Source organism: Onychomys torridus, chromosome 22 (genome assembly GCF_903995425.1).
Source record: "Onychomys torridus chromosome 22, mOncTor1.1, whole genome shotgun sequence".
NCBI classification, from domain to species: domain Eukaryota; kingdom Metazoa; phylum Chordata; class Mammalia; order Rodentia; family Cricetidae; genus Onychomys; species Onychomys torridus.
In genome coordinates, this window is record NC_050464.1 from 17,994,615 (window position 1) to 18,134,480 (window position 139,866).

A 139,866-nucleotide genomic window follows, 5' to 3' on the forward strand; every position below is an offset into this window, starting at 1 on the left:
TTCTCATTATTGTGGGCAGACCAAAGACCCTGATAAAAGCAACCTTTAAAAAGGAAGGATTTGCCAGGTGGTGGTGGCGCACGTCTTTAATCCCAGCACTCGGGAGGCAGAGGCAGGTGGATCTCTGTGCGTTCGAGGCCAGCCTGGTCTACAGAGTGAGTTCCAGGACAGGTGCAAAGCTACACAAAGAAACCCTGTCTCAGAAAAAAAAAAAAAAAAAAGGAAGGATTTGGGCTGGTAGATGGCTCAGAGGTGACTGCTGCCGGAGTTCAATGCCTGGGGCCCACATGGTGGAAGAAGAGAACTGAGTCTCTGTGGCTTCCACTCTAGCAGCATGGCACACACATGTGTGCGCACACACTAATAAATGTGTAAAAAAAATAAGCATCAAAATGAAAGAAGGTAGTGTTTATTTTGGTTCACAGTCTGAGGGTACAGTCCATGGTGGTGGGAAGGCAGGGCAGCAGGAGCGTGGAGCGTGGTCACGTGGCATCCACAGTCAGGAAGCAGAGGCAGGTGAAGACTGGTGCCCCACTCTCTTTTTTTGGTTGTCTGTCTGTCACTCTTGAGATGAGGTCTCACTGAGTACTTCTCTGGCTGGCCTGGAACTCACTCTGTAGACCAGGCTGTCCTTGAACTCACAGACCTCCTCCTGCCTCAGCCTCCTAAGTGCTGGGATTAAAGGCGACCACACCGAGTTTCCACTTTCTCCTTTTAATTCAGTCCAGAACCCCACACATGGATTACTGCTGCCCACGTCTAGGGTAGGTTTTCCCACTTGAATTAACCTAGTCTAGAAACTCCCCCACAAACACGCCCGTACGTGTGTCCATGGTGATTCTCCATCTCATCCAGGGACTGGTGATATCCCACTGGGAAAGAGAGCTTGTCACCAAGGTTGACAACCTAGTTCAATCTCCTGGACCCACATGGTCACTGCACCCTCACACACATGAACATACATGCCGTGCTCCGGTATACGTACTAACAAACACACAAAGACAGGTGTACATCTAGGGACGTGCCAGCCAGGCCCAACCTTCCAAACATTCCACAGTCTCCCCAAAACAGCACCGACAGCTAGGAAAAAGTGTTCCCCACATGAGCCTGTGAGGACAGTTCAGCTTGGAACCATTATGGTGGCAGTGGGCAGGCCAGGCAGTGCAGTGGAGAACTGCCATCATCCTCACGGTCACGCCACAGCTGGGGACATTATTTGACTGGCTTTTCCTGTATCCATCCTTGCAGACAGTATGGACTTCTCAAGCATGACACTGACCCAGATCAAGCGTCAGGAGATGGATTCTCAGGTAAGAAAACCACAGCCACATCTAAGGTCGGGCTGTGCTCCATTCCCTGCACGTTGACCCCAAGTATCATTTCCCCAGGGAGAAGCCAGAGAGAAAGAGAGTAACTTAGGGGAAAATGAAGTTAGGTATGGGCATGCATGCAATAATGCTGGCACTTGAGGGGCTGAGGCAAGAGGACTGTCATGTGGCCAGTGTGGGCTACATAGCAAGACTGTTGAAAAACAAACAAATAACAACAATAACAACAACAAACAAACAAACAAAAAAAAAAAAAAAACACAGAGGTGGCTCAGTGGTTAAGAGCATTTGCTCACAACACCCTGTAACTCCAGTTCTAGGGGGTCCAACACCTTCTGGCCTCTGTGGGCACCTGCACTCAGTTGCAAATGACACCCCCCCCCATTGTATACAAAATTAAAAATGGGGAAAAAAAGAGAAAAGGCTAAATGTTGTGTTGTATGCCTGCAGTCCTGGCACTTGGGGGGGGGGGTGAAGGAATAAGGGTTCAAGGCCAGTCTGTGTTACGTGGGTCCTTGTCTTGGGGCTGCGTTTTAACTTTTAACTAAGTTAAACCAATGCCAGACCATCTCACACCCTGTCCCCACAGGTTAGGGTGCTGGAGCTGGAAAATGACCTGCAGAAGGAGCGTCAGAAACTAGGAGAGCTTCGGAAGAAACACTATGAGCTGGCTGGAGTTGCCGAGGGCTGGGAGGAAGGTGAGCTCGCCTCGGGTGCTGACTGCGGGTGCCGCAGAAGGGACGGGCTTTCCCCTAACAGAACGGGTCCCTCTGCCCTGTCACTTCCTCCTCTTCCTCCCTCCTTCTCATTCCTTAATGCCCTTTCAGCCTAAAGATGGGCACATGGTAGAGAATTAAAAAGCTTCTGTTATAGCCCTTCCAAGCTTCGGCAGTAACCTGGGTGGCGCACAGCTGTAGACCTAACACTTGGGAGACAGAGGCAGGAAGATTGGGAATTTGAAGCCACCCTCCACTGTATACCCAAAAACAAACAAACAAACAAAAAATCTGAATATTGTAAAAGCCTCCACATTGGCCAGCAAACTTGTGTCCTAGTCACTACAGTGCCCTCTCTGGTTACTCACCTTGTTATTATTTTGTTTTTAAAGAGTTATTTTTAGGGGTTGGGGATTTAGCTCAGTGGTAGAGCGTTTGCCTAGCAAGCACAAGGCCCTGGGTTCGGTTCCTCAGCTCTGGGGGGAAAAAAAGTTACTTTTATTTTCTAGGTATAGAAACAGTTGTGAGCTGTCATGTGGGTTGTAGGGCTCGAACTTGGGTCCTCTGGAAGAAGAGCCAGTGCCCTTAACACTGAATCACCACCACCACCCTGTGTGGACAGACACACACACACACACACACACACACACACACACACACACACACACACACAGCTTTGCTAGCAAAACTGTAGTAGATGAATTAGTGGTCAGTGGAGAGCTGGCAGGCAAGACACACTAATTCTGAGGTTCTGGCTATAGAGCCAGCAAAGGAGCACGATGTGGAGCCAGGAGGATGGTTTGGTGGGTAAAAGTGCAAAGGTTCATGACCTTAGTTCACTTCCTGGAACCCACGGTAGCATAGAACCAATTCCCGGGAAATCTGTTCTCTTGATTTCCACACTCTGAATCTGGTGTGTGTGCCCCTGCACTCATATACATCACACACACACGCATATACACACATGCACGTGCGCACACACAATAATACCTTTTTTAAAGGTTTCTTTAAAGTATGGCAGTCGTGAGCTCGAGAGTCTCACACGGCAACAGTCTGGCATGAAGACATCATGTACACGTGAGGTTCCTTCCGTGTAAAATGTGTTTTTGTCGTTGTTTTTGTTTCTAGGGACAGAAGCTTCGCCTCCTACTGTTCAAGAAGCAATACCCGAGAAAGAGTAGACCGAGCCAGCGCCCCACACGTCCGAATGTAACCCTTGTTATCTTTCTGTTTGTGACGCTTTCCCCGTCATGGCACACTGGGTCCCTGCAGACCTCCCCATTCACAAACACTGAAGCCCATCCGTCGTGTCCCCTCAGGACACCACCTCTGTCCGAATGCATGATGAGTACTCCCCTCATGGCCCTGACGTACAGGCAGGCCAGTGTTGGCCGTGAGCAAGCTCAGGTCCACAGAAAACAGCGACATGGCCAACCTGTCTTGCCTAATATCCACCTCCTCACCAGTCATGTCCTTAGAGAGGCTTCTTGTCATTGGGAGCTTGGAGAGGGGGCATCTTATACCTGTTCTTCCCCCCACACTCCCCCTCCAGTCTTTTGCATTTTGACTTTTGCGCAAACTTGTGAGCATCTGAACTCCACTGGATTCCAAACCAGACCACTGTTTGAATCCAGTCAGAGGAAAAGGAGCAAAGGCCTGGCGGAGACCGCCAAAGCAATGGCCCCCACTTCACACTACAATTTTGGCGATCTGATGGATCCCCTCCTGCTTATTATTAGGTAGTCGTTTGGGTCTTTTATTCTAAAAGTTTCACATAGCCAACTTTCCCCAAAAGGGTTCCCCTCCCCATCCCCACCCTGAGCTCTTCTGAGAGGAGGTCCCCCCACACACACACCATGGTGCGGCTCAGGCTAGGCCTTGGTGCTCCCAGTCAGCTCTTCCGTCGGCCAAGGCCACTCCCCAGGGTGACAGCTCTCCTCTGAAGTCTAAAGCAGAGCTAGTGCCTTTACTTTTGGACCCTGGGTGCCATCCCAAAGCCTCTGTCCACCTTCACAAGCCAGGGAGCACCAGAGTTTAAAAAAAAAAAAAAAGGTGCCAGGGACCCAGCTGTTCTGGGGACATTTTTCTTAGGAGCTCATGTGAACAGGTTCACCACCCCATTACATGCTGGAATGGAGCTGGTGTGAACAGCAACACTACATCCCCAGAGCAAACTTCCTGTGCCATGTCACGTGGGCCACCTTCCCTCAAACCCAGGCAAGGTCCTAAGAGGGACAAATATAAAGGAGCTGGAAGTGGTTCCTTTTCCAGCTGCCTGCTTCTGCATCCTCCTGAACCGGAAAAAGATGGTTCTGTGTGCTACTTATTCAACAGACCCACTTGCTCCCGTCGGGATGAGAACTCGGCTCGGGGGTAGGACTCTTCATATTTATTACTAACAATATTCCTACAACACCTGCCCCAGAGATGCTTGGAGCAATCAGGACTGAGGGTGGCTGACTAGGCTTGCCCTCCGCCAGCAGTCTCCACAGACCACAGACAAGACTAAAGAGCCATGCCTGGGCATTTCTGGGCCTGGATTCCAAAGCAGGCAGGTTCTTCGAAGCATTGAGGAACAAGAAAAAGGATGGGGACCACCCTGGCTCTGTGACCGACTCTGCCACTACCCACTCGTGCTCGCTCCCATGAAGACAGGGTGGGGACAGAAGGCATGCCACCTAGACACAAGCAGCTGGACAGCACTCTGCCACTCTCAAATGGACCACTGAGTTAAGTGACCTTCTGATCTGTAGGATGGGGCAGGGAGATGGCAGAGAGATGGCGTCTTCCTCCTGTATCTGTGACTCTTAGGTGGCAGCCAGCAGGCACTTCCTTGGGCCTGTCCCACAATGGGACGTGGCTCAGCTTTGCTGGGTAATGGGTTGTGAGGCTAATTCATGTTTGATCACTGTGAATCAACCCCCTTCTTCCTGCTCCACCCACCCCAACTCTGTCTCCCGAGTATTTTCTAAGCCGGCACTCCAAAAACTCCCAGCATCCCCGAAGTCTGCTAAGATACATGACACCCACGTTGGGCGGAAGGAGTTACCTGCAGTCGAAACAGCCTATTCTGGTGCCGGAAAAATGTTTCTCTGCTTAGCATTTCCTCTTGAGTCCAAGGACCAGAACAAGCAGTGTGTGTGTGGCATTGTTGGCCCATTTGTGCCAATCAAGCCCATCCATGTGCTCACTGTGGGTCAGCTTTTCCAAAGGTGGTTAACGTAGTCAGTCCTTGCTTCTAAGGTCAGAGCGGTCACACTTGTGTGTCCCAGCAAGAGGAAATCAAACGCACAGCAATAGAGTGGGATTCTCTGAATAACACACCTGTCTGAAAAGCCATTCATTTTTAAAACCCTAATAATTCATCTCTTCCTGAGTAGCAAAATAGTCAAGAGCCCCCAGCACAAGGCGAGTCAACAACATAAGCGTCCTACCTGCTCAGTGTCGTATCAGAACATTTTCGTGGGACTCCAGTCAGCAGCTGCCTCTCTCTAGCCAGGCTTGGTAGTGCATACCTGCAATCTTGGCTTTCGGGAGACTGAGGCAGGAAGATCCTGAATTTAAGGACAGCCTGGGCTATATACTGAGACCTTGTCTCAAAAAAAAAAATTAAAAATAATTAGATTATATATGTGTGTGTATATAAATTATATATAACTGGGTTTGGGTTTTTTGTTTTTTTGGTTTTTTTTTTTTGGAGACAGGGGTCTTATTATATAACCCTGGCTGGCCTCAAACTAACTATGACACCTCATTGTCCTTGAACTCACAGGAATTCCCTTCCCTTTGCTTCCCAAGTGCTGGGGTTAAAGGTGTGAGACATCTCACTCAGCCTGGACCACAGTTTGTTAGCTCTGCTGCTACCTAAACAGGAGTCTTTAACCCAGTAGCTGGACAAACCAAACCCTGAAAGTTCTTACAGCTCAAAAGGAACCTCACAGCTTTTTCAAGCATTCCTGAGGCTCCTTAGACTAAAGTCTGCTGCATGAGTGTAGACAGATCCTCAAGGCAGGGAACTGGGGGTCCGGAGAGAGAGCTCAGCAGTTAAGAGCACTTCACTTCCCAAAGACCCAGGTTCTGTTCCCAGCACCCATATCAGGTGGCTCACAACCACCATTAACTCCAGCTCCAAGGGATCCGATGCCCTCTGCATGAACTCATACGGATGCACGCATGTCCATTTGAGTAAAAATAACTCAAAAAAATATTTTTTCAAGACAGAAGATCGACAAAATAATGGCCTAAGTGGGGTGAAAAACTCAAATCTAGCTGTATCTCATTTTTAACTTGTTGGACTTTTCTAGTGTCTAGAGATTAAGGGTATGTATGTGGGGGTTCATGTCTGAGCAAGGAATCGAAATGACTATAACAGGTTTTCACAGTGCATGCCGGCAATCCCAGCACTTGGGACTCTGAGGCAGGAGGTCTAGCCTGGGCTATATACTGAGACCTTATCTCAGGAAAACCAAAAACAAATTAGGCTAGTGCTCAAATGGCTTGATGACTGTACTGCCCACAGCACTATTCCAAGAATCCCACCTACACACGAGCCCTTAACCCAGTAGCTGGGAGAGCCAAACACTTCCAGGACATCCTGTCTCAGAATAGGTGTGGCTGACGGATCAGACACCAGGCTTTATACTAGGTAACTTGAGGTCACATGTACTCATCATTCTGGTCACATTCGTCTGCTATGACCTCTCATCTTAGGAGTTCTCATCTTGTGTCTGGGGGAAGCTTTTACTTCTTGGTCAGTGGCTTGGTTGTAGAACGGTTTCCAGCACCATTTAACCCTAATTTGGGGGGTGGGGAGCTTGAGGCTGGATTTCTCTGCGCAGCCTTGGCTGTCCTAGAACTCACTATGTAGACCAGGCTGGCCTCAAACTCACAGAGATCCGCCTGCCTCTCAGTGCTGGGATTAAAGGTGTGTGCCGCCACTGCCCGGCTTAACACTAATTTTTAATAGCTGGCAAATGTGCTACTCTATTGCCTTTCCATCTCTCTGGCAACCTTGCTACAAAAGCAAGCCTTTGGATGCAACACGCCCATCAGAGTGGCCTTGCCGTCTCTCTGCCATCTTGGATCATCCACCAGAATGGGCTTTGAGGGCTCTTCTTGTTGGAGTCTACATATTGACCTTCCAAGAGCAGTGTTGCCCTCTCCGCCATCTTGGATCCTCCATATTTGCCTTCGAAACCAAGTGGCTTTGCCCTCTCTCCACCTCTCGAGTTCTCAGAGACTACACTGATTGGCAACCATCACCGCAGCACTTGGCAGGCATCAACACTGATCCAGAACAGCGGTTTGCCACCCCTGTCACACAGGTCCAGGCCAAACAGGGAACCGGCAAACACGGTGGTGGAGTGCCTCCCCTCCCAGGAGCCAAAGCCAGAGACGGTTGGTTAGATGTGACTGGATCCAGTTCTGATCATATAGACCCTTCCAGACGTGTTTTTCAGGTGACCCTCAACTACCTCAGGTTTGACGACCCTAAGTTAAACTGATTAGCATTCTAGGGACAAACCGAGGGATCCTGTTAAATCTTGGTGAAGATGACCTAAACGTCTCAAGCTTGTAACAGACTCTGAACTTGCGGGGATGGGATTGGTTGTGGTTTGTTTAGGCCCCACCTTCTGTTTTTAACCTTCTCCACAGTTTTCCATTTAGAATCGTCCCTATCAGTGAATTTCACTTTTCACTTCGTGCCTACCTTCCCAGGGCAGGTGGCCACCGGCTCTTGTCTCCTCCCAACAGTACTTTTATTATGGAATGAAGACCTTTCTTTGTATAATGCATTGCATCTCTGTTTTCAATTTTTCCAATAAATCTGCCAGCCTGGCCGTGGAGAACAGTGAAGACAGGGGGTCAATGGAGTGGCCCCGAGGATTGGACTCCCGTATTTTGTTTCTGTGTTCTGAGATCCATGAGATTCACATGGCAGTTCATAACCCCCTTAACTCTAGTCCTAGGGTATCCAACACCATCTTTGACCTCCTCGGGCTCCTACGCATATGTACTACACACGCATATGCACACACACACACACACTCAGAAGATACACAAACAATTTTTTGTTTTTCGGACAGGGTTTCTCTGTGTAGCCTTGGTTGCCCTGGAATTGGCTCTGTAAACTAAGTTGGTCTTGAACTTAGAGATTCTCCTGCCTCTGCCTTCTGAGTGTCAGGATTAAAGGCATGCACCACCACACCCAGCATGCTTTCTTTTTAATAAAAACATTTTTAAAAAAAGATATTTTAAATACAAAAAGGTGCTGGAGAGCTGGCTCAGGACTTAAGAATACTTGCTGCTCTTCCAGTGGACCTGGGTTCAGTTCCCAACACCCACATCAGATAGCTCACAACTGCCTCTAAGTCCAGCTCCAGGGGGATCCTACACTCTTCTAGTTTCTGCAGATACACATAATTTTAAAAATGACAGTTAGTTAAACATTGGTTTGTGTCTTAGTGTTTCGTTGCTGTGAAGAGACACCATGACCACGGAAACTTTTTTTTTTTTTTTTTTTTTTTTTTGGTTTTTCGAGACAGGGTTTCTCTGTAGCTTTGGAGGCTGTCCTGGAACTTGCTTTGTAGACCAGGCTGGCCTCGAACTCACAGAGATCCACCTGCCTCTGCCACCCGAGTGCTGTGATTACAGGCGTGCACCACCACCACCACCACCACCCGGCGACCACAAAAACTCTCATCAAGGCAAACATTTCATTGGGACTGGCTTACAGTTCAGAGGTTTAGTCCATTATCATGGCAGGAGGCATGGCGGCATGTTAGGAGACCTGGTGCTGGAAAAGTAGCTAGTAGTTCTACATCTGGATCTCTAGGCAGCAGAAAGCATGATCAGGCTTGAATTTCTGAGACCTCAAAGCCCACCCCTAGTGGCACAGTTCCTCCAACAAGCTCACACCTCCTAATAGTGCCATTCCCCATGGGCCTATGGGGGGCCATTTTTATTCAAACCACCACAGTTTGTAAGCTGGGGGGTGTAGCTCAATAATAGAGTGCTTGCCTACCAAGCTATGGGGTCAGTCTGCAGCATTCAGGGCAAAGGACAGGGGTGGTGAGGAAGGAGGGCTGAAGTTCTGTGCACCTGTCATCCTAGCATCGGGAAACAGGAGGATTACACATTTGAGACCAGTTTGGACTACATAGTAGATTTCTGCTTCAAGGTCCCAGAAAAGGGTGGAGCATGATAGAAAGAACACTCACCTAGCATGCACAAAGCCTCAGGCCTCTCAGCATTGCATAAAACTAGGCAGGTGGTATATGGTTGCAACCCCAGCCTTTAGGAGGTAGAGGCAGGGAGATCAGAAGTTCAAGGGCATCTTTGGCTACTTAGGGAGTTCAAGGCCAGCCTGGGCTTCATGAAGCTGTCTCAAAAACCACTTTAAAAAAAAGAAAGAAAAACATTGCTTTGTACTTATTAAAAATCGTAAGAGGAGAGATGGTTCAGAAGTGAGCACTGGCTGCTCTTCCAGAGGACCTGAGTTCAATTCCCAGCACCCCCCCCCACACACACACACACACAATGGTGGCTCACAACCATCTGTAGTGAGTATGCATGCAGGCAGAACACTGGATACACAATAAATCTTTTAAAAAAAAAAAACTCCTAAGAGGGCTGGGCAATGGTGGAGCACGCCTTTAATCCCAGCACTCCGGAGGCAGAGGCAGGCGGATCTCTGTGAGTTCGAGGCCAGTCTGGTCTACAGAGTGAGATCCAGGACAGGCTCCAAAACTACACAGAGACCTGTCTTGGGGAAAGAAAAAAAAAAAAAAAAAAAAAACTAAGAGGAACAGATGATCCAGCCAGTCGGTCTGGAAAAGCTAGGGTCTGATGTACACACTGCTTCAGCAGCAGCAAGAGACACGCTCGCTGGGGAAGATGGAGAGGCACCTCTTGGCTAGCTTCTTCCTCCTTTTACTCCCTTACATTGGCTGGTCAGCCGAGCTGAAGGGTAGGAAAGGGGGTGGGCAAGGGCAGGAACGAGAACGGAGGTGGAATAAGAGAAGAGAACTTTGAAGGCAAGAAACCTGAAGAAAGAGTAAAGAAAAACTACTCACAAGACTCAAACCACGTGCATCGCCTCTTCCCGCTTTCAGTCAAAAGCCGGCAGTTGATTGGGAGCTGGGAGCGGCTGCCTTGTTGCCTGGCAACCGACTGTCTTTCCTGCTTCTCTCGCAGGAGCTGCCCTGTAGTGATGTAAGAGGCACGTGGTGCATGTTGGGACCATGAGGTCTCTTCCTCCCCGGACCTTCGTGCTGCTTAGAGCGGCGGGCTGCCCTGGCCAGGGGTGGCTGGCACAAGTCCCAGCCTCAAGGCCCGTAACCGTGGCCGGGCCACTGTCCATGTGGACCCACCTGGACTTGGTGTGGTCTGGTAAGTCCCTGCTGCAGCCTTTGCGCCATCTAGGGCTTCTCTGCCAGCCAAGTTCAGCTGTGGGTGGGTCAGCAACAGTCCACATAGATGCCTTGATGGATGGCAAGCGTTGTGTGACTGGGTTTTGTAAGGAACACATCACAGCCGGGCGATGTGGCACACGCCTTTAATACCAGCACTCGGGAGGCAGAGATAGGCGGATCTCTGTGAGTTCGAGGCCAACCTGGTGTATAAAGTGAGTTCCAGGACAGGCTCCAAAGGCTACACAAGAAACTCTGCCTCAAAAACAAACAAACAAAAACACATCACAATAAAAAGACAGGATTCAAGGCCCAGGTGCTGGTGCCCGCCTTTAATCCCAGCACTTGGGAGACAGACAGCAGGATCAGAAGTTCAAGACCACATGGTATACCTGGGACCCTGTCAGGGAGGAGGGGGGATTTGAGCTGGGAGTGAGGACACATGCTTATGATCCCAGCTCTTGGAAGTGGAGGCAGGTCAAGAATTCAAGGGCAACTTCAGCTACATAGACAGTATGAGACCAGCCTAGGCTACATGAGACCTCATCTCCAAAAAATGGGGCTGGAGAGATGTCTTGACTATGTCCCATTGCAGGGGACCTAAATTTGGTTCCCAGCACCCAAGTCAAGGAGGCTCACAACCTCCCATCACTCTATATCCAGGGAACTGGACACCAGCTTTTGGATGTCTTCAGGTACTTGTACTCAAACACATTTATCTAAACACACACAAATAATAAAATCTTTTTAAGAGAGCAAGGAAAAACAAAAACAAACACAATAAAAAATCTTGTAGGCCTGGTGGTAAGGCCTATAATCTTAGCACTGGGGAGGCTGGCTAAGGCAAGAGGTTCTGAAGTTCAAGGCCAACTAGTAAAGCTATCTGGAAAAAAAAAGTGCTCACTTCGGCAGCACATATACTAAAATTGGAACGATACAGAGAAGATTAGCATGGCCCCTGCACAAGGATGACACGCAAATTCGTGAAGCGTTCCATATTTTTTAAGGAAAAAAAAAAAAAAACCACACAGGAGTCTTGATGGCAACCCCTTTTAATCCTAGCAAACAGAGGCAAAAGCAGGTCCCTGTGGGTTTTGAGGCTGGCCTGTTTTACATAGTGAGTTCCAGGACAGCCTATGTCTCAACTACCCACCCCCTTCAAAAAAACCACTATAGGATATGCTCTGGCCAACTATAGGATTTATATCTTAGCCTATAATTTCCTTTGCCCATTTTGTCTTTACTTCAACACAGACATTTGGGCATGGAGAGATGCCTCATCCACTGAGAGTAGTTGTTACTCCTGCAGAGGACCCAGGTTTGGTTCCTAGAACCAATATGACAGCTCACAACCACCTGGAACTCCAGTTCCAGGAGATCTGACATCGTCTTCTGGACTCCTGGGGTACCAGGCGCTCATATGGTGCATATAAATTCTTGCAGGCAAAATACTCATATACATTATAAGTAAATGAAAGTTGTTTTTTGTTTTGTTCTGTTTTAAAATGGTGCTCATGCTGGGCACGGTTGACACACACCTTTATTCCCAGCACTCATCAGGTAGAGGCAAGAGGATCTCTTCGAGTTCAAGGTCAAACTTGTCTACATAGCAAGTTTCAGGACAGCCAGGGTTATATATAGTAAGACTTTATCTCAAAAAGTAATAATTCAAAGTATTGTACTAAGAGGTGAAGAATTGCCTCAGCTGTTAAGAGCATGTGGCTGCTGTTACGAATTTGCACTCGGGGGACTGACTCCCCCAGCTGGCCGGGACCCACACATCAGGGAAAACATGCTGACATGCTGGGCAGATGCAGGAGCAGGCTGGTGGGTGACCCATGCCATCCCAGCATGGCGGAGGGGTGGTGCCAGACAGTCATTCATGACCCAGATGCTGCATCCGCTTGGAAATGGTTTATTATAATAGAGAGATGAAGAGAAAATAGGAAAGAGGAAGAGAAGAGGGGGGGGGTCGAGGGTGCACTCTTGAGGGAGAAAAAGCAGAAGAGAGAGAGGAAGGGTTTTCCTTAAAATGAGGTTTTTCCTTAAATTGTCAGGATGCAGCGTGGCTCCAAGGGGTCAGAATATTAACATTGATTTTCAAGGAGTAGTCAGAATATTAACAGCTGCTCTTGCAGCAGATTAGATTCCCAGCACCCACATGGCAGCTGTCTTTAGGTTCAGTCCCAGGGGGATCTCAGGCCCTTTCCTGACCTTCAAGAGCACCAGGCATGCAGGCATGTGTGTGTGACCATACATACATGTAGGCAAAAACCCACTTACATGTAAAGTAATAAAATAAACCTTTCAAATGCACTATACTGAAAGAAGAAAATTAAGAGGTAAAAAGTAAAAAATAAAATAAAATAAAAAAAGACTAGCCATCAACTGTTCCTGGTATTATAAAGTGCTTGGGATAAAACTAAATAGCTTAATAGAGTTTCCATGTTGTTTGTTTGTTTTGTTTTTTCGAGACAGGGTTTATCTGTGTAGCTTTGTGCCTTTCCTGGAACTCACTTGGTAGCCCAGGCTGGCCTCGAACTCACAGAGATCCGCCTGCCTCTGCCTCTGAGTGCTGGCATTAAAGGCGTGTGCCACCACTGCCCGGCGAGTTTCCATGTTTTGCAGGAAGAAATGAACACTAAAAGAGAAATCAGGGGCCTGGAGCGATGTCTCAGTGTTCACAAACACTGACTGCTCTTTCAGAAGACCTGGGTTCAGTTCCCAGCACCCACATGGTGGCTCACCACCATCTGTAACTCCAGTTCCAAGAGCTCCTATGCCCTCTTTTGACCTCTGTGGGCACCAGGCATGTATGTGGTTGTGCATAGACATACATCATATACATACATGCAAGCAAAATATTCAAAGTAAATCTAAAATAAATACATAAGTAGATGATTCATCAAATCCTGATGGTTACTGTGGAGGAGAGGAGAGTGCTGGGCATGGCGGCATTAGCTTGTAATGCCACAGCCAGGAAGGAGTCTGAGCCTGAATTCCAACCTAGTTGAGGAGATAGCATGAGAAAAATAGGTCTGATCCAGGAAGAGCTTGTCAGATGACTATGTAGGGAAGACTGAAGACATGGTGGGAGGGACCACACTTGACCTGGCTGCTTTGTTAAGCAAACCTTTTGCATATTTAAATCTGAACCTAGGCATGTGGTGCACACCTTTGATCTCAGCATTTGGGACACAGAAGCAGGAGGATCTTTGTGAGTTCCAGGTCAGCCAGGGCAATAGGGTGAGGCCCTGTCTTAAGAAATGAATAATATTTAACCCCTGCACTTGGGAGACAGAGGCAGGCAGTTCTCTGAGGCCAGCCTGGTCTACAGAATGAGTCTCAGGACAGCCAGGTCTACACGGAAAAGCCCTGTCTCAAAAATCCACGCTTTCGAATGTGTGTCTATGCACACATAATAAATTTGCTTTTAATGTATGTTAAAAATGACGGGGGGTGGGGGTGGGCTGGAGAGATGGCTCAGAGGTTAAGAGCGCCGACTGCTCTTCCAAAGGTCCTGAGTTCAATTCCCATGCACCCACATGGTGGCTCACAACCATCTGTAATGAGATCTGGCGCCCTCTTCTGTGAACATAATAAATAAGTAAATAAATTTTTTAAAAAAGTGAGGACAGATGAAAGAGTCTAGCGAGTCCTAGTCCATGTTTGAGGACTTGGGCTTTAGGTTTTGGAGGGGCCAGGGATAGAGAGCTATGTGTCATTAAGCAGTGTTGGGTCCAGTTGATCTTTGAGTTCTGCTTCTGCAAAGTGGCCTGAAGAAGTCCTTACTGCTTAAGGGGGACAAGCAAGTTCTCAGGAGGGCACCGCTCCGGCTTTAGGAGCCACCTCTCCGTGGTGAACCAGTGCCCCCTGGTGGTGAACAATGGCCTTGGACGCTCAGCTGCCTGGAGTCCAAGGTGGTTCCCAGTTTAGAGTAACTGGTGAGAGTGAGCTTTAGGCATCTTTCAGGGGTCTGGGACACTGTAAAAACTTGACAGTTAGATGCCTCAGTCCAGCCTCTGAGGGGAGTGATACAAACATCACCATGGGTGATTGACAGCTTACATGCAGAGGCAAAGAGGCAGCCAGAAGGAAGGCAATCAGAGGAGAAATGAAGAGATTTCCAGTTTTCAACCTGATTCTGTTCTTTTGTTTTTGTTTCTTTGTTTTGTTTTGTTTTTTAAGACAGAGCTTCTCTATGTAACCCTGGGTGTCCTGGCCTCAAACACAGAGATCCGCTTGCCTCTGCCTTCCAAGTGCTGGGATTAAAGACCTGTGCCACCACACTTGCTGCCTGCTTCTTCTTTTTTTTTTTTTTTGAATATACTTTGTGTGAGTGTGTGTGAGTGTGTGTGTGTGTGTGTGTGTGTGTGTGTGTGATATGTGTGTGAGTGAAGTCACTTGAGTGTCACAGCACCAGTGTGGAAGACAGAAGACAACTTTCAGGAGATGGTGGTTGCCGTCCTTTGTGGTGTGGGGTTGAACTCAGATCATCGGGTCCCAGGCCTATTGAGTACTTTGAACTGCTGAGCCATGTATCTCCCTGCCCTTGCCTAGCTGAGTTGTGAGTTGCAGAGCAGTCAGTACTTTGTAGCAACAGCAGTTTCTGAGGCTTGCTACACTATCCAAACATTTCCTTGGCTTGGTTACTTCCTGGAGTTTGGGTTTTCAGAAAGGGTCCTCTTGTTCCTGTACTGAAGGCTGGCCTCAAACTCAACTATGTAATCGAAGATGACCTTGAACTTCTGATCCTTCTGGCCTCTGTCTCCCAATTGTTAGGATTATAAATGTGGGTCACCACAGACTGGCCAACGGATAGGAATTTCATCCTCAAACTTCAGGCAACAGGAATCTGACTCTCCTACCTTGGTGTGAGCCCACGTTCAACAGAGTTTAACTTTTTCATAAACCAGAGGTGACATCCAAATCGAAGGCCCTCACACTGTGTGAGGAAGGCTTGCCCTTGACAAACATACACACATGAAAGCAAGGAGAGAAAAGGAAGTGAATCTACCCATTCACAATGGCTGTCACGCAAACACAGGATGAGGGACTTAGCCAAAAAGCTATGCAATGAAGGCCTCTGGGTAGAAATAAAGACTCAATAAAAAGCAATGTGCTGTGGGAAATGCAGGGGAAGGGAAGAAGGCCCTGTACATTAAGTCATGCTTCTGTGTTGGGGTATGCAATGGCTCAGAACAGGAGGCTGGAGGACACAGGAGTAGCTAATCTCTACATCTTTCAAACCGCTGTGTGTGACCGAAAGCTGCAAGTGTGTTTGATGCCTGTTCCCAGAAGATAAAACAAATTGGAACTGGGGAGTGGTGGCCTGCATACCTGTGACCCCAGTACACAGTGAAGCTAGCCTGAGCTACACTGGACCTTGTCTCAAAGAAACTAAAAATACAGGGTAGTGGTGGTGCATGCCTTTAATCCCAACCTGCAGAAGGCAGAGGTAGGCAAATCTCTGTGAGTTCAAGGCCAGCCTGGTCTACAAAGTGGGTTAGAGGACAGCCAGGATTGTTACACAGAGAAACCCTGTCTCAAAAAAACAAAAACTAGGGCCGGGGAGATGGCTCAGAGGTTAAAAGCACTGACTGCTCTTCCGGAAGTTCTGAGTTCAATTCCCAGCAACTGCATGGTGGCTCACAACCATGTGTAATGAGATCTGGCTCCCTCTTCTGTATACATAATAAATAAATTTAAAAAAAAAACTAAAAACTAAAAACAGCACTAAAGAGATGGCTCAGTGGTTAAGAACACTTGTTCTTACAGAATCTTACATACTGTGTGTGTGTGTGTGTGTGTGTGTGTGTGTGTGTGTGTGATATGTGTGTGAGTGAAGTCACTTGAGTGTCACAGCACCAGTGTGGAAGACAGAAGACAACTTTCAGGAGATGGTGGTTGCCGTCCTTCGTGGTGTGGGATTGAACTCAGGTCATCGGGTCCCAGGCCTATTGAGTACTTTGAACTGCTGAGCCATGTATCTCCCTGCCCTTGCCTAGTTGGGTTGTGAGTTGCAGAGCAGTCAGTACTTTGTAGCAACAGCAGTTTCTGAGGCTTGCTACACTATCCAAACATTTCCTTGGCTTGGTTACTTCCTGGAGTTTGGGTTTTCAGACAGGATAAAAACCTCCACTGGCACCAGGCATACACACCAGGCAGGCAAAACACACACCCCCAACACACACACAAAATAAATAAAACTAACATTTAGTTAGGATGACTAGGATAACTGTGGCTTATAATTTTTGGTGTCAGGCGGTTGTGGCACACGCCTTTAATCCCAGCACTCAGGAGGCAGAGCCAGGTTGATCTCTGTGAGTTCGAGGCCAGCCTGGTCTACAGAGCGAGACCCAGGATGGGCACCAAAACTACACAGAGAAACCCTGTCTCAAAACAAACAAACAAACAAAAAACAGCAACAACAAAACAGAATAAAGTACATCAGCTGCCCTGGTAAGAAAAACATTAAAATAAACAACTTCAATTTGGGGCTGGAAAGATGGCTTAGCAGTTAAGAGCACTGACTGCTCTTCCAGAGGACCCAGGTTCAATTCCCAGCACCCACATGGCATCTCACAACTGTCTGTAACTCCAAGATCTGATACCCTCACACAGACATACATGCACACAAAACATCAATGCACATAAAAAAAAAAAAAAGTTTTGGTTTTAGCCAATCACTGGGCAAGCTTTAGTGAAACATTTCACTATTAGGATAAGAATTTGTACTGTATCAAGCTGATGAAAGAAAATGCTGGCTGGGTGGTGGTGGCACTTGCCTTCTATCCCAGCACTCGGGAGGCAGAGCCAGGTGGATTTCTGTGAGTTCGAGGCCAGCCTGGGCTACAGAGCAAGATCCAGGACAGGCTCCAAAGCTACAGAGAAACCCTGTCTCAAAAAACAAACAAACAAACAAACAAACAAACAAAAAGAAAGAAAGAAAGAAAATGCTGGCCGTGCTCTCAGGAGGGGAGGCTAAAATCTTTTTAGACTATGGATTAGCCTATAGAAAAATGTCTGCCATAAATCAAACAGTGAAGGGGAAGATGAATAGGAATCTCACTTACACAACTTAAGTAAAACATAGCTCTCTGAACAGATGAAGATAGGTCTCTTCTTCCCAGAATCTAATCAATATTTATATGTATAATTCAGCTATCGGGGTTGGGGATTTAGCTCAGTAGTAGAGTGCTTGCCTAGCAAGCACAAGGCCCTGGGTTTGATCCCCAGCTGTAAAAAGAATAATAATAATTATTATTATTATTATTATTATTCAGATATCATTTGGCTTAAAAGGGCTTATTGGAAAATGTTATCATTTATACTATTTTCTACAGAGAAAATATTTTAATGTTTAAAATAACCCTGAACTTTTAAATTATAACCTGATTTTATGTTCAGGCTATCTGTGTATTATTTCTCCTGCAGTTGTACATAAATGTTTTTACATTAAAAAAAAAGACAAATACTATAGAATTGTATTACATGAAATATATAGAATATACAAATTCATAGACAGAAAGATTAGATGTTATCTCAAGACAGAGAAGAAAGGAATATAGAGCAATGATTTCCTAAGTACAGAATCTCTTGTTTTATGTAATGGAAAAAACCCATAAATGGGCAGTAGTATCAGGACATAATATCATAAATGTAATAAATCAATACAATTAATGTAATTGATCAATAACATAAAATAATTAAATGAATACTAGGAATGTAATCAATGAATACCACAAATGTAGTTAATATGAGTGTAATTAATGAATATCATGAGTGTAATTAAAAATATATTTAAAAAAAAAGAGTTGCCTACAGGCAACCTGAAAGAGGAATTTTTTCAGTCAAGGTTTCTCTTCCCAGATATGTCTAGGTTTGTGTCAAACAAACCAACCAGTATACTTACTGAGTCATCTCCCCAACCTCCCTCCTTTTGTTGGGTGGAACAGGGTCCCATGTAACCCAGGCTGTAGTGGAACTCAGTGGCAGCTAAAGGATGACCTTGCATTGTTCACCCCATCTCACCCCACCCCTGAAGGGAAAGGGGTTAAAATAATTGAAGGAGTAGGCTACGAGTTCCAAGCACAGACCCTACTCTCATTTTGCTATTTTGTTAACCACAATTTTTTTTTATTTTTTTTTATTTTTTTCTTTTTGGTTTTTCGAGACAGGGTTTCTCTGTGCAGTTTTGGAGCCTGTCCTGGAACTTGCTCTATAGACCAGGCTGGCCTCGAACTCACAGAGATCCGCCTGCCTCTGCCTCCCGAGTGCTGGGATTGAAGGCGTGCATCACCACCGCCCGGTGTGCCTTGATTTGTAATGCAATTTGGCCCCTCCTCAGCCTCAAGCGTCAGAACAGGCTGTCAGAAGGGCTGTTTTTGTTTTGGTTTCTTTTTGTTGTTTGTTTTTTCCAGACAGGGTTTATCTGTGTATCCTTGGCTGTCCTGGAATTCACTCTTGGAGACCAGGCTGGCCTTGAACTGTGATCCACCTGCCTCTGCCTCCCGAGTGCTACGATTAAAGGTGTGCACCGCTCAGTTTTTCCGTTTCGTTTAGAAGACAGGGTTCATGTCTCTCACGTAGCCCTAGCTACCCTGGAACTCTCTCTAGAGACCAGGCTGGCCTCGAACTCACAGAGATCCTCCTGCCTCTGCCTCCCGATTGCTGGCAATTAAAAGAGTGCGCCACAACGCCTACCCAAGCCGTATCTTTCAAACCAAGTCTCTCGCGCCTCGTTCGCCAGCGCCGCGGCGTTTTCCCCTTTTCACCCGGCGCGCCGCGTCGGGGACAGTGACGTCAGCGGCGGCGCGCGGCGCGGTGTACCCTGGGATATTTAAGTCCGCTCCGCGGCGCGGAGCCGCGATGTCTCCGGCGGCTGCGGCGGCTGGCGGAGTCGAGCGGCGGCGGCCCCCGTTGGGTGTACGGGAGGGCCGGGGTCGGGCCCGCGGCTGCGGAGGGCCGGCGGGTGCCGCGGCACTCGGCCTAGCGCTCCTCGGCCTCGCGCTCTACCTGGTGCCCGCGGCGGCCGCGCTGGCCTGGCTGGCCGTGGGGGCGAGCGCGGCCTGGTGGGGCCTGAGTCGCGAACCCCGCGGCCCGCGGGGCCTGTCGTCGTTCGTGCGTGACTCGCGCCGTCCCCCGCGGCCCGCGCTCACCGCTTCGCCGCCGCCGGCCAAGTCAGCGGTCAACGGCAGCCTCTGTGAGCCCCGCAGCCCGCTTGGAGGCCCGGACCCCGCTGAGCTCCTCCTCATGGGCAGCTACCTGGGCAAGCCCGGCCCGCCCCAGCCTGCCCTAGCGCAGGACCCCAGGGACAGGCCGGGCCGCCGCCCACCCTCGTGCTCCCCGCCGCCCGCGTCGGCGGCCCAACGAGTCCACCACGTCTACCCCGCGCTCCCCACCCCGCTTTTACGACCCTCCCGGAGGCCGCCCCATCGGTAAGTTATGGCGATCTTCCTAGGGTCGCTGCGGTTTTAACCCAGGGCTCACCCTGGAAATCCGATTTTCCCTGACCTTCCTTTTTTCTTTACTTTGCCTTTGCCCTAGCTTTTCTTTCTTTTTATTCCTCCCCTTTCTTCATTACGCTGTCTCTTTACTGTTCTTTTTTTAAGGTAGGGTGTTTGGTGACCCAGGCTGGCTGACCTCGAACCCTTTCTTTGGTTGAGGCTGTCCCTGAACTCCTCATCCTCCTGTCTCCACCTTCTGGATGAGGAGTTCAAGGACAGGATTACAGGTTTGCACCATCACACCGGCTTGTTTGCTGTGCTGGGATCGAACCCGCAGCTTCATTCAAAGCAGGCAAGCACCCTGCCCATTCATTCCCTGGCCTTTGTTTTTTTGTTTTTGTTTTTGTTTTTTTGAGACAGGCTCTCTTGTAGCTCGTGCTGTCTCTTGAACTCACTCTGTAGGTGAGGATGACTTTGGACGACCCTCCTGCTTGCACCTACAAAGTGCTGGGATTACAGGTGTGCTCCACCACAGTCAACCTAGATTCTGGATGAAAACATTTTTTTTTTTTTTTTCAAATTGCATATACATGTGCAGTTCAGAGGACAGCTTGCTGGAGTCTTTTCTCCTTGCCCCATATGGGTCTCTGAGATTGATGTCAGGTTATCAGGTTTTTGGCAGCAAGTGCCTTTACCCATTCAGCTGTTTCACTGGCCCTGCTGATACGTGTGTTCAGTTGAGGATGAATACCTGTTAATGTTTAGCTTTGGCTCTGTATTGGTGATTTAGTGCAGACAGAGTGAACAGAATTATCCCTACACACCCCAACTATATGTGCTTTTCTTCTGAAGTACCTGTGTGGGCAAGGTTTTCAGTTTCCATCTTAATTGGTTGAAGACCATGGTGGAGACAGCCATTAAGCAACTGATATTTCCTGTCCTTGGATGGAATGGGAGAAATTTGCCATTAAAATGCTCTGTTCCCTGTTGCTTAGAAAAATAGAAGGTCTGAGCTCTCAGTGACAGAGTGCTCACACCCCGGGATTCGTCACTGCCAAAAATAAGAGAGGTTGATATTCTCTGGGAAAGAAGTGTTAGTGCCTCTGTTTCTGCAGTCAGTCGAATTTGATGCTCTCTTAAGGCTCTGTGGTTCCAGCATGTGTCTCCTATTCTCTACAGAGATTGTGGGTCTTTATCCAGTCGGTTCGTTATAACACCCCGAAGACGATATCCCATTCAGCAGGCCCAGTATTCCTTGCTTGGGGCACTGCCAACAGTTTGCTGGAATGGTGGCCATAAGAAGGCTGTGCTGTCTGCACGGAACTCAAGGATGGTGTGTAGCCCGGTGACAGTGAGGATTGCCCCTCCAGACAGCAAGTTACTCCGCTCACCAATGTGAGTATGAGTGTGTATATGAATTGTGTTTGCAGGTAAGCACCTGCACGGAAACCAGGAGAAAGCCTCGGGTCTCATTTAATTGCTCTCACTTTTTCACTTGAGGCCAGGGTCTCTCCCTGAACCCAAGGCTCATGTTTCAGTCTAGCTGATCGAGCCTTAGCTGTCCTCTTGTCTCTAGTTCCATTGGAGCTGGGGTCGAGAGGGGTATGTGGGATGCCTGGATTATCGTGTGGGTGCTGGGATCTGAACACCAGTCCTCATGATTGTGTAACTCTTCATCACTGAGCCATTTCTGCACACATGCATGCTCAGTCACACTCTATTTATTTATAGACCAGGCTGGCTCCAAACACTGTTGGAATTACAGGCATAGGCTACCAGGCATAGAATCACCATAGTTTTTACACATACATACATGAGTTAAGATCTCAGTTGTCAGTTAGCTTATGGTTTCTGTTCTCTACATGATAGTTAAAATATCCTGTTTCTAGAATCCTGTCTTTGATTATAGGCCAGAGCAGATGCTCAACACAACCCTGTCTTCACCATCGAGTAATGCCCCGGACCCTTGTGCGAAGGAGACTGTGCTGAGCGCCCTCAAAGAGAAGAAGAAAAGGACAGTGGAGGAGGAAGACCATCTACCCCTCGATGGCCAGGAAACCAAGAGAAGGTACTGATCAGGAGAGTACTCAACTGCCTTCCCAGGGGGGGACTCCAGAGAATTTGTTCAAGTGTAGGGGATTTCCATGAAGGTATATAGAGGCCAGCTCCAGTATGAGCCTGGAAACAGCTTGGTAGTAAGGGCTTTAATATACTGTTCATTTCTTTCTTTTTTTTTTTTTTTTTTGTTTGGTTTTTCGAGACAGGGTTTCTCTGTGTAGTTTTGGTACCTGTCCTGGAACTCTCTGTAGACCAGGCTGGCCTTTAACTCACAGATCTGGCTCTGCCTCCCAAGTGCTGGAATTTAAGGCCGCCACCACCACCACCACCACCACCACCACCACCACCACCACCACCACCCAGCTTACTGTTCATTTTTAAGGCACAGGTGTAGCACAAATCCTAATTGGTCTTAGCAGTAAAAACCCTGAGTCAATTATCGGGTTAAATGCTGAAAGATCAGAGAAGCAGAGCAGCCAGCCACTAGAGAGACTTGTTACCTCTAGGAATCGCGCCATAGAAAGGGTGAACTCCTGTTTCCTCCTCCCAAGCACTGGCATTAAAGGTGTGTGCCACCACTGCCTGGCCTCTGTGGTTAACTAGTGGCTGGCTCTGCCCTCTGGTCTCCTGGCAAGCAACATAGAATCTCAGCACACATGGGTTAGGTGAGCTACAGTTCCCTTGTACTTAGACTCTGCGTTATACAGGAGTTTACCTGCATTAGGATGCTTGCCCCCATCTCCTGTTCCCCTCGAGGTATTCAGAGGAAGATTGGTGTTAGACTTTGCAACCCAAGCTAGCCTTCAACTCTTGAGTCCTTCTACCTCCTAAATGCTGGATCATGGGCATGTGTGATCAGCCATCAGCCCTGGATGCTAATCTGTTCAGTTTTATTTTCAAAAGAGAATGTTCAAAGTCTTTTCCAATTGTGTTTTTCTGTTATTTAATTAAGTGCCAATAGAATTGCTGAAAGAAGTGTTTGTCCCAGCCATGCGGTGGTGGCACACACCTTTAATCCCAGCACTCAGGAAGCAGAGGCAGGCAGATCTCTGAGTTCCAGGACAGCCTGGTCTGCAGAGTGAGTTCCAGGACAGCCAGGGCTGCAGAGATCCTGTCTGAAAAAAAAAAAAGAAAAAAGAAAAAAGAAAAACTTGTCCCAGAAAAGTAAAAAGTAAAAAGTAAAGACCTACTGCATACTAAGCAAGTGTTCACCTGTAAGCCATAATCCTAGTTCCTTAATGGAGCATTCAGGGCAAGGCCTGTGCCACGGAGCCGCACACCAGCCCTCCACTATTTTTTTCAGCAAGTGTTTATCAGGCACCTGTTATGTACCAGACCCTACTCCTCATCCTCATGGGAATTTCAAGGCAAACAAGTTGATATATACATATACACACAGATATACATGCATATATCTGTGTGTATATATATGCACATATGCCTGTGGAGTTCATAAGGATTCTGAGCTCCTGGAACTAGAGTTAAAAATAATTGCGAGGGGCTGGAGAGATGGCTTAGAGGTTAAGAGCACCGACTGTTGTTGCAGAGGTCCTGAGTTCAATTCCCAGCACCCACATGGTGGCTCACAACCATCTGTAATGAGATCTGGCGCCCTCTTCTGTATACATAATAAATAAACAAACAAACAAATAATAAATAAATGCGAGCCACCATGTGGGTGCTGGGAACTGACCTTGGGTCCACTGCAAGAACAGCCAGTGCTTTAAACTGCTGAGCCAGTTTTTCCAGCCCCAATTTCTGAAATCTTAAAATTATATTGTATTGATCTGTTGAAGTGGGGGGGGGGGCAGGTTATCAGGAAGGGATGCATACATGCCACAGAAGAAATGGTGGAAGCCTGACAAGAACTTGGAGGAGTTGGTTCTCTCTTCTCCCCATGTGGACCCAGAACACTGTTTTTCTGGGATGGGGTCTTTGAGCCAGGGTTTTCCTCTGGAGCCCTGGCCTAGCACTTGTTCTCTAGGTCAGGCTGGCCTGGAACCTAAGGGCAGTAGCCTCTCCATGTGCCAACACTCCTGCTGGCAAGACATGTATTGAAATGGTTAAAAAGCAAGCTAATTACAGACTCTAAGTGCATGAGGGTTGAAAATGGAGTGTTGGAAGTCACGAGGCCTCGTGGTGTAAGAGAATAGCCAAGATGGTACACACAGAGAAACTATTTCAAATAAAGCCTAAATAAATAGATAGATAGATAGAATTTACTGTGTAGCCCAGGCTAGACTAGAATTCATAATCATTCTGCGATAGCCTTCTGAGTACTGAGATTACCTGTGTGCATTGCTGTGCAAGGCCAGCCTGGTCTACAAATCGAGTTCAGAACAGCCAGGATTGTCATACACAGAAACTGTCTCAAAAGCAAGACCCAAGATAGATGGATGGATGATAGACAGGTAGGTAGGTAGGTAGAATTCACTGTATATAGTTCGGGTAGGCAGGTAAGTAGGATTTACTGTGTAGTCCAGGCTAGACTAGAATTCATCATTGTGCTGTAGCCTCCTGAGTGCTGGGATTAGCTGTGTGCATTGCTGTGCCCCACTCCAGTTAGGGAGATCTTTATTGGCACATGTGTTTATGAAGGATGCTAGAGGAGTTAGAGGCGTGGCAAGTAAGCATTGTGCTGATGCCCCATAGCTAGCAGGGACAGCACATGGCCAGGGAGGCGGGGAGGAAATGACAGCCATTGCAGCCCAGGTAGGTTTCTTGTGTTCTTTAGGATAGTTCTTTTTCTTGGCCCTGGTTCACCTGTAGCTGAGGATTTCGTATTATTTTTCCCCATAATTGGAATTTAGCAGTGATCACTGGAACCATAAATGGACTCTTAGGATTTTTCAAGATAGTTTCTCTGTACAGCCCTGGCTCTCCTGGAACTCCTCTGTAGACCAGGCTGGCCTGGATGGAACTCACCATCCAGGTGAACACCCCCCAGCTCTTTAATTTTTTTTAAAAGATTTATTGGGCGGTGGTGGTGCACACCTTTAATCCCAGCACTCATGAGGCAGGCGGATCTCTGAGAGTTCAAGGCCAGCATGGGCTACAGAGTGAGTTCCAGGAAAGACATAAAGCTATACAGAGAAAAACCAAAAAACAAACCGAAAAGATTTATTTATTTATTTATAATGTACATTGGGCCTGTATTTATGTCTGTGTGAGGATGCCAGATCCATGGAACTGGAGTTACAGACATTGTGAACTGCCATGTGGGTGTGTCTAGGTCCAACTGCTGAGCCATCTTAACTGCTAATCCATCTCTCCAGCCCCCTGAGTACACATCTGTGTGTAGTGTACAGAGCGTTTTTAACAGCTCTGGAGCACTGGGGCTATGTGGACTGCTACCTATAATATAGCTAAGTTTACGATTGTAATATTTTGATATAAAATCAGCCACTAAAAACTGATAAATCTTCCAGGCATGGTAGCTAGTACCTATAATTCTCAGCACTGTGGAGGATGAGACAGAGGATTGGAAGTTCAAAGACAGCCTGAGGCTACCTAATGAGTTTTTATGTAGTTTGGGCAGAATAACAAGAACTTGATACAAACTTTTTTTCCTTCTTGTGCACCTGAGTAGTTGAGGTGTATTAGAGTCTTTCTTGCTCCTCCTTAGTTACCAGGACAATCTTAGAGTAACATACTTTCCAGAACTGAGTGGTTTGAAACAAACCTTTTCTTGTTTACCGTGAAACATACATTCTACAGAGGTAGTGCTGGGCCCTAGGAATATGAAGAAATGCTTTCAGTTTTCTTTACACTGATTATTGTGTTTGTATGTGAGTTGGTTCACACATGGAGGGCAGAGCCCAGCTTATGAGGGTCAGTTCTTTTTCTACTTGTGGGGTCCAGGGATTCCCAGAATCAAATGTGCTTTTACCTGCTGAGCTATATGGCAGCCCAGGAAATGCTTAAAGGGAGGGGTTGGGAGGACAGGCAGAATATTTCATGGAGGGCTTTTTTGCTTTATTACAGGCGCCACGATAGCAGTGGGAGTGGGCATTCAGCATTCGAGCCCCTTGTGGCCAACGGAGTCCCTGCTGCATTTGTGCCTAAGTAAGTGAGATCCTCGGTACTGAAACCAGGCTTCGCAAAAGTGCATTTTGACAGCTGAGTCCCTGTCAGTTTCCTCTTTGCTTTCTGCGTTGTGTCCAGTTCACACTCTGAAATCTGGAAGATATTTGGACTAATTTGCCTTGATGAGATATTTTCTCTCCAATTTCTTCTCATGTTTTTCCACTAATATGAGAGAAATACACAGAGCAGGTCCATGTTTAATGACATTATGTATTGTGCTAATGTTGCGGTAATCTTTCTGGAGTAAGTGCTCTGACACCAGGGAGAGTGGAGGAGAGGAGACGTCACAGTGGACCAAAGCCAGGAGAGCTCCTGAAGGACTCTGACAGTCTCACTTCATACTCTGAAACTGCAAGGTGGGGTGGGCAAGCAGGTGAGATTTTACAGATGCGAACATGCCAGTCACCTTGTTCTAAAGGCATAAAGCTTTTGTGTTCAGGTTGTTAAGGGCAGCAACCTTTGGTTTCTCCAGGTCATCCTTTTCCAAGTAGCAAGTGAAACCGTACTTAGAAATGGGCAGTACACGCAGGGCTTTAAGTGAACCACTGAAGCCGGGCGGTGGTGGCACACGCCTGTAATCCCAGCACTTGGGAGGCAGAGCCAGGCGGATCTCTGTGAGTTCGAGGCCAGCCTAGTCCAGGACAGGCTCCAAAGCTACACAGAGAAACCCTGTCTCAAAAAACAAAAACAAACAAACAAAAAACAAACAAACAAACAAACAAAATGAACCACTGAAGAAACCCATAAGCCCCTGTCTTGTCATTGGTCTTTCTGTCTTATTCTGCTTCACTGACTGACATGTTACAGTTGACCCTGCACAGAAGGGTCACAAGGTACAAGGCTTCCATGCAAGAAATATTATAGCATGGAATTTAAAATAAATACTAATATCTTTACATCTGAGTTTAAAATGTTGGAGGAAGTTTGGGTGCCAGGGACGTAGGTTCCAGTATGGTAAAAAAGGCTGTAAAGCATTGCGTTGAGCTCACTTGTACTGTACTTCGGGAGACATGCACACATGTTGTGGACCACCGAGATGTGAAAGGGCCTGAAATAGGTAAAGACTGGGCTGGTGAGGTGCCTTTGGAGGCTCTAGCCTACAGTTTCAAGGGGAACGCAGATCTCTGGGAGCTAGCTGAGATAGTGGTCCTCTGAAACTAAAGCGCTGGTGTGTGGAAGGAGTGGACCACCTGGCTGTTTTTGCCTGTAGACAGGTACGTGGGGGAAAGAAAACACATCTTACTACAGTGTCAGCTAACTGGTTCATGGTAGACGTGGGGTGCCCTGGGACATAACGGGACCATACTGTAGCAGAGCTAGGAACACAAGCCTACAGGGAGGATCATGGGAGGTTTCTTTTGGGGTTCGAGGTTCAGGAGAGTGGTTGGTTCTTAACGCTGATTTTTCTCTGAACAGCTTTATTGAGGTGTCATTAGCAGACATTAAACTGTTTCCCTGTGAAGCCCAGTCAAGGTGTAACCCTTCCCTCCAGCCCCAGGCTCTGCTCTGCTCTCTGCACTCCTCTGTGTTTCCATGCTGTGCTTTGCCGAGTCACTTACGGGTAGCCATGCCATTTGCTGATAATGCCCATGAGAACATTATGATAGTCTTCCTTCAGGCGTACTCAGAAAGTTGTGTTGGAACTGTCCCGGAACTGTTAGAAACAGTAGAAGAAAAGTAGCATGTCTGCTTTTCCCTTCTGTTAGGCCTGGCTCCCTGAAGAGAAGTCTGGCTTCCCAGAGTTCAGATGACCACTTGAACAAACGGTCTCGTACCTCCTCTGTGAGCTCCCTGACCAGTACATGCACAGGAGGCATACCCAGCTCCAGCCGCAATGCCATCACCAGCTCTTACAGCTCCACCCGTGGCCTCTCACAGGTATGTCTCAGGGCTGTGAACAGAGGGTGCAGACCACTTTCTATTGCCTTGCATTGGACCAGTCTCTAGGCTATAGAAATGCAAAGCCTTAAACAGCAAATAAGCCATAGACCTGTGGGACTGAACAGACTGCATGCACCAAGGGAAACCAGTGCAGTAAATGGTACCAATCTGGTGGAAAGGGTTTGTTCAGTTTGCAGTGCAGATGAGGTTATAAGAGTTAACTTAGTACAAGTTTCTAAAAACGTGACATAGTTGTCATTCTTGCTTCGAGTGAATTCACATCTGTGGGTGGGGACGCCAGGCAGCTTGCCGCCAGGCTGCTTTGGTGTTAATGTAGGCATTGACACTAGTAGCTGTGTGGGCTTGTGCAGGTAGATCAGTTACCTTTTTGTTTGCTTTGGTTTTTTGAGACAAGGTCTTATGGATCCCTGCCTATCCTGAAGTTTGCTATGCCTCTCAGTGTGGTGGTATTGTGTTCCCCAAAATATTGTACACCCTAATAAACTTATCTGGGGTCAAAGAACAGGACAGCTACTAGATAGAGAGGCTAGAAAATGGTGGCACTCACCCCTTTAATCCTAGCATTCCAGAGGCAGAAATCCCTCTGGATCTCTGTGAGTTCAAGGCCACATTGGAAACAGTCATGCACGGAGACACACGCCTTTAATCTCAATACGAACCATAGAAGACCTGGAGGTCTGTACAGACAGGCAGTGATGAGGAGGTCATGTGTTTTGGGTTAAAACCAATGAGAAGGCAGAACAAAAAGTCAATAAAGGAAATAGGTCTCTTTCAGAGGGGAAGGACAACAGTGGCAGCTAAGGGTAAGAAAGGCGGTTTTAAGTCTCAGCTCTCAGCTACTGCTCTGACCTCTTGGGCTTTTAACTCTGCAATTGGCTCTGTGTTTCTTATTTAATAAGACTGTTCATCTACATCTCAGGCTGGGCTTGAACTTGTAGTGATCCTCCTCCTGTTTCTGCCTCCCAAGTACTGGGGTTTCAGGCTTGCACCACCCCGCCCAGCTTGTATTTTTTAATGTGTATAATAAGCTGATTCTGATAGAATGTCAGAATCTGCAGAAATACAGGGTATGTTTTTTACTGTAGATAATCCTTGTTGGAATATATAATGGGTACAAGTATTATCTTACGTGGTTTAAAAAAAGGTTGGGTTTTTTTTGTTTGTTTGTTTTTTGTTTTTTGTTTTGTTTTGTTTTGTTTTTTTGAGCTGAAGATCGAACCCAGGGCCTTGTGCTTGCTAGGCAAGTGCTCTACCACTGAGCTAAATCCCCAACCCTAAAAAACTTTTAAGATTTATTATTTTGAGGGTGTAGGCCAGCCTGATCTATATAGTGAGTTGTAACTAGGGCTATACAGTGAGACTCGGACACAAAAAAGAAAAATTATTTTTTATTTATTTGAGCCTGTGTGAGTTTAGGTGCCCACAGAGGCCAGAAAGCATCCAGTCTCCTAGCACCAGAGTTACAGTACTTGTGAGCAGTCTGAGTGGGTGCTGGGAACCAAACCTGAGTCCTCTGCAAGAGCAGCAAGTGTTTCTTAACCACTGAGCCATCTCTCCAGCCCCTCAAAAAGATTTCTTTTTATCTTGGTTTGGTTTGACTGTCCTGGAACTCACTGTGTAGACCAGGCTGGCCACAAATTCACCGAGCTCCACCTACCTCTGCCTCCTAGCACTGGGGTGAAAGGTGTGCCTCATCCCACCTGGCCTATTGAGAGTTTCTGTATGCAGTCATGTTGCCAGCGGTGGTCCAGATGTGTCACTCTGCTTGACTTGCAGCTGTGGAAGAGGAGTGGCCCCACCTCATCCCCCTTCTCCAGCCCAGCTCCCTCCCGCTCCCAGACTCCAGAGAGGCCAGCCAAGAAAACAAGGTAATCAATCACCCTTCAGAACCCAGCCCTAGAAGAGCGCCTGCCACAGTTGGTGCCCTTTGTGCAGTCTGAGCACTGATGGTAGGGCTCCCTCTGTCTGTGCTCCAGTGGGAGTGCTCAGACAGGAGAGGGTCAGCAGGGAGCCGGGGTCCCTGGCCCAGCTCACTCTTCACTGGAGCTGGGCTCCTCGGGGATCAGGTCTGTCTGGACCTGCCTGCTACCCAGCCTTTTTGATGTTTCCACCTGTCATGGGCCTGCTACCTCACCAGCTCCGCTCCTAGCTCCCAGCAGTAACCCACTGTCAGAGCCTGAAGATGCAGTCTGGGGCCCTAGACTTGGCAGGCTCTGAGTAAGGCTTCGCAGATTCCTATTCTGTATTTAATTAAAGACCAGTTGCTCGTGGCCTCTGTCAGCTGCCCACCTTCATTTCTACAAGAACTGTGACATGTGACCTGCTGAGACCTAGAGCCTTGGTCTCTCTAGACTTGACCATGTGTGAGTGAGCGAGGGAGGGAGGTGCTTTGCAGTCCGGGTAGTGTTCCCAGACAAAATCCAGCCTTTTCACAATCCCAGAGAGGAGGAGCCGTGCCGCCATTCCAGTTCTTCAGCTCCCTTGGTAGCAGACAAGGAGTCCCCAGGAGAAAAGGGTAAGTGAGGAGCCATGTGGGCAGGGGGTAGTCTGCAGTGGAAGAGGAACAGCACCATTGAGTGACAGCTGTCTGGGCAGGGAAAGAAGGTGGTCTTGCCCTTACTGGGTCCTTAGTGCGGGAAGGGAGAAAGGCAGACGTCCAGTGTGAATGTTAGGACTGGCAGGTAATGAGCTCATGTGGGGCTTGGGGTCATCGCCATCCCAGAAGCAGATGTGTGCACCTTTGGAGTGACATTGCAGATAGTTCCAGGCCACTCACACACAGAAGACATGATGTCTTCCAACACAACCATCCTGTCCTGGAGGAGGAGTGGGGAGGCCAACAAACCTGGGTTTGTCTGTAGTTACAGATGCAGCCACTGGGAAGCAGCAGAACTCTTGGACTTCCCCACCCACGCCTGGCAACTCTGGGCAACGCAAACGCAAGGTGCAGTTGCTGCCCTCCCGGCGAGGGGACCAGCTCACCCTGGTATGGCTTGTCCCTCCTCCCTCTCAACTCTTTCAGACCAGGAGGGCTGGGAGCAGGCTTCTTCCGCTTCCGGTGATCAGCCTAACCTGCCTGTTCTCTTGAGCAGCCTCCCCCGCCTGAGCTTGGCTATTCCATCACTGCCGAAGACCTGGACATGGAGAGGAGAGCCTCGCTGCAGTGGTTTAACAAGGTCTTGGAGGACAAGATGGGTAAGGATGTGGGGCCGAGTGCTGGGTGCTCCTGGGGGCCTCCTTGGAAGAGAAGTGCTGCACTTGACTTTCCTTTGAGTCTCCTCTATCCCAGGCTGTCTTCCAGTTCAGAACCTGCTTCAGCCTCCTCCCAAGTGCTGGGTTGCAGATGGGTGCCTCCACAGCCAGCTCTTTAATTTTTTTGTCCCCTGATTTCACCAGGAGTCTTATTACCAATAGCTGTCACCAACACTGTTCCACGGGACCTGGAAGTTTTGTTTTGGTTATGGAAAAGATGTTACTGTCTGGCCATAGCTGGCCTCAGCCTCCCAGTCCTCCTGCGCACACTCCAGCACGGGCCATGTCCCACTCCCACCCTCCAGCTTTTTGTTCCTTCTTCTCTGGGAAACCTGCTTGGGTCTTCACTGAGGCCTGCAGTCCAGTGAGCCACCTGGGAGGTTAGGGAAACATTTTTGAACAAGCTTTTGGGCTCTGAGCTTCCTGTACCTTTGCTCTGGAACTCCCACACTGGAAGATTCTCTCTCCTCCTCAGATGATGCGTCCACCTCGGCCAGTGAACCCCCACCTGCTGCCAATCCTCCTTTCTCATTTACCCCGCCTGCTGTGGCTCCTGCTGCCTCCCCAGCCTCCCTCCCAGCCCCTAGCTCTAACCCACTGTTGGAGAGCTTGAAGAAGATGCAGGAGTCTCCAACCCCACCACCCTCAGGTAAGCAGAGCACTCTGCCCTGTAATGACAGGCTTTGGAGGTGAAGGGAGTGTAGAGCCTGTTGGCTCTGTGCTTCAGAGTGCCCTGCTCTGGAAATTGGAAGGCAGGCTGTCATACCGGGTTCCTGATTCCAGGCCAGCTGCCCTAGCTAGCTGCTCTGAACCTGGGTCATCTGTGAGAATGAGGTCTTCCTTGGGAGGTGTCTGCAGGATGACATAATTCATCCCATAAGCTGTCCTAGCTGTCTGGGTCCCAAGCCTAGAGTACCTGAAATCCCTTTCTCTCTGGTAAGGCTGGTGAGCCTTGCCAGCTGGTACGTACCTTCATGCTGCCACACATGGACATAGCATGTGTGCTGTAGCTGTGCTTCTCACTGGCATGCAGCCATGATGATGCAGCTTGCTCTCGGCTCAGACAGACACTGCCTTGCTGGGTTGGTAAACAGGGCAGGTCTGTGTCAGATGAACAGGCACATGCAGGTAACTAAGTAGACGTCATGGTTCCGCTAATGGCCTTTTCTTTCATGACCTCACTTGCAGCCCTCATTAGGCTCCCCTGCTCTTCCTTCTGTCTTTCCTGGAGTCTGGGGTAGAAATAATGCCTTCTGGAGTCCTGTGCAGTGGTGGATACTGGAGGATACAAGCATGCGAAGTGCCACTGCAGACCCCTCAGAACTCACCTCACTTCCTCTTCTTCACAGAACCTGCTGTGGCAGCAACTGCTGCAGCCCCTTCGCCTCCGAAGACACCCAGCCTCCTGACCCCTCTTGTCTCACCACTGACAGGGCCGCTGGCCAGCACCTCCTCAGACTCCAAACCGACAGCCGCCTTCCTGGGCCTGGCCCCTTCTGCATCTGCAGCACCACTCACAGATACCAAGTCCCCTGGAGTCCCTCAGCCTGAGCAGCCTGTCAGCACCCCAGCCTCCTCGGCTCCCTCCTCCTCCCCAAAGCCCAGCATGCTGTTCGGGATGCTGAGCCCACCCACCACTTCCTCCATTGCCACACCTGGCCCAGCCTGTGCTTCTCCCATGTTTAAGCCCATTTTCATGGCCACCCCTAAAAGTGAGAGTGAGAGTCCCCTGCCATCCAGCTCCTCAGCCACCACCACTACTTCATCCAGCACCACCCTCGCCTCGACAGCCAGTACCACAGCTCCCACTTTCAAGCCCATTTTTGACAGTGTGGAGCCATTTACAGCCATGCCCCTGTCCACCCCCTTCTCCCTGAAGCAGACAGCTGCTGCAGCCACCACTACAGCCACCCCACCCCCTCTCTTCACTGGCCTGGGCACTGCCACCTCCACAGCGGCCTCTGGCACCACAGCTTCTGCCTCGAAGCTTGTGTTTGGCTTTGGAGTGACCACTGTGGCCAGCAGTACCGGCAGTACCGTGACGTCCACCTCGCAGACACTTCTTTTCGGGGGAGCGCCCCCCGTCACTGCTGCCAGTTCTGCCCCGACCCTGTCCTCCATCTTCCAGTTTGGCAAGCCCCCTGCCGCAGCAGCGTCTGCAGCAGGCACCTCCTTCAGCCAGCCCCTTGCTAGCTCTGCCCAGACGGTGGCCAGCAGCAGCAGCAGTGGCAGCACTGGTGGCTTCGGTAGCTTTGGCAGCACCCTCACCACCTCCACCTCAGTCCCTGCCACCAGCAGCCAGCCCACACTGACCTTCAGCAGCACCCCCACCTTCAACATTCCCTTTAGCTCTGGTGCCAAGCCTGCGCTGCCAGCCTACCCTGGAGCCACCCCACAGCCCACGTTTGGAGCCACCGAGGGGGCCAGCAAGCCAGCACTTGCCCCAAGTTTTGGCAGCTCTTTCACTTTTGGCAACTCCGTGGCCTCGGCCCCATCGGCAGCCCCGGCACCGGCCACCTTTGGCGGCGCTGCACAACCGGCTTTCGGCGGATTGAAAGCCTCAGCCTCCACCTTTGGCACCCCTGCCAGCACGCAGCCAGCTTTCGGGAACACTACGTCGGTGTTCTCCTTTGGTTCAGCCACCACATCTGGCTTTGGTGCCACCACGCAGACCACCACCAGTGGGAGCAGCAGCTCTTTATTTGGCAGCTCTGCTCCATCCCCGTTCACATTCGGTGGCTCGGCAGCTCCGTCTGGCAGTGGAGGCTTTGGGCTTGGGGCTACTCCAGGCACCAGCTCCACCTCTGGAACTTTCAGCTTTGGATCTGCACAGAGCGGGACCACAGGCACCACCACCTCTTTTGGGGGAGGCCTGAGTCAGAACACCCTAGGCACACCCAGCCAGAGCTCACCCTTCACCTTCAATGCGGGCAGTGCGCCTGAAAGCAAGCCTGTGTTTGGAGGTAAGACTGCAGACCGTGGGAAGACTTAGTGCAGAACAGCCAGCAAGTACGTTACAGGACAGCTGGCAGTCCAAGCTCGTTAGTGATGGAGGGCCCCTGAGTAGCCAATAACAGTTTCTGGAGGGCTGCAGTGAGTAAGACCTGTTCCCAAGGAGGACCCAAACTCAGTTCTAGCACCCACACCAGTGGCTGTCAACTGCCTATAGATGCGGCGGCTCCAAGGGATCTGATGCCACTTTCCGGCCTCCACAGGCACTACACTTGTGCACATACCTATGTATACACACACACAGGTTAAAAAAGATGTGTGTGGATGGGTGTTTTGATGCATATATGCCTGTGTACCATATGCGTGTTGGTGCCCACAGCAGCCAGAAGAGGGTGTTGGATCCCCTGGGACTTGAGAGCTGCCATGTTCATGCTAGAAATTGAACCTAGGTTCTCTGGAACCTTTGAGCTCTCTCCAGCCCCATTAAAAAACAGAAATCATAATGCCTTTGAGGAAGTGATAAATGGAAGGGAAGAATGTTTGTGGTTTATGGGTTTGGTATAGACATGGGTGTACAGCCACATCCAGCTTTATTTTATATGGTTACCACGTCTAACTCACCAGCCGTCTCCCCAGCCCATTTTAACTTACTATTGTGTGTGTGTGTGTGTCTTGTGAGAGACCATTTCTGAGTAACTCAGGCTGCCTTCAAACTCCAGATCTTCAGCAGGGGAGGGGAGCGTGGGGGCACCGCACAGCAGCAGGACTGGTGGGTTCGGGAGTGGAGAACAGGCAAGGTTGGCTGGAGTTTGTAAGGCTGGTAGATAGAGTAGAAGACAGTCATAGCCAGGCTTCACTGTTGGCCTTTTAAACATCCAAGGAGTCACCGTAGAATGTCAAGCTGAAGGGTGGAGAGAGCTTGTTTGCTGTGTGCAGGGTGAATTTTGGCCCTAAGAGCTGCTGACTTTGATAAATAATGGAGAAGCTCTTGGGGAGGCGGGAGGCAGGTGTGTTGAGTGAGTCATCTGGAGCAGTGAGAAAGGGAAAGAACCAGAGAAAGGGGACTGTTTGCCAGGCGGTTGTTCATAGGTGGAAACAGGATGGTGGACGGGGCAGGGGAGATGGCTCAGCAGTCAGTGCTTGCCACTTGTGTGAGGGTCTGAGTTCAATCCCAGTGCTCAGTAGCTAGGTGAGGAGGCAGTGTGTGCCTGTAACCCAGTGCTGAGTGTGGAGGTAGGCAGATCTTATGGACTTGTTGGCCAGTCTAGCCAAAATAGCCAGCTCCAGGCTGGTGAGAGACTCTGGCTTTTATACGCTTCCAAGAATGAGTGGTGGGTATACCAGTGCAAATACACGTGAAATGGGAAACACGCGGGGAGAGTTTGCATGGGTGCTTTGGCACCCAAGGGTTATGAGTTTCTCACTAGTACCTAAGAATGGTGATGGGCAGAGTGATGGTTTAGGGTCCTTTGTGGGAGGGGAAAAGGAATGATTGGCAGGTGACATTGCAAAGGACCAGGACTGTTTATAAGAGCCTTCGGTAGTTGGGCTGGGTGTGGTGTGCATGCCTGGTATCCCGGCACTTAGGCTTGGACAGGAGGTTGGAGAATTCCAGGCCAACCTGGGCTACGTAGCAGACTGTCTCAAAAATAGCAAAACAGAAGAATTGGGTGTTTTAGAAGCAGCATCAGAGCAAGGCAGCCCTGAGATAATTGCACAGGCAGAGCAGGAGCCATTCCCAGAGGGCATCCTGGAAGGGTTCACAACCCTGCACGGTGAGTGTGAGGGAAGGCAGGGAACCAGGGAGAAGAGAGGCAGGGCAGGGTTAACCTGACCACCCCACACCTCTGGCTGCTGTGGTACGTGGAGGGTGGCAGAGGCCAGCTTCCTCAGCGCTGGGTGCCAAGGACCAGTCTCTGCAGCTCTTCTGTCTCTCCCCTCTAGGCACAGCCACACCCACCTTTGGACAGAGTGCCCCTGCCCCTGGCGTAGGCACCGCAGGCAGCAGCAGCCTCTCTTTTGGGGCCTCCTCAACACCTGCCCAAGGCTTTGTTGGAGTTGGAGCTTTCGGTAAGCAGCCAGTCTGTTGCCAGCATGACACCCCTGTCCCTTGGATCAGGAGTGATCTTGAGGATAGCAGGTTGTTGGCTCTTGGGGTCTGGGAGAGTTGGACAGTGGAGTTGAGCTTTCTCAGGAAACTCAAGCATTTAGGAAGCCAGGTGCTGGTGGGTTTTTTGTTTTATTTTGTTTTGCAAAGGTTTATTTTTATGCGCATTGGTGTTTTTCCTGCATGTTTATGATGGGTTCCCGCAGAGGGCTGTGAGAGTTCCCAACAGCTTCAGAAGCCCTGGTGGAACACCTATGCTTCTGCTGTTGACCTGACTTCCCAGAGCAAGGCACCACTGTCGGTGGCGGCAGCTGCCCTGATGAGCTCTTGTCGGCTCTTTCCAGGATCAGCGGCCCCTTCCTTTTCCATTGGCGCGGGATCCAAGACCCCGGGGGCTCGACAGCGACTCCAGGCCCGAAGACAGCATACCCGAAAGAAGTAGCCTGCTTCCTGTTTCCACCCCCACCCTTCCCCAGATCTGGACCTCAGCACTGCTAGGAAGAGCCTCTGACCCTTGGCATTCCATAGCAAACCCAGCCCGTCACCAGGGCAGAAGCGGCAGCCTGGCCCTTTCTGTTCTAGAGAAAGTGGGTGCCCCAGGGAGGGGCAGAAGCCCGATACTTTACTTGAACAGTCACTGGTGAGGCTGGAGAACTGGAGAAACATCTGTACATACTGTCCTTGCTGCCCCAGCGCTTGTTTAGTGTGTAGCCTAGGCGGCCTCCCCCTTTCCTGGAGCACCATATCTGCTAGAGGGTGCATGGGACCCACTGGGACCCCGGTACACATTGGGTGGATTGGGGGAACGGAATGTCCCCGAGCTTTGCCTGCTTGGCTTGGCTGTAAGAAGTGGTCTCTTCCTCTGGTCCCTTCAGGGTCTCTCCTCATTTCTTGCTGCTTTGCCCTTCCCCAGTCCTCTGCAATTCAGTCCTCTGAAATGGCAGTGACTCTTGCTTTGCCTTGGAGACCCCAGTGGGCACTGCTCGCCTCTTCTGCCAAGTCTGCTTCATCTCCAGCCCTCTGCCAGTCCAGCCTCCAAAAGGTTGGTGGCTCAAGACAGCCTGGCAGAGCCAGGGGAGAAGTCTGCTCCAGAAGTCTTGGGGCAGGCAGACTGCCCACCACTGCTTCCAGTTGCCTCTTCACCTGCCCGCCACCCCCCGGGCCACTTTGCCTCTTCGGGATTGTATTTTCCAAGCCTTGTACTGTGTTTGTCTGATGTTAATGTGTGTTGCTCCTTGAATCGAGTTTGGAGGAAGAATTGAATTGTATGTGTGGCGGCATGTTGGTAATGCCGGACTTAATGTCGCCTGGGCCCTCCTGGGCCTAGCTAATTGAATGCTGAAAGTGGCACCGCGTGACAGCCCCAGCGCTGACTCCTGAATTCTCAATAGTGTTCTGACTTAAGGGCTGGCAGCCCAGGGGATGGAGCCTGTGGGAGCAGACTTCCTTCCGTATCCTTCCCGACAGCACACCCCAGGCAAGGGCGACCTCTGCCTGCGTTTGGAGTTGTAGATTAATGGACTACACCTTAGTTGTTGTTTTCCCAAAAGGTCCTTCCAGCCTGTCTCTTTCCTTCCAAAAACCAAACCCTTAGGCCCCAGAGCCTGGCTGCCATGCCCATCCTCTTTGGGAGAAGTATGAATGCGTGTGTCTAAATTAAAAGAAAAAAATATTTAAACGTTTTTTAACAAAATAAAAATTTATTTTTATATTTAAGCTAAATTGCCTTTTAAATTCCTTCAAGCTTGGTTCACTGAGGTGGTTAAGTATAAATGCTATTGAATAGTAGGAATTAGCCGTATAGTTAGGCCTGTGTGAAGGAGGGGCTCATGGCTGTCCCCGGCAGCTCTCCTAAGGGGGCAAAGCTCCTTCTGGACATGTCGTATAAGTGTAATTCTTACTTTATAAACAATGTGATGTAGCTGTAACTGGTTCCTTCCCTTTGTGACTGGCAGGGGTTAGGCTGGGTTGTGTGGAGCTGGGGGAAGAGCCGGACCTCAAGTCCCAAATGCCTGTGAGGACGGGTGGGGTCTGCACAGGAAGCCTCTACCTGTGCCTCAGGTAAGGAAGGGGCCTCCCTGTAATTCAGTCTGAGCTAATTACCTCAGCTCCACAGCAGGCCTGCATCCAGGGCCCCTGAAGAGGCGTCCTGGCATAGCCTCGGTGTGTGAGCACATTTGTCCGTGCTCATGCTGGACAGGGACAGGGAGGCTGGGGCTTCCTACCAGGACTGAGTTCCTGTGAGTGTAGCTGAGATTTTTAGTATGAATGTGAGATTGTTCTTGCTTATGTCATTAAAAATAAAACTGTGATCTGTCATTGACCTGTCGGCCCTTTATTTGTGAAGCAAAGAACCTAACTGGTAGACCTGCCCAGTAAGGGACCCACAGGGCCACATCTGTCCCTCCCAGGGGAGCGGAGTTCCCACGCAGAATAGTCTGCTGTAAGGCTCAGTGTCCACTATGTGCTTGGCTGCACGCTGGCACCAGCTGCTGCTCTGCGTCTTCTCTTTCTCTTTGGAGCTTTGCTGAGAGGTTCTGGAGCTACTGCTTTGTCCTGTGGGTCTGGGCTGAAAGGACAGGCCAGACAGAGGTTAGCAGATATGCTGGCCCACACCTTTAATTCTAGCACTCAGCAGAGTGAGTTGTAGGCCAACCAGGGTTCCACAGACCCTGCCTCCAACACAAACTCGGCTCCTCCTCCTTACCTCGGCACCACTTCTGCCCGCTCAAACACAGCAATGAAGAAGCCACCAGTGAATGTGGTCTCGGGGGAAGCCCGGAGGCAGTGCTCAGACCCTGGAAAGGTACTCAGACCTCGGTGAGGCCATGTGGGTAGGACAGGAGCTAATCTGTGGAGAAGGAGAGGACTCAGACCCTGATGAGAAGTAGCCTGTGACCTCAGGTCCTGGAGACATCATTACCTGAAGAGCCCTGAGTTCTGCCGTAGAGCCTCTTGGACCACATCTTCGTTCTCTTCTTGGCAAAGGGAACACGTGGAGTAGACTAGGCGTCGCAGGGAGGGGAAGGTGAGTGCGTGGCACAGAGCCCGCTGCTGGAACCCTGCCAAGGCCTGCAAACGCTCCTTGCTAGGTGTGCCTCCCCCATGCTCCTCCAGCTGCCGGCTCAGCATACCTATGGGAAAGGCAACCAGGAAGCCATTACCCACCCAAACCCCATTTTACAGATGAGAGCATTTGCCTGTCGTCACAAGTCAGAAGTAATACCCAGATTAACTGGTAGCCTGTAGTATCCAGGTTGCTGTGGGGCTAGGACCACAGCCGCACTGTCCCTTCTCACCAGAGCCACTACAAGAAGGATCCAGCAAGATGTACTGGACCTGGCCGTAACGCTGGTCGGAGGGAGAAACTGTCAGGAAGTCCTTCTCTGCTACCTCACAGCAGGAGACCCCAGCTCGAGCCAGCAATGTAGCCATGGCCGCCAGTCGCTTAGCATCCTGGTCGAAAGCAAAGATCTTCCTGGGGAAGATAACAGAGGCAGGATGAACTGAGAATTTCTTCTAAATTACGACTCCTGGGGGCCAGACAGATGACTCAGTGGGTAAGAGCATTGGCAGCTCTTCCAGTCAATTCCCAGCAACCACATGGTAGCTCACAGACATCTATAATGGGATCTGATGCCCCCTTCTGGCCTGCAGTGTACATGCAGATAGAGCACCGTATACATAAAATAACTCTTAAAAAAAAAAAGACCTCTACGTGTATGACACGTATGCGGGTGCCTGTGATGGAGTCTAAGAAGTAATGAGCCACCTGACGTGAGTGCTGAGTACTGCTGTCCTCTGGAATAGCAGCAAGTACTCGCTGAGACATTTTGCCAGCCCCTGAACTGAGAAGTTTTGGAGCATGGAGCTCCATAGTTAGGTAACATCAAACTAACATATACTAAGCCAGAACACAGGTCTGGGGGTGTGGCTCAGTGGTAGAGCCCCTGCCTAGAATCCCCCAGTGAGGGGCTGGGGTGTAAATCAGTGGTAGAGTGCTTACCTGGCATGTAATAAGGCTTTGAGAATTCAATCCTCAATATACTACCATCCAAAACAAAACAAAAAGCTAGGGCACAACATATTTAAATGGCTTATAGGGGTTCCTGCCACAGATAACCAGCCTGGGAAAAATCCCAAAGGCTTGAGGGAGTTTTGTCTCACACACCCATAGCCTGGCTTGGTACTGGGCTATGAGCTGCCTAGGGCCATGCTGTCAATCTGTATCATTAGCGAGACTTTCCCCACAAAGCACAAGATTTTTACCACACCCCTCCCTCTGCCTCAAAGCTCACTGCCAGCACTCACCCCTGGTTCTTCAGAAGGGCCGCAATGTAACTGGTCTTGTTGCCGGGGGCAGCACAAGCATCAATGACATGGGAGCCAGGCGGGGGAGCCAGCAGCATGGCTGGGAGGCAGCTGGCCTAGCAGGGCAGAAGAGGGTAGGCAGCCGGGTAAACACAGAGCCCCAGAGTCACTCCCCACACATCCTCCCTTTCCCCGGCCAGGCTCCCGACCTTGTCCTGCAGGATGAGATGGCCAGCGTGGTAGAGCGGGTGCTCATGCAGATCTGTCTGTGCAGGAAACACAAGAAGCTCAGGCAACAGGGGGTCCAGAAGAAAATGTTGCCCCTTGAGAGTTCGCAAGTCCTCCAGGCTGGCAGGGAACAACCACTGGTTAGGTTTTGGTTTTAACCTTTATGTTTATGATGGGTTCAGGTGTTTGGTCTGCATCGGCATGCATGTGGTGTCTGTGGAGACCAAAAGGGCAGTGGGTTCCCTAGGACTGGAGTTGCAGATGGTTGTGACCACCATGTGGGTTCAGGGAGTCAAACTCCGGTCCTCTGAAAAAGCAGTCATGCCCTTAACCACTGAGCCATCTCCCTGCTTTTCACTTTAAAAAAAGACGACTTTTTATCATTTTAAATTATGTAACTATGTTTAAGTATGTGCACGTGAAAGCAGGTTCCCTGAGAGCCATCGGAGCCCCCGGAACTGGAGTTAGAAGTCACCTAACATGGGCACTAGGAACTGAACTCGGGTCCTCTGCAAGAGGAGAGTTTACTCTTTAACTATTGGGCCCTGGCTCTAGCTCTAGGACTGCTTTATTTGAGACAGGATCTGGACTCAATTCCATCTCAACCTCCCTGGTATGGGGATAACAAGTATACATCATCAAGCCCTGCCTCTAAAAAAGGGGGTTTGGGGTTGCAAGGGCCAGTAAAAGTGTTTGCACAGACCTGATGACCTGATCTGATTATGAATTGATTTTGGTCACTGTGTCTTCAGAAACCTTCTACTGTTCCCAAATACTTCAAACTGTACATTGTTCTGCAGCCTGCGGGGTCTTGACCTCCATCTGCAGAGACTATAATCTAGACAGGAAACTAGAAAGGAGAGGGAGCAGATGGGCTAGAGAACAAATGGAGGGGGTCACCAGAGCATAGAATAAGAATTGCAGGAAATTAGGGGCAGGAGAGATGGCTCAGAGGTTAAGGGCACTGGCTGCTCTTCCAGAGGTTCTGAGTTCAATTCCCAGCAACCACATGGTGGCTCACGACCATCTGTAATGAGATCTGGCGCCCTCTTCTGGCCTGCAGGGACACAAGGAGGCAGAATGTTGTAGACGTAAATAAGTCTTTTTTTAAAAAAAAGAGAAGAATTGCAGGAACACCCGTTTAGGGTAAAAACAGGTCTCATAAGATGAGGAGGAATAAACTGCAGGAGGGGCTAGAGAGATGGCTCAGCAGTGGAGCACATACTGCTCTTGCAGAGGACCTAAGTTTGGTGCCTAGCACCATGCCCAGCAGCTCCCCTGCCTATAGCTCCTGCTCCAGAGGGTCCAATGCCCTCTTTTGGTACATGCACACAGGCACACACAGACATACATACTTATACGTCATTTAAAACAAAAGTAGCATCTTTTTTAAAAGAGAGAAAGTTTTGTTGAGAAAGTAGGAAAAAACATCTAGAGAAAGCAGTCACTACCCCCAGTCTCTCTTCCCATAGACTCCTGCTTCCCCAGGAATCTGGACATCCGGGGAAATGAAGGCACCCAGGCAGGTGCCAAGTTCTCACCTGGAAGCCCGACCCTGGTAGGAGAAACCTTGTCTCTTGAAATAATCGATCGCGTCCTCAGGGCAGGTCTTGAGCGTGTTCACACGTACAAACCGAGGCACCTGGCAGGCTAGAAACCACAGCAGTGAGTGGGTAGGAAGGCAAGCCCCTCCTGAGGGCCATCACCCATCCCTCAGCCTCCAGTTCACCTTGGCCAGGCCTGGAACTCTCTTGCAACAGGTCCTCATTTCGGCTCACACCCCGATGAACCTTGAGCCGAGCCAACTCAGCCTTGAGCCTCGCCTGATGGCGGCCCAGCAGAGCCTTCCATCGGCCTCCACCCCCTCGGAAACCCTTCCCTAGCAACAATTCATACACTAGCACCTGGATAGAGAAAAATAGAAACACTATTAGCAACCCCAACCCCCCCAGCAACCACATGGTGGCTCACAACCATCTGTAATGAGATCTGGCGCCCTCTCCTGGCCTGCAGGCACACATGCAGGCAGAACATTGTATACATAAATAAATGTTTAAAGAAAAAACTTAAAAGAGCTGGGGACACAGCTCAGTTGAATCTGCCTAGAACGATGTTGGGGGCGTGGCTCAGTGGTAGACCTCTTCCCTGGCATGCTAGAGACTCTGGGTTCACTCTCCAGCGTCACCAAAAAGGCAGGCAGGCGGACAGGAAGCAGATTCGGTATTGAAACCCGGTGTCCTGCCTCCCACGCCTGTACCTTTCCCGCCGGTAGCCTCTGTTCAGCAGAACTCTGGACCCCCACCCAACCTCCGTGCCACCATCACCCTTCCCGGCAGGGAGCCTGTGCCACTGCTAGTCTGGGCCTCGGTCCTAGTTAACCCTTCACGCCATGCTCTAAGCGAAGCCAAGCTCACCTTGGCCAGGTGCGGCCGCAGCTTCTTCTCGGCGCGGAGGAGCCCGGCGCTGGCGATCACGGCGTCCAGCACGGCCGAGTAGCGCTGCGTCTCGCACACCAGCGCGTACAGCTGCTTCACGTTCTGCGGGGCGCGGGCAGACACGCTGTGCACCCGCCGCGGGCCTCGCCTCCCACGCCCGCCCGGCCAGGCCCCGCTCCCCAACGCTTCCTCCCTGCACCCGGCCCCACTACCTGGAAGCTGCTGGAATACACCAGCCCCTTGAGGGAGCCCTGGCGGCTTTCCACGCCCGCCAGCACGGCCGCCGCGGCCGCGTACAGCCCCATGCCGCCGCTTCGGCACAGCCTTTACGACACTGTCGCAAAAGCTCGGCCCCGGCTTTGCGGCCGCCGCAACATCCTGCACAGCCGGGTTTCCGGCGTCAAAAAGCACGGTCCGCCCTTCTGTAGACTGCCAAGAAGGTAGCTGCTTTCCGTTTCCAGCATCTAAAAGTTAGTTCTAAAGCCGGGCGTGGTGGCTCACGCCTTTAACCCCAGCGCTCGGGAGACAGAGGCAGTCTGCTGTGTCTGCATAGTTCCAGGACAGCCAGAACCACAAAGTGAGACCCAGTCTCAAAAGACCAAAAAAGGGAAAAAAAAAAGTAATTTTATTTAATTCCGTAGTTACTTGGTAGTTTTTTGGGTTTTTTGTTTTGTTTTGTTTTTCGAGACAGGGTTTCTCTGTGTAGTTTTGGTGCCTGTCCTGGATCTCACTCTGTAGACCAGGCTGGCCTCGAACTCACAGAGATCCGCCTGGCTCTGCCTCCCGAGTGCTGGGATTAAAGGCGTGCGCCGCCGCCGCCCGGCAATTTGGTAGTTTTTAAAGACCGTGACTTACCCTGGAAGTCCTAGAGGCCTGCCTCAGCCTCCTCCAATGAGAAGATGAAAGGCTCAGTAATAAAGCACAGCCTGGATGCCTCCCTGAGAGGCTGAGAGTATTGCCCAGTGATAAAGTATTTGCCTAGGATCCCCCATGAGGGGTTAGGGGTGTGGCTCAGAAGTAGATTAACCGGCCTTAAATGCACTCATGTGGGGTTGGAGATGTGGTTCGGTGTGGGCGCCCACCTAGCAAATATGGGGCTCTGGGATTACATCCTCAGCACTGCAAAAACTAGACTGGACTATTAAACAGTGTGTTTTTAATAGGGCAAAGATGGCTGCTGGAAGTAGAGCATTTGCCTAGCATGTGCAGATCTCTGGGGTCAATCTCAACGTCGATGATGAAGAGGAGCAAGAGGGATGCCGATGTAACTCAGAAGAGTGCTTGCCAAGAGGCAGAAAGCCCTTTGTTCCAGTCCCTCCACTGCATAAGCCAGGCATTGGCGCACTCCCGTACCCCAGCATTCAGGCAGGAGGATCAAGAGTTCAAGGTAATCTTTGCCTAGCCAGTTCAGGGCAGCCTGGGCTGCATGAGACTCTGTCTCAGGATAATAGTTGTAGCTGAGGCTAGGAGAGATGGTTCAGCCATTAAGAGCACATACTGTTTCCAAAACCTGTTAGCTCACAACCCTTTGTAACTCCAGCTCCAAGGGATCCTGTAACCTTTTCTGACCTCTATGTGCACAGCACCCCCAAACATACACCTAACTAAAACTATTAAAAACAGTAGTAATTTTTCAGCTGAAATCTCCAGCTTGGCCCTATTCCAAACCCTGCCCTCTCAGAAAGATTGCCAGAAGTCCAGGCTCCTCCCCCAAAGCTGTAAGCTGCTCAAGACCATGCCTACAGGGTATCTAAGCCCCTTCCTCTACCCCAACCCTGTGATTTCGCCTGCTCCCTTCCCCTGCCTCACCTATGGGGGCTAGAAAAGGTCACCTGGGAATGCTTTGCCTGGTCTTTTTTAATTCAGTTTGATCTAGCTTACTTGGGGGAGAAACCTTATATTGGGGTCCAAATACCTTTCATCTTGGTGCCAAAGTAATAGTAATAATGAGAAAAATGTCAAATTTATTGTTTTTAATAGGTGTTTGAAGGGTCCAATGATAAGAATTAAGTATGTGTGGGACTGTTTCTGTCCTCTGCTTGAAGAGTTGGGAGGGACAGGGTTGCTCGGGTTGAGTGGATACAGGACCTGGGAAGGTGGAAGGTAACACGCATATCCCTAGGTGGTGGGGAGGGGGCTATATTCCCTGCTAGAAATGTTTCAGGGACGTGCAGCTGTGAAGAAACTTCTCAAGCAGCCCAAACTTTCTTTTAAGACCAGCAGAACCCCTCAAATTCCTGTGTCTAGCAGGATGGACCAATGGGCAGACAGCACCAGGGAAGCCTATAGCTGTAGAGGTGTGAGGTATCCAGGCCCACTGGGTGGGGGCAGTACCATGGGCAGTGAGTTACTGCCCCTCTCATGCCAACATGTGTCCAGGATGGGGTACAGCTTGCCCTGGAAGTCAGCCTGGAAGGTGTAGAGTATCCGCAGATCATCGGGGCGGTCAGCATCGAAGAAAGTGAGTTCACCTTGCTCATAGTGTAAGTAGATACCAATGCGATGGGGGTGGCCAGCCACAGGCAGTGGCAGCCGTGGGCAGCCAAAAGCCTCATACACCCGGCCCTCTTTCAGGCCTATCAGCCATACACCGTGCTCTGGGGACTTGCTCAGCTTGCCCTTGCGGCTGGCCGTGCCCTTGATGACTCCCAGGCGCCAATCGCTCTTGCTGCCCACCACCACCTCCCAGTAGTGGCGACCCCAAGAGAAGCCCTTGCTGGCCAGGACACAGGTGCTGTAGTCGAAGCGCTCGGGCTGGCTGGCCCGCCTCTGGGTGAGGAGGCCGCACTGTACCACTGTGTTGCCTTTAGAGAGCTCCAGGAGAGGGTGGGCAGTAGCTGGGTCCAGCTTGAGAGATTCTGGAGCTGGAAGAGAAAGAGACCCGGGGTTGGTTCACAGAGATGCTGCAGACCCTGCCCAGGAGGGGATGGCCAGCCTGAGTCCTTGAGTAGGGGAACCGCTGTGCTGCCTCTGTGTCCCCAGGGGTGGCCCAGGGCTGTGTGGACAGACGAAAGGATGGATGGGATAGGTTGGGAAGTGGGTGAGGTGGGCGAGCAGATGGATGATGCCTAAAGCACATCAGACATGGCCAGCATGGAAGAGTCCTGCTCAGGGAGAGCTGTGCGCCGGCCTGGCTTCTGCAAGTACGTGTGCTTACGAAACCATTCCTACTCTCTCCTCGCCGCCCCATGCAGGTGCCCTCTAAGTTCCCTATGTGCCTTTTGGTGCCATCAATGAACTGAAAGGGTGACGATTTGAAGCCTCACCTGGCAGAACTTTCCGGAAGAGTCTCTTCCACACAGTCAGTTTGATGTCGGCCTGGTGGAGACCCGGCTTGAAGGATATCGGGCTGAACGCGCCTTCCAAAGGCCGGGCCTGCTGGACCTCTGCCCTGTGTGCATGAGTTTCAATGGTGGGGAGCTCTACATTAAGGCTGTCTCCCACCCTCCTTCCCCTGTGGGAGTCCACAGAGACAGATTCACCACTCAGGCCACACATTCATGATACCACCATCCCTCTCCTCACACCTCCTTCCTAGGAACACGCCTGCTGCCTAGGATTGGGATTGTGGAGAGCTGAGGAAGCCCTGAGTGAATGTGCAGAGTACAGAAGAAGTCTTGAGTGACTATGATGGTTGACATGGGCATGGCCAGGTCAGAGACCTCGATGCCTCAGACCCATGGAATGGCAAAGCCTTCCTCTTGTCCCAGTACAAATGTTGTCAGTGTGTAAAAGTCCAAGTGTTCACAAAAGATTGACCAGTGTATGCAAAACCTGCAGCTTCCTCCTCCTAGATGTTAGCAGTTTGAGACTGAGGACCTACAGACACCGCCTACCAACAGTATGTAAGCCCGACCACCACCCTGCATATATTATACTGCATATAATAAACATGCTGAGGTTCCAGGTTGCTTCATAGTGCATGCCATCACCTCAGAGTGTGCTTGTCCCACCTAACACCAGCTTTCCTGTGTGTCTATGGACTTGCTCTTTCTGCATTCCTTCACTGCCCAGGCAAGTTTCCAGAACCAAGCCACTCTGGACACAGTGGGAGATGCTGCATGGCTGCCCTTACGGATGGTCTTGGAAGTGTCCTCCACAGGCTCATGCTGTGAAGTTGGTCCCCAGATGGTAGTACTAGCAGAAAGAGGTGGGGCCTGGCTGGTGGAAACAGGTCACAGTAGCAGGTCTTTGAAGGTCATCCCCACCTCTGGCTTCAGCCTTATCTCTCAACTCCCTATCTGCCACCACGTGAACAAGCCCACGCTCCCACTGCCATAAATACTGTTGAACCTTCCTGGCTGTGATGGACTGAAACACTGCCTCCCTTACGTCATTTGGTCTCAGCGAGACAAGGCTACTAATACAACAGTTGTTGACAGAGCACTGGGCCGGGGAACAGGAGTCTAACTTTCCTGGGAATTGTTGGAGATGCAGACCCTTGGGCTCTGCCCCTGATTGGGAGATCAGAAACCAGTCACCCTAGTTGAGTTGTATCATGTGTTTTAGCCAGCCCTCCAGGCAGGCGTTGCTGACATGCACTGCCACCAGAGCCTCTACGTCAAGTGACTTGATTGCTCACGATAGCTGGGGAGGATTCTACTTCCAGCTGAGCTAGACAAATTGTCCGTCTGTTCATTTCCATAAGTGCTCCAAAGAATAAAGGAAACCACATCCAGCAAGGAGGGCAGGCGGGGAGATAGCTGAACGGGTAAAGTGCCTGCCTGGCAAGAATGAAGACCTGAGTTCAATCCCCAGAACCCACATGAAAGCCAGTCATGGCGGCTAGAGACATGGCTCACTGGTTCAAAACACTTACTGCTCTTGCAAAAGACCTGGGTTGGGTCCCCAGCACCCACATGACAGATGACAACTGTCTGCACCTCTAGTTCCAGGGGATCCTACGCCCTCTTCTGACTTCTTCAGGCACCAAACACACAATGGGTGCACAGACATACATGCAGGCAAAACATTCATCACATAAAATAAAGAATACATCTGAAAAAGCCAAGCATGGTGGTACAATAAATGCTGGGAAGGCAAAAACAGACAAATCCCTGAGGCTCTCTGGCTGGCCAGCCTAGCCTACTTGGTGAGCCCCAGACCAGTGTCTCAAAAAAACAAAACAAGGTAGATAGTATCTGAAAACAACAGCCAGGGCTGTCCTCTGGCCTCCACACCTATAAATGTGCATGCACAGCACACACACAAAGAAAACTAGGAGAGGCTGGAGAGATGTCTCAGTTAAGAGCACTGGCTACTCTGAGAGGACCCAGGTTTGAGTCCCAGCACCCACATGGCAGCTCACAACGGTGTAACTCCAGTTCTGGGGGAAAGCCAATGCTCTCTTATGAATTTTGTGGACACTTCACATAGATATACGTGCATGCAAAACACCCCTACACATAAAATAAGAATTTTAAAAGAGAGAAAACAAGGAGCTCTCCATTTGCAGGGTCTGAGGAAGGGTCAGAAACTGTTGAGTTTTCCAGCACTAGCATGGATGCACTCCCTTCCCAGGGTCCAAAGAGCACACATCACGGGCCCTCATCACAGCTTTGCCTGCCTGGTGCATCTCCCTCTCCACTTCCTCACATCACAGTTGACTCCACAGCAACACTGAACTTTATCACACTCTGCGGTCTGCACACCATCTTCCCCCACTTCTCGAGATGGCTCCCACTCTGCCTGCCTGCACACCACAGCCTTCTCAGCTGTCACCCTATATGCCTCTACCAGTCCCTGGCCATCACCTCCTCCACTGCGTTTCTATAGCTTGAGGCAGTATCTGTTGCCATAGTTACCACAGGGATGGGACCAGTTTTTCCTCTACACGACTAGTCTGTGAGAACCCTGATGGCAGGCACTTGACTTTTCTTTTCCTTGGGCAGAGCCACACGTTGGAAGCAGTTTAAGGTTAGACCACATGGAGGGACCATGGGGGTGAGATGCCTGTGCCAGCAGACACTGGACACTGACTGATCTCTCTCCCAGCAGCTTCAGTTGAGGTTGTTACCTGGAGGTCATGACATGGAACTTCTGGAAGAAAGAGAAGGACAGGGGATTACTGCTGTGTCGAAACTGCATCATTAAGGAGAAAGCTGGGGACCACACTCTTGGCTGCTCACCCGGATGAACTCATGGTGACTCTCATTACCGAACTGCTCCAGCAACTTCTCAGCCTGGGTGAGTCGCTCCTGAGTACCCTGGGCCTGCTCCAGCTGCATGTCCAGCGAGGCCACCAGGCCACGTGTGTGACCCTCTACCCCCTCCAGGCAGCGGGCCTTCTCTTCATCCACCAGGTGATGCAGCTCCTGGAACTCTCTGCGGATCACCCAGCTGAAGACGTCGGACTCATTCTAAGACAAGGAAGGCAAGCGCAGTCACAGCTCACCTGCTGGGCTGGGGATGGTCTCGGCATCCCCAGGACCTTGTTTTTCTGGCCCATCCTGAAGAGGGCTCAGCCTAGATGCCCAGTGGGTTGATGATAGCTGTGAGTTCACGTCATGACAGGGGAGCCCTAGAAATGACCCGCTCCTACTTTTTTTTTTTTTTTTTGGTTTTTTGAGACATGGTTTCTCTATAGCTTTGGAGGCTGTCCTGGAACTTGCTTTGGAGACCAGGCTGGACTTGAACTCCCAGAGATCCACCTGACTCTGCCTCCCAAGTGCTGGGATTACAGGCGTGCACTACCACCACCTGGCCCTACTATATATATATATATATTTTTTTTTTTTACTTTTTGCAGTACTGGGGATTGAACCTAGGGCTTCATGCATGCTAGGCAAATACCTTACCCTACTCCTGACCCTGACCCTGACCCTGATCCTCACCCCATAACCCTAAAATAGCCAGTGTGTAGCTATCGTTGCCGATTCAACTGAGTCTTTGTGATTTTGCTGAGTCTCAATTTGAAGCTTTAGTGAAGTATGTTTGGCTATTTTTAGAGACATGGCTTGATATTTTTTGCCAAGTCATGGTGTACTTTTTGTTGAGTCATAGTTTGCCTTGGCTGAGTTTATGTTTGGCCTTATTTATTTATTTATTTGTTTATTTATTTAATTATTTAGGTTTTTCAAGACAGGTTTTCCCTGTGTAGCTCTGGTTGTCCTAGAACTTGATCTGAACCAGGCTGACCTCAAAATTCAGAGTTCTGCCTGCCTCTGCCTCCCGAGTGCTGGGATTAAAGGTGTGGGCGTGTGCCTACTTTATTATTTTTTCTTTGTGCTTAGTCACGGTTTTCTGTTTTACTGAGTACCAGCTGGACTTTTGCTGAGTCAACACTGGATCATCAGTGCACATTTTACTGTGTCAGAAATAGGCACTGAGGGTGGGAGGTGGGGCCAGGTGGATCTCTGTGAGTTCAAGGCTAGCCTGGTCTACAGAGGGAGTTCCAGGACAGCCAGGGCTACATAGAGAGACCATATCTCAAGAAGAAAAAAAAAAGAAATGGGCATTAGCATTGGTTTCTAGGTCTTTCTCTCTCTCTCTCTTATTTATTTATTGGAGCTAAAGAGATGGATCACCAGTTAAGAGCACTTGTTGCTCTTGCAGAGGATCTGGATTCAATTCCTAGCACCTACAGGCAGCTCACAACTGTCTGCAATTCTAGCCCCGGGGGATTTGACATCTTCTTCTGGCCTCCATGAGCATAGAAAGACACTCATACATATCAAAATAATAATTTTTTTAGATCTATTTTATTATTTTATGAGTGTTTTGCCTGTGTGCATGCATATATACCATGTGTGTTTCTATTAGTACTCAAGCAGGTCAGAAAGAGGGTGTCAGACCCCCGAGGACTGGAGTTACTGGTGATTTTGAGATGCTGTGTTGGTTACAGGAATTGAACTTGAGTCCAAGAGCAGGAGGCATTCTTAACAGTTAAGCCATTTCCCCAGCCTCTGTGGAACTGTTTGGGAAGGATTAGTGGGTGTGGCCTTGTTGGAGAGGTGTCACTGAGAGCATGCACAGAGGTTTCAAAAGCCCAGGCCAGACCCCGTGTCTGTCTGTCTGTCTGTCTGTCTCTGCTCTGCCACCCCTTCTGCCAAATATGAATCAGGATGTAAAGCTCTCATCTACTGCTCCTGTGCCAGGCCTGTCTTCTTCCTGCCATGATGACACGGACTAACCCTCTAAAAGTGTAAGCAGCCCCAATTTCATTCTGTAAGAGTGGCCTTGATTAGGTGTCCCTTCACAGCAATAGAACAGTCACTAAGACAATAGTTATATGACTAAGGTCATATAAATTAAAACTGTCAAGTTAGGCCAAATTCGTTGTAGTCCACAGTGAAACTCTAAAACAGAAGATAAAATGTGTATGTGATTAAACATTCTTAGAATGTTGTTTGCTCCGTCACTGTCTGGTTCCACAAAACAATCCAAGAAGTTCCTATTGCTTGGGGGAAATAAATGGACTTCTACTCCAACCTGCAACCTCACACAAATGGAGAAATAGCCTCACTTGGGGGCTGATCTTGCTAAACTCTACTGTTCCCAGAATTCAAGAATCAAGACAGTCATGGATCCCTGTGCTTTCAGATCAAGTGATTACTATCTTACCTGCAGAAGTAAGCAAAGAAAAGCACAGACACAATGTAACAGATGTTAAGACTTTAACCCTGTGTTGGCTACCATAGGAACTCAAAATGAACTGTAAACTTTTAAACAAAATTAGTTTCTAAATGCTTGTTATAATACAGTTCATTTATTTATTATGTAACTAATATTTGACAAATTTGTTAATTTAGATGTTATTTTAAAATTTTTTTTTAGTTTTATGCATTTATTATGTATACAGTATTCTGCCTGCATGTACACCTGCCGCCAGAAGAGGGCACCAGATCTCATTATAGATGATTGTGAGCCACCATGTGGTTGCTGGGAATTGAACTCAAGACCTCTGGAAGAACAGCTAATGCTCTTAACCTCTGAGCCATCTCTCTAGCCCTGTTATTTTATTTTTTAATTTCCCTTTTCTTTCTTTCTTTCTTTCTTTCTTTCTTTCTTTCTTTCTTTCTTTCTTCCTTTCTTCCTTCCTTCCTTCCTTCCTTCCTTTTTTTTTTTTTTTTTTTTTTTTTTTTTTGAGACAGGATCTCTACATAGACCTGGCTATTCTGGAACTCATATAGACTAGGCTGTCCTGGAACTTATAGATGTCCGCCTGCCTCTTCCTCCCAAGTGCTGGGATTAAAGGTATGTGTCGCCGGGCGGTGGTGGCACACACCTGTAATCCCAGCACTTGGGAGGCAGAAGCAGGTGGAATTCTGAGTTCAAGGCCAGCCTGATCTACAAAGCGAGTTCCAGGACAGCCTCCAAAGCTACAGAGAAACCCTGTCTCGAAAAACCAATAAATAAATAAATAAATAAAATAAAGGTATGTGTCACCACTCATGACTAGATGTTATTTTTTTAAACTATCTCCAGGACTGTTTTGTTTGCATTTATAGATGTTACACATTTAAGACATAATACATATGTCCTCTGTGTTTAAGCTACAGTTTCCATTGAAATATAAAGTTGTTTTATTAGTAAAAATAGTGTGGGTTTACAAAAATGTGCTCAGAGAACAGAGGTTTAATGTTTTATCAGATAATTGTTCATGGTTTCCACTGAGCTCATCACACTTCTAGTTAGGAAACTGAGTCCTAACAGAGTTAAGGTTTATTTAGAAACATATCTTTGTCAAACTTTATCTAAGTATAATCAACAGCTAAGTTTGAAAGCACTGTTTGTTCTTACATACTGGTGTAAGTGACCTTCTGAATGTTCAATAACCATACTTGGAGGCCAAAGCCAATAATGTTATTGGGCTAAGACAACAGCTGATACTTTGGCCCATGTCCCCGGGTCAGCTACATTCCAGGAAAGTACAGGATGCTTCTCAAAGGGTTCTGAAGCTTGGGCAAGCCACACATCCTCATTCTCTTGACCAGATGAAGCTGTGGAGATCCAGGGTTTACACTCTCAAGAATGTACATTCTGAAAGTAAGGGTAGCCCCAGAGTGAACTGTCCTCAACACTTCTGAGGGAAGCCATCTAGTCAGCAAGAACCTGAATCCATCCCACAGCATGATTGGTAGAGGACAGATTAAAGGAGCCAGCCAAAAGCTCCTCCCCAGACGCTAAAAGTGAGCTTCAGTTGCCTTTGAGATTTAAAATAAAGTCGGGCCGGGCGGTGGTGGCACATGCCTTTAATCCCAGCACTTGGGAAGCAGAGCCAGGCAGATCTCTGTGAGTTCGAGGCTAGCCTGGGCTACCAAGTGAGTTCCAGGAAAGGCGCAAAGCTACACAGAGAGACCCTGTCTCAAAAACCAAAATAAATAAATAAATAAATAAAGTTGGGCTGGGCAGTGGTGGCACATGCCTGTAATCCCAACACTCGGGAGGCAGAGGCAGGTGGATCTCTGTGAGTTTCAGGCCAGCCTCATCTACAGAGCTAGTCCAGAACAGCCTCCAAAGCTACGGAGAAACCCTGTCTCAAAAAAACAAAACAAACAAACAAATAAATAAAGTTGGTAAATATTTGGTACATGGTCTTAAACAATTAAAAAAGATAGGATAGCTAAAGAGTAAAATGATTTGTAATAACACAAAAGAGAAAGAACTAGGGTGAGGTGTGGTGGCGCATGCCTTTAGTCACAGCAGTCTGATCTCTGTAAGTTCCAGGCCAGCCTGGGCTACACAGAGAACACAGTGAGACCCAGTGTCAAAAACAAAACAAACACAAACTAAAAAGGGGAAAAAAGAGGGGGGATTGGACTGTAGAAAGGAACAGGCATCACATGCTTCCCCACCAAACCCTGAGTGTGAGCTACAAACACTAGCAGGACAATGGCAGGCACCCAGCTATAGTCAGAGTAAAGGACCCTCATGTTCTTCCAAGCTTAAAAAACCTCCATCAGCCGGGCGGTGGTGGCGCACGCCTTTAATCCCAGCGTTTGGGAGGCAGAGGCCAATCTGGTCCACATAGATAGATCCAGGACAGCCAGGGCCACACAGAGAAACCCTTTCTCCATCCTCTTCTTCCTAAGGCTCAGAGCCAAGTGAGAGCATGGGTAACATTCCTGTCCCTTCTCTGCCTCTCCTAGCCCCCAACACCGGCAGCTTCCTATCCAGGCTTTCGTTCCTCAGTACCCCATGATCGCTACCAAGGGCAAACAGACACAGGTGACACCAAAGTATGGGGGAGAGCTGGGCCCAAGCTTGAGGACCTTATCTCTGGGATTCCAGCCCTGCCTTATCACAGCCTCAAAGGACGCTGACCAAAAGCCAACTTGGAACCAGTTCTGACTACTGGGTCCAATTCCCTTATAAGGAATGGGACCTTCCCCCAGCCACCAGGGTATTCTTTGAACTTGGCTTTGTACAGAAGGCACCCTTTTCTGTAAAGGGCAAGTTAGAAAAGGGCTTGGGGTGGGGGGTGAAGGCTGGGGAGGGGTGGTTCAGTGCTTAGAACCCTGTGCTCACCTTGATTGTACAGGGCTCTGGGTTGGTTTGCAGCATGACAAAAATAAAGTCAAAACTAAAAGCTCAGAAAATTTGGGTCGGGGACAGAGCTTAGCAGTACCTAGACTCCCCCAGTGAGGGCTTGGAGTGTGACTCAGTAATAGAGCACCTGCCTAGAATTCCCCAGTGAGGGGCTGGGAATGTGGCTCAGTGGTAGAGCCCCTGCCTAGAATCCCTTAGTGAGGGGCTGGGGTGTGGCTCAGTGGTAGAGCACCTGCCTAGAATCCCCCAGTGAGGGGCTGGGGTATGGCTCAGTAGTAGAGCACCTGCCTAGAATCCCCCAGTGAGGGGCTGGGGTGTGACTCAGTGGTAGAGCCCCTGCCTAGAATCCCCCAGTGAGGGGCTGGGGTATGGCTCAGTAGTAGAGCACCTGCCTAGAATCCCCCAGTGAGGGGCTGGGAATGTGGCTCAGTGTTAGAGCCCCTGCCTAGAATCCCCTAGTGAGGGGCTGGGGTGTGGCTCAGTGGTAGAGCACCTGCCTAGAATCCCCCAGTGAGGGGCTGGGGTGTGGCTCAGTGGTAGAGCTCTTACGTAGAATCTCCCAGGATGTGGTTCAGGTAGGGCACCTGCCTAGCACTCATGAAGCACTGGGTCCCATCCCCATCACTGCATAAACCAGGTATGGCGGGACACACCTATGATCTCAGCACTCAAGAAAAGGAGGTAGAGGGATGAGAAGTTCAAGGTAATTCTCAGCTATGTCAAGAGTTCATGATCAAACTGGGCTGCCAGTCAGAAAGAGGGAATGGCGGTTGGGGAGGAGAAGGGAGTGGGAAATTGAGTTCTGTAGGAAATGGGGTGGACGGATCTAGGGCCCCAGGCAGAGGGAAGGGACTCACAATAATCCGGGTCCTGTTGTTCACCAGTTTGCCAATGTGTTCCTCCACTTTCCTCTGCTCCTCCTTCAGCTCGGATATGCGGCCTGCGAGTTCTTCCTGCAGGTGACATGCCAAGTCCTGTGAGGAGGTGGCCAATCGCTCTTCCTCTCCTCACCAAGCACAGAACCTTTCCCTTGGGAGTTTCCCAGTGACCGTGACAGTGGAGCCAGGATAGGAACCAGGGCTTCCCAGGTGCCCTCCACACACAGGTGAAGAGTGTTTAAGGAAGATGGATGTAATGGTGCACACCTGTCACCTCAGCCCCCAGGAGGCTGAGGCAGGAGTTCAAGACCAGCCTACATTACATGTAACCAGACTATGTCAAGGAGGGGAAAAGAAAGGGAATCGGGGATGGAGAGAAGGGAAGGGAGGGGGAGGAGAGGGGAGAAAGGAAAGGGGAAAAGCAGAAGGGCAGAGAAGACAAGGAGAACAAGGGGCTGGCCAAACTGCTCAGCACCCACGTGGCAGCTCACAACCATCTCTAACTCCATTCCCAGGGCATCTGGCACCCTTTTCTGACCTCCTTGAGTACCAGGCATGCACATGATACATACACATCCATGCAGGCAAAATACTCATGCACGTGAATTAATAAAACAAATCTAAACATTATTTTAAAACAGAAAGAAGCAAGCAAGCCCATGTATCCAGGGGCAACCGATGCCCTGTCCTTGTCCTCAGAGCATCTCCAGCAGTCTCGGAGGGAACACTGACCATCACCTCCTTACGCAGAGAGAGCTGCGACCAGGTCAGTGAACTGGGCCACAGGGAGAGGAAGATAAGCCATCAAGCCACACACTTGCATTCCCAGCTCTCAGGAGACTGAGGCAGGAAGATAGTTCCAGGCCAGCCTGTGCTCCATGGTGAGTTCCAGGCCAGTAGGATAATGTATTGAGACCTACTCTCAAAAAAAAAAAAAAAAAAAATCAAAATATCTTTTTTCTAAAATTGTGGCCAGGCAGTGGTGGTGCATGCCTTTAATCCCAGCACTTGGGAGGCAGAGCCAGGTGGATCTCTGTGAGTTCAAGGCCAGCCTGATCTACAGAGTGAGTTCCAGGACAGGCTCCAAAACTACATGGAGAAACCCTGTCTCGAAAACAAACAAAAAAGTGTGTGTGTGTGTGTGTGTGAGTGTGTGTGTGTGTGTGTGTGTGTGTGTGTGTGTGTGTGTATATGTGTGTGTGCGTGCCAAGACACATGTGTACAGGTCAGAAGGAGACAGCTTTAAGGAGTCAGTTCTCTCCTTCTACCATATGCGGGGATTGAACTCGGCTCTTTACAATTGCAACAGCGGATGCTTTTATGTTCTGAGCTGTCTCGCTGACCAGCTGTCAACTCAGATCCACCTGCTTCCCAAGTGCTGTTTGTTGTTGTTGTTGGCTTTCATTGTTTGTGTCTGAGACAGGCTCCCCTTTGTATACTCCAGGCTGATTCTGATTCCCAGAATGCCATGGTTCGCTACTGTTCCCTCTGTCCCTTCTCATGGCATCCTCTCTTTCTCTCTCCCCATATCCTGTGTGCTTATGTGTGTTTATGTATGTGCAGGTGCGCATATGTGTGGGGGCCAAAGGTCAACCTCAGCTGTTAGTCCTCACATGCTCTCTAACTTGTATTTTGAGACAGGGCCTGTCACTGTCCTAGGGCTCCCGTAAGCAGGATGGCTGGCCAGGAAGCCCCAAGGATCTGCCTGTCTCTGCATCCTCAGTGCTGGGATTGCCAGCACATACTACTACACCCCGACTTTTTATGTGGGCCTAGGGACTCACTCCATTCCTCACGCTCATTGGTGTTCAAGGAGGCCTGAGGCATGGGATTCCCCTGCAGCTGGAGTTACAGGTGGTTGTGAGCCACCTGACATGGATGCTGGGAACAAAACATGGGTCCTCTGCAAGAGCAGCATGTGCTCAAAAAGCAGCGGAGTCGTCTCTCCAGGCCTCTCCCCATATCCTAAGCCCTGGTGCTCCTGGGTTGGTCCCTAGCGATGGTATCACCCAGGTGTGGACTACTGCATATCTCTCACGGCAGCCTACCTGCCTGCGACACTGTGGGTCCTCGCATGCTCCTTTCCTTCCCACCTTCAGGCCTCAGGGGTCTTCCTCATCTTCCTTCCAAGCATCCTGGCACATCCTGACTTCCTTACCTGTTTCTACTTGTTAGTTCCTGATCCCTGTAGACCCTGTTGTGGCCTTCAGCCTCACTTGCCCACGGCTTCTAAATAAACTTCCTGGCTCATGCAGGCTTCCGCAGTTTGGAACCTGCTTACTTGACTGCCCCATCTGGCTCCAACCTCTCCTTCCCTCCCTCTGTTCCTCCTTCCCTCCCTCCATTCTTTCATTTCTCCTTTATTTTGTGTTTGTTTGTTAGAGACAAGGTCTCACTATATAGCCCTGACTGGCCTGGAACCAATATGTAGATCAGGCTGGACCTGAACTCACTAAGATCTGCAGGCCTCTGCCTCCCATGTGCCACCATGCCTGGCCCTTCTTTTCTTCCTTCCTAACTCCCCACCTCTCTCCCTTCCTCTTCCTCCCTCCCTCCTTCCCTCCTTCCCCCTCCCCCTCTCCTTCTCTCTCTTTCTCTTTTAAAAGGGGGTTTCATGTAACTCCGGTTGGCCTCGAACTTGACATATAACCAAGGGCCGACTCTGAACTTCTGATCCTCCTGCCTCCACATTTCCAGTGCTGGAACCATAGGTATTTACCACCAGGCTTGGCTCTTCAGCTCACTTACCCTCGTGAATCTTGGGATGGCGTGTGTGTGTGTGTGTGTGTGTGTGTGTGTGTGTGTACAATATGCACACACATATGTGGGTGTGCATGCCCATTTGCACACCTGTGGAGCCCCAAGGAGGATGTCAGATGTCCAGCTCTGCCACTCCCTGCCCTGTTCCCTGGAGACAGGGTCTCTCTGTGATGCTGAAGGTAGGCTGGCAGCCAGCAAGCCCAGCCATACTCCTGTCTCTTTCTTCCCACACTGCTGGGGTCACCGGCAGACATGACCACACCGGCTTTTCACACAGGTGCCGGAGATTCCAGTTCAGACTCTCGTGCAGCAAGTGCCCTCGTCATTGTACCATGTGCCCGTGCTGGGAGCACTTCCCACATGCCTCCTTCTCTTCCTCTTCCTCTACTCCTCTTCCTCCTCCTCTCCTCTTCCTCCTCCTCTCCTCCTCCCCATCCTCCTCCTCTCCCTCCTCCTCTTCTCCTCTCCCTCCTCTCCCTCCTCCTCTCCCTCCTCCTCTCCCTCCTCCTCTCCTCCTTCTCTTCTTCTTCCCCTTACCTTCCTTGGGATTCAGATCTAAGATTGGAAAGTCTACTTCCACCTAACACACAGAACCCCTCAGAATCTTCACTTGGTGATGCACCTGGGGAGGCCCTTGCCTACAGCAATAGGCAAGCAGTACAGCACAGCAGCCACAGCACAGTGCCTGCACATAATAGACACCCAGTGTGTACATGTAAGCCAAAGGCACAGGCACTGCCCAGGTGTTAATACTTGTCTTTACAGGTTGAAGGAAGAAATAAAGGCACCAAAAAAGAACAAGAAAACTAACCTCTTTCAGTCCACTTACAAACTTTTAATGTATATTTTTTGTCTTTCTTTCTTGTGCTGGGGAAATCTAGGGCCTTGCACCTGCTAGGCAAGCTCTCTGACTTGAAGCCACGCCCCAGCTCCTCACTGGGGGATTCTAGGCAGGGGCTCTACCACTGAGCCACACCCCAGACCCTCACTGGGGGATTCTAGGCAGGTGCTCTACACTGAGCCACGCCCCAGCCCCTCACTGGGGGATTCTAGGCAGGGGCTCTACCATTGAGTCACACCCCAGCCCCTCACTGGGGCATTCTAAGTAAGCACTCTACCATTGAATCACATTTCCAGCCTTGCACATATGACTCTTAAGCCATATATATATATATATATATATATATATATATATATATATATATATATAATTACATTTGAAACAATTTTAAAATAATGAATGTTGATCTGTTCACCTGGGATCCATAGACTGAGGAATTCAAGTTAACATATATATTTCAAACATTTACTACTTGCCAGCTATAGCTGTAAACCAGTGGTTCTCACCCTTCCTAATGCTGTGTCCCTTTAATACAGTCCCTCATGTTGTGGCGAACCCCCCAACCATGAAATTATGTTTTTGCTACTTCATAGCTGTAATTTTGCTGCTGTTAGGAATTGTAATGTAAATATACAATAAGCAGGCTATCTGTGAGAGGGCTGTCAGGACCCACAGGTTGAGAACCACAATTGTGGCCACTGACCCACAGCAGGGAACAAAGGTCCTGCCCTCCTGCTTGTGGACAGATAGACTGAGAAGCTCTCAAGAAGCCAGGCCAAGCAGATGAAGCCTGATGACCTGAGTTTGATCCTGGGACCTATGTGGTGGAAGAAAAGAACTGATTCCTGAGAGTTGTCCTCTGACCTCCACATATATGCACACGTGTGTCCATCAGAAATGAATAAAAACCGTAAAAAGAAAAGAAAAAAAATTGTGGTGCATGCCTATGATCTCAGCTCTGTGAAGAATGAGACAAGATTTCGAGTTCAAGGCCAGCCTGAGCTACCATAGTAAAACCTCGTCTCAGATAAACCACTAGAAAAAAACCATCTCACCGAACTAAAGGAAACCTGGTGGTGCGGCTCCGTGGGAGAGCGCTGCTTAAGCTCTAGACTAAGCCTTCTGTCTGCACAGCAAGCCTGAGATGCAAAGAAGAAGAGGAAGAAAAAGAAAAGGAAAGGTCTGGCGAGAGGTTCCCCGTCATTCCTGCCGCTGTGATTCCCCAGCACCTGGTATGAGCAACTGTTCAAAACCAACGAGTGGGACCCGCACATGGAAGGAGAGAACTGACTTCCGCAAGTTGCCCTCTGACTCTCACATGCATGCCCTGGTACACGAATGCACACAGTCAATAAACAAATAAACACTAAAAACTAATGAATAATAATGCATGCTTGTATATGCATGGCCTATGCTCCCAAGATGGAGTTGGGGTGGGAAATGCAGCCCTGGTGTAGTAGGCTGCTTCCACCGCGTGGAGGCGCAAGAGAGCTCAGGAAAGCTGCCTCATGGCTCCGCTCCTCCCACTAGAGGCCTGCCCACCCCTGGCACCTTCATGCGGCTGTAGACGGTGGAGACTGGTGTGACTCGGTGGTGTTGGTGGGAGCCCAGCAGGCCGCAGAGACCACAGATGAACTCCTGGTCTTTCTCGCAGAAGAGGCTGAGAGGGTTTCGGTGGTGCACGCAAACGGTGGGCTCTGTGTCCCCCGGGAGCCTCAGGGCATCGATCACCCGTGCCAAGGAGACATTAGGTGGGGAGTTGCTGTAGTCTACCCATTGACGACACACGGGACAGCGCAGCTCGGAGTCCAGGTGTTGGGACAAGGAGTCCAGGCAGTCTTTGCAGTAGGAGTGGCCGCACTGTAGCATCAGAGGCTCCTTGAAGACCTCCAGGCAAATGGGGCACTGTAGTTGGTCCTGTAGCTCTGGCACAGCCGCGCGCCAAGCCATGCACGCAGGCTCAGCTACAACACAGGTGGCAGTGGGTCTTCTATCCTGCCACTCCCTCCCCTTGTCGTTTCTGCCCCCACCCCAAGGGATGCTGGAAGCTTAGGGAGAAGGATGCCGGCCCTGGATTCTGATCTCAATCTACTATGACCCTGAGCCTCAGTTTCCCCATCCAGGAAAAAAAAAATGGAAAAAAATGGTCACTATGGGTCTGGATATACAGCTCAACCAGAAGTGTAACTCAGAGAGGTACAGACACTTTCCTGGCATCCATGAGGTCTTGGGTTGAGTCCCCAGCATCACAAATGTCAGGAGATATGACACCCCCCCCCCAACACACACACACACACACACACACACACACACACACACACACACACTCCCCCAGCATTGGGGATTGAACCCAGGGTCCTACACACACTATACAAGCCTCAAGCATGTTTGGTGAGTCAGTACCTATTCACTAGCTACATCCCCAGCACCAAGGGCCAAGTCCCTTGTCCCAGAATAACATTGTCCTCAGAGAGTCTGGGATGGGGAGGCTTTGGTGCTCAGCTCAGCTCCCACCTGCTCCCCTGTGGAAACAGAAATGAAGTCTCCACTGACCATGATAGCAACCCCATCCCCATCCCCACTATTGCTTCACCTGGTCTCTTGTGGTCCACCAGGCCTCCCACTGGGGTCTCAAACCAGCAGCTCTGACTGGTCACTCAAGCCTTTTCTTCCTTCCAGAATGGGACAGCTGACGTACAGACCTGGGGCACCCAGCTGGACACGGAGTCCACTGCCTGGTGTCCGCCCCTTCTCCTCTCCACTCCCTTTTTCCAACAACACCTGTGTCCCCAAGGTCATCCAGAAATCAGATGGAAAGTGGGTCATACCACGAGACTGAGGCGGCAGCCTCTGCTGGGTCCTTTATGATAACCTAGAGGGGCAGATAGTGGCCTTGCGCGGGATGGGGGAGGGGCGAGACAAGCATGCCCTCCATACTTACCAACCAAACCAGAGCAGGTATGCGCTATGACAAGCAGCTTCCTTTCACATTCTTTTTTTTTTTTTTTTTTTTTTTTTTTTTTGGTTGTGAGCCTAGCCTTTAATGGCTGGGCCATCTCTCCAGCCCGACAAGCAGCTTTCTGAATACCCCCAACCCGAATTTTAAAGGTGTTTTATTTCTTTATGTTTTCTCTTGTTTTGTAGGTTCGGATGAGATATGTGTGTGTGCATGTGCAAAACACTGATAAAACACATTACTTATTCTGATTTTTTTTTTCATTTGAGGTGTAACATGAACAGTTCTTAACCACACAGTGTGATGTAATGATGTATATCTTACTTGTGTATGTTCACTCTCAAGGTCAAGGTGTAAACTAGACAGGGTAGTGAACACCTGTAATCCCAGGACTTGGGAAGTGCTGACAGAAGGCCAGAAGTTCAAGTTCATTCTCAGCTACACAACAAATTCAAGCCATCCTGGGCCTCCTGAGACTATCTCAATGACAAAACAAAACAAAAGATCAAGTTGTAGAGCATTTCCAGTGTCGGTCCCTCTTGTTGAATATTATTTTAATGTGTGTTGCATTTGTCTATGCTCTGGAACATTTGTTTAATGATGCAAAGCTGTGTTGCATTCTTTTATGTTAGATTTGTTTAACTCTGTGGAGCTGTGTTACTGTGCCTGTCTAAAACACCTGATGGTCTGATAAAGAGCTGAATGGCCAACAGCGAGACAGAAGAAAGGATAGCTGGCAGACAGAATAAATAGGAGAACTCTGGAAGAAGAAAGAGCAACAGAACAAGGAGAGGAGGATGCTAGGAACCAGCCACTCAACCACACAGCAAGCAACGGAGAAAGAGTGAAAGTAAGAAGTAAGAAAAGGAAAAAGCCCAGAGACAAAAGGTAGATGTGATAATTTAAGAAAAGCTGACTAGCAACAAGCCAAGCTAAAGGCCAGACATTTATAATTCAGAATAAGCCTTCTTGTGTGATCTATTTGGGAGGTGGGTGGCAGGCCCCCAAAAGAACAAAGAATAAAACATCAACAAGTCTCTTGTCTCATGCTAGTCCAGGCTCCCACTCAAGACAGTCACTCTCCTGGCTTGTGTCCCCTGGAAGGGGACAAAGTCCTGGACCACGGAAGGGTGGCAATGGCATGCTAGCTGCCTTTGTTTATTTACTTATTTTAACATCTATTGTGTTTGCTTGCAGGCACAGGCCACCTTATGCATGGGGAGGGCGGAGAATAACTTGCAATAGTCCGTTTTCTCCTTCCACCTGTGGGTCCTGGTTGGCAGGGTTGGTAGCAAGCACCTTACCCGCTTGGCCATCTGGCCTGGTTTGTTTCTTGCCTTGTTGGGAGATAGAGCCAGGGTCTCGAGCATGCTACAAAAGCACTCTGCCACTGAATTACATCCCTAGCCCAGTCCATGGTGTCTGTGAATTTGATGTGAAAATAAGTCACAAGCGTTGTACTCTGACATCAGGCTCCTTTTCATCAACACCACTAAGTGAACTTTAAAAATCTGAAATCTTGGAGCCAGCTGTGGTGGCACACACCTTGAATCTCAGCACTTGGGAGGAAGAGGCAGGCGGATTTCTGTGAGTTCGAGGCCAGCCTGGTCTACAGAGTGAATTCCAGGATGCTGTTACGCAGAGAAAGCCTGTCTCGGAGGGAAAAAAAGAAAGAAAAGACGAAGTTTGGGGTTGAGAACATAGCTCAGCAGTAGAAAGCCTGCCTAGACTCCTCAGTGAAGGGCTAAGATGCATTTATCAGAGATGGGGACCTACGTAGAATGCCCTGCAGGGAGACTGGGGATGCTGTTCAGCGTTAGATGGCTTGTCTAAGATCGACTACATCCGGTCCTCAGCATCACTCAAAAATAAGTTATCGCACATCTAACTATTCAACCCTGAGGTTAAAAAGCAGGGGTCGCTTTAAGTCGCTAATGTTGTGGCGATGTGTGCTACCTGTGATAGAAGGGTTCGAGGCCCAGCCTGTGTTTACGAAACATAAAAGCTTTCGCCCGCAACCCTCCCTGCGGGTACCCCATCATGCTTTGCGTCGGCCGGCGGCCACGTGTGAGGTGCATGCCGGGGAGGCGCCTCAGCGCGCATGCTCGCGGCGGCGGGAAAAACTAGCGTCCGTCGCGTGTGTTTCTCGTGCGCAGCACGCGCCGCCGGGGCCGGGGCGGCCTCACTTCCGGGCGCTGCTTCCGGTTGAGGCGTTTGGCGACCGTTGAGCGGCAAGATGAGCGTCTTCTCGCGCCTCAGGAACGGAATCCCGCCGTCGCGAGACAACTGCCAGGTACGGAGCGGAGCGAGCGGGTCGGGGAACCTTGGAAGCACGAGGTGGGGAGCACCCGCAGCGCGGCGGCCATGGGTGGCAGCACCCGCGGCCCGGGAGCCCTGGAAGGGGACGAAGTCCTGGGCCAGGTGAGGGCAGGAACAACGGGGACACCGGCCCCGGGGAGGCGGGCGGCCGGGCGGGCGGCCCTCACCCCTGAGGCCTGTGGCTTCCCTTCTCTCTCTCAGTCTCCCTACGAGCGATTGAGTCAGCGGATGCTGGACATTTCCGGGGACCGAGGTGTGCTGAAAGATATCATCCGAGAGGGCGCTGGCGACCCCGTGACCCCTGATGCTTCCGTGCTGGGTAATGGAGGCCGCTCGGCTGCTTCGGCCTTGGGAAACGACGGTTTAAGTTTTGGTTTGGTTCGGGTTTTGGTTTTTTGCTTTTCGAGACAGGGTTTCCCTGTGGAGCTTTGCGCCTTTCCTGGAACTCACTCTTGTAGACCAGGCTGGCCTCGAACTCGCAGAGATCTGCCTGCCTCTGCCTCCCGAGTGCTGGGATTACAGGCGTGCGCCACCACCAACCGGCAAAATTTGTTTTTTTGGTTTGTTTGTTTTGTTTTTGTTTTTTTAAGCAGGGTCTCATACAACCCAGACCGGCCTCTTAACTGCCTGTGTAGCTGAGGATGATCTTGGAACTTCTGACACTCTTTGTCTCCTGAGTGCTGGGATTATGGGTGGGCAGGACTACATTTTATGTGGTGCTGGGGACAGAGCCCAAGGCGTCGTGCATGCTAGGCAAACCCTCTACCAGCTGAGTTATATCCCCAGCCCAGTCGTTTGTCTATGTTGTTTTGTTTTTGAAACGGAGTCATAAAAATAGCCCAGACTGAACTCCAACCTCCTGTGTATTAGAGGATGACCTTGAAGGCCTGATCCTTCCTCTCCTTCCCAAGTGTTGGCATCACAGCTGTGTGCACCAGTCTATCTGGTTGGTTAGGGTGGTTGTTTTTGGAAGAAGGAGCCAAACTGAAGCCATTTTGGATAGAACTTCCACTTTGAATTGAGGGCCAAATAAAGTTTAAGTTCCCAAGACCTCCCCAGACCTCCCTGGGTAACTGACATCCTGCTTGGCAAGGTAAGACAAGAACAGTCACGGCCCTTGAGTAAACCAACCAATGAGAATAACGTTAAGTGTACCACAGAACAGTAGTGCTAGGAAAGCCCCCCCCCCCCCCCCCCCGAATCATGATTGGTGGGAAGATGCAACTGTAATTTGGCACAGATGTTTGTTGTTTTCAGGCATAAAAGCTCTAACATTCTAGCTTGGGTGATTGAGTTCCTGAGTCTGTTCTGGGCCCTGATGATTGGTAGTGGCTTGATTACATTACAGTTTCGTTTTCTGCATTGACTTGGTGTGAGTTGTGTTGGCTCCAAGGGAACCCCAAAACACTTTTTTTTCAGGGTGCTGGGATTGAACCTAGAATCTAGGTGTCTTCAAGTATGTGGTTTCATATTTCCAAAATATGGCATTTTATAGGACTAGATGTGCTTTTCCTAAATGGAGGTTTGGTTTTAAGAAGCGGTCTCATATATCCCAGATCAACATCAAACCCTGTGTAGGCAAAGATGACCCAGAATTTCTGATCCTCCTGCCTCTACCTCCCAAATGCTGGGATTACTCATGTATGCCACTATGTCTGGTTTGTACGGTGCTGGGGATGGAACTTTGGGCCTCATGCATGCTAGTCAAACATTCTGCCAACTCAGTTACACCCCCAGCCTTTGTTTTATTTTTTGTTGGTTTGTTTGTTTTTGAGACAGGGTCTCATTGTGTAGCCCTGGCTGGCCTGTAACTCCATATGTAGACCAGAATATATGTAGAGCAGGCTACCCTTAAACTCAGATCTACCTGTCTCTACCTTCATGGTGCTAGGATTAAAGGTGTACACCACCAAGCCCAGTCTTTTATCTATCTATCTATCTATTTTTAAATACAGGATCTCCCTGTATCCCAGGCCAGCCTCAAACTGGCATTCTTCCTGCCTTAGCTCCTGCAGATCTGGGATGACAGATGGCTGCCACCCTTGCCTGCCTCGGGGTTTTAAGATCTCTTCCTATACCACTGTGAGCAGTGAACGAAGGCCAATCTGGAGAGCCCTTGAACCTCAGTGCTGAAAGTCAGAACCCCACAAAAAGCTTTCCCGTGGGTCTGGGTGCCAGGCAGCTCTAACTCATTTAATTCTTTTCTTTCCCTAGACAGGGACTCTTGTGTCTGGTGCTAGCATGGAATTTGAGATGTAGCTGAGGCTGCTCCTGTCTCCATTTCTCAAGTGCTGGGATTACAGACATGGACCACCATGCCCCGCTAATTGTGGTGTTTCCCTGTGTTAGTGATAGGGTGGCTCTGGGGTGTCTCTGGAATGTTTTCCTCACACTTGTGCTTTTTTCTTTTCCCCTCTGCCCTAGTGAAATATTCTGGATACCTGGAGCACATGGACAAGCCTTTCGATTCTAATTGCTTTAGGAAAACACCTCGGCTGATGAAACTTGGAGAAGGTAAGGTCATCTGGGGTCATCTAGTCAAACAAAGGCATGACGTGTTTTAGGATTGTCACTGTCCAGAGAACAGGTTCTTACAGTTGGTAGCTGAGCTTAGATTTCAGGGAAGCACCCAGGTTATCTGTCAACTTTTCTTCTTGGGACTTTATTTTTGGGTGATAGCCTACCTGGCAAGGTTATCTTGGCATCTAAGTTACCTTTTGGGAATGTTTTTCTATTCTTGATTTTTTAAAAAACTTTATGTATATGTTGCCCACTTGTAGATGTATATGCCCAGTACCTGCAGAGGCCAGCAGAGGGTGCCAAGTCCCCTGGAACTGGAGTTAGACAGTTGTGAGCCACCATGTAGTTATTTGGAACCAAACCCAGTGAGTGCTGTAACTGCTGAGGCATCTATCCAGCTACAGGGCATCTTTTAAGACAGAATCTGTGCAGCTCACACTGACCTTGAATTCAGAAGCCTCCTGCCCCAGCTCTGGAGTGATGAAATGATAAACATGAATCCTACATCTGGATCCTCTGAGCACTTTTCCTTGTATGTTTATGAAATGAATATAGTAAATACTTACTCCCCAGCATGTATGGTGAAACAAGACATGGTAGGACCTGGGAGAACAGCTCAGTCAGTAAAGTGCTTGCTGTTCAAGCAGGAAGACTTGCTTTCCATCCCACAGAGTCCACCCTTAGAAAACAAACCAGGCAGTGGTGGCGCATGCTTTTAATCCCAGCACACAGGGGACAGAGCCAGGCAGATCTCTGGGAGTTCCAAGCCAGCCTGGTCTACAGAGCAAGATCCAGGACAGGCACACCAAAACTACACAGAGAAACCCTGTCTCGGGGGAAAAAAAAAAGCCAGATGTGATAGTGTGTGCTTATAATCTCAGTGCAGGGAGGCAGAAACAGATGGATCCCTGGGGCTCTCTGACCAGCCAGCCTAGCCTACTTACCAGACTTCAGGACAATGAGAGATCCTGTCCCAAAAGGCAAGGTGGATGCCTCCTGAGGAATGACAGTTGAGATTGTCCTCTAGCATCCACACAGCAACACATATCTCAAGAGACCATGCTCAGATGAATGATGAGAACCCATCCTGGTGGACATTACTGGGGTGGGGAAGGTTGGCCTCTAGTCCACAAACTACCCTCATAGAATTGAATGAACCCTGGAGCTATGGGGTGTGTTCTGGCTTTGCTTAATGAAATTATAATTACCCTTCCTTCTGGCACTACATGAAAAGAAGTCTAGAGATGAGAGTCCTGAGGTTGGAATAAGATCTCAACTAGGGGAGTGGAGAGATGGCTCAGAAGTTAAGAGTACTGGCTGCTTTTCCAGTAGACTGGGTTCAATTTACAGCACCCACATGGTGGCTTACAACCATCTATAACTCCAGTTTCTGCCCTCTTCTGGTGTCTGTGGGCATTGTGTGAATGTGGTATATATAGGCAAAACACATACATATATAGGATAAAGGAAAAAAAATCTTTAAAATTTCAGAGTAGGTCACAGGCATTGAGGGCAGAGATCTTCAAAGAAAGAACAGACTATGTGACAGAGATGGCACCTGCAAAAGCTGGCATTTGGGGAAAGCAGGACAACAGAAACAACTGAGCATTGAGTTGGGGCACATGTGCAGAAGCCTTGGGTTGGCCCATACTCATACAGTAGGGAGAAACTGTTGGCTTTGAATGAGATGCTGGGTGAGCCTCAGTTGAGTTCACTGTCCTTTCTTCCAGATATTACACTCTGGGGCATGGAGCTGGGCCTTCTAAGCATGCGCAGAGGGGAATTAGCCAGGTTCCTGTTCAAGCCAACTTATGCTTATGGCACCCTGGGGTGCCCACCCCTCATCCCTCCAAATGCTACTGTCCTGTTTGAGATCGAGCTGATTGACTTCCTTGATTCTGCTGAGTCAGACAAGTTTTGTGCACTTACAGCTGTAAGTTCAAAACCTCAGATTTTCCAATTCTTTTTAAAGGGAGGCGGATTGGATTGTGTTTGGGTGGTTCTATTGGATCACCTGCCCTGGATTCCACCCAAGCCTCCTGCACACTCTGTCTAAGGTACAACATGCTAGGTAGTATAAGGTATAGATTAGTTCTGTATTAGCTGTTTGTTATTTAGACACTCTTTGCTTAGTTCTCACTACAAGGTGGTAACTGCTTTTCAGAAAGTTAGGCACTGGTAGCTTATAACAAAGGTGATTGAGGCTTGGAGATATAATTCAGTGACAGTTCTTGCCTAGAATCTGCCACTAGAATCTGCTGGGGCTATGTAGGTCAGTGGTAGAGTCATAACATTACCAAGCTCTAGGTTCCATCCCCAGGGCCGTAAAAACAAGCTAGAGAATTGGTCCCTCCTTGAGAATGGAAGAGGCTTTTACTAACTTGACAGGATAGCTGTGACATGAGGTACAAGCTGAGACAGTCTCAGGAAAACTGGGATAGAGAGCCACAGTCCTCATAACCCAAGTCTTGGTTTCCTGTGCAGCCTTTCACTCCCCCAGCCTGTAGAAGCAGAGCCTGTAATTCCATCAGCAGTCACAGGATGCTGTCACCCACCCACTGCATATGTGGTGGGCGCTGTGCATCCATTCCAGGCTTCGCTCCTCCCTATGATTGGGTCTTCACACTGACTGTCAGTGCCTCAGTTGAGTGTCTCACCTTGTCCACATCTTTCCACAGACTAGATGATCCTGCACTCACCCAGGTTCAGATTTGGGGCTCTGGGTAGGGTTCTAGGGGCAGTTCTGATAGGAAGCCAGTTGAGCAGCATGAACACGTAGAACACTCAGGGCCCTGAACCAACCAGGAACTAGAAAATTCTTGTTGAGTAATTGGTCTGAGCTTGGCAGGCTCTCTCAGCTTCTGTAGATGCTTCTGCTTCTGGAGGAATCTGAGGAGGATTACAGCAGCCATAGATACCTGAGCTAGTCTGTATGTGGGCCTGTCACAGCACTCACCTGGGTGGTCTCTGCACTCAAGGTCCAGGAGGGAAGTGTTGATGAGTGTAACATGGCTGCCATTGTGCCACTGGGGCTTCTGGCTCCACATCACTGCTCTTGGCTTTGCACTTCAGGAACAGCAAGAACAGTTTCCGCTTCAGAAGGTTCTCAAGGTAGCAGCAACTGAGAGGGAGTTTGGCAACTACCTTTTCCGCCAGAATCGCTTCTGTGATGCCAAAGTGAGGTACAAGCGGGTAAGAATGCTCTGGAAGTGTGTGATCCAGAAACCTTTTCGTCTTTAAAAATGTTTATAGGTATGGCTGTGCAATCTACATATGTCTGTGTACCTGTGTGCATGCCTAGGGACTACAAGGCCAGAAGAGGACATCTGATCCCTGAGAATTGATCCCTGGGAACTGGAGTTACAGACAGCTGTGAGCTACCATGTGGTGCTGGGAATTGAACCTAGGTCTTCTGGAAGGGCAGCCAATGCTTATAACCTCTGAGCCATCTCTCCAGCCCAAAAAAACTTACGAACATAAGCTTCATGTCTTTGCTACTCTTCACAGGCAGCCATTAATAAGATCACATTAAGCCAGGCAGGGGTGGCGCTTGCTTTTAATCCCAGCACCCAGGAGGCTGAGGCAGGAGGATTACAGGTTCCAGACCAGCCTGGGCTTCTTAGCTAGATCCTGTCTCAAACTGAAAAGGGGGCTGGGGAGATAGTTCAGTGAGTTAGAGTGCTTGCTTTATAAGCTTAAGGATCTGAGTTCAAATCCCAGGACCTATATAAAATGTTGGGCATGGATGCTGGGAAGATGGTGTAAAAGGGAAGAGAACTCACTGCTCTTGCAGAGGCCCAGAGTTTGGTCCCCAGCATCCGTATGGCTCACAGCTCCCTATAACTCCAGTTCTAGGGAATCTGAGGCCCTCTTCTGACCTCCATGGGTTCCTACACCCACATAGTATGCATAAACTTATATAGGCATGCACACTTACACATAAAAGGTTTTTTTTAAGCCAGGTATGTCCACATGTGTGCTCCAACCCCAGTATTGTGGGAGGCAGGGACAAGAAGATCACTGAGACTTGAAGCCTAGCTCCAAGTTCCGTGAGAGATCTTGTCTCAAGAAAGAAGGTGGAGCAGTGGTTCTCAACCTTCTAATACTGTGACCCTTAATACAGTTCTTCTGTAGTGGTGACCCCCCAACCATAAATTTATCTTTGTTGCTACTTCATAACTGTAATTTTAGTACTGTTATGAATCATAATATAAATATCTGCAGGTGACCCTGTGAAAGGGTCATTCAACCTCCAAAGGGGTCTCAACCCACAGGTTTCGAATCACTGAGGTAGAGTGATACAGCAGGACACCTGACATGGCACACCATCCTACCTGCACATGTACATGCATCATACACACATTATATACAGAGAAAATCTTTGTGTTAGAAATGACTTGAGAGGCAGTAGGGGCTGGGTGATGTGAGGTGATGTTCTCTATGTTGACCTTTTTTCCTTTTGTTTTTCACTCTCTAGCCCAGGCTGTCCTCAAGCTCATGGTAATCCTTCCTCAGCCTCCCAGGTGCTGAGTTATAGGCATAAGCCACAAGCTTGGCTCTGTCTCTTCATTTTGTGTGTGTGTGTGTCTGTTTGAGACGGACCATCACTGTGTACTCTTGGATGACCAGACCTTGCTTTGTAGACTAGGCTGTCCTTGAACTCGGAGATACACCTGCCTCTGCCTTCTGAGTGCTAGGGTGTAAGGTGTGCATCACCATGTCTGGCCTGTGAGTTTTTCTTAATGCTGTTTTCCTGGGTATACTTGAGTTATGAAAGTTCATTAAGCTACGCACTTACTTTTTTCTTACCTGTGTATATTATTTTAACTTGGTGTTTTAAGAATTACCTTCCTGGGGAGGTGGAAAAATAACACAGTTGGGAAAGTGCTTGAAACCAAGTATTACTATCTGAGTTAGTCCTGAGAACCTATATTTAAAAAAGAAAAGAAAAGCCAGGTGTGGTAGTGCCTACTTGTAATTCCAGTATTGGGGAGACAGAGACAGGCAGATTCCTGGGACTCTCTAGTCAGCTAGCCTGATCTACTTGGCAAGCTTCAGGCCAATGAGAGACTGTCTGAAAAAAAAAAAAAAGTGAGGTGAGGGCTGGAGAGATGGCTCAGAGGTTGGGAGGACTGACTGCTCTTCCAGAGGTCCTGAGTTCAATTCCCAGCGACTACATGTTGGCTCATGGCCATCTGTGATGAGATCTGGCATCCTCTTCTGTATACATGATAAATAAATAAATCTTTTTAAAAATTATCCATTTATAAAAAGAAAAATGAGGTGAATGGCTCCTGAGGAATACTTGCAGGTACATACATAGGTATGTGTGCACTCATGCACACAGACATACACACATGTAAGTACAAAAAAATTCCCCATTACTGCTCAAAAAAAAAGTTTATTAATTAAAAATCCTAGGGGCTGGAGAGATGACTCAGCAGTTAAGAACACTGGCTGCTCTTCCAGAGGCCCTGGGTTCAATTCCCAGCACCCACATGGCAGCTCAAAAAAACTAACTCCAGTTCCAGGGGATCTAACACCTTCACACCAGTGCACATAAAATAAAGTTAAAAAATTATTTAAAAGTCCTCATTCCAGCACCCCCACCCCAGTTGTAGCTGATTTTTTTCCTTTGTGTTTGCCATCTGTGAGATTTCCTGTCCCTCTTACTCTGGAGACCGGTGTCTCTCTGGCAGTCTGGGTCTCAAGCTGTGGGCTGAGGGGCAAGCAGGAATAGTGAGACAAGACCTGGCTCTGCTGTGGAAACAGTTCTGTTCCACACACCGTGAACAGCACCCCATCTGCCCTTCCAAAGTCAGTACTGTTGCACACACCGTGAACAGCACCCCATCTGCCCTTCCAAAGTCAGCAGTCTTTTATTGTTCCATTTCTTCAGAAAACAGACCTCCTGGGCTGGGGATTCAGCTTAGTTGGTAGAATTGACATGCATGAAACCCTGGGTTTTCCCCAGATCTGCATAAACCAGGGACAATCCCAGGTTGGAGACAGGAAGACCAGAAGTTGAAGCTCGGGCTGCAGACTTCCAGTTAACAGTGGGCTCAGCAGTTAAGAGTGCAGAAGGTCTGAATTCTGTTCCTAGCACTCACACCAGGCAGCTCACAACTGCCTGTAACTCCAGCTCCAAAGGATAGGTTATCTCTGGTCTTCACTGGCAGCTGCATTCATGTGCATAGACATACCAACAGACAAGCACACAGATACACATGCTTACACATAATTGAAAACAAGAAATTGAAGGTCATCCTTTGTTACATAGTGAGTTTGAGGACCTGCCTAGGCATTACATTAGACCTTATCTCAAAAAATAAAAATAAATAAATAAATAGATAGATAAAATCCTAGCACAATGGTACATGCCTTAGTCTCCCAGTATTTGGGAGGCAGAAGCAGGCAGATTTCTCTGAGTTCAGGGCTAGCCTGGTCTACATATTGAGTGAGTTCCAGGACAACCAGGGCTATATAGAGAAACCCAGTCTCAAAAAAGTAGGAATGAGGTGCTGAAGGGATGGTTCAGCAATTTAGAGCACTTCTCTTAAAGAGGACCCAAGTTCAAATCACAGCACCCATATAGTGGCTCACAACCATTTGTAACTCATGAGTCCAGTTCCAGGGAATGTGATAACTCCTTCTGATCTCTGGGCACCAGGCACACATGTGGTACACATGCATACAGGAAAACATCCATACACACAAAATTTTTTAAGAATTACATGAAGAAGCCAGGTGTGGCCGGGCAGTGGTGGCACACTAATCCCAAGCACTCAAGAGGCATAGCCAAGAGTATCTCTGACTTTGAGGCCAGCCTGGTCTACAGAGTGAGATCCAGGACAGCCAGGGCTATAGAGAGAAACTTTCTCAAAACTCTGTGTGTGTGTGTGTGTGTGTGTGTGTGTGTGTGTGTGTGTGTGTGTGTGTTTGTTTTTCGGGGTGGGGTGGGGTGGGGTGTATGTATATGTTTTGTTTCGTATGAGAGTGTTGTTGCTGAGGGAAACCAGAGGCATGGGATCCCCTATGCTGGACTTAGCAGACAGTTGAGAGCCACCTGCTGGGAATCCAGGTTAGTCTTGGCTCTTGTTGGGTATACTGTCCTTACTCCTTTTGAGGCAAGAGTAGAGGATGCATGCCGTCTGCCTTACTTAGGTTTGCATGCCTTCTCCTGTTAGAAACCTTCAAACTAGACTAGAAACACGGTTCAGTGGTTAGAAGCATGTATTCATCTTGCATAGGACCTGAGTTCAGTTCCTAGCATCCACGTTAGGAGACACAGGATTACACTGCCTGTAACTCCAGTCCCAGGAAGGTGACCTCTTCTGGCCTCCACAGGCACTGTACTCACATACACACAGCCTATCCCATATGTGTACATAATTTATAATCATAATAACTCTTAGATAGAAGCCTCCTGACTTGAACCTTGTGTCCTGAGAGCTAAATGCATTTCTTTCTTAGGTTGGTGGTTCCTTGTGACTGGTAAGGATACAGGACTGTCCTTCCTGACCCTTTGCCTTCCCCTCTCCTCAGGCCTTGCTGCTGCTCCAGCGACGCTTGGCAGCAGTCTGTGAGGAGCAGCAGCTGGTGGAGCCCGCCGCGCTCCTGGTCCTCCTCAACCTGTCTTTGGTGTACCTGAAGCTGGAGCGGCCTGCCATGGCCCTGCGCTATGGGGAGCAGGCTCTGCTCCTTGATCAGAGGAACGCCAAGGCCCTCTTCCGGTGTGGGCAGGTGAGTTGAGGGTCAGTGCCTAAGAGAAGGCAGTGGGAGAGGGCGGGGCAGTAACTCACTCAATAAAGCACTTGCCAGGCGTGCAAGCCTGGGAGCCTGAGCTCATTCTCCAGGGTGCTAGATCGCTACACTGGGGAGCAGAGACAGGTTAGATCCCTGGAGTTTGCTGGCCAGTCAGCCTAGATGAATTGGGAGCCCTGAATCCCAGAGGAAGACCTTGTCTTGAAAATGAGGTGGACCGGGTGGCAGTACTCAGAGGCAGAGCCAGGCAGATCTCTGTGAGTTTGAGGCCAGCCTGGTCTACAGAACAAAATCAAGGACTGGCTCCAAAGCTACACAGAGAAACCCTGTCTCGAAACCCCATCTCGAAAACCCGCCCCCTCCCCCAAAATAAGATGGATTACTCCTAGGAAGGCAGGGTGACCTCTGGTCTCTATCCACATGTGCACGTGTGCACTCCCACACAGAGCAGCTGGCAGTCGGTCTCACTTGGGCCACTCCACAGATGCTCATCTTCCTCTAATGTTGTGCCCCTCCTCACAGGCTTGCCTCCTCCTGACCGAGTATGAGCAGGCCCGGGATTTCCTAGTGCGAGCTCAGAAGGAGCAGCCCTGCAACCATGACATCAATAACGAGCTGAAGAAGCTGTCCAGGTGAGAGCTGAGGGCAGGAGTGTGACCAGAAGCCCAGTGAGAGGTGGCTGCAAGAATTGCAGTCCAACCATCTAGCTAGAGGACGGGCTAGGAATGTTGTCCCCAACTGGCCCCGCAGCAGCCATCCCACTGCATGTTCCTTCACGCATTGTCCTGAACTGACTGTTGTGAGTGGGGAGGCTTCACTTCTGAGCAAGTCCCTCCTTCCTGTTGTACCACCCTGCAGATTGGCACTCCCTAGAGCAGTGGGTCCTGTAGTGTGACTATAATTACACCAAAATCATGGCATCCAAATTGGCCTCTTCAAAAGATAAATGTCCAGTTTCTAGAGATTGGAATCCTATCCCAGGTAAAACAAAGTTCAAGATGGGTTGAATGCATAGGGCCAGAAGGACAGAGAGGGCAAGAGCCTCCCAGTCTGTAGGGAGCCCATAGGCTGAATTACTTTATTAATGGCTCTCAGATCTGTCAGCATTCTCCAGTTACCAGACTTCTTTTTAATAACAAATACAGGAGAAGTCCAAGGGCTGGTAGAGTCTTCAGTGTGCTGAGCACTTCACTGCTCTTGAACCAGTTCTTCTAAAGCTTCTCAGGCCCGTGGGTTGTGCCCCGTGTTGGGCACTAAGAGAGACTGCTGTGTACATGCAACTCGGGTATTAAGGGTCCTGAGCAGCTATGCCCCAGGGTCATGTACTTCAAGGTCATATGCTGGTGTGACCATTATCTGCTGCCTCACTAGGGCTGGTGCTTCAAGGTCATAGCTGGGACAGCTACCCACTCCAGGGTCCAGCACTCCCTAGAGAAGTGGGTCCCTGCAACTCCTTTGTGTATATTTATGTGTGTAGGCCAGAAAACAACCTTGAGGGTTATGCTCAGGGTCCAGCAGTTAGATTGGGCTGGGGCCTAGTCCCAGAGATTGTCCTGTCTCCCCCCCCACCCACCCAGCAGCACCCCGTGCTATAATTACAGATACACTCTACTCACTGGGCCTCATGGTGCTGAGGATATAAACTTGGGTCCTCACTTCACCAACTGAGCTATTTCTGTAGTCCCCCATGTGACCTTAAAAGGGTGTTAAAACTAGGTATGGTGGTCCACTCTAGTAGTCCTAGAACCTGGGATACTGAGGCAAGAAGATCACAAATGCAGACCTTCTAGGGTGTAAAATAAGACACTTTCTCAAAAACCAGGGCTGGTGAGGAGGCTCAGCAGCTGAGAGATCAGAGTATTCTGATCCCTAGGACTTACATAGTGGAAGGAAAGAGCTGGCCTGCAAGTTGTCCTCTGTCCTCCATACATGGTGTGCACATGTACACACTAAATAAGTGTACAAAAAGCTGATCTTCCACAATAAAGAAAGTCTTGAAATTGGCACTCAAGAAGCAAAGGCAGATGGACCTCCAAGTTTAAGGTTACCCTGTCAACAGAGTGAGTTCCAGGACAGCCAGAGCTACACAGACCTTGCCTTGAAAAATGAAAATTAATTTTTAAAAAGCTGTACTTAGCACTCTACCTATTCTCAGAATCACCTGAGAACCATTGTTCCTCATGGGTCTTTCTAGGACCACAAATGAGCTGGTTCTGTGTGACTCATTCAAGTGAGAAGGACACTAACCTTTTAGAAATGGAGGTCAGCAAAATGGTTCAGTGGGTAAGATTCTTGCTGCTAAGCATGATGACCCGACAGTTCCTTCTTAGGACCCACATGATGGAAGGAGAAAACTGATTCCTGCAACTTGTTCTCTGACCTCCACAAAGACACTTGAGCCCACTCCCAACACATACATGAATCAATGTAATTAGAAAAATGAAAGCTTTATTTAAAAAAATGGGATCTTTTCTGATTAGAGAAGCTGCATTTGCTGTAGAGAACCTGAAAAACACCTTTCCATGAGTTCTAGGATAGCCAACATTTTGTTTTGGTTTTTCTTTTTTGTTTTTCTTTTTTCTTTTCTTTTCTTTTTTTTTTTTCAGAGACAGGGTTTCTCTGTGTAGCTTTGAACCTTTCTGGATCTCGCTCGGTAGACCAGGCTGGCCTCGAACTCACAAAGATCCGCCTGCCCCTGCCTCCTGGGTGCTGGGATTAAAGGCGTGCACCGCCACCACCTGACTGGTTTTTGGTTTTTCAAGACAGGGTTTATTTGTGTAGCCCTGACTGTCCTGAAACTTGCTATGTAGACCAGGCTGGCCTCGAAATCAGAGACCCACCTTCCTCTGCCTCCCATGTGCTGGGATTAAAGGTGAGTGCCACCATGCCTGGCAGACAGCCACCATTTTTAACATGTATTTTGTTCTGCTTTGGTAAGGTTCTCTCCTTAACTGTAAGCATTCAGTCTCCATTGCTGAGGTCTCTAAGCTGTGTGCATCATTTCCATTTGGATGGTGCTGGTCTTTTTGGGTTTCCTAGGAGCATCCTTTCTAGCATGGAAAAGGGTCTTCTCAGGTTAGACACCTAATTTTGGGGGAATCTGTCCATTCCTTAGCAAGAAAATCTCAGTGAGTCAGAAGTACAAGGAATCACTTGACAAGATGTGGCATGAGCCCACTGACAGTGGCTTCTGCCTTCCCAGCTGCTGTCTTTCCAAATGCGGGCCTTGTGTCCAGGGCCGTCCTCAGTGGGCTTAGCCTTGCCTGTCCCTGCAACTCTACAGTATTGTCTCCATTGGCTGCTGTCCAATGCTAGCTAGCTTCAGTGTCTGTTACCAGAGAATTCCAGCCACCAGATGTCACCTCCTGCAAACCGACAAAGCTTGCCTTTCTCTCCACAGCCACTACAGGGACTACGTGGACAGAGAGAGAGAGATGTGTCACCGGATGTTTGCTCCCTGTGGGAGCAGCTCCTCAGTGGGAGGAAACTAAGGTACAGGGCTGAGCATGCATGAGAGGATTCAGGGTCCTGTCCTTTGGGGAAGATGTCCTCCTCAGCAAGTCTTAGTGACCAGTGGCTATCTCCACTGAGAACAGCATAGGACAAATACACTGTTGCGGACTTCCCACAGAGTGGGTCACTGAGGAAGGAGGACTTGGAGGTTACGTTCATATTTGAGAGGTCCTGAGCTTTCCCTTTTGAAAGACTTTTCTTCATGGTTTGTGAAATTAAACTCTTCAAAGTTCGTTAGAACTGAAGCAGTGAATGAAGTCAATAGTGTGACAGTCTAGCTGGGCTTGAAAGAGAAGAACTGAGTTTTTCTTTTTGTTACTGTGTTTTGGAGATAATTTCATGTAATCCAGGCTGGCCTGAATTTCACTATGTAGCTGAGAATGACCTTGAACTTCTGATCCTCCTGCCCCTACTGAGTGCTAAAATTATAGTCTTATCCCTAGTGTAGTACTAGGGGTGGAACCGTGGGCCTTATGTGTGCTAGCACTCTACCAACCAAGCCACATTCCCAGCCTGTTATGGATGTGTTTATGTGTGTTTTAATTATATGTTTGTGTATGTGTATCTATTGGTGCATTCGCCTCAGTGCAAATGCCTGCAAAAGCCAGAAGAGGATGTCACACCCTCTAGATTTGGAGTAACAGGCGGTTGTGAGCCATCTGGTGTGGGGTAAGGGACTGAACTCTGGTCCTCTGCAAGAGCAATGTATGCTCTTACACACTGAGCCAACTCTCCAGCCCTTTGTTTTTTGAGATAGGGTTTCCTTGTGTAACTCAGGTTTGCCTGGAATTCACAATTATCCTGTCTCAGCCTCAAGAGTAGTAGGATTAAGCTGGGCAGTGGTAAACAAGGTGTGGTGGCATACATCTTTAGTCCCAGCACTTGGGAGGCAGAAGCAGGCTGATCTCTGTGAGTTCCAGGCCAGCCTGGTCTAGAGTGAGTTCCAGGACAGCCAGAGTCACATAGTAAAACCCTGTCTTGAAAAACAAAAGCAAAAAAAACAAAACTAAAGAAAAGGAGGAGTATTACAGGGCTACACATATTATTATGCCTGGCTGTAGGCTGTGTGTGCATAGTGCTGTGAGGGTTGAACTCATGGCCTCACATATGCTAGGCAAGTGTAGGTAGGCAAGGTGCTCTATCCCTGAAAAGCTCAGACTTTTCTTCATCTGGCTTTTTCTAGAACTTGAAAGCCTCTGACCTCAGTTTACCTCTAACACAGTACTAAAAAAGACAAAAATGCCAATGTTGAGGAATCGGGCTGTGCTGTGCCTTTTCAGTTCTGCTGACTACCAGAATTCAAGATGCCAAGACCTGAAAAAGTAGAACATGGCATTGCTGTCAGTCAATGGCAGCTTGTGATTGAGCAGGCTCAGGCCGAGTGTCCTCACAAGTATACAAAATAACCTTCCAGTCTGCTCTGCTATTACTTAAGACAATTAATGGGAACAGAATTACCTGCCTTAAACACCTGTTCGCCAGGTCCAGAGCCCGCTCTCCTGAGAGAAGTTAAACAAGGAAGAAGGAGGAGGCAGCTGCGGAGCTGGCTCCTGCGGGAAAGCTCGCCTTTGTTGCCCCTTCTGTCTACAAAAGCGGCGTGACAGGAGGGGCCATGAAAGGCCCATTCATCCGTGTGCTCCTGCAGTCTCTAGCACTGCTGTCTGCTTGGCAGATGCCACCACTCAGCTCCTATGCATGCCTGACTGTTTGACCCCATCCTCTAGGTCTTTGGGGGACTTCTGAACCACACTGAGACTCCTGTCACATTCAGTAGAGACATGAGACATCTGTTTCCCAGAATTGTGGGTGTATGGATCTGTGTGGCTGCATGTGTATGTACAGCTGCTCGCTCTCTCCCCTCTCCGTCTGTCTGTCTGTGTCTTTTGTGTGCATGTCCCCATGACAGTCAAAGGACAGCTTTAGACACCTACCATTTGAAACAGTCTTTTCATTGGCCTGAAGCTTTGTCCAGTAGGCGAGGCTAGCAGGCCAGCAAGCTTCTAGAGGTCTGCTTGTCTCCTCCACCCATCTTGCCATCACTGGATTATAGTATGCACACCATGCCTGGATTCTTATGTGGGTTCTGGGTATTAAACTCCAGTCTTACATGGCACTTACTTCCTGGACTGTTTCCCTGCTGCTTCCCTAGACACTCTGTAAGCCTTTGATCTGACATGCTCTGCAGACTGAGAAGCTGGTCCTTCCAGGGCCCAGCTGGGAACCAGGTCTTGGGAATCCCAGCTAAGCCACAGGATATCCTTCCATTTCTGTGGCTGCTTTGTTCCCTGCATAGTTCCAGCTCTTGGGTATTCATCCTTTAGCCATTAGTGATAGTGTTTAGCCCCATTCCTGTTAGCATTGCAGCGTACTTAGTTCTTGTTATGGTCCTCTGGTCCTGTTCTTCCATGTGTGTGGCCTGGCCAGTCACTCGTTTTTTATTTTTCATGTGTGAGAGAGTGTAGGGTCATGTGTGTCGTGTAGAGATCCAAGGACAGCTTGTGAGGCTTGGAACTCTCCTCCGCCATGGGTTCTGGAAATTGAACTCAGGTCATCAGGCTTCCACTGAAGGGGCTTTGACCCAGTGACCTGCCGTGCCTGTCCACTGGCCAGGAACTTTGTTGTTTTGTTAGATTCTTTCATATTGCTGTGATAAAAGCATGAAGCAATGTAGGGAGAGTATCTCCAGGCCTCTAGTTGCAGAGGCTTGTAGTTAGAATTTTCCTGCCTGGCTCAGTCAGGACAAATCTCTTTCACCCGCCAGTCCCACAGTCGCTCAGACCCAACCAAGAAAGCACACAGAAACTTACATTATTTACAAACTGTATGGCTGTGGCAGGCTTCTTGTTATCTGCTTCTTCTATCTTAACCCATTTCTGTTAGTCTATACTTTGCCACATGGCTTGTGGCTTACCAGTGTCTTTACATGTTGCTTTTCATGGCGGCGGCTGGCGGTGTCTCTCTCCAGCCTTCTACTTCCCAGAATTCTCTTCTCTCTTGTCCCGCCTATACTTCCTGCCTGGCCACTGGCCAATCAGAACTTTATTTATACAGAGCGATATCCACAGCAGAGGCTTAGAGTTCAAAGTCATCATGATGGGAGCCTGGCAGCAGGAAGGCAGATACGGTGCAACAGTAACTGAGAGCTCACATCTTTTCTTGTTCTTTTTCTTTTTTTTAGACAGGGTTTCTCTATGTAGTCCTGGCTGTCCTGAACTCACTCTGTAGACCAGGCTGGCCTTGAACTCACAGAGATCCGCCTGCCTCTGCCTTCTGAGTGCTGGAATTAAAGGTGTGCACTTCACCACCCAGTTTTAGAGCTCACATCTTAATCCACAAGCAGGAGACACAGAAAAGACAGACAAACAGAGAATGGTGAGGACCTGTTGAAACCTTAAAGCCCACCCCCAGTGAGACACCTGTTCCAACAAGGCCATATCTCCTAATCCTTCCCAGACAGTTCCACCAATTAGGGACCAAGCATCCAAATACATGAGCCTATGGGGGCCATTCTCATTCCAACCTCTACAGTTTTGTTCCTTGAGATAAGGTCTCCCTGGCAGACCTGGAACTCACTGTGTAGACCAAGTTGGCCTCAAACTTGCAAATATCTACCTGGCTCTGCCTCCAAAGTGCTGGTTAGGTTGTCAGCTTGATGTGCTTGTTTTGATGAGGTCCATTCTCTCTTAAAGGTTGATTGATTTCTTTGTGTATACATGTGCTCTGTGGGGGGGAAGGGTGTACGAGCACATTGCATAGACAAGGCCAGAAAGTAACACTGGCTGCCTGTCTCAGTTAGGGTTTTATTGCTGTGAAGAGACACCATGACCACAGCAACTCTTACAAGGAAAACTTTTCATTGAGGTTCAGGCCATGATGATCATGAAGGGGAACATGGCAGCATGTGGGTAGACATGGTGCTGGAGGAGAGTGCTACATCTTGGGGGCAACAGGAAGTCAACTGACTCACTGGGCAGTATCCTGAACATAAGAAACCTCAAGGCCTGCCCCCACAGTGACACACTTCCTCTAACAAGGCCATACTCACTCCAACAAATCCATACTTCTAATAAAGCCATTCCCTATGAGATTATGGGGCTAAATGCATTAAAACTGCCAGAGTGCCCTATTACTCTCCACTTAATCCTTTGAGACAGGGCTTCTCCTTAGCCTCCCCTTGAACCTGGCACTCTTATTTTCTTGGCTAGGTAGAAGCCAGTCAATCCCTGTGATTGTCTTGTCTCTGCCCTGCTTGGAGCTGGGTTACAGGCATGCATGGGATACTTGGCTTCTTGTTTGAGTCCTAGAGTCCAAACTCGGGTCCTTGTGATTGTGGATCTTGTGCTCTTAACTGTGGAGCCATCTCTAGCCTAGGAGCCCAAGCCTTCCACTGTAGAAGACATGATCACTTTAAGACTGGAGACCCGCCAGGCGGTGGTGGCACACACCTTTAATCCCAGCACTCGGGAGGCAGAGGCAGGCGGATCTCTGAGTATGAGGTCAGCCTGGTCTCCAAAGTGAGTTCCAGGAAAGGTGCAAAGCCACACAGAGAAACCCTGTCTCAAAAAAAAAAAAAAAAAAACAACAAAGACTAGAGAGCAGTCTTTTCTCATTTGTGCATTTCCTAGCCCTGGTGATGATTGAAGGTACAGCATCCATCTACTTTGAAACATACTACAGCTCCTGCATTAGCTGGCAGGACTCTGATTACCAGTGACAGAGCAACGGAGGACCCAGCAGTTACAGTGATCCAGCTCCTGGGACAGGGGATGAATTTGATAGGAACAGACACTTTTATTATTATAATTTTTTCTATTATCAGCTTGATACAGTACAAATTCTTTTTTTTTCCCCCAAGACAGGATTTCTCTGTGTAGCTTTGTGCCTTTCCTGGAACTCGCTTTGGAGACCAGGCTGGCCTCGAACTCACAGAGACCCGCCTGGCTCTGCCTCCCAAGTGCTGGGATTAAAGGCATGTGCCACCACCGATAAATTCTTACCCTAATAGTGAAATGTTTCAGTGATGCTTGCCCAGTGAATAAGTAAAACCAAAACTTATTATAAGCCACAGTCATCCTAATGTCCCCCCTGCTATGTAACCTCCCTGGTTCTGTGGGTTGCAGTCTGATTGTTCTTTGCTTTATATCTAGTATCCACTTATGAGTGAGTACATACCATGTTTGTCCTTCTGGGTCTGGGTTACCTCACTCAGGATGATTTTTTCTAGTTCCATCCATTTGCCTGCAAATTTCATGCTGTCATTGTTTTTCTCTGCTGAATAGTACTCCATTGTGTATCTGTACCACATTTTCTTAATCCATTCTTCAGTTAACGGGCATCTAGGTTGTTTCCAGGTTCTGGCTATTACAAATAGTGCTGCTATGAACATAGTTGAACATGTGTCCTTGTGGTATGATTGAGCATTCCTTGGGCATATGCCCAAGAGTGGTATGGGTGGGTCTTGAGGTAGATCGATTCCCAATTTTCTGAGAAACCGCCATACTGATTTCCACAGTGGTTGTACAAGTTTGCATTCCCACCAACAGTGGAGGAGTGGAACAGACACTTTGATATCCCTGACATATCCTCTCTTTCTGAGGACCTCCGCAGCACCTGTCAGGAACATGTCCCTCTGAACAGAACCATACTTTGGGATAATCTCAGCCTGGCTGTAGCCCTACTAAGCTGAAACCAGCAACCAGTACTGCCCATGAGAGGAAACCAGCTTTAACTCTGAACACTCCCTTCTTGGTATTTACCCACATAGGTAAACATTAATGTTCACACACATACCTCTCTCATGATGTATGTGTGATGTGGGCAGGTCGTAACTCAGAATGGCAGTTCTCTTCATCTGAGACAGGTTGTCTTGTATTTATTAGGTGTACACTAGGATAGCAGGCTTCCAGCTTCTTGAGATTGACCTGTCTCCTCCTCGTAGGAGCACAGAGCACTGGGATTGCAGGTGCTTATGCTGTATGTCTGGCTTTATGTGGACTATGGAATTGACACTCCTACATGCACAGTGACTTCTGTTCACCACTAAGCCATGTCCCTAGCCCTCCATTGCCAATTTGTAGTTTATCAGTTTGGGACTGTGGCTTTCTTGCCACATCATAAGCTTTGGTACTATGTTTCCCTCCCTTACCAACTGCATTCCCTCTGTCAGACCATCTTCTGGCATGCTGATCACCCAGAAAGACTGTGTCCTGTGGTCTGCACTAGGCAAGACTTCTGCTAACCAAGAAAGTAAACATTTATGTTTGTATCATTTTTTTATAACTTACATTTTTCCTGCAATGATTTTTTGAGCTGAGGACCGAACCTAGGGCCTTATGCCTGCTAGGCAAGCGCTCTACCACTGAGCTAAATCCTCAACCCCATTTTCCTGCAATTTCTAAATCCCCTTTCCCCTAAATAAACTGTTTGCCTGAATCATACTGTTTTGTTTGTGTGTGAACATGCACTGCTCATGTGGGAGCTAAAAGTCAACATCAAGTATCTTCCTCAGTTGCTCTCCACCCCTAACCCCCTTCCCCCCCCCCCCCCTCTTTTAAGACAAAGTCTCACTACATAGACTTGGCTGTTCCAAACCTCTCTGTGTAAACTAGACTGATCACTTGTCTCTGTCTCCCAGGCTCTGAGATTAAAGATGTACACTACCATGTGCCCAGCATTCTCTACCTTATTTTTAAGACAGGGGCTCTCATGGAATCTGGAATGTGCCAGCTATCCTGGCTGACTAGTGAGCCCCAGTGGTCCTCCTGTCTCTGATCCCAACACTGGGATTACAGACTCTCTGATCTCAGGTCCTCATGCTTGTATAGTAAACACTGCTTCAACTGAGTGATCCCTCCAGTCCCTATTCATTTGTTTTAAAGCTCTGTGGAGCTCAACCCATAAAGATGCTTGTGGCCAAGCCTGATAACTTGAGTTTGATTCCTAGGACCCACAAGGTAGAAGGACAAAGTGGATTCCTCTGACTTACACACTGTGACTGTGACATATCCACACCCACTCCCATATATCCCCCTTCCACATACACATTGTAAAATTTTGAAAAGTTCAATGGAGTCACATCATCTATGATCTCCTCCTGACAGTCTGTACAGATGGTTGGTTCTGTAAGCTGAGGCCCAGCTGACAAATCATGACCTCTTCTATCTGCTGGGCCAAATCCACTATTTCCTGAATCCCTTTACTTGTTTTCTTTCTTGTCTAGTACCTTGGGCAACTTTGGACATTGAATGCATCAGATAAGGGATAAACTGTGATATTTGTGTATGTGTGTGTGCGTGTATGTGTGCATAGGTGCATATATACACACATAGTGTGAAGGCCACAGTTCAGCCTCAGGTGCCACCCACCTATTTATTTGAGACAGAATTTCTCAGGCCTGGAGCATCTAGCTGCAGCCTTCCTTAGGATTGAGTGGACTTTGGCCTGACAATGCTGGGCAGAGGACATGGTCCCAGGCTAGATTTAAAATCTATCCCATATGACAGTCAGGTGAGGGGAACAACTCTGCACAGAGCCTGATTAAACTTGGCTTCCATAGCCATGCACTTGTTGTGTCATACCCCCAACCCTGGCACTGCTGGACGAATGTAAACCGGATCTCAGTTGTTTCACCCTCAGGTGCTTCTCTAGTGCATCGGAAGGATAAGGAGCCATCTGTGTGTATTTTCTTCCCTTGCTTGGGATACTTATGCCTGTGTGCTTTGACTTTTCCGTGTTATGGGTGTTCCTCAGATGCCTAGTTTCTAAGATAACATTTAACAATTCAGAATGCATCAGTGGAAGCCTGTGGAGTAGTTCAGAGGTATGGTGCCTGCTTAGCAGACATGAGGCCCTGGGTTCAATCCCAAGCATCACCATAAAACAAATACACTAAAGAGACTGTACCAGTAGAAAAGTTGGCTAGCAACTCTGTGGTTGGAGCCAGGCGTTTGGACTGAGTGGTCTTAAGGCTAAGCTGCTGAGAACCAGCCAGAATGCTTTGGGATCCCAAAAAACAGAAGGAAGAGGTTTGCATCGAATACCAATCCCAACATTAATATCCTGAATTTTCCTCAGAAGCATTTTTTGTTTTTGTAGTATATACAAGTACTTTTTCATTGTTTTTCTACTTTCTGGTGAAGATGAAATCTTGTATCCATTTATTGACTATCTGTATTCTTTTTTCAAAGTTTCCACTGATCCTTTGTCCCTTCTTATGTTGTTTATTTGTTGCTGTTTTATAAACACCCTTTGTGGGGTCTGGAGAGGTGGCTCATTGGTTAAGAGTGCTTGCTGTTCTTTTCCAATTCTCGGCACCCATGTTGGGTGGCTCATAACCATTTATGCCTACAGTTTAGGGAATACAGCAACCTCTTCTGGCCTCTTTGAAGACTACACTCAGCAACACATGCCCATACACATAATCAAAAATAAAACTAAGCCAGGTTGGGGGGGCACAGCTTTAATCCTAGCACTCAGGAGGCAGAGGCAGGCAGATATCTGTGAGTTCAAGACCAGCCTGGTCTACAGAGCAAGTTCCAGGACAGCCAGGGCTGTTACACAGAAAAACTGTCTTGAAAAACAAAACAAAACAAATCTTAAATTCCATTGTGCGTGTATCCATGTTTATGTATGTGCACATGTGTGTATGTGCATGGGAAAGTCAGAAGTCACCATCAAATGCCAATCTCAGCATGGAGCTTGTGGATTCAGCTAGCCTGGCTGGACAGCAAGGCTCAGGAATCCTCCTGTCTCTGCTTCCTCATGGCTTTGAGTGCTGGGATCAAATTCATATCCTCATGCTTGCATGGCATGTGCTTTATTGACTGAGCCCTCTCTCGGGCCTAGGCAGACATTTTATTTTTCATATTGATTTATGTGTGCATGTGTTTGTGGATATGTGACTGTCGTGGCATGTGTGTGGAGGTCAGCTCTCTTGGACCATGTGGGTCCTGGGGATAGAACTCAGGTCATAAGGCTTCGTGGAAAGTGCCTTTACCCACTAAGCCATATTGCCCTTTTTATTTTTTCCCATTTTATCTGTATGGATGTTTTGCCTTAATGTATATCTCTGCCATGTGCATGCAGCATCCTCAGGGGCCAGAGGAGGGGATGAGATCCTCTGGGATTGCAGTTACAGACAGTTGCTTTATGCAGATTGCTTCAATACCAGTGCCCTTTGCCCTCCTAGGGTTGTTTGAACTAGTTTCTGTGTGAAATATTATAACTAAATAGTAATTAGGAAAGGTCAGATAATTTCTGCTACTTGAAGTATGGTTCCAGGGACTGGGGCTGTGGGAGAGAGCAGAGGTCTGTGGTTGGAGCAGGAGTAAGGATAGAGTTCTCCACCACAGCTCTCTGAATCCAGACATCATTCCGTGTCTGCAGTCTTCCATGGTGTAACTCACCCAGGATTGGTATGGGAAAGAGATGAGCAGTTCTGTCTCCTAGACTGGGGAAGACACAACCCCCACAACTGGCCCTTTCCCTGTGGGGGTCTTGATGTGGGGGTGTGAGCACTGTGGCTGCTTTTGTTGTGTTTAATGTAAGTCGGAGTGTGGCCATGGTGTCCCCTCTTAAATGTGAAGGAATTTCTTTTCTCTGCTTTTCATTCCCAAAGCCTTTGGACCATAGAATTTAGAGGATTGATCCAGGGGCTGACAAGATGGCTTAGTGGATAAAGGCAATTGCTATCAAGTCTAATGACCTGAGTTCATTCCCCAGGTGCCACGTGGTAGGAGGAGAGAACTGACCCCCATGGATTGTCCTCTGACACATACAGTGACACACAGGCCTGCACCCACTCAATAGCTAAACAAAAACAGTTGTTGAAGGACCAGCTGACCCTGATAAGAGAGTAGTGTCTTGTGTGTAGATACAGGAGTTGAAGGTCAGAGGTCATTACCAAACGTCCCTCCCCCTTTTTGGAACAAGATCTTTGTGGACTTGGAGCTTGTTCATTCAGTTAGGCTGGCTGGTAAGCAAGCCTCAGAGATCTTTCTGGTTTCACATTCCCATCATTGGGGGTCATAGCACACTTTGACCTCTGTGAATGGATTTGCATTTTGCTGTTCTGTTTTCTTTTTTCAAGACAGGGCCTCATTGTAGCCCTGGCTAATCTGGAATTCACAAAGATCCTCCTGAGTACTGGGACTAAAACTATGCACCACCACACCCTGCCCTGTGCCTGCCTTTTCCATGAGGACTGAGTATTTTGCCTGAGCTATCTCTACAGCTCCAGGGAAAAGAGTGTCTTAATGGGATTTTTTTAAAAAGCATGTTTCTGGGAGGTCACAGAAGGTCCATGTGTGGAGAAGGCATTGGAAGCCAAGATCCAGGAATTTGGTCCTGGTTCAAGAGTCAGCTGAGGAAGCGCAAGAACATTGGGTCTATAGAGGCTGCCCCTCACCCCACCACAGTCTTGGGACCACAGTGTTTCAGAACAATCTCCCATTGCCCAGGCTCCAGGCCTGTAACCAAGAAAGCCCTGAGGTGATGGTTATTGTTTGTTGCTTATAGTGTGTGATTGAATCTATCTGGAGAATCTATTTGATCTCTCTTTCCAAAGAGATAAAGAGGAAGCCCTCAAACACAGCATGTAGTCTGTGAAGATGCTCTGTGCATCCACTTAGATGTTGGCATCCCAGACAGATAGATACCTTGTTTAAATGTGCTTTTGAAACTTAATATGAGATTCCTTCTTCTGACTTCCTCTCTCCACATTGTGTTTTCTGATGACTGTAGAGTCTCATTTTCCCCAGGGTATCAAGCCAACCTGTCCTCCTCCTGTTGCTGGGTGAGGGCTATTCGGCTTAAGCTGTTAGACACAGCTCTTGATCTTCTGGACTGCTGTGAGATGCCTTTCTGCCCACTCAGGAGGTGCCACTGAAGTCACCCCTTTGTTGTTTGACTATAAATACCTCTGCTCAGGTAGCTCCTGTTTCATGATAACCCCTTCCTGGGAAGGCATTTCCCCTGTAGGGTGTCTTTGGCCTCTCACCTCTTCCACATCCTCTCTTGGCAGTGGTCCTGGGCTCACAGCCTGCTTCCCGCTGAGATGTGCTTTGGTGGATTCCATGCTCTTTGTGGGTGAGGGATCAATGAGGCTATTATTATCTGGGGAGCTAGTCAGACTCCCTTTCTGATCTACAGAGTGAGCAAACGCAGAGATGCCCTCTGTTCATCCCAGGGTCAAGAGATGAAAAGCAGATTGTCAATTGTAGTGCTCTGGCTGTGAGGTTAGTCAAGTTATTTCAGCCCTTGTAGGCTTCAGTGGGATTGCCTTTTGTGTGGTGTAGCGTTAGGCTGTGCTTCATTGAGGTCATTGTGTGTTTGCTTACCCTGCTTACCTAACTCAGGCTGGCCTCAAACTTGCTGTGTAGCCAAGGATGACCTTGAACTCCTGATCCTCCTGCTTCTATCTCCAAGATTCTGAGATTGCAGGCATGCCTGGTGCCGAGGATGGAACCCAAGGCTTTGTGCATGCTAGGCAAGCACTCAGTCAACTGAGCCACAACTCCGGCTTAACAGCTTAGCCTGTTTGTAATATCTTGGGTTTGTTAGTAATTGCATGTGCCCTGCCATTGAGCACATGTGATCTTCAACACCTGGTTGGATAAAAAAGGCATCTAGGAAAACTGAAAGAATGGGCCCAAGCAATGAGAATCCCTATCCTTCCATCTGAGTGGGATGATGAGAAGCCCCTTCCCCTTCCCAGAATTTGCCTCCAGCTCTGTGCCATGGACTGTGCCCACATGACTTCAGGTTATAGTAGCTACTATTGATTTTACTCAAAAGGGGAGTGCATGGCAGTGAGATGGCTTAGCCAATGAAGGCGCTTGCCACCAAGCCTGACTTTGATCCCTAGGAGGGACTTCCATGGTGGAAGGAGAGAACCAACTCTAGTTCTGATCTGGTACATGTTCTGTGTTGTATGTGTGCATGCACACTCATACAATAAAGAAATATGATAAAATTACTTACTACTAGTTGGCAATATGGGCTGGAGAGATGGCTCAGTGGTTAAAAACACTTGTCCTTGTAGAGGTCCTGGATTCTATTTCCAGCACCCACATGGTATCTCACATCTATCTGTAATGCCAATTCAAGGGGATCTAACACCCTTTTCTGGTGTCTGTACAGTGTGCAGACAAAATACTCATTAATAAATCCTTTTTAAAAAATGGCAGCACTGGGGTTAGAACTCAGGGCCTCCCACATGCTAAGCAAGCGCTACGTGATATTCCTGAGTTTGACTTCTTTGTGTATGTGGGTGTTGGGTTTTTTGTTGGTGTCTTGAAAAGGGGTCTCGTGTAGTCCTAGGTTGGTCTTAAACTTATTGTATAGCTGAGGATGACCGTGAGCTCCAGTGGCACAATCAGTTAAGTGTGTGGTACTTTCATGGCCTTGAGCTTCTGGTCCTTCGTCTCCCCTCCCGAGTGCTAATATTACAGGAGTTCACCATTATATCCAGTTATGTGGTGCTGGTGTTGGAACCTGATGCTAGTCCTGTGTTCTACCTACTGAGCCACATCCCAGGCCCTGGTTTTGTTATTTGTTTATCCTTTGAGACAGGGTTCTCTGTATAGTCCTGCCTATCCTGGAGCTCTGTAGATCAGGCTGGCCTTGAACTCAGAGATCCTCCTGCCTCTGCCTCCTAGGTACATCATCATGCCCAGCTCCAACCCCTTTGTTGCTTTCCTTAGGGGAAGTCGTCATCTTGGGTGTGCACTTGCAACTTCCAGGCCTGTCTGGTGGTCCTAGGACTTGAGGAGTGGAGAGGAGTCCCAAAGCCAGAAGAAGGAAGGAGCCCACCCTCAGGGATGGGCAGTAGAGGACGTTTCAGCTGTGGACGGACAGGAGTCTAAATTTAGAGAAGTAACGAAAGTGTTAGATCTGTTAGCATGGGCACTGTCTGTGGTCTGTGCTGGAGCCCTCCTTGTAGGCAATGCAGTGGAGCATCTGTAGACATCTGGAACAGGCTCACACCTTTGAGCCATAACAAAAGTAAAGCCTGAACAGTTATCAACATGGTAGAAGCATGGACAGTTGTTATCTGTAATAAGACTGCAGTGTCTTGGCAGGGGAATAGCTTGGGGACCCATGAACACTTTTCTCTGTCCAGAGCCTGAATATACAGAGATTGGACAGATGTTTCAGAACAGTGAGCAGCACTGTAAGTCTTGCTTTCAAAACTACCAAAGGAGATTGAAAATTTTGAACCTGTGACTATGGCAGTAGTAGCTAGGGCTTTACCAGGTTAGAGTAACATCTCACCACAACTTCATGAGTAATATGTTAAACTTGGAGCTCTAAAGTCTGAACATTATGTGGCATCATCAAGTCTTTTTTTTTTTTTTTACACACCTTAAGCAGGTTCTATTAATAAATAGTAAAAATCAACTTTTGTTAGTAGCCACAGCATGGTAGCTTCAGTTTGTCTTTGTAAGTTTATCTTTCTCAGCACAGTCTCTCAGCAAGGTAAGGCCACTGTGAGTTTGCCTTTCTCAGCAGGAGACCTGGTAGCCTTAAGAAAAGCTAGGTGAGCTTTTTACACATGAAATGGCCTGACCCCACAGCTGGACCTCCCTTGGGGAGGAGCTGCCTAAGGTCAGCTTGGTTAGTGCTTAGCTGTCTGATAAAGCCAAGCAGCGCCATCTCAGAGATCTGAAAAGGATACATTTGAATAGGCTCTGTAGCAGTTACAATGATACTTACCCAATACCTAGACAGCCATCTTAGAGGGGGCAGAGGCCCTTAGTCTTCCTCTGTCTCACCGGGCAGTGTTAAGTCTTCTGGCTGCCACACAGGGTATCTTCAGCCTTGGGCTGTCAGACCCCTAAGATCTGAGAAGTTTTTCTGTGGAGGAGGAACTTTGGGGAACTGACCTACCTTTAGGAGGAAGAGTGGGGCAGTCAGTCTACCCAGCAATGTCCATAGTTTGGGCAGGGCCCTGCTGGGGGTGAGGCATGGGGCAGTTGTCTGCCCAGGGTCAGTATTGCTGCTCATCTTCTTCAGAGAAAGATGCAGCTGCTGCTACCAGGAGATGGTATTTCTTTCTGTCCATCAGGAAGGCTCATTCATTGAGCGTTTTGGGGTTTGTTGTTGTTTTTGGCTTTGTTTTGGTTTTGGTTTGTTTTTTGTTTGTTTTGGTTTGCTCTGTAGACTAGGCTAGCCTGGAACTCTGAGTTCCACCTGCCTCTGCCTCCTGAGTGCTGGGATTAAAGCCCTGCCATCGCACCTGGCTTGTTACAAGATTTTTTTTGTTTAAAGATTTATTTATTTATTTATTGTGTATACAGCATGTATGCCTGCACATCAGAAGTGGGCACTAGATCTCATTACAGATGGTTGTGAACCACAATGTAGTTGCTGGGAATTGAACTCAGGACCTCTGGAAGAACAGTCGGTGCTCTTAACCTCTGAGCCATCTCTCCAGCCCTTGTTACAAGTTTTAAGCTTTAACTTTTTGTTAAAGATTTACAAGATTTTTTTAACCATACCCAAAAAGTTTACAAATCTTGAGACAGAGATTTAAACAATAGTCTTAAGGGATTTTATTTTTTGAAAGCAGAAAGCAAAGATAGTGTTGGTTAAGCGGCGACGATCGTGGCTAGCCACTGCCCACGGTGGCCATGCTGACAGAGGAGAGTACTGGATGCATCGGTCTGGGAAGAATCAGTGCGCCATAGTTACCTTTCTAGAGCTTTATGGGGCGGGGAGAGAAAGGACCATGTGGAGGGGGGACTATGGAAGGGGAGAGGGTGGAAAAGGAGAGAACACACAGAGGGCACGCCCGCTTTTTAGGCTGGGATGCTGTCTCAGGCTGGTGACGTAATTAAGGACATTGTCCTTATAGATAACATAGAGATAAGGGATTTTTCAAGAGTAGAGAAAGCATAGAGATAAGAGATTTGGGGAATCATTTACTTGTGAAGTGGCAGAGGTTGTTATAATCTTTAATAATTTGGAAATTGAATGTGCCATATTCTGGCCATTGAGCTGTACTGAGGTCAAGTGTTTGTGGATTAGAGAAGGCAAGCGAGGAGTCCAGTTCTGAATGGGAAGAGCCAGTGGTTAGAGACAGGAGCAAGCTGAGAAAGTGAGCAAGCAGAAAAGTTTCCCTTGAGAAGCAGAACAAAGAGATGAGAGGCTTAGGGGAGAGTCCACCAAAGGAAGTGTTCAGTAGAGGAAATGGGTAAGTGTGGTAATATTTTGTTTGTGCTTGCCTGAAGATCAGAGTGCAGAGCAAGGCCAGGCAGTAGGGGCACACACCGTTAGTCCCAGAACTCAGGAGGAAGAAACAGGAGGTGATATGGCTGGACTGGACGGAGAAAGGAAGTGATAAGGCGGGATGGAGACAGGATCTTGGCCCTCTCAGGCTGAGGATTCAGTAGAGGTAAGAAATTTCTCTAGGCTGTGTGGCACCTTTAATCCCAGCACTCAGGAGGCAGAGCCAGGCGGATTTCTGCGAGTTCGAGGCCAGCTTGGTCTACAGAGTGAAATCCAGGACAGGCTCCAAAACTACACAGAGAAACCTTGTCTCGAAAAACAAAAGTCTCTCTAGTGGCTGGCTCCTTTACTGATCTTCCAGCATTTACCCCAATATCTGATTCCCCAAGTTTTTATTATTAAAACCAATTAGGATTCGTGCTACAGGTAAGTGCCTTAGCAGAGAGGTGTCCTGAGTCACAGTAGAGATGCGTACAGCAGACACAGAGCCTTTCCATGGGATGGGCACCCAGGAGGGCATGGCAGACTCCAGGAGCCAGAGAATTGGAGAGGACACTTATGAGTGGGTGAGGAGAGATGATTGGTTAGAGGAGGTGGAGAAAGCGCTTGAAGAGCAGACTCTAGAATTGGAAATCAAATATGGTAAGTGGCAGAAGCCAGCAGAAACAATGATCCGTATTTTAGAGAGTTACGTCAGCAACTTGATTCAGTTAGGAAAGACCGGTCCCCTTGGAAAGGTCCACTGTGTTCTTCCCATGTTTCAGTACCAGACATATGTGGGGGCACAGTAAAGAGACTGTTGACATGGCTGCTCCATTGTTAGGGGGAAGTTTTTATTGTGCGTAAGGGAGAAGAACATATCTAGAGTTGTCTAGAGGACTGTTTTACATGTCATCGGCTACTGGGAACTCCCAACCTAATATAGTAGTAGCTCAGAACCAGGCACCTAGCATTTTAAGCTTCATCCTGGCTCTTCTACATGAGAACATAGCACTCTTCTCTAGAACATTCTCTGCTAATGTATCATGACCCTTCCTGGTGACTGAAAGGAGGGATGAGGAAGAGATAGGCTGGGATCAGGAATCAGCACAGAAAATGGTGTAGAGAGGAGTGGATAGGCAGACACAGAACGTCACAGTTGGTGTTGGGGTAGAGCCAGCTGAGGGAAGAGGTAGAGGAGGGTGCCAGATCCCCAGCTTTGTTAGCTGGTCTCCCACAGCTCAGGACATCCACGTCTAGTTTGTAGTCTTGGAATTTGAGATCCTGCAGGACATGAAGGTAGAGGTGACCAGCAGAGAATTGGAGGGGAGTCAGAGAGAATGGGGGCCAGAGTGCATGCAGGTACAGGACTGGGGAGAGGGGAGAGGTGTCTCCCAAACCAGGAGATGCGGGCCTCAGAACCTGAGTTCAATCACCAGAACACACATAGTAGAAACAGAGCGCTAACTCCTGAAAGTTGTCCTCTGACCTCCACATGTGCACTGTGGCGCATGCGTACCCACCCACATAGCATACATAATATACACCTACACAAAATAAGTCAACGGAGAAATGAGAGTTTTAAAAGGAAACCTGGAAAACAGAGCTGGACTTGCATGGGCTCTTGCAGAGTGGGCCCCAGAACACCCGAAGGCTTCGGAAACACTTACCACTGCCACAGTGGGCATCAGCCTCCAGTGAGCTCTGCCTTCCAACAGTGAAGAGTGTCTACAGACCTTCTACATCATAATCCAGCGTTGCCAGCAGAGTTCATGATAGCTGAATGACTAAAAAAAAAATGTTCAAGTTCAGTGTTAAAAGTAACTTTACAGGCCACGTGCATAGCTATCCTCAATTAACTGCTGCACCCCCAGGTTGGACTCCCTCAAGGGAGGATTCAGTTCACATTTGCTATAAAGGACCAAGGTGATAATGGCAGCCTGATGGGAACAAAGGCCAGACTGGTGTGGAGAGAGAATGCAGGATACTTGAACTGGCACTGCTGGGACCTTACTCTGGTAGCAAAGCATAGCTTTGGGCCTCTCCCAAAGATGTCAACCCAGAGGTCAGAAGGCCTTGGGATTGTTGTTTCTGACCCCAGGATAGGTCACCATGAGGCTACAGCTGTCGGGTTCTCAGCATTGGGGATCTCTCTCTCTCTCTCTCTCTCTCTCTCTCTCTCTCTCTCTCTCTCCTTTTGGTTTTGTTTTTTGTTTTTTTGTTTGTTTTTTGAGACAGGGTTTCTCCATGTAGTTTTGGTGCCTTTCCTGGAACTCACTCTGTAGACCAGGCTGGCCTTGAACTCACAGAGATCCACCTGGCTCTACCTCCTGAGTGCTGGGATTAAAGGCGTGCACCACCACCGCCTGGCTGGGGATCTTTCGCAAGATATAACCAAGAGACTATCAAGATGGTAGCTAGCAACACAACTAGATGATGTGAGCCTTGTTTTGAAGTGTGTGGCAGTTGGGCCTTAAGCTCCAGCCGTTGGAGGAAGTGTGGTGGGATAATGCTCTGAGAAGGGACTAGGGAGTTCTTGCTTGTGCAGTTGAACCATGGTGAGAAGGCCCCCCCATCCCCCACACTGATGCCCAACTCAAAGGAGGAAGCTGAGGTCTTGGCATCCCATGCTGAGGCATAGCACCAAGGGAGGACAAAAGGCTGACCCAGAGGATCAACAAGGAGGTTTCAGGGACTTCAACAGCAAGTGAGCTGCTGGAGAGGCAAGTAGAAAAGACCTAGCAGGGTGGGAGAGTCAGCTTCAGGACCATCTGGCCAGAGCACAGTATCAGTGATGGGCTCCATCCCCTTCAATGAGGTGAGGAGGGAGGGATGCCTAAGGTGTTAGTTTGCTCAGGTGGAAGGCATTCTAGGAAAGAGCTGGTTGAGCAGCTTGGAAGGTCTGAATCTCCACCGTGCATGTATGTATGCACCAAAGACTGATGTCCAGTATTTTTCTCAGTGACTCTCACCTCTTTGTTTGAGGGTTTCTCTGTGTAGCCTTGGATGTCCTGGAACTCACAGAGATCCGACTGCCTCTGCCTCCCAAGTGCTGGGACTAAAGGTGTGCACCACCACTGACCGGCCTACCTTATTTCTTAAGACAGTGTTTCTCACTGAAGCTGGAGCTCACTGGCTAAACTGGCTGACTTTAAACCCCAGGGATCTGCCTGTCTCTTGATTCCAGCACCGAAGTTATGAATGTCTGTCACCATGCCCAAGTGTTTATGTAAGTGCTTGGGAATCAAACAAAGATGGCAAAAGCTCATGGTAGCTGCTTTCCCACCTAGCCACCCCATGCCCTGTGTCTCCGCTAGGGCTTTGGAGCAGGAGCCATAGCTTTCATCTGTGAGTTTGGTTGTTTTGTTTTGGTTTTTTTTTTTCGAGACAGGGTTTCTCTGTGTAGCTTTTTGCGCCTTTCCTGGGACTAGCTTTGTAGCCCAGGCTGGCCTTGAACTCACAGAGATCCGCCTGCCTCTGCCCCCCAAGTGCTGGGATTAAAGGCATGCACCACCACTGCCCAGCTGGAGTTTGGTTTTTTTGAGACAGTGTCTTGCCACATAGTTCAAGTTGACCATAAACCTGAGATCTCCTGCCTTAGCATCACACATGTTGAGATTACAGCATACACCTCCACCCAGCGTCATTCACGTTTCCAAAGACTGTGACCCTTACTGGTTCCAGAGACTTCTCACTAATGAGGTTCACATCTGTCTGGCTGAGGACTGAGTGGCTGTCACAGAACCACCACTGCCTGTAAATTTTTTTAAAAGATGGGGTCTTGTGTAGCCCAGGCTAGCATTAAACTTCTGATCTTTCTTCCTCGACCTCCTGAGTGTTGGGAGGCTCAGCCACCGTGGGAAATGAACACCACCTCCCAGCCCTGATCCCCAGTTCTTTGTCCTCAGATTCCATGTGCTGTAAATATCCTGGGTCTGCAACCTGCAGCTGGAGGTGACAGGATTACATGGCTTCTCCATCCTGTCTCCGTTACATGTTCACACTCTTCTTTGATTACTGTTCATTGTGTTGGGCGACACTGTGGACACTGATGCCATCACCCTGAGTTTCTGTTTCATGCTGGCCTGTGCCTCTTCCTGAGGCCGTGGGAAACAGCCTGCTTAGTATTCCTAGGTTCAGCTGGAGTCTGCCCTTGGACCAGGCTGAGTCGCTCCCATTGTCTTGGTGGGTCCCTGGCGACACTGTCCTTGGTTTTTTCTCTTACACTCACCTCTGCTGTGCACACTGAGTTGTTTTCACAGTGAAACAGGAACAGCTCTCTTCTGACTCCTCCTCTGTAAACGTAACTCACTGAGCCACTCAAAAGGCCTGCTGTCCACAGGGACCTTGCCACCTCTGTGCTAAGAGCACACTGAATTAAGGCTTCTGACACAGAGCAGCCTCCCTCCTCACCCAGTGATCACTGAACCTTTCTCCGTGCTCTCTACCCAAAGGGCAAAGGACCAGCCAGCATGGCTGCACAGTGCACTTGTGGGCTCTCTGACAGCTAGCTGCCTGTTGCTCTTGCTTTTTGGGTTTCTGGAAAAAATAGTCCATACTTAATACTTTAAACCAACAATCTAAAAGGGGACAGTAAGTCTCCCCAGGTCCTAAGACTCCCCTGCAGAGACAGCCAGCACTGATATTCCCTGTGTCTTTTGTTGAAGCTTTTGTTAAAATTCTTTGTTATGTATTTATTTGTAATGTATTTATTTGTAGGTAGACTTTCCTTTCTTGCCCGCCCACCGGTTCCCAAATAACTAACACAGAAACTTAATTATGGATGCCAATAGCTCAGGCTTATTACTAACTAGCTGTTACAGCATAACCCATTTCTTTTTTTCTTTTAAGATTTATTATGTATAGAGTTCTGCCTGCATGTATGCCTGCAGGCCAGAAGGGGGCACCAGATCTCATTACAGTTGGTTGTAAGCCACTATGTGGTTGCTGGGAATTGAACTCAGGACTTCTGGAAGAGCAGCCAGTGCTCTTAACCTCTGAGCCATCCCTCCAGCCCCAAATTAACCCATTTCTATTGATCTATGTATTGCCACATGGCTCATGGTTTTATCTATCTTCCAGCATGTCTTGTTCCCTCTGTGTCTCCTGGTGACTTCTGACTCTGCTCTTCTTCCCAGTGTCCTTAGTCTGGTTTTCCCACCTAACCTTATCCTGTCCAGCTGTTGGCCAGTCAGCTTCTGTATTACCCAATCACAATGACATGTATTCACACAGTATAAAGGAATATTCCATATTTATTTTTCCCACAAATAGAATTATACATCCATACTAGAATATTTGTAAAATACATTTTGGGTATTTCTAAGTCAACACATGAAGAACCATCTTACTCTCATGCTATGAGTATTATAATATTCTTTTGTGGGGTTTTAAAGGTGAAATTATTGTAGAAAAAGGAAAACAAAAAAGATGTGATGATTTATAGATGTGCATGTTTCTCTGTGGGTGTGTGCACATGAGTAAGCAGGAGGTGGAGGACCTGGGGCCTCCTCCATCTTTCTCTGTCCATTAAACCCATGGTCTTCCCTGAACCCAGGGTTGTCTCATTCTGTCAGTCTCCTGTCTCCACCCCTCAGAGCTGGGGTCCTAGGTATGCTCAGGTCACCCAGCTTGTTACATGGGTTCTGTGTAGGGGTGGGTTGTTTGTTTTCCAGACTCATTGTTCCCAAGGATATGCTGAGCTGCCTTGGTTGGGGGTGTGGTGCCTCCCCAGGTTGGATGGTGCTTGGAGGGTGAAGTTGGTAGTAGTTGGTGTCTGTGGCAGCAGCTCATCCAGGTGGTGGTGGTAGTAGATGGGCGGAAGGAGGACTCCTTGTCTTCTGGTACCAGCTCCTATGGCTTTACCAGTCCTGCTGGGATCAGGAGAGGGCCTGTAGGAGACAGCACAGATAGATGCAGGGCCTCAGCTCTAATTAATAAGTGGAACAGGGCCCAGCCATTGGTTGGGTTCTTGAGGGAGTTTACATAAAATCATTGGTTTGGGTTAAGCTTCTTGTTTATTGTGTTTTTCTGCAAATGTTAAGAAAATTGGGAGGAACAATTTATAAAAATTTAAAGTTGGTTGAGCAAGTTACTCTTAGCAATCAGTCCCTTATTTTTCCTTTTTTGTTGTTGTTGTTGATATATTTGATTTTTGAGTAATAAACGAGGGCACTAGTTATGACTTATCCTGAGGGTTGTTATAGGACTGCTAGGAGAGACATGAATTCCCCAAAGTTGTCAAAAGCAGGTAGAACTGTAGACACGTGTGCAGGACCACTGTTGATTTTCATCTTACAGAGAAAGCAGTGTCTGCAAACAGCCCGAGTAGCCCATGTGTCTGAGCCATAGAAAAGACAGTCAGAAGAGCTATCAGTGCAAACATGAACAACTTGAAAACCACCAGAGGAATTTGTGTGGGTTAGATCCATTTGCCAAAGACCTTCAGCATGGAGATCACAGGGATTGACTCCTGTGGTGGTGGGCCCAGCGACTGTCAGTCAGGGATGCATAGTGGGTGAGCTTATGTCTGTGCTAATTGGAATTGTTTCATAGAACTTTTCTTCTTGATGAAAGAGTGGTGATGGGCAGTGGTGGCGCACGCCTTTAATCTCAACACTGAAGAGGCAGAGACAGGTGGATGTCTGTGAGTTTGAGGCTAGCCTGGTCTACAAAGTGAGTTCCAGGACAGCTAGTTACACAGAGAAACCCTGTCTTGAAAAACAAAAAACAAAGGAGAAGCAGCAGCTGCTGAAAAGGAGACATGATTCCCACCATATCTGATGTATTTGCTCCATGTGAGAAAATGGTTAGTGCATTTAGATATAGAATGTGTACTGTGGAGAAAAGGCCTGTATGGGAAGTAATGGAATTCCACATAGAGCCTTTAGAGGAAGGGATGAAAGATTTGTCTTTTAAAAAGTATGAATTCTGTGGTTTGGGTGTTTTGTTTGTCGTTTAGATTTGTACTGGAGCCCATACTCTGGTCACCACGTTTAGGACACAGCAGGTGTCCTAGCCCCTGAGCCTTTTCTCCTGCTTTCCCTTGGCCATCCCGGCCCCTCTGTACACGTAACTTCTGCTGCTGCTTGTTGCCTTTATCAGTTTGGACTCTGTTGCTGTTGTGACCAAGCAACTTACAGAGGGGAGGGTTTATTTGGGCTTACAGCAGTTCCTGAGGGTAAGAGTCCGTCACCATCACAGTGTGCATGGTGACAGGAACAGCCGAGAACTCACCTCTGGAACTGCAGGCAAGAAGCCGAGAGAATGAACTGGGAATGGCATGCGGCTTTGAAAGCTCAGAGCTCACCCCCAGTAACATACTTTCTCCAGCACTGCCACACCTCCGAGACCTCCAAATAGTGGCACCAACTAGGGACCAAATACTCCAGTCTCGGAGTCTAGTGGGAACCTTCTCATTCAAACATCACAGTTTTGTTTGGTTTTTGAAATAGGGCCTGATTATTTAGCCTGGACAGCCTAGAACTCATGGAGATCCACCCATCTGTCTCTCAAGTACTAGATTAAACCACGTGTGCTGCCATAACCCACATCTACCTTTTTTTTTTTTTTTTTTTTTTTTTTTTTGAGACAAGGTGTGTCACAGAACCTGGAGTTGCCAATTTACCTAGGCTGGCTGACCAATGAGCCTCAGGGAACCTACCCATCTCCACCTCCCCAGCTCTGGGATTACAAATGTCTATGTACCACTGCACTGAGGTAGTTGGTTTGGTTTTTGTGGGGGAGGGGGTGTTTTGGTCTAAGGATCAAACATAGGTCCTATGTGTATGGGCAAGCACTATCTATCCACTGAGTGATCTCTCTGCTTTAGCTACCTCAGTGTGTCAGTCAGCTGTGTTATGCCAGCAGCTTTGCAGGACACACTGGGCATCTGCACATTGCTCTGAGATGGCTTCCACCATTGGCCATGGTGCTGGCTTTGAGGTTTAGACATTCTTTCTCAGCAGCAATTTAAAGAAATGATGTTACTAAGGGCTTTTATCAAGGATTACCAAGTGTCTTCTAGCACAAAGACCGTTTCTCCCCTCCTCCCCACTTGACTCATGATGGTTTATGTAGTTGACCCTGGTGTGGCAGGCATAAATATGTGGTCCTCTGAAACTGGCAGCAGCCTTCCTGAGCACAGAGCTCCCCGGAGCTAAAGAAAGGCTTCCGGACTCAGCTGAGGCCGGCAGTGTGCAGCAGCTCACCGTGTGCACTGCTTCAGACAAGTGTGTCTGTCCGCCAGCTCAGTGCTCCACACTGGAGGAAGGAAGGGAGCCTCTGCGCCCCCACCATCGTGCATTGGCCTTCTGCATAGGAATACCAGTGGTCACAGAGAGGTCATCCTGTACCTCTAGTGTGGATGTTGACATCATGAGGGCCCACACCATGCCAGGGAGTTGAGTATCCACTGGAAAACAGCTCCCGTGGGTAGCTTAAGGGGCGTTATACCATCTTAAGGTGGTTTAAAGACTTTAGTGCTCCTTCAAAAATAGTCGGGGGCTGGAGAGGTGGCCCAGCTGTTAAGAGTACTGGATGCTCTTCCAAAGGACCCGGGTTCAATTCCCAGCACCCACATAGCAGCTCACAATTGCCTGTAACTCCAGTTCCAGGGGATTTGGACCCTGCAGGCGCTGTGTGCATACAAAACACCTGTATACATAAAATAAAAATAGGGTTGGGGATTTAGCTCAGTGGTAGAGCGCTTGCTAGCATAAGGCCCTGGGTTCGATCCTCAGCTCCAAAAAATAAAAAATAAATAAATAATAAAAATAAATATTTTTAAAAAGAGAAACCAAACCTCTGGGAGCCTCATCTGGAAAATGAAGTTGGGTCCTTTTTTTTGACCTGACTTTATGAGGTTGGGGCTTGTATATTTGTTTTCTTTCTTTCTTTTTTATAAACTTTTTTTTTTTTTAAGATTTATTTATTATGTATACAGTGTTCTGTCTGCATGTATCTCTGCAGGCCAGAAGAGGGCACCAGATCTCATTAGAGATGGTTGTGAGCCACCATGTGGTTGCTGGGAATTGAACTCAGGACCTTTGGAAGAGCAAGCAGTGCTCTGAACCTCTGAGCCATCTCTGCAGCCCCCATATTTGTTTTCTTGAGCAGCCATGTTCATTGGTTCTGGTTTCCTGAAGCCATGAAGGAAGCCATACTTATTGGCTTCCTGAGTTCCCTGGACCACAGACTCCACCTGGGGCCTGGCTTCCTCTGTACTTGTGTGTGACACCACACTCTGGCCTCCCAGGATAGCTGCTTTCTACTGGGACCAGAGGTCCTGGCACGTGCCTCATACTCTGCTCCATTCCTAGGTTTGTCGGCCTCTGCAAGCAAGAATAGGGCCAGTGGACTGACTCCTCCATCATCTCGGCTGGGGATAGACGGAGCCCCTAGTTCAGACTGCTCCAGCCACCCCCTGGAAGATAGCAGCACCCCTGCCAGACTGTTTCTCCAAGTTCATACACAGTAACAAAGGGTAGTCCGTGACAGCAGAACACCGTGTGTGTGTGTGTGTGTGTGTGTGTGTGTGTGTGTGTGTGTGTGTGTGTGTGTCTCTTGTCTCGGCTTACCTCCCAGCCCTAACCCTTTCCAACTGCTGATGTCAGTGGGTCAGTACAGATAGAACTGATGTTGTGTATTCAGTTGGGTTATTTTGAAGAGAATTATGTTATAATTGTTTTTTGTTGTAAATAAAACACATTCTTGTCCTAGCAGTATGCAGTACAAATTCATTGTGTGAACTGGACTTGTCTCCTGAAGGCTGTGATCAGGCAGAGGGAAGCCATTTGCGGGGAGCAGCAAGGGTAGGAATTGGGTCTGTTTACTAGAACCACAGACCCCCATGCACCTGGACAAGGAGCCTGTGACACCTCTCTGTCGGGAGCTGTGGCCAGACCAGTTAATTGGAAACTGGAAGCCAATTAGTCTTCCGGCTGGACCTCTGGAGTCTTCCCCCAGTGTCCTGTGCTTCCTCCTTCCTCTCAGATGCCTCCAGCTGTTCCATTCCCAGCAGCATGTGGATGGCAGTCTTTCCAGGACACTCACTCTTAAGCTCGGCCTCCACTTTGCAGCTTGGAAACGAGCTTTTATGCCTCTGCTCAGCCAGGTTTCTGTGACCTGCCACCTAGCTGGGTTTTCCTGGACTCTCAGGAAGAGCCTCCCTTTAGCCTTCTAAGCTCCTACCACTGAAAAACCACTCAAGGGCGTCCATGTCCTGAAGTCACTCCCAAGGTGAGGGCCCATGGCAGCCAAATGCCTGCTGGAGAGCTAGTATGCCCCCAATACGAACAAAGGCCCTGGCTGTGCCCATCTGCCTGCAGCTCACTTTCCTCTGGCCCTGCCTGGAGAAGATGGTACATGCTGAGGAGAGCTGGGCAGGAGAACTTCCCAGCAGTTCATTCCTGGACATTTCTGGTGCTACCATCAGCCTCCCGACAAAGCTGCCAGAGGCCTTGAGAACCTGGCTGACACTCCCACACCTGTATCTTCAGATCAGGACCCTGTCCTGGCTGCTTCCTCTGGCAGCAGATGACCCTCCAGAGTCGGGAGCCCAAACCCAACCCCCACATCCTTGCTGAATCCTATAGTAACGACCAATAATCCTCTATCTGGTTGTCTTTCTCAGAAGGGGTGGGAGGCTGAGACACGCTCATTTTATAGCAGCACTTGGGAGGCAGAGGCAGGTGGATCTCTTGAGTTTGAGGCCAGCCTGGGCTACACAGAGAAACCCTGTCTCAAAAACAAAAAAGCAAAAAATGTTGAGAAATGAGCTCAAGCTCTGAATTGTGTAGATTTCTGGCAAAGCATTCCTCAGGAGCTTGTGAAACCACTTCCCATCTGCCAACCTGGAATCATTCCCCTTACCCTGGGAGAAGACAAATGGCCGCCTGTGGTTGTGTATCAAAGCCCACCCGACCTCCAGGTGCCCTCAGTATCACACAAGCCTGTCACACATTTCAGACTCTCCACTAGCATCCCAGCCCCTCTCTCTTTCCTACCCTAGACTCCAGCTCCGCTTCCCTCCAGCTGCTCGTCTTTCTTACAATCTGGCTGTGTCTCACTGCGCACACTCTGTCTCTGTCTCTCCCTCCCTCCCTTCTCCCCCCCCCCCCCCCACTTTATTCTCCATCTCTGGCTATCTCACTGTCTCCACTATTCTCTTCCACTTCCCTAGCCATGGCTGTGCTCAGTCTACTTCTTTCTCTCTGCTCTGGACTCTACTAGATGTCTCTGGCTATTATCTCAGATCTACAGTAAAAACCGCCTCCTTGACCATACAATGGAGCGGTCATGTCACGGTTTTTTGTTTGTTTTTTGTTTTTGTTTTGTTTTACTGTACCCCCTTGCATTCTAACAGTCTTGATTGGCAATTTGCCTGGATTTACAATCACCTAGGACCTGCATGTACACACAAAGTAAATAGTGTTAAAAAATGGAGGGGGGGGCCAAGGCGCCAGGCAGTGGTGGCACACGCCTTTAATCCCAGCACTTAGGCAGAGCCAGGAGCATTTCTGTGAGTTCGAGGCCAGCCTGGGCAGGCACCAAAACTACACAGAGAAACCCAGTCTCCAAAAACAAAAATGGGGGGGGTGTTGCAGATTTAGTGGGTACATGCCTTTAATCCTGTTGCTTTGCTCCGAAGCAGAGAGAGGCAGGTCCCTGAGTTTGAGGCCAGCCAGGGTTAAGTGAGACCCTGTTTCAAAAGGGGATGGGGCTAGAGACAGGGCTCAGAGTGAGTACTGCTCTTGTAGAGGACCCAGGTTCACTTCCCATCTTCTGTGACTCCACTCCCCAGGGACTCAAAACCATCTTCGGGCTTCTGCAGGCCCCTAGCACTCACGTGCACACACAGACACATCATTAAAACTAAAGTTAAAAAGTAGTAAGAATACACACTCGGCAACCCAGCATCACCGTTTCTAGGCTTTTCCTGAACACGGGACTAAAAGGGTGTTCACCCTATCTGTGTTGCTATTCGGATATGGCACGTTGGTGGAAAAGCACCTGTGTTGAGGTTTTGGTCCCCAGCTTTGGGCACTACTGAGGTGATTGATCCTGAGGGCACTGATTCATCCATGGTAACACACTGATGCATTTATATAGGAAGTTATAGTTGGGGGGGGGGGGCTCTTTACAAGAGGATCCCTGGAGGAGTATCTTGGCCCGTCCATCTTCTTGTTCTCTGGCCACCATTGGTGAGCAGCTTTGCTACATCCTGCCGTCCAGCTGCCGTGACATTCGACTCTCCCCAGGCCCAGCTGACCATGCATGCACTGAGACCTCGGGGACATGAGCAAAGGTAGCCCTTTCCTCTTTCTGTTTCTGTGAGGCGTTTTGTCACAGTGGTGAAAGGCCAGCTCAACCACGGCTGGAGAATCGATAAAACAGAAAAGAAGTTGAAATCCTTCAGAGGAACTGGGAAAAGAAGTCACAGCATGGCTACCTCAGGGAGCATTTTGTAGCTGTTAAAGAATAAAGGAGAGGTCTCGCTTAGGTCACCGATAGAGCTGGGCATGCAGGGCGTGTGTGGCACCCGCTTATGGTGTCCTCATGATTTTCTTCCTGCTGAATTCAGCAGGATGGCCCACAAGGAGGTGTCCTCAGACAAGCACTTCGGTAAACACTGTGAGGTCCAGCATGTCCTGCTACCCTGACATCAACGACCCCTCTGATGTCTGAACAGCAGAGCAGGCAAGGCTGTCCAGCACGATCAAGGTGGTTTTATTATAGTTCACCAACCAAAACCACATTCTCTTTTATTTCCTTGTTTTGTTTGCTATTTGTTGTTTGAGACGGGATCTTGCTATACAATAGTCCAAGATGGCCTTGAATTCCTAGATTCTAGGCAGGTGCTCTATCACTGAGCCACACCCCAGCCCCTCACTGGGGGATTCTAGGCAGGGGCTCTACCACTGAGCCACACCCCAGCCCCTCACTGGGGGATTCTAGGCAGGGGCTCTACCACTGAGCCACACCCCAGCCCCTCACTGGGGGATTCTAGGCAGGTGCTCTACCACTGAGCCACACCCCAGCCCCTCACTGGGGGATTCTAGGCAGGGGCTCTACCACTGAGCCACACCCCAGCCCCTCACTGGGGGATTCTAGGCAGGGGCTCTACCACTGAGCCACACCCCAGCCCCTCACTGGGGGATTCTAGGCAGGTGCTCTACCACTGAGCCACACCCCAGCCCCTCACTGGGGGATTCTAGGCAGGTACTCTACCACTGAGCCACACAGCCTGCTCTCAGGTCCCAGCTTCTAATTGAACAAGGATCCCATAACTCCACATAGAAAGCCAGTTACTAGGTTTTTTAGTTTTTTTCAGTGCTGAGCACTGAACCCAGGGCCTTTGCATGTCAGGAAATATCTACAGGTAAGCTACATGCCCGGCCCTCCTTCCCTTTTTTTAAGACAGAGTCTCACTTGCCCAGGCTAGCCTCAAACTTTCTACCCCCACCCTCACCTCAGTCTCAATTGTCTCTTTCAAAAACAGAATTTGAGGGGCTGTGAGGTTGCAAGAGGGTAAAAGCTCGTGTGGTCAAGCCTGAGTTCCATCCACAGGACCAGCGTTGGGGAAGGAACAACTCATGTCAGTTGTCCTCTGCACCCCAACATGGGTACAAGGCACGCACGCACACACACAGACACGCACGCACGCACGCACACGCACACGCACGCACGCATGCACACACACAGACATGCACACACACACACACGCACACACACACACACACACGCACACACACACACGCACTCAGTTGTCCTCTGCACCCCAACATGGGTACAAGGCACGCACGCACACACACAGACACACACGCACATGCACGCACGCACACACGCACGCACACACACACACAGAAAGAGACAGATGGAGACAGAGACAGACACACACACACAGACAGAGAGAGAGACAGAGACAGACAGACAGACAGACAGACACACACAGATGCGGGGGGGGGGGGGGGGTTTGAGCTCTCTGAACCTAATCCACAGGATCTCGTTGACTCATACGGGCACATCAGGCGACAGGGGGCGACATAGCCCACTTCTGTGCCATCTGGTCCAGCCAGTGGCTACTGGGACACTGCATACACCACAGGAGGTAAATTGCTGACAGCAGCTCTACCCCCGCCCCCCACAATCAGGGATGTAATAGCCACACTCCTGGAGTGAAACAGGTCCTCAGTACACAGCCACAGAGGCAGGGAGGGGATCTGAGCAGTAATCCAGGGGACCTGGAGATGGCACAGTGTGGACCCTGACTCCAGTGGATGCCTCCTCCACCGACCCAGCCCAAACCAGATAGGGGTTCATTTCTCCAGCACTCTAGTGTTTGAGACAGGGTCTCACTACATAGCCCTAGCTGTCCCAGAACTCACCCTGTAGACCAGGCTGGCCTTGAACTCAGATCTTCTCCCTCTGCCTCCAGAATGCTGGCATTAAAGGTGTGTGCCACCACACCTGGCTCCATCTTACTTCTTGAGACAGTCTCTCTCTGAACCTAAAATTCATGGATTTGGGGAGACTGGCTGGCCAGTACTCCTGGGATTTCCCTCCTCAGTGCTGGGGTTACAGGCACAAGCCACCATGCCCAACATTTTTACATAGGTCCTGGGAATCAAACTCAGGCGCTCATGATTGTGTGGCAAGCACTTTGCAAACTGGGCCTCTTTCTAGGAAAAGCCCCTGGCTTGGAAAGTCCCAACAAACTAGCCTTAGCCATCTTCCCAGTCCAATTAAAGAATTATGGGGAAGGCAGAGAGATTTAACCAATTTTTATATCTGGAAGAGACAGATAAAGGGGTCTAGGGAGCCCAAGACCATCTTTGGGGTACTGACATGAACGTTAGGTTTAAGCAGAAGAAGAACTGGGAGGTGGGTAATATGCATGTGTGGTTACGCAGGTCTGGCTAAAGCCCAGTCTGGCTGACGGTTGTCTCAGCTCTGCAAGGTGACCCAGAGAAACACGCTGGTCCGGGTAGCTGCTCTGCTGTGAAGGTGATCTCATCTTTTAAGCTCTGCTGTCCCTGGAATCCAAGAGGACTGCAGGAAGACAGATGCCTTTGGGGGTTCTGGAATGGCATTGTAGGAGGCAACAGTAAGGTGCCTCAGTGATTCCTCACTCCATGCCTTCAGCCTTGAAGGGTAGTGTCCCCAGTCTCCAGATGCACACACCTTGAGTGATTGACATGTCTGTCTGCAGAGCCAGCAGCTGCCTCAAAGTCAAGGAAACAGGCAGAGTGGAAGTGGATGGAGGTGCCAGGGACTCTTCAGGCTTTGGCACCCTCTGGGCCTGGGTGAGGGGTCAGTGCATTTTTTGGTTTTTTCAAGACAGGATTTCTCTGTGTAGCTTAGTGCTTGTCCTGGAACTCACTCTGTAGACCAGGCTGGCCTCAAACTCACAGAGATCCGCCTGTCTCTGCCTCCTGAGTGCTGAGATTAAAGGCGTGTGCCACCACTGCCCTGCAAGGGGTCAGTGCATTTTAACAAAAGCAGTTTCTTTGAGACATAGAATTTTTATATTTTTATGTATGTGTGTGCATCTGTGTGTGTCATGTGTGTGCAGTTTCGCATGGATGATCGAACAGGGCATCAGACCTCCTGGGGCTGGGTTGTGAGCCTCTGGGTGCTGTGAGCCAAATCTAGGTCCTCTGCAAGAGCAGCAAGTACTCTTAACCAATGAACCATCTCTCCAACCCACTGCAAGAGCAGTGTCTTGTCTTATTTTTTGAGACAGGTCTTATGTAGCACATACAAACTGCTAGCTCACTTGGTAGCTAAGGCTGGCCTTGAACTCCTCATCTTCCTGCCTCCGTCCACCTCTCAAGGGATGGGATTACAGGCCTATATGACCCCACCACTCTTGGCTTTTGGGCACAGCAATGGTTAAATGTCTGATAATAGGGAATACAACTTACCTCGTCCTCCACGCTCATCCCCACCCAAGCTGGCTGGCGTCCCTATTCCCTGCCTTGACCAGATCCATGCTGATAACTTCTCTTGCAATCACTTGTCACACTTGCTGCCCCTCCCACCTTACTTCGGTCCTGTCTCACCCCAGCTGGAAGTTCTTCAGTCACCTCAGAGCTCTGTGCGATTGAGGGGTTGTTGTTGTTGTTATTGTTGTTGTTTTTGAGACAGGGTTTCTCTGTGCTGTTTTGGTGCCTGTCCTGGATCTCGCTCTGTAGCCCAGGCTGGCCTCGAACTCACAGAGATCCGCCTGCCTCTGCCTCCCGAGTGCTGGGGTTAAAGGCGTGTGCCACCGCCACCCGGCTGCGATTAAGTTTAGACATCCTAACTAAGTTCAGAATAGCCACATGGGCTGGTGACTCCCCAGTGTCCCCTCAGATACCCTGCTCCCACAACCCCACCCCTCCATGGATTCAGCATGGTCCCCTAAGGCTTGACTTTGGATTTCCACCCTCAGCCTGGGCCTCAACAAGGCTTTTGTCCACTATGAACCCCTTATGGGATGGGCCTGGTGATGCAGGCCTGTAATCACTGCTATTAAAGAAGCTGAAACATGAGAGATTCAAGTTCAAGACCTGCCTGGGTTCAAGAGCAATACTACACTACTTTGTGGTATTGAGAATTGAACCCAGGGCCTCCCACAAGCTAGACTCTACCTCTGCACCACGCCCCCAGCCCTTCACTGGGAATCCCTGGATTCTGAGCTAGCACTTTGTCACATCTCTTTCCTTTGAAGATAGGATCTTCATATGTTCTCAGGCTAGCCTTGAACTTGCTTGAAAAACAAAAGGAAGGAAGGAAGGAAGGAAGGAAGGAAGGAAGGAAGGAAGGAAGGAAGGAAGGAAGAAGGATTGTAGCTAGGTGTGGTGGCCTTTAATCCTAGCACTTGGGAGGCAGAGGCAGGTGGATCTCTGGGACTACAGAGTGAGTTCCAGGCCAGCCAAGGCTACATAGTGAGACCCTGTCTCATTGTTACTGCTACTTTTTTTGCTGCTCCTGGGATGGGGAATTTAAAGGCATCCCTGTCACGTGGACAAGATGGAGTGGCAGTACAGAGCACATGGCCTGGACTGAGGTCTGCCCTGGTGTGCCCTATAGAGGAAACCTAAGTGACGAACCCTTGATAAGAAAAAAGACAAGTGAGGTCAAGACAGGAGAGTGATGAGGTCAATACAGGAAGGTGGCTGAAAGGGCAGCATGGGCCAGGGCCAGGATCCCACCCAGGTCATGTGAATTAGGGATTTTGGCAAGTCATGCCCCTCCCATGAACCTTTTCTGGTCAGCTTTAACTGCCAACTTGACACAGCCTAGAGTCACCTGAGAAGGAAGTGCCAGTTGGGGAATCACCCAGGTCCAATTGGCCTGTGGACATGTCTATGAGGGGTTGTCACAATTGATGTAGGTGGGCCCAGCCCACTGTGGGTGGCACCATTCCCTAGACAGGCGGGCCTGGGCTGCATTCAATCATAGCTCCTGCTGGCTATGAGTGAGTTCCCTGATTGGAGGTAACACTGCTTAGAATAGCAAACCAGCCTTCCGGTTCCTGTCTTAAATTCCTGCCCTGACTTCCCCCCCCGATGATGGATTGTGACCTGCAAAGTGTGAGCCAAATAAGCCCTTTGCTCCCTCGGTTGCTTTTGGCCAGAGCGATTAATCTCAGTAACAGGAAGGAAATAAGAACAGGAGCCCAGGCAGGTCTGCAAAGCTGCAAATCTGAGCACAGCCCCCATCAGAGAGCTGAGCACGAAGCCCAGTTCAATAACTCTTGACTGTGACACATGGGAACCTCCCTCCCTGCTGGCCGTGAACATCAAACCTGATGACATTCTCAGGTCCAGCCTGCACCTTGCCAGACGCTGTCAGAGAGCCGGTTGAGGGGGGGCAGCATAGTAAGCATGGAGTTGGCTGGAAATATATAGGTGGTTTGGACTCCTTCTGCAGACCCAGCCAACTCAAGTTCTCACTCACAGATGGCAAGACTCCCACAGCCTGGTTTTAAGAAGGGACCTACTAGCTATCTGTGTCGCTTGGGCTATGCCCTCCCATCCTAGCCTCACATACACACAAACCCCACACGGCCTGCTTGCTGCTCAGTAGAGTCTACCCCACCCAGCTAAACATTTGGAGAAAAAAGGCTGGCGCCTGGAGGGGCCTGACCCCATCTGGGCACAGAAATCAATGCCACAGTGTTCCACAGTGCACAAAGAGCCTCCCTCAAGAACCATGGAATAGATGTAAAAATCACTGAGGTACATTTCCAACCTCAGGATTCCTCCGGCGCCCTTTAGTGCGTCACTAGCTCCCTTCTGATTTCATGAGAAAGCCCTTCCTCAGTCTGCCTTTGATTCTCAGGTCTCTCTTCCCATCCAGGTTACCCCTTCCATTCCTTTCCAGGCCCAGGGGCTGTTTCTCCTCCACAAGAAATAACAAGGTTGTCATGAAGGAGGTAGGATGGCCACCTGCCTGGAGCATGCTGCCTCTCACTTTCTGCTTCCTCCAATCTTTTTGTGGAGCTGTGGAAGGAATCCCTGACTCACTGGGGGATTCTAGACAGGTGCTCTACCACTGAGCCACACCCCAGCCCCTCACTGGGGGATTCTAGGCAGGGGCTCTACCACTGAGCCACTCCCCAGCCCCTCACTGGGGGATTCTAGGCAGGGGCTCTACCACTGAGCCACATCCCAGCCCCTCACTGGGGGATTCTAGGCAGGGGCTCTACCACTGAGCCACTCCCCAGCCCCTCACTGGGGGATTCTAGGCAGGGGCTCTACCACTGAGCCACATCCCAGCCCCTCACTGGGGGATTCTAGGCAGGGGCTCTACCACTGAGCCACACCCCAGCCCCTCACTGGGGGATTCTAGGCAGGGGCTCTACCACTGAGCCACACCCCAGCCCCTCACTGGGGGATTCTAGGCAGGTGCTCTACCACTGAGTCACACCCCAGCCCCTCACTGGGGGATTCTAGGCAGGTGATTTCCTGCTGAGGCTATACCCCTAGCCAGCCAAATAAGGATTATTTTTTAATATTTATTATGAATGTGCAGTGGGGTGTGCTGTGGCATGCATATGGCTGTCAGAAGACAACTGAAGAGTTGTTTCTCTCCCCTATCCCCTGCTTTATGTGAGCTCCAAAGATCAAAGTGAGGTCACCAGGCTGGCACAGGAGTTGCCTGTACTACCTGAGCCACAGATCCAGAGAAGGAAGTCTAAGAAAGGATTATTTAGATGTGGGGGAGGTCTACTTGGAAGGTGCCCACTGGACAGTTAGGTCAGCTGAGGTGCCCCTGGAGACTGAAGTCCAACAACAAGGAGTCCCAGCATCTGATGGAGCAGGAGCTGAGAGAGTGAGTCTGAACAGCTCAGCTAATGGCCTGGCATTGGAACATGCAGGCTCCGTAAAAGATAAAGAAGGCCAGTGGTATAGTTCCGGGGTAAGGTGCTTGTCTGATATGCAAGAGGCCCTGGGTCCCATGCCCAGTATTCTGAGAAAACTATCAAAAAGGAGGGACAGTGACATGCTAACCCCTGAATGGGACTGCAGAAGACAGTCACAGTAAGGGGTTAGGCTCAAATCATAAGTGGCATTAACAATGGTGACACTCTGGACATGGCAAGATGGTGCACACCTGTCATTGGAGCACCCACAAAGGCGAAGCAGTAGGGTCACGATTCTAAGGCTAGTCTGGTCTGCATAATGAGATGGTTTCAAAGTGTCGGGGTGGGGAGTGTGGCTCAATGGTTGTCTGCTAGCAAGGGGCTGGAAGCCTGGCTCGGTAGTGGGTCACTCGCCCAGCATGAGCACAACCCCAGCACGGAACAAAATAACAATTCCTGGAGGTAATCCCAGCACTTGGATGGTTGAGGCAGGAAGATTGAGGGTTCAAGACCAGCTCAGATCACACAGTTAGATCATGCATCAAAAAGTCTGGTGAGGGGTTGGGGATTTAGCTCAGTGGTAGAGCGCTTGCCCAGCAAGCTCAAGGCCCTGGGTTCCGTTCTCAGCTCTGGGGGAAAAAAATACAAAAAAAGTCTGGTGAGATGAGACACTCCTATAATACCAGAACTGGGCGGCTGAGCTAGGAAGATCACCCTTTGAATGCATGGCCAGCCTGGGCTCAAGAGTGACTTCCAGGCCAGCTCCCTTCTCTCGAGACTTCCACAAACCTTTTCCCTGGCTCTGCTGTGTCCTGACTCCTCCCTCAGTGTCACAATGTGTTCTTCCTCTTGCCCTTGCTTCTTCCTGTCCCTCCAAGATCAGGGCACCGCCCTTCATTGTCCTGGAGGGGTCGTCTAAGCCAGTGGTTCTCAACCTTCCCGATGCTGCGACCCTTTAATACAGTTCCTCATGTTGTGCTAACCCCAACCCATAACATTATTTTCTTTGCTACTTCATAACATTATTTTGCTGCTGTTATGAATAGTTATGCAAATATCTGTGTTTTCTGATGGTCTTAGACCGCCCCTGAAAAAAGGTCGTTCATCCACAAAGGGGTCGTGACCCATATGTTGAGATCTAAGCAAAACACCCCCCCCCCCCCCCCCACGGTCCCCACCGGCCTCCCAAGGCCTCCATCTTTATCTGAGATCCTTCCTAACCTCTTCCTCCAGCCCTGTCTCTGTGCATCTTGTAAACTATATTTCTAAGTTGACCTAGGTGCATCCTTTGTTGACCGGGAACTCTGGTTAGTGAGGGAACCCTCTCCCTCTCCTCCAAAACACCCTGTCCTGGGGCAGCCTGGTCCCCTGGCTCCATAACAGAGAGAAAACAGCAAGGAGCTAAGGGTGTTAGAAACATTGTGTCCTTGAAAACAGCTGGAAACTGAAGCATTTCCAACAGGGCCACTGCTGTTTATTCCACCGCATGTGCCCGGGGTGGGAACGGGAACCGGAAACCTAGTGTGATGGTGCACACCTTCAATTGCAGCACTTGTGGGAGCCAGAGGCAGCAGGATCTTGTGAGTCCCATGCCAGCCAGAGCTACACAGTGAGACCCTGACTAAAGAAAGCTTGACCTCCCTGGTCTGTGTCCCGGGCAGCTCAATGCGGCTTTGATTGGCTGTGTTCATTGCTCATCCCTGAACTAATTAGGAAGGTGGGTGGTGACCTCTGATTGGCCATCTGGATTTGTGCCCTCCTCTGATTTAGGGGTAAGAGTTTAGTGATGAGGTTCTGAAACCAGGGAGCCAGGAAGCTGCCCAGCGACCAAGCCTCTTCCACAGAGGGAGCCTTGAGGGTTCCTTTATGGTGGGGGGACGGGGGGAGGCATGACTTTGGAGAGGGATGAGGAGGAAGATGTGAACAGTGCCCAGAGAGAGAACATCCTGGGCTAGGATTAAACACCCTCTAGAAAAAGGACCATCCACCCTGTGGTTCTGAGCTGTCCATCTTGCTGCGGTTTGTATGGTTCATCCCCGGTGGATGCGTGTGTTAAAACCTTCCTCTCCAAAGGGAGGATAGTAGCAGGAAACAGAGCCTTTGACCTTTGAAAGAGGAAGCGGTAGGAGGTTCTGTCCTGGGAAGAAGTTCATGAAGTCCTGTTGGTGGATTTTTTTTTTTTTAATTTTGAGACAGAGTCTCACTATGTAGACTTTGCCAGCCTGGGACTCGGTATATAGACCAGGCTGGCTTTGAACTCACAGAGATCTGCCTGCCTCTGCCTCTGGAGGGCTGGAATTAAAGGCATGCGCCACTAGGCCCAGCTAGAATGGGTTCTTTTTAATCCCAGCACTGGGAGCTGGGGAGCAGAGGCAAGTAGATTGATATGAATTTGAAGCCAGCTTGGTCTATATACCAAGTTCCAGGCCAAGCGTGGCTGCACGGTAAGACATTGCCTTAAAACCAAGCAAAGCCGGGCGGCGCACGCCTGTAATCCTAGCACTCAGGAGGCAGAGGCAGGTGGACATCTGTGAGTTCAAGGCCAGCCTGGTCTACAGAGTGAGTTCTAGGACAGCTAGGGCTACCCAGAGAAACAAAAAAAAAACAAATAAAACCAAAATGATGGGCTGGAGAGATGGCTCAGTGGTTAAGAGCACTGGCTGCTCTTCCAGAGGACCCAGGTTCAATTCCCAGCACCCACATGGCAGCTGAAAACTGTCTGTAACTCCAGTTCCAGGGGTTCCCACACCCTCACACAGACATATATTTAGGCAAAATACCAATGCACATAAAATAAAAATTAATAAATTATTTAAAAATAAAACCAAAATGATAATAATAATAAATAATAAACAATAAATGACAAACAGAAGCAAAGACTCGGCTGACCAGCGGCACACATCTGTAGTCTTAGCACTTGGAAACCAGAGGCAGGAAGGTCCGAGGCTGAGGTCATCTCTGGGGACAGAGCCAGTTGAAATCAAACCTGGTCACATGAGTCTTATTCCAAATAATAAACAAGACTGGCCTTTCGCTGGTCTCCTTTCTTACTGGGTGAGACCTCCACCGCCATCAAGCTACCTCTAACCGAAAGTTCCTCGGGTGGAGATTGAACAGACAGGACTGCCTGCTCTAAGACTCTCCCCTCCCGGAAGCTGGGTGCTAGATCAACTGAGATGGCTCCATGGGTAAGGGTGCTTGCCAGCAAGCCCGGTGACCTGAGTTCGATTCCCCAGGTCCCACATGGTGGAAGGAGAGAGTCTCCTTTGACAGTGTCCTCCCACAGACACACACACCAAGAAACAAAGATTCTCCACTTAGGGTTTATGATGTAGACCTTATTGAGCAAGCACGGGGTTCGGGGTTTGAGTCCTGGCTAAGTCCGAGGGCCCAGTTTCCGGTGTGTCTGTCACAACAGAAAAAGGACCGGTGTTCTTCCAGCTGCACCGCAGTTCTGAGATTGGAGGGGTGGACTTGACCCGAGGCATCATGCACGTGAGATCTAGTAGCTGCACAGGGCACGGTAGCAGAGACCTCTGCGCCCAGCGCTGGGGTGAAACAGGAGCCTCGTGAGCCTGAGGCCAGCCTGGGCTACAGAGTGAGTTTGAGACTAGCCTACCTCAAAGGAAAAGAAAATGGGCCTGAAGAGATGGTTCAGGGGTCCGGGATCAAACTCTGCTCACCTGGTCTGGTGACCCAGGGAGCCATCTCGCTGGCCTGTGCCTTTTCTTTCCAGCCTCCCCATCTTTTTCTTTTGTGAATGTATGGTGTGTGTGTGTGTGTGTGTGTGTGCATGGTGTATGTGTAGTATGTGTGTGTGTGTGTGTGTGTGTGTGTGTGTGTGTGTACGTGTCCATTATTACCATTATTACAGAGTGCACCTGATGTGCAAACCTGGAGGCCAGAGGTCCCAATCAATGTCTTCCTCAATCACTCTCCACCTTTTTTAAATTCCTTTGTGTGTGTGTGTGTGTGTGTGTGTGTGTGTGTGTGTGTGTGTATGGTGTATGTGTAGTATGTGTGTGTGTGTGCATGGTGTATGTGTAGTATGTGTGTGTGTGTGCATGGTGTATGTGTAGTGTGTGTGTGTGTGTGGTGTATGTGTGTGTGTGTGTGTGTGTTGTGTGTGCATGGTGTATGTGTAGTGTGTGTGTGTGAGTGGTGTATGTGTATGTGTGTGTGTGTGTGTGTGTGTGGTGTGTGTGCATGGTGTATGTGTAGTGTGTGTGTTTGTGTGGTGTATGTGTATGTGTGTGTGTGTGTGGTGTGTGTGCATGGTGTATGTGTAGTATGTGGTGTGTGTGTGTGGTGTGTGTGCATGGTGTATGTGTGTTTACACATGAATGGAGGTCAAAGGACAACTTGAGGGAGTTTTTTTTTCCTTTCACTATGTGGGTCCCAGGGATCAAACGCAGGCTGTTGTCAGACTGGGCAGCAACCTCCGCCACCCACTGAGCCTTCTTCCAGAACCCTCCAGGGCCTTGCGCTTGCTAGGCAAGTACTCTACCACTGAGCTAAATCCCCAACCCCCAGACTGGGTTTGTTAATGAACTTGGAGCTCACCATCTTCTTGTCTCTGCCTCCCCAGCTCTGGGCAAGCAGACACACCAGCTCTCAAATGGGTGCCGGCGAACCAAACTAACTCAGGTCCTCAGGCTTTATTCAAGCAAGTAGCTCGCCCACTGGGCCATCCTGCCATCCCGCTCGCCCCGCTCCCCCGCCCCCCACCCCAGCTGTTTCTTGTCCCCTCCAACGCTGCAGAGGGGACCTGCTCCGGCCACTGGGAACCCAGTACGTTTCATGGAAGAGATGACTCTCACCCACTGGACCGTCCCAGGGCGCAGGGGGCTGTGCTGAGGATGAGCAGCGTGGTGCGGCACGGTGGTGCTCGGTCGCCTGGTGACACCGAGCCAGGTGCTCGCCCTGTGGCCCCGCGGGGTCTTCCTTGTGCCTGCGATTCCAGCGCGTCAGCAGAAAGGCAGCGTGGCGCCAGCGCAGGGCGGCGGGACCGCGGGCTGGAGCGTGGCCGGCGGTGCGCGGGTTCGGATCCGCCCGCGTTTGTGTTGGCAGCGGCCCGGGCGCCCGGCCTGAGCGATGAAAGGGGCCTCTGTCTGCGCTTGCTTTCCCCGCTCACCTCACTCTTAACAGAGCTTGGACGCTTTCCTCCTCCTTCCCAAAATACACGTGCGTGCGTGGAGTGTGTGTTTGAAGAAAGGGGAAAAAAACCAACAAACACTCACAGTGAAGGTTATGTCCTGGCCCGGGCACGGGAAATGCAAACCCTGGGGCAGAGGAGGAAACAAATGCCTTCCTCCTGGGCCGGGTAGCTGCGGCCTCCCAGCTCTGGGGAGAAGTTGGGAGACCTTTTCCCACCACCCCACTGCCACTACTACCCCAGGGGAAACGGGCTGTCCACGCAAGCCACGGTGAGGTGGGTGCTGCCTCATCAGCAACACTGTCACCAATGTGGCCCTGCTAGTAGCATAGAGTGGAGATCGGTGCATCCCCGGGACTCACTGACCAGCCAGCCTAGCTAATCAGTGACTTCCAGGTTCCGTGACAAAGCTGGCCCCATCAACTAAGGTGGAGGGGCTGGCGAGACGGCTCAGTGGGTTAAGGCATCTGCTGCCAAGTGTGACCACCAGAGTTCGATCCCCAGGACCCACGTGGGGGAAGGAGAGACTACCCCGCCTCCTGTTCCACCTAAGGAGACCACACTGCACAGGGATATCCCTGCATAGCCTTAAACAGCGTGTGTGATGGGCTGGGGAGCCGGTTCATAAGGAAACATGTTAAATCCGAGTGTGGTGACACACGCATGTAATCCCAACACTCAGGAGGTCGAGGAAGAAAGATCAGAAGTTTAAGGCTAGCCTGGGCTACACAAGACCCCATCTTTTAAAAAAATTTACGGGCGGTGGTGGCCCACGCCTTTAATCCCAGCACTCGGGAGGCAGAGCCAGGCAGATCTCTGTGAGTTCAAGGGCAGCCTGGGCTACAGAGTGAGTTCCAGGAAAGGCGCAAAGTTACACAGAGAAACCCTGTCTCGGAAAAAAAAAAAAAAGCTTCATGAAAAAAGTTTTAAAAGGCTGGAGATGTAGCTCAGCTGATAGGAAGCCTTGGGTTCAAATCCCGGCACTACATAAAACTGGGCTGGGTTTGTGCGCACCTGTAATCTCACCACTCTGGAAGCAGAGGCAGGAGGATCAGAAGGTCAGGGTCATCCTTAGATACACAGTGACGTGGAGACAAGCTAGGGGCTACATGAGATCCTGGAGACAGACAGACAGACAGAGACATCAGGACCAGAAGGAGATTGATGACACTGTGGGTACGCATTGAGTCTGAGGTCAGAGGTCAGAGGTCAGCGTCTTCCTTCCTCTGCTCCTCTCTGTCTTGTTTTCAGTTATTTTAACTAATCACATTTGTATGTATGTGGGGGGGGGGGGGAGTATGGAGGTCGGAGGTCCGCTCAACACTTCTCTCCTCCCCCACGTGGGTCCTGGAGATCGAACTCTGGTGGTCACACTCGGCAGCAGATGCCTTAACCCGCTGAGCCGCCTCGCCAGCCCCTCCACCTTAGTTGACCAGCTTTGTCAGGGAACCTGGAAGTCACTAATTAGCTAGGCTGGTCAGTGAGTTCCGGGAATGCACCCACCTCCACCTTGCAGCATTGGGCTGACAGAGGGGAGCCGGGCTTCCGGCACATGCCTTTAATTCCAGAATTCAAGACTCAAGGAGTTCAAGGTCATTCTCCACTACACAAGCAGTTTAAGGCCAGCCTGGTCTACAGGAGACCCTCTTTCGAGAAAGCCAAACAAACAAAACAGTGGATCCTTTGTCTTTCAAGCCAGAGGAAGAGGCAGGAACCCAGTATCCCCAGCTCCCCTCCTGGGGAAGAGCTTTCCAAGTGGGAGCCCGTGCTCGCCAGGGAGAGGGGCCGCCGTGTTCTTGGCTGGGAGTGGAATTTCCATCCTGTCCTGCACACAGAGTGGGGAATGGATCTTAGCTCAAAAACCACAGGCTCACTGTACTGCCCACGTGTCAGTAGACTTTCTTGAATAAATGTTTATTCATCTTTTTATATGCCTTTCGGACCCATTCCAAAGGGGGCTGCGGTGAGCAAAGTCCCCCCCCACCTCCCACCCCTGTCTGTACCCCAGAAGACCAGAAAGACACGTTCCTTTGCTGCCAAGAGGAGGGAGGTTCTGCTGACATCATGGATCTAGGCCTGGAATTCCCAAAACGGAGCCAGAAATAGCCAGAAGAGCTGGGGCGGGTGTGTGTGTGTGTGTGTGTGTGTGTGTGTGTGTGTGTGTGTGTACAAACCTGTGATCCCAGCACTCCAGAGGCTGAGGCAGGAAGACAGCAAATTCAAGACTAACCTGGGCTACACAGCAAATTCTAGACCAGCCTGAGCTACAGAGGGAGATGTTGGGAAAGAAACGGAGGAAGGGAGGGAGGAAGGGAGGAAGGGAGGAAAGGAGGAAGGGAGGAAGGGAGGAAGGGAGAGGGTAAGTGGCTTAGCAGGGAGAGGTTCCTGCCGCCAAGCTGACAGCCATACCCACACCCAGTTCCATACCCAGTACCCACGTGGGAAAGTGGAGAGCTGACCTCCACATGAGGGGTGCTGGTGCCTTTACCCACACGCTAAATAATAAAAAATAAAGCAACCTCTGGAGGCATCACCATCCCTGACCTCAAGCGCTACTATAGAGCTATAGTACTAAAAACAGCTTGGTATTGGTATAAAAACCGACATATGGACCAATGAAATCGAATTGAAGACCCTGACATTAATCCACGCACATATGAACACCTGATTTTTGACAAAGAAGCCAAAACTATACAATGGAAAAAAGTATCTTCAACAAATGGTGCTGGCATAACTGGATGTCAATATGTAAAAGATACCGTCACCATGCACAAAACTCAAGTCCAAGTGGATCAAAGACCTCAACATAAGTCCAGTTACATTAAACTTAATAGAAGAGAAAGTAGGAAGTAGTCTTGAATACATTGGCACCGGAGATCACTTCCTAAATACAACACCAGTAGCACAGACACTGAGCACAACAATTAATAAATGGGACCTCTTGAAACTAAGAAGCTTTTGTAGGTCAAAAGACACGGTCAATAAGACGAAAAGACAGCCAACAGAATGGGAAAAGATCTTCACCAACATCTGACAGAGGACTGATTTCCAAAGTATATAAAGAAATATATATATATAAAGAAATGTATATGTATATAAAGAATGTATATGTATATAAAGAATATATGTATATGTATATAAAGAATATATGTATATGTATATAAAGAATGTATATGTATATAAAATGTATATGTATATAAAGAAACTAGACATCAAAATACTGAACAATCCACTTTAAAAAATGGGCTAAAGAGCTAAACAGAGAATTCTCAAAAGAAGAATCACAAATGGCTGAAAGACATTTAAAGAAATGTTCAACATCCTTATTCATCAGAGAAATGCAAATCAAAACGACTCTGAGATACCATCTTACACCTGTCAGAATGGCTATGATCAAAAACACTGATGACAGTCAATGTTGGAGAGGATGCGGAGCAAAGGGAACACTCCCCCACTGTTGGTGGGAGTACAAACTTGTTCAACCACTGTGGAAATCAGTATGATAAGAACTTTAAATCTCTAAAGAAAGAAATTGAAAAAGATATCAGAAAATGGGAATCGAACTACCTCAAGACCCAGCCATACCACTCTTGGGCATATATATACCCAAGGAATGCTCAACCATACCACAAAGATACATGCTCAACTATGTTCATAGCAGCACTATTTGTAATAGCCAGAACCTGGAAACAACCTAGATGCCCATCAACTGAAGAATGGATTAAGAAAATGTGGTACATAAACACAATGGAGTACTACTCAGCAGAGAAAAACAATGACAGCATGAAATTCTCAGGCAAATTGATGGAGCTAGAAAATATCATCCTGAGTGAGGTAACCCAAACCCAGAAGGACAAACATGGTATGTACTCACTCATAAGTGAATTCTAGATATAAAGCAAAGAACAATCAGACTGCAACCCACAGATCCAGGGAGGCTATATAGCAGGGGGGACCCTAGGATGACTGTGGCTTATAATAAGTTTTGGTTTTACTCAATCACTGGGCAAGCCTCAATGAAACATTTCACTATTAGGATAAGAATTTGTACTGTATCAAGCTGATAATTGAAAAATAAATTAATTAATAAAAACAAAACAAAGTCAGGGGATTGGGGATTTAGCTCAGTGGTAGAGCGCTTGCCTAGGGGGCAGGGGTCGGGGGTGGGGAGTCAGGCATGGTGGTGCATATGTTTAATCCCAACACTAGGAGAGGAGGGCAGAGTCAGGCAGATCTCTGGGAGTTCGAGGCCAGACTGTTCTACATAATGAGTTTCAGGTTAGACAGAATTAGGAAATGAGATCCTGTCTCAAAATGGGACAAAGATCAAATAGGGAGGTAGGGAGAGAGAGAGGGTCGGGGAGAGAGAGGGGGAGGGGGAGGGAGGGAGACTGAGAAAAGAAGGATCTAGGGAGATGGATCAGTAAAGCTCTTCCCTGGTAGGCCTTAGAACTGAGCTCTGACCCCCAGGATTCCCCTAAAAAGACAGGCGTGGTGGTGCACGCCTGTGATCCCGGCCATGGCGGAGCGAGGTGGATCCCTGCAGGCTGCTGAGCCAGCTGGCCAGGGCTGTGTGGCAAAGTTCCAGGCCCAGAAGAGACCGACTCAAACAAAAGGTGGACAGACGGTGTCCGAAGACAGACGCCTACGGTGGTGTTCCAACCTACACGTTCACGTCACGTTCTCGCATACAAGAGTGCGCACGCGCATGCACGCACACACCCCTGCACAAACTTGCATGCATACACACAGAGAAAGAGAAATTGAGGATGAGGAGGAAAGGGGAGAAGAATAGAGAGTGAGGAGAAAGGAGAGAAAGAAGGAAAGAAAGAAGAAAAGGAAGGAAGGAAGGAAGGAAGGAAGGAAGGAAGGAAGAAAGAAAGAAAGAAAGAAAGAAAGAAAGAAAGAAAGAAAGAAAGAAAGAAAGAAAGAAAGAAAGAACGAACGAACGAGCTGGGCAGCGATGGAGCGATGGCGCACACCTTTAATCCCAGCACTCGGGAGGCAGAGGCAGGCGGATCTCTGTGAGTTCGAGGCCAGCCTGGTCTACAGAGTGAGTTCTAGGAAAGGCGCAAAACTACACAGAGAAACCCTGTCTCAAAAAAAAGAAGGAGAAGGAGAAGAAGGAGGAGGAGGAGGAGGAGGAGGAGGAGGAGGAGGAGGAGAAGAAGAAGAAGAAGAAGAAGAAGAAGAAGAAAAGAGAAAAGAAAAGAAAGAAAGGAACGAGCAAACAAACAAACTCAAGTCTTGTTACAATGGGGATGGCAGGCCCCACCCATAGAACACCCAAATCCAGGATGGCGCACAGTCGGAGAAATCAGATTTCTAATGTGTTCCCAGGGCAGTCCCTGATGCAGGCCAGGAGCAGGCTCGAACAGGGCCTCTACGTTCCATCCTGCCATGAGGGCAAATTGCAGAGTAAGAGCATTGACCCCCTAAGACAGGCAGGAGGTATTAAAAGCGGCTATAATGTGCTCAGAATAACACTTGGAACTGAAGCAGCCTCCATATTATTAATGTATCCTGTGAGGGTTGATATTGATTACTAACTCAACAGAACGTAGAACTGCTGAGGAGGCTAGTCTTTGGGCACACCTGGGAGGGATCGTTTAGATGCGTTAGCCTGTGAGAGATTATCACAATTACCTTAGTGGGAAGACCCACCCTAAAGGAGGGCTGCACAAGTCCCTGGCCTTGGTCCTGGGCTGCATATAAAGAGAAATCTAGCTGAGTATTCCTTTTTTAAAAATTATTTTAGATTTCTTTTGTTATTTTCTGTGTATGAGTGTTTAACATGAATGTTATGTTTGTCCCTGGTACCTCAGAGTTCAGAAGAGGGTGTCCGATCCTTTGGACCTGGAGTTACAGATGGTTGTGAGCCACAGTGTGGGTGCTGGGAACTGAACCCAGATCCTCTGTAAGAGCAATAAGTACGTTTACCACTATAATTTAATAATTTAACCACTGAGATATCTGTCCAGACACATCCCAGCTTTTTTTTTTTTTTAATGTTGTGTCTGTGTGAGGATGTCGGACCCCTTGGAACTTGTGTTACAGACAGTTGTGAGCTGTCCTGTGGGTGCTGGGAATTGAACCTGGATCCTTTGAAAGAGAAACAGTCAGTGTTCTTAACTGCCGAGCCATCTCTCCATCAGCTGTTTGTTTGTTTGTTTGTTTTCCTTGTTTTTTTGAGACAGGGTTTCTCTGTGTAGTTTTGGTGCCTGTCCTGGAACTCACTCTATAGCCCAGGCTGGCCTCGAACTCACAGAGATCCTCCTGACTCTGCCTCCCAAGTACTGGGATTAAAGGCATGCACCACTACACCAGACTTAGAGGTCTTCATTCTTGAAAGGAAAACATTTTATTAACTGATGTATCTCCCCATCCCGCACTCTGTGTGTGTGTGTGTGTTTGTGTGTGTATGTGTGTGTATGTGTGTGTGTGGTCTATGTGTGTGTGCACATATGTGTGGAGGCCACAGGTTCACATTGGTGTCTTCCTCTATCACTCTTCGCCTTATGTTTTGTTTGTTGTTGTTTGTTTTTTGGTTTTGGTTTTGTTTTTTGTCACCCCCCCCTCCCCGGAGCTGAGGATCAAACCCAGGGCCTTGTGCTTGCTAGGCAAGCACTCTACCACTGAGCTAAATCCCCAACCCCCTGCCTTGTTTTGAGACAGGGCCTCTCACTGTACTGGAAGCTCATCAAGTCAGTCCAATCTACCAGCAAGTTCTGGGGACCCCCGTCTCCGCTCCTGCCAGTATTGGGGTTACAAATGCACACTGAACTTGACAGGGCTGCTGGGAACTGAAATAGGGCCTTCATGCACGGGGAGCACTTAGCGGACTGAGCAGTCTCCCCGGTTCCTAGAATCTCTGCTTTTAATACCTTCAATTATATAATGTTCCTTAGAAGTGTCATGTATGAATGAAAAATAAATAAATAAAAAGGAAAGGAAATGTCCGGTCCTGGGTTTCAGCACCAGATGAATGAGAAAAAGAAATACACAGGAGAGGAGACATGGCAGCTCCTAGGTCTGGTGGAGGAGAAGGTTTATTATAGATATGTGGGAGAGCATAGCCAGAGGCAGGGGCATCTGGGAGAGTCCAGAGTGGACATGACCAGACTGAGCCATGTGAGGAGAGGGGAGGGCAAGGGAGAGGGGAGAGAGGGGAACCAGGTGCAGCAGCTGGGAGGCTAAAGGTACCAAGAGGGCAGATAACCAAAATGCTTGGATTATAGCCATGCATTGGTGGCGCACACCTGTAATCCCAGCACTCGGGAGGTAGAGGCAGGTGGATCTCTGTGAGTTCGAGGCCAGCCTGGTCTACAGTCTCCAAAGCTACACAGAGAAACCCTGTCTCGAAAAACCAAAATAAATAAATAAAATAATAACAATAACAACAATAATGGCTAGATTATATAAGGAAGAGCTAAGCTGGAGTGTTAGGGTAGGGGGTGGGATGTGCCAGCCAGAAGGACCCTGTAACAGGTAGGGACTGAGGGATGCAGGGAGAACCTGGTGGCCAGTGGTCACTTTGATATGTTCAATAGGCACCTCAACCCTCTGTCCCTGGTTTGAAACCTAACAGTTCAGACAAGAAACTCTCTTGTCTTAACTCTGACCCAGCCAGGGCATGTATAGAATACAAGAAAACATCCCGGATTGGAGCTGGACACCAGCAGGCTGTCAGCTGGATTCGAATTTATCAGACTTGGGGGAAAATTAACTCCCTGAGATCTCCCAGGGCTTGGTGTGGCCGGAACCCACTGCTCAAGTCTAATTAGATGAATTAAGTACCCGAAGGCGCTGGCAGGAGGTCAGCGCGCCAGGGGCATGGTGAGGTTCTGCCTGGCAGAGGCTGATGCCCCGGGAAGGTGGAGGGAGGGCAGGGCACCTTGCCATCTCTGGCTTGAGCTCAACTTGATGCCGACATCCCGAACATCACAGCAGAGAGACGCTGTGGCCAGGTTGGTGACAAAGAACAGCCTGAACACAAGAAAGAAATGGCGCCTTTTTTTTTTTTTTCCATTTGGACTCAGACCATGTGGATTGTTATCAAAGACGCCCTGAGGGAGACCCCTGTATGTAAGTCGAGGGATAATAGAACCAGGTGTGGTGTGGTGGTGCAGGCCTGTTCTCCAGCACTCGGGCAGCAAGCCGGGTGTGGGATCATGACTCTCGAGCTCCAAGTCATTCTGGACCACATAATGAGAGCCTGTCTCAGAAAGAGAATGAAGAAAAGCAAACCAAACAAAAAAAAATAACAATGAAGTTTGGGTAGGGCAGAGTGCTTGTCTATCTGCACAGAGCCCGGGAGTCCAGTCCTAGCATCACATAAACTGGGTGTGGTGACACAAGCCTGTAATCTCAGCATTTAGGAGGTGGAGGCAGAAGAGCCAGAAATTCTGTGTCATCCTTGGCTACCTAGTGAGTTGGAGGGCAGCCTGGGCTACCTGAGATTCTGTCTCAAAAAAATACGTCCATTAACAAAACAGAAAAGAGCTGCTGTTGGAGTGTGTGGCCCTCAGGTCTTTCCCTCTGACTCCTCCCAGATGTGACCCAAGGCCTCACTGACGACAAGGCCACGTCTCCTGACCCCTGTCGAGAGGACTGGAACAGCTGGCAGCTGGGGTCGGGTGTGATCATGCCCCAAATAGGTCACTTTTCCAGCAGGTCATTCTTTTCCACAGTAGCTGACCCACAGACAACTGGAAAACTGGCTGCCTCAAGTGGGAGGGACTGAGGGACGGAAGGAGGGTGGGAGAGGTGGCCTTGACCCTGTCCTGCCTTCCACCTCCCCGAACAGCAGTGGAGCAGCAGGAGGTTGGGGTTGAGGCAGGGACAGTGCCTGGAAGAGCCGCTGAGGAGATTACAAATGTAGCTTGGGAAGATGAATTAAGTACCTGGAGGCTCCCTCCCCCCCCCCCCCCCCAGCACCACCCCCCAACACACACACACACACACACACACACACACACACACACACACACACACACCACCCCTACACCCTATTCTCACCCGTGTAAAAAAAATTTTTTTTTTTTTGAGCTGAGGATTGAACCCAGGACCTTGTGCTTGCCAGGCAAGCGCTCTACCACTGAGCTAAATGCCCGACCCTAAAAATCATTTACGCTGAAAGCTGGAGTTCAGATCGCACAGAAAAGCGGGGTACCACTGGTGTGGCTTTTCATCCCCAGCATTTCGGGGGTCGAGGCTGGATGATGAGAGACTAAAGCCAGCCTGGGCTACATAGTAAGACCTTGTCTTCAAGCAAGCGGAGCTGGGGATGTGTCTCTGTGTCTGGCTGGTGGAGCGCTTGCTCAGCATGCCCGAAGCCCTGGGATTAATGCCCCCAGCACCTCATAAACTAGGTGTGATAACACACCTGTAACCTCCGGTGCTCAGGAAGCAGAGTGCTCAGGAGCGGCAGGAGTTCAATGTCATCCTTAGCTACGTTGTGAGTTTGAGAACAGCCTGGGCTATTTAAGACCCCATTTTATGTTTTGTTTTGTTTTGTTTAAATTTGTTTTTCAAGTCAAGGTTTCTCTGTGTGTAGCTTTGACTGTTCTGGATCTCGCTCTGTTTCCCAGGTTGGCCTCGAACTCACAGAGATCCGCCTGTCTCTGCCTCCTGAGTGCTGGGATTAAAGGTGTGTGCCACCACTGCCTGGCTCAAGACCCCATTTTAAAAACAAACAAAAAGTAGCCTAGCATGGCATGAAACCCTTAGGTTGAACCCCAGTACCACTGATCCCCCAAATTAAATCAAATGCTGCCTGGCCAAAACCCCACAGTGTCCATGTTGCAAGAGGTCCTGAGGGCCTGGCAGTGTCCGCGATGTAATCGTCCCCAGATGACCTTTCTGCAAAACTCAAACTCCTCCCCAAGGGCAAAGGGGGTCTCCCACCTGAATCTTGATTCGGGTTCTGCTAAGGTCCCCTTCCCTTCTGCCTCAGTTTCCCCTGTTGTCAGAAGACAAAGGCCTCACACGCACCTAGATGCTTATTTTGGGTTCTTCAGCATATACCACCCCACGGTCGTCTTGCTGTCACACTTCCTTCAAGGGACAGGGTAGGACAAGGGCAGTTTGGGAGGATTTGGGCAGGAGGTAGGCATGGCAGGCCAAGCAGGCTGCCTGGCTCGGCCTTCCCTCCGACTTTGTGCTGTCTTTTGTCCCTCTCTGCGCAGGCCAGAGCCAGCCCAAATGACCCATCTCTTAGCCAGCTTCCCCTAACCCCACCTTCCTCAAATGAGCCTTGCAGCCCTGTTGGGGGGCACTCCTGTCTCGGGGGATGAACGGAGTCAGCAAGCTGGTGCCAGGAGAGGGATGGAAACCTGGCCCCGACTGTCACAGCAGGCGTGACCGGGGCTGAGTCTGGGGGGTGGCAGGTTGGCTAGGCCAACTCTGTCCCATGCACAGGCCCGCCTAAGCAGCCTGCCACAGGCTATTTTTACTCCGGCTAGGAAACAGTGTGATTTATGTGCGGCCTGGTCCCCTTCAAGGCCAGATTATAAATACACCCAGCCCCGCACTCTCGTTCACTTGAAGAGAAAGCCCAGGCCCTGTCCTGCGTGGCTTAGTTCCACCCCAGATGCTCACTCACCTCAGTCCCCCCAGGCTTTAGTGTAAATTAGTTGATCAGCCAAGGCCAGGAAACCCAGTTGTTGCGGGGTGGGGTGGGGGCAGGGATACAGCTCTGCTTGCAGAGGAGAGAGAGACACAGAAAGAGCCTTCGGATTAGGATGGATGGGCCAGTTAGGACACTAGAAGGGAGCCAGGAGCCAGGCAGGAGGCAGGAGTGGCTGACTGAGCCAGTATTCCAGCAGCAAGACCCTCCCAGAAATGATTTTGAGGGGTGTTTGGGCCCCGAATTGACCTTACCCAGACCCTGTTCCTTCCTTTAGTCCAGCCTCAGACACACTTCCATGTGCCAGCTGTGGGAGCTCAGGCAAGTCCTATTCACTTTTCCGATCCTTGGGGCTGGCAAGATGGCTCAGAGGGCTAATACACTTGCCACTCACGCCTGACGACCTGAGTTCAATCCCCAGGACCTACATGGACTGGGAAGGACAGAACCAACCCAGTCCTTCATGTCCTCTGACCTCTGACCTCCACCTCCGTCTCAGCACGCATGTGCCTGCTCGTACACAAAACACACAGACAGATGTAACAGAAGAATTTTTAAATTTAACATTTATCTTCTCCTCTATGGTTCCTTCTGAAAGTGGACAATGATGCCTTCCGGGGGTTGGGAGAGGGGGGCTGGAGAGGTGTGCTGTCAAGCCTGAAGACCAAAGTTTGATCACAGAACCCACGAGGTGGAAGGAGGGAACTGACCCCCCCCCCCCCACGGTGTCCTCTGACCTGCACACATGCACAGAGGTGTGCACCACCCCTACACATGCACACCAAAGAAATGAGTAAAATGCTGATTTCGAAAAGCTGTGTTTCCTGTGGGTTGATAGGCATGACATTTAGGGAGGTCTGGATTGAACAAGGACGTTTCCAGGGCCACTGGCCATGGCTGACATCACTGGTTTCATTTGAGCCTCGTTCCCCAAGTGGAGACAGTTTACCCCCCTGCTCTCCCCACCAGGAAGGCAGGCCTGGCTGCTTGTCCACCAGTTCCAGGGCAGTTGTGGAATATTACTTTAACCAGGCAAAGATGTGTTACATTTATTTATGCTGCAGACTATTACTTCAACTGTGTAAAGGTGTGTTACATTTGTTTCTGCTGCATTTGTTTAACTTGTAGGGAATGTGTGTTTAATTATGTACAGATGTGTTACGTTTGTTTCACCTTGCCTGCCTAAGGCACCTGATTGGGCTAATAAAAAGCTGAACGGCCAATAGCTCGGCAGAGGGTAGGTGGGGCTGGCGGGCAGAGAGAATAAGTAGGAGAGAACAAGGACCATGCCTGGGGCAAGAGGCCAGGCAGCTGCCAGCCAGTTGGACGTGAGAAGCAGTGAAAGTAAGATACACAGTGGCGAACGCCTTTGATCCCAGCACTCGGGAGGCAGAGGCAGGCGGATTCTGTGAGTTCGAGGCCAGCCTGGGCTACAGAGTGAGCTCCAGGACAGGCGCAAAGCTACACAGAGAAACCCTGTCTCGAAAAAAAAAAAAAAAAAAGATACACAGAAGGAAAGAAAAGTAAGGTTGGGGACTTAGCTCAGTGGTAGAGCGCTTGCCTAGCAAGCACAAGGCCCTGGGTTCGATCCTCAGCTCCAAAAAAAAAAAAAAAAAGAAAAGAAAAGAAAGAAAGAAAAGTAAAGTAACAAGCCTGGGGCAAAAGGTAGATAAAGAGAAACAGGATAATTTAAATTAAAAGAGCCAGCCAGAAACAAGCCTAAGCTAGGCTGAGCATTTATAACTAATAAGAAGTCTCCGTGTCATGATTTGGGAGCTGGATGATGGCCCCAAAGAAAAAGCCTGATACAAAAGGTCACTGGCAAGACAAAGCTCATTCTATTCTCTATGTGGTACAAAGATATGGATATTCAAAACCTACAGATCATGAATTAGTTCCTCAGGGCTGGGGAGAGGGTTTTCCTGTGCAGCATGAGGACCTGAGTCGAGTCTCTAGAATCCACCTAAAAAGCTGGGTTGTGGGGACTGAGAAGAAGACTCAGTGAGTAAGAGCACATCCTTTGCAAGCATCGGGACCCAAGTTCAAATCCCCTAGCACTCACGTAAAAAGCTGAGCATAACTACATGTGCCCAGAGAGATAAATCCCGAGAAATGGTGAGCTCCTGGCTCAGTGAAAGACACTCCCTAACCCTCCTACCCACCCCCACTCTCCCACCCCCACCCCGTCTAAGGCAAAAAGGCTGAGAATGATAGAGAAGGACATTGACTGACACCCTGATCTAGCCTCTACGTGGGCACACCATGGACACCTACACCCACACACTCACATGCAAATAACTCATGTACATGAAATATGTAAATGGGGTTGGGGAGGACAGAAACTAGCCAGGCAGTGGTGGCCCACGTCTTCAATCTCAGCACTCGGGAATTAAGATATAAAATTAGGAAAGCAAGCAGGCAAGCAGGCTGAGCAAGCCATGGGGAACAAGCCTTTAAGCAGGGTCCCTCCAGGGTTCCTTCCTTGAGTTCCTATTTGGCTTCCCCTGATGATGGATTGTGAGCTGGAAACCAAATAAACCCTCTCCTCCCCAAGTTGCTTTTGGGCATGGTCTTTATTCCAGAAATAGGAAACAAGCTGAGCACTGAACATATAAATTCTCAAAGACTAGAGAAAGTCTTCAAACCCCTCCTCAAGTCTCTGTTTTGACATCTGCACACAGTAAGAGCTCCGGTGACAAGGCATGGACCACTTCTGTGTACAGAGTTCAGGACTAAGTAAGCACTTGGCAAATGCTTGCAGAGACGGGAGGGTGGGGGTAGATGGGTATTGGGTGAAGAGTGGTGAATGACAGGGATGATGAAAGGCTGGTGAGTGGGCAATGGACTATGGAAGGATGATAGATGGATGAAGAATGGATGATGGTCTAGAGAAGAAGGATGGATGGATGATGTAGTTACAGAAAAATGATAAAAGTATGATGGATTATAGAATAGAAGATGGATGGTGGACTGTGGAAGGATGGTGGACTGTGGAAGGATGGTGGACTGTGGGTGGATGGTGGACTGTGGAAGGATGGTGGACTGTGGGTGGATGGTGGACTGTGGAAGGATGGTGGACTGTGGAAGGATGGTGGACTGTGGAAGGATGGTGGACTGTGGATGGATGGTGGACTGTGGATGGATGGTGGACTGTGGATGGATGGTGGACTGTGGGTGGATGGTGGACTGTGGGTGGATGGTGGACTGTGGATGGATGGTGGACTGTGGGTGGATGGTGGACTGTGGATGGATGGTGGACTGTGGATGGATGGTGGACTGTGGATGGATGGTGGACTGTGGGTGGATGGTGGACTGTGGATGGATGGTGGACTGTGGGTGGATGGTGGACTGTGGATGGATGGTGGACTGTGGGTGGATGGTGGACTGTGGGTGGATGGTGGACTGTGGATGGATGGTGGACTGTGGGTGGATGGTGGACTGTGGGTGGATGGTGGACTGTGGAAGGATGGTGGATGTGGGTGGATGGTGGATGTGGATGGATGGTGGATGTGGGAGGATGGTGGACTGTGGATGGATGGTGGACTGTGGGTGGATGGTGGACTGTGGATGGATGGTGGACTGTGGATGGATGGTGGACTGTGGGTGGATGGTGGACTGTGGGTGAATGGTGGGTGGATGAGCAATGGTAGATGTGTCACATCCGTGAAAGAAGCATGTGGGGTCAGGGAATTGAAAAGGGGGGACAAGCATGAGGGGGGTTTTGTCTGCCCTTGTACTCTCTCCCTCTGCCTCTCACACTCACAGGCTGTGGCAGGCCCAGCTGGGACCTGGAGGGTAGAGAAGACAGGGCAGAAGTGAGGAGATGGCTCTGAGCCTGACACCTGAGTCCTGGAGGGAGCTGAGTGACTTCTCTTCATTGACTATTATTGTTGTTGTTATTTTCTTTGACACAGAGCCTCATGTGGTCCAGGCTGACCTCAAACATCCTATTAGACAAGAATGGCTTTGAATCCTTGACCCTCCTGCCTCCATCTCCAAGCGGAGATGTATTCTGCCATGGCCAGTTAATGTAGTGACAGGATTCAAACCTAGGGCTTTGTGCATGCTAGGCAAGCACTCTATCAAGTGAGCTTCAGCCCCAGTTCTTTGCCCTTTCTCTTTTTCTCTTCTTTCTTTCTTTCTCTTTTCTTTCTTTCTTTCTTTCTTTCTCTTTTCTTTCTTTCTTTCTTTCTTTCTTTCTTTCTTTCTTTCTTTCTTTGTTTCTTTCTTTCTTTGTTTCTTTCTTTCTTTTATTTTTTTTTTTTGAGACAGTGTGTAGCTTTGGAGCCTGTCCTAGATCTCGCTCTGTAGAGTAGGCTGGCCTCGAACTCACAGGGATCCTCGTCCTGCCTCTCCCAAGTGCTGGGATTAAAGGTGTGTGCCACCACTGCCCAGCCTCTTTCTTTCTTTTTTTGTTTTTTTGTTTTTGTTTTTGTTTGTTTGTTTGTTTATTTTTTTTTGAGACAGGGTTTCTCTGTGTAGCTTTGCGCCTTTCCTGGAACTCACTTGGTAGCCCAGGCTGGCCTCGAACTCACAGAGATCTGCCTGCCTCTGCCTCCCGAGTGCTGGGATTACAGGCGTGCGCCAACACCGCCTCTTTCTTTTGGTCAGAGTCTTTCTGTGTAGCCCAGGCTGGCCTTGAACACTCAGTTCTCCTTTCTCAGTCTCTCAAACACTGGGTGTCAGGTGCCTGCCACCAGGCGGTTCTTCCTCTCATTTGGACATGAAAATCAAGTCCCGCTTGGGCGTTTCTTATGAAAAAGTGTAGGGTCTCACACTCCCAAACCCACGGAGTCTGCTGAGTGCCTGCATTGTGTAACCAACCACTCTAAAGGAGGAAATGCCCCCATTTTGAAGCCATGGAAACCGAAGCCAGAGGACAGCAAGCGACTGATCCACGTCAGAGCTGGGGACCAGGTGCTGTGGCTGTCCAGGAAGCGTCCCATGGGAGGAACCCATGTCCAAAGCTGGATGGCAGTCATTTCCTTCCTAAATCAACGCCAAGCAGGCACAGCAACCCAGAGTTTGCCATGCACCCCAGATCCCCTTTCCGGAAAGTTCATCAGCTGGTTTAGACCCCTGCCCAGGCCCAGGCTTCCTCTTTGGGGGTAACACCTGGAAGGGAGGCAGAGTAGGGTGCCCAGGGCAAAGCACCCAAACCTTCCAGAGGATCTTGACTTCCCAGAGGTCAAAAAGTCTCAGAGAGTAAGGGCGCAGTCCGTGGGGTGCCGAGGAAGGAAACCCCCAACTCCCCTTTCTCCACCCCAGGCCCCAACTTCTCTGTATTTGTTTATTTACCTTGGAAAAGGCCCCAAGGCCTAGGCAGGAAATGGGCCAATTCCAGCAGGCTGAGCTAGGGAACAAGGAGCCACATTGTGTTCCCTGACTGCGTTCCCCACCCTGGGCCAGCCACAGAAGCCCTGGGACAGGAGGCAGCAAGGGGCCCAGGCAGGAAGGAGGCGTGGCCCCGAGCTGCCAGCGCTCAGAGCCTGTGAAAGGGCTTCTCTGTGGGGTGGGACGCAGGGCTGCTGCTTATGGTACCACTTGGGATGGACCAAGGCTGAGGAAGGGGTCAGAAAGAGTCCCAGTCACAGGCTAAGGTACCCTACAGCCGACCTGTGAGCCCAGGGTGGAGGGAAGAAGCCTCCAGAGGCGGCTAACCTGGCGCTGATCACGTTTATCCTGGGTCCAGTCTACCGCCTAGCATCCTCGCCCACACCTCTCCCATCTCTCCGCGTCCTGTCCACCCACTTCAGGGGCCGGAGGCTGGACAGCGCTGTGGTCAGAGCCAGCCAGGGCCTTCGGACTTGATGGCATGTGGAGAGCCTTGGAGCAAACTGACCCACCCCAACCCGACTATTCTTCCCTGACAAGTCAATGCTCGTGATCTGTTCATCCATTCATTCAAGCGTGCACGCAGGCATTCATTCATTCATACACTCATTTGCTCACTTATGTGCACATTTGTTAATTCATGCATTCATTCGTGTATATATTCATTCATTTTTGTATGCATTCATATATATATACCATACATTCATTTATAATCATTCATTCACATTTTTATGCATACATTCCTTCCTTCCTTCATTCATTTGGGCAGGCGTGCAATTCAAGTCTTCCTGCCCCTTAGACCACGGTTACCTTCTCACTCTTGCCCCACCATGCACCTCTGCTAACCCGACAGCCACCTCACCCACTCCCTCTGTACTCTGTACTGTTATTTCATATGCTTTTGGGGACCAAGTCACAAGGAGCTCAGGCTGTCCTCCAGCTTGCTATGTGGTCCAAGATGACATGGAAACCCTGAGCCCCTTGCCTCTGTCTCTTGAGTGTTGACATTACAGGCCTTGGTTTATGTGGTGCTGGAGACAGAAGAACCCAGGGCTTCATGTGTGTCAGGCAAGCACACCCCCAACCCAGCTTCTTTCCCAGCTCTAAATGTGGCTCTGATAATGTCATCTTGATTTGTTTTTGTTTTTGTTTTTTGTTTTTGTTTTGTTTTGTTTTTTTGAGACAGAGTTTCTCTGTGTAACAGCTCTGGCTGTCCTGGAACTCACTTTGTAGTCCAGGCTGGCCTTGAACTCACTGAGCTCTGCCTACCTCTGCCTCCTGAGTGCTGGGATTAAAAATACGTGCAACCATTGCCCAGCTCTGATAACGTCATCTTTTTAAAACTTAATTTTTATTAAATTTTATTAAAATATTTAAAATTAAAATTTTTATTTTATGTGCATTGGTATTTTGCCTAAACATTTGTCTGTATGAGGGTGTCAGATCCTCTGGAACTGGAGTTACAGATAGCTGTGGGGGCTGGGAATTGAACCCGTGTCCTCTGGGGGAGCAGCAAGTCCTCTTAACCATTGAGCCGTCTCTCTAGCCCCAATGATAATGTCATCTCTACCTCAAAAGATCAACAAGAAATGGAAGCTGGTGAGTCAGATGACCTGAGTTTGGCTCCCAGCACCCACATGATGGTTCACAATCATCTTTAACTTCAACTCTGGGGGACCCAACACCCTCTTCTAACCTGATGGTCACCAGGCATGCATGTGGTATACATACACATACATGCAGGTAAACTACTCATACACGCTGTGATGGTTTGAAAGAAAATGGTCCCCAAAGGGAGTGGCACTATTAGGAGGTGTGGTTTTGTTGGAGTAGGTGTGGCCTTGTTGGAGGAAGTGCGTCGCTGTGGAGGTGGGCTTCGAGGTCTCCTATGCTCAAGCCACACCCAGTGTCACAGTTCACTTCCTGTAGAGGTAGAACTTTCAGCCACATCTCCAGCACCATGTCTGCCTGCACACCACTGTGTTCCACCATGATGATGATGAACTAAACCTCTGAAACCGTAAGCCACCCCAATTAAATGTTTTCCTTTATAAGAGTTGCCATGGCCATGGTGTCTCCTCACAGCAATAGAAACCCTAATTAAGACATACATAAAATAAAGTAGACCTGATTTTTTTTTAAAAAAAGATTTATTTATTTATTATGTATATAGCATGTATGCCTGCAGGCCAGAAGAGGGCACCAGATCTCATTACAGATGGTTGTGAACCACCATGTGGTTTCTGGGAATTGAACTCAGGACCTCTGGAAGAGCAGTCAGTGCTCTTAACCTCTGAGCCACCTCTCCAGGCCTAAACCTAATTTTTTTAAGTTCTACAAAATGGCCGGCTTCTACATATGACTATGCAGTGTCCACAACACTAGCTCCCCAGTCATAGCGCAAGGTTATGGGCAGAGCAAGTACCACTACCCCAGTCTACAGGGAAATTAAGCTGTTTGGGCTCCCAGGGACTGAGGATGGAGGAGGGGGTCCCTGCTCCTAACCCAGTGATCAGGGAGGACATGGGTAATGGATGAGACTAACCAGCCGGAAGACAGAGCCCATAGACCTCAGAGATGGAACTGGACTGGAAGCTGGGCCTGGCAGCACGTGCTTGCTATCCCAGCGCGAGGAGTCCCTCACTGAAGAAGCCAGGGTTCAAGGTCAGCCTGGGCTATAAAGTAAAGGCCAGTCTCAAAACACCAAACAAAGAAATAAACTGGTCTTGGGAACTAGCTCAGGTGGTAGAGTACTTTCCTAGTTTTCCCAAAGCCCTGAGTTCGAATCCCTTTAGCACAGACACTGGTGTGTTGGTGGCATGCCTATAATCCCAACATCCGGGAGACGGAGGCAGGAGGATCAAGAGTTCAAGTCATCCTAGGATGCATCATAAGCTCCATCCTGGGCTACATGATACCCTGTCTTTTAAAAAAAAAAAAAAAAAAAAAAAAAAAAAGACAAGATGAGACATGAGAGCCGGTTAATGTAGAGATGGACCTGTGGGTCTGTGGGGACCAGCAGCAGAAACGAAGCCTGAGCAATTGAGCCATCTCTCAAGGACCTGGGCACCAGGCTCAGAGGCTGACACACTTCTAGAGGTTTCCCAAACTTTTTTTTTTTTTTTTTGAGACAGTGCCTCTCTGTGTAGCTTTGTGCCTGTCCTGGAACTCACTCTGTAGCCCAGGCTGGCCTCGAACTCACAGAGATCCACCTGGCTCTGGCTCTGCCTCCCAAGTGCAGGGATTAAAGGCGTGCGCCACCACCGCCCGGCCCCCCAAAACTTTTTAAAACCAGAAGGGAAAAAAATCATGTGAATTAATTCTTTGATCAAAAAATGTTGTTACACATTGTGTGTGTGTGTGTGTGTGTGTGTGTGTGTGTGTGTGTGTGCGTGCGCGCGCGTGCGCTTTCGAATGCATGTTTCTGCACTCAAACAACCCCTGTGTGTGCTTGTGGAGGCTAGAGGAGTATGTTGAGTGTCTTTTTCTATTGCTCTCCAACTTTTTAAGGAATTGTTGACATTTTGAAAAGAACCTTTATTTATTTTCAGGAGCAGGCCACAGCGCTGCATGAAGGTGGTTCTCTCTTTCCACTGTGTGGGTCCCAGTAATTGAATTCAAGTTGTCAGCCTCTGCAGGCACCCCTATGCCCTGAGCCGTTTGGTCGGCCCATCTCCACCTTGTTTTGAGACAGGAATTCTCTGTGAGCCTGAGGCTTGCCACTCTGGCTAGGCTGCCCAGTCTTCAAACTCTTAGCCTACGATTGTCTCCACACCGTAATGCCGCCTAGGGTTAGAGGCCTATGCAACCACGCCTGGCTTTCTTGTGGGTGCTCAGGACTTGAACTCGGGTCCTCCTCCTTGCACAGCAAGTGCTCTTACCCGCTAAGTCATCTCCCTAGCCACCAGAATACTCATCTCTTACCAATACAGTCTCCTTTCTATTTTCTCCCGTTTGCATTTCTTTATATATTTTTTACTGGGGGGAGGGGAGACACATGCATGTCAGAGCATGAATTTAGAGGTCAGGGGGCAGCTTGGGGGGAAGTGATTCTCTCTTTCTACCATGTGGGTCTCAGTGACTGAAGCCAGGTCATCAAGCTTGGCGGCAAGTGCTTTGGCCACTGAGTGTCTCTTTTATCTCTTTTTATGCATGCTAGAAATCATTACACACAAGAAAGCATTCTCTCTTTTTTATTTTTTTTCGAGGCAGGGGTTTCTCTGTGTAGATTTGGAACCTGTCCTGGAACTCACTTGGTAGCCCAGGCTGGCCTCGAACTCACAGAGATCCGCCTGCCTCTGCCTCCCGAGTGCTGGGATTAAAGGCAAGCGCCACCACCGCCCGGCAAGAAAGCATTCTTAGGCATTTCCTTCATCCCAGCACTCAGAGACTGAAGTGAGTTCAAGGCCAGCCATAGCTACACATGGAGACCCTGTCTCAGAGAAACAAATCTGTCCTAACCACACTCTTGCCACTGAGCTATACTCCAGCTCTTGGGTTAAAAAAAAAAAAAAAAGATTTGTTTTATTATTTTAATTAGACATGAGGGGCAGGAGTAGGTGCACTCAGGTGGAGGTGCCCTCAGAGTTTAGAGGCATTAGCTTCCACTGGTGCTAGAGCTGTGGACGGATGTGAGCTGCCTGGTTCTGGTGGCCTACAGAGGCTGTCTAGTGAGATCTTACTCAGGATCGGAGAATCTGGGCTTGCTTTACCCAGCAGGGCTGCATAAGGGGATGATCTGGCCAGGGGCGTGGTTACCAGGTATTTGGAACGGGCTATGATTGGCTGTATGGTACACTCAGATCTTGCAAGGGGAGGGTGTTTATATTGGCATATTATAAAAAGCCCTTTTGAATAAAACTCTGGACAGCTGGGTATTGACCCAGGACCCTCCTCAAGCTATCCCGTGTCTCTGTCTTTCTCCTCATCACTATCTTTCTACCTAATATTTCCTCATTCCTCTCTCCTCCACCCAAGAACCCTTCGAAAGGTGGGAGCGGGTTGGAGCCGGACTCCCCCAGACTCCCACACCTGGCATGGGTGCTGGAATTGAACTCTGGTTCTCTACAGGAGGCCCTCTGAGGTATCCCCCAGACCTTGGGATCTAGACAAGTATTGAACCTGTACTGATGAGCTACATCACCAGCCCCCAAACCCTATTTTGAGACAAGGTCTCACTGTGTTATCCTAGCTGAACTGCAACTCACTATGTAGACCAGGCTGGCCTCCAACTCAGACATGAGACTGCTTCTGCCTCCCAGGGGCTGGTATGAAAAGCTTGTACCTCCATGCCAGGCTGATCCCATTTCTTTATTATTTTGAGTCAATGATACTGAGGAAACTGGGGTCCCTTCTTGGGGTTCTTAGACTCATTTACAAAAAGATTTAAGGGGCTGGAGAGATGGCTCAGAGGTTAAGAGGACAGACTACTCTTCCAGAAGTCCTGAGTTTAATTCCCAGCATCCACATGGTGGCTCACAACCATCTGTAATGAGATCTGGTGCCCTCTTCTGTCATGCAGGCATACATGCAAACAGAGCTCTATATACATAAAATACACACATAAAATCTTTATAAAAATTTATAAAGCAAAAAGATTTAAGAGCAGACTCAAATGGAAGCGTGAGGATGATTTTAAAGAAAACCCCGGGGCTGGAGGGTTGGTTCAATGGTTGAGAGCTATCTTGTTGAGAACTCAACACCCACATGGTGGTTCATGACCACCTGTAACTCCAGTTCCAGAAGATCCAACACCATCTTCTGACCCCAGAAGGCACCGGGCACACAACGTTACACACACATACCTGAAAGCAAAGCACTCAGACACGTAAATAAATCTAAAAGAAAGAGCTCATGAGGTGGTTGATCTGCAGATCTTGGCAGCTGCCTTGAGGAAGCACACAGAGAAGAAAG

The 139,866-nt window shown here is 49.1% G+C and overlaps 5 protein-coding genes, 1 long non-coding RNA gene and 1 other non-coding gene across 15 annotated transcripts in view; 5 read left to right on the forward strand and 2 right to left on the reverse strand.

Moving 5' to 3' along the window:
• The window catches only part of Hip1 (huntingtin interacting protein 1), a 119,341-nt gene extending 113,715 nt beyond the window's left edge, over positions 1-5,626 (forward strand). Inside the window, exons 28-30 of the mRNA XM_036172374.1 lie at positions 1,249-1,310; positions 1,918-2,026; positions 3,173-5,626. Of these exons, the coding sequence (XP_036028267.1) occupies positions 1,249-1,310; positions 1,918-2,026; positions 3,173-3,225 (224 nt within the window). The 3' untranslated portion in view covers positions 3,226-5,626. The remainder of the gene's footprint in view (positions 1-1,248; positions 1,311-1,917; positions 2,027-3,172) is intronic.
• A 5,725-nt stretch (positions 5,627-11,351) lies between these two features.
• On the forward strand, positions 11,352-11,458 carry LOC118572828. Its single transcript, XR_004943528.1, has one exon. It is a non-coding gene; the product is annotated as a U6 spliceosomal RNA (small nuclear RNA).
• A 7,794-nt stretch (positions 11,459-19,252) lies between these two features.
• Pom121c (POM121 transmembrane nucleoporin C) lies at positions 19,253-38,584 on the forward strand. Of its 2 annotated transcripts, none has more exons than XM_036171739.1 (13): positions 19,253-19,895; positions 21,084-21,299; positions 21,814-21,972; positions 25,947-26,027; positions 27,755-27,926; positions 29,727-29,818; positions 30,392-30,465; positions 30,812-30,936; positions 31,043-31,145; positions 31,678-31,851; positions 32,552-34,165; positions 36,099-36,224; positions 36,606-38,584. In XM_036171739.1, the coding sequence occupies exons 1-13, from the start codon at positions 19,327-19,329 to the stop codon at positions 36,701-36,703; spliced, it is 3,603 nt and encodes a 1,200-aa protein (XP_036027632.1). In that variant the 5' UTR covers positions 19,253-19,326; the 3' UTR covers positions 36,704-38,584. The 2 variants fall into 2 exon arrangements, with proteins under 2 accessions (XP_036027632.1, XP_036027633.1); XM_036171740.1 differs by lacking the exon at positions 19,253-19,895 and adding an exon at positions 20,377-20,423.
• On the reverse strand, positions 37,955-43,571 carry Nsun5 (NOP2/Sun RNA methyltransferase 5). 2 transcript variants are annotated; one of them, XM_036171741.1, is made up of 10 exons: positions 43,448-43,571; positions 43,215-43,337; positions 42,530-42,704; positions 42,342-42,450; positions 40,782-40,920; positions 40,573-40,688; positions 39,561-39,739; positions 39,185-39,395; positions 38,969-39,112; positions 37,955-38,830 (listed from the first exon to the last, which is right to left on the reverse strand). In XM_036171741.1, exons 1-10 carry the CDS (start codon positions 43,538-43,540, stop codon positions 38,722-38,724), a joined length of 1,398 nt encoding a protein of 465 aa, XP_036027634.1. In that variant the 5' UTR covers positions 43,541-43,571; the 3' UTR covers positions 37,955-38,721. The 2 variants fall into 2 exon arrangements, with proteins under 2 accessions (XP_036027634.1, XP_036027635.1); XM_036171742.1 differs by having other exon boundaries at positions 37,960-38,830; positions 38,977-39,112.
• A 49-nt stretch (positions 43,572-43,620) lies between these two features.
• Positions 43,621-47,532, forward strand: LOC118572132. Of its 3 annotated transcripts, none has more exons than XR_004943469.1 (5): positions 43,621-43,675; positions 44,399-44,622; positions 45,615-45,718; positions 45,810-46,008; positions 46,430-47,532. It is a non-coding gene; the product is annotated as an uncharacterized LOC118572132 (long non-coding RNA). The 3 variants fall into 3 exon arrangements; XR_004943468.1 differs by having other exon boundaries at positions 45,810-45,966; XR_004943470.1 differs by having other exon boundaries at positions 43,650-43,705; positions 45,810-45,966.
• On the reverse strand, positions 45,519-61,154 carry Trim50 (tripartite motif containing 50). Of its 2 annotated transcripts, none has more exons than XM_036171520.1 (6): positions 60,756-61,154; positions 55,583-55,678; positions 49,364-49,594; positions 49,252-49,271; positions 46,502-46,626; positions 45,519-46,099 (listed from the first exon to the last, which is right to left on the reverse strand). In XM_036171520.1, the coding sequence occupies exons 1-6, from the start codon at positions 61,152-61,154 to the stop codon at positions 45,519-45,521; spliced, it is 1,452 nt and encodes a 483-aa protein (XP_036027413.1). The 2 variants fall into 2 exon arrangements, with proteins under 2 accessions (XP_036027413.1, XP_036027411.1); XM_036171518.1 differs by having other exon boundaries at positions 49,252-49,274.
• Positions 61,155-64,341: 3,187 nt separating this feature from the next.
• On the forward strand, positions 64,342-78,517 carry Fkbp6 (FKBP prolyl isomerase 6). Of its 4 annotated transcripts, none has more exons than XM_036172571.1 (8): positions 64,342-64,453; positions 64,681-64,798; positions 66,904-66,993; positions 68,730-68,932; positions 70,072-70,191; positions 74,545-74,742; positions 75,286-75,395; positions 78,164-78,517. In XM_036172571.1, the coding sequence occupies exons 1-8, from the start codon at positions 64,397-64,399 to the stop codon at positions 78,252-78,254; spliced, it is 987 nt and encodes a 328-aa protein (XP_036028464.1). In that variant the 5' UTR covers positions 64,342-64,396; the 3' UTR covers positions 78,255-78,517. The 4 variants fall into 4 exon arrangements, with proteins under 4 accessions (XP_036028464.1, XP_036028467.1, XP_036028465.1 ...); XM_036172572.1 differs by lacking the exon at positions 64,342-64,453 and adding an exon at positions 64,492-64,581 and having other exon boundaries at positions 78,164-78,513; XM_036172574.1 differs by lacking the exon at positions 70,072-70,191 and having other exon boundaries at positions 64,397-64,453; positions 78,164-78,254.
• The last annotated feature ends 61,349 nt before the right edge of the window (positions 78,518-139,866 follow it).

Coding starts and splice junctions, on each gene's coding strand:
- Trim50 (XM_036171518.1), bottom strand. CDS start 61,154: ATGGCTTGGCGCGCGGCTGTGCCAGAGCTACAGGACCAACTACAGTGC. Junction 49,275..49,363: donor GTCACCATGAGTTCATCCGG/GTGAGCAGCCAA, acceptor TCTTTCTTCCAG/AAGTTCCATGTCATGACCTC. Junction 46,100..46,501: donor CTTCCGGAAAGTTCTGCCAG/GTGAGGCTTCAA, acceptor TTTCTCTTCCAG/CTCCAGAATCTCTCAAGCTG.
- Pom121c (XM_036171739.1), top strand. CDS start 19,327: ATGTCTCCGGCGGCTGCGGCGGCTGGCGGAGTCGAGCGGCGGCGGCCC. Junction 21,973..25,946: donor GGCCAGGAAACCAAGAGAAG/GTACTGATCAGG, acceptor GCTTTATTACAG/GCGCCACGATAGCAGTGGGA. Junction 30,466..30,811: donor GGAGTCCCCAGGAGAAAAGG/GTAAGTGAGGAG, acceptor GTTTGTCTGTAG/TTACAGATGCAGCCACTGGG.
- Nsun5 (XM_036171742.1), bottom strand. CDS start 43,540: ATGGGGCTGTACGCGGCCGCGGCGGCCGTGCTGGCGGGCGTGGAAAGC. Junction 42,451..42,529: donor GAGTTCCAGGCCTGGCCAAG/GTGAACTGGAGG, acceptor TGTGGTTTCTAG/CCTGCCAGGTGCCTCGGTTT. Junction 39,740..40,572: donor GCCCTTCTGAAGAACCAGGG/GTGAGTGCTGGC, acceptor TATCTTCCCCAG/GAAGATCTTTGCTTTCGACC.
- Fkbp6 (XM_036172571.1), top strand. CDS start 64,397: ATGAGCGTCTTCTCGCGCCTCAGGAACGGAATCCCGCCGTCGCGAGAC. Junction 70,192..74,544: donor CCAAAGTGAGGTACAAGCGG/GTAAGAATGCTC, acceptor CCCTCTCCTCAG/GCCTTGCTGCTGCTCCAGCG. Junction 74,743..75,285: donor CCCTCTTCCGGTGTGGGCAG/GTGAGTTGAGGG, acceptor CCCTCCTCACAG/GCTTGCCTCCTCCTGACCGA.